This window comes from Phaseolus vulgaris, chromosome 8 (genome assembly GCF_051622355.1).
Source record: "Phaseolus vulgaris cultivar YP4 chromosome 8, ASM5162235v1, whole genome shotgun sequence".
NCBI lineage: Eukaryota > Viridiplantae > Streptophyta > Magnoliopsida > Fabales > Fabaceae > Phaseolus > Phaseolus vulgaris.
This window is the reverse complement of record NC_143505.1, coordinates 9906328-10050506: the sequence shown is the minus strand read 5'-3', so window position 1 is coordinate 10050506 and position 144179 is coordinate 9906328. Positions and strand designations below refer to the sequence as shown.

Sequence of the window (144179 nt, the reverse complement as noted above, 5' to 3'; positions counted from 1 at the left end):
AGAAAAACGTGTTCTGAAAACTGGGATTTCTGTAAAAGATTTAAAATCGGCAATTCTCGGTCTTAGTAAAATACTTGATAATTTTGAAGAATCAAGTAAAAAGCAAGCATCAGGTCAGGCCAAGAAGGCACAAACTGATCCAGACGACGGACGCATACCATTGCTTTCTCAATCAAACTTTGAGGCTCTCTGTGGTGCGAGAGCTCCTGTCTGCATAATTGGTGCCTTCAGATCTTCCAAAGCCAGAGAAAAGCTAGAATCAATCCTCTCTTTGGTAAGAATACATTTTTCATTCACTTACTAGTTTAATGGGGTTATGTAGTTTTTTCCTTTCTGAAAAGAAGCACTGTGCAAATTTTCAGGTCTCCCAAAAATCTTTGTCAAGACGACCAAATGGTGGAAGCAGCAGCTCTAGGGACTCCATTTCTTATGCCCTTTTAGATGCTGCAAAGCAACAGTCATTTCTAAATGCATTTGAGAAAACAGGTTATAAATCATCAAATAAGTTGTTGATTGCTTACAAACCTCGTAGAGGAAAGTTCAGTGTATTTAGGGGTGAAATGACAATGGAGGAAGTAGAAAGTTTCATTGGCTCCGTTCTGAGTGGAGATATATCCTTCACAGAAACGCGTTGGAAACCTGTACTAGAGCATTAGGCCATGAAACTGGGTTTTTCAATGTTTTGGCTGCATGCTCGTGTACATAGTGAAGAGTTTAGTAATAACAGTAAATAGGATATTATTGTTCCATGCTTTGTTCCTGCAATTGGCACCTTTCAAACCATGGAAAGAATTTTCACTCACAATCATTCTTTCCTGGACCCTAATAATTTCTTTTCATACTTTTTCTATTCTCTTTTTACCTTTCGGACACAAAATAAAATAACATCAGTACATTATCTAATATACTTTTAACACATTTTCTTCAAATCAAAATGTACAATTATTTTAATTATCAATAGTAAAAAATATCTTTAAAAGGGCAGTTAACATTGCTAGCATTTTTTTTATTATATTATTAAATATTATTTGAAGCTATTTATTCCTCGATTATTAATAAAAGTATAAATTTAAATTAATTTTGTACTCATTCCAAGTGTACATAAAAGTAATTTTTAATCATTTTCTTTATTATTATTATTATTTTAATAGGCAATTTTATGATTTTTTTTATAACTTTTGGTTATTCGTTACCTATTTCATTGAATTTATTTATTTTATATTTTTCAAAATCGTTTTCCTATTGCTTTTATATCAACGTTTTTTTTGTAAGAAACTTACATAATTTAAATATGCAATTTTTTCTTAATGTGTTTTATCCACATTTTTTTCTATTTTGTTGTAAGCTCCCTACACTTCGTATGATATGATCATAATAAAATTATTAAACACAACAAAATATTAAATAAAGTAACTATTCAATTAAATATATAATAATTAATAACATACATGTATAATTATACATCAAGCATACTATCTAAGAATTGTTTTATATTTTTTATTAATCACAAAAATATATCTTATTATCAGAAATATAATTTATTAATTAAATAAAATAATATTTAAATTGTGAATTGATGACAAAGTCTTTACTTGGAAATAAATGTTATTTTAGCATCATTGAAAAAGTGATAAGAAATAATAAAAATTAAAAAAAATAAAGAGTTTTAGATGATAAAAGTTTAGAGAGGATAACGAATTTTAAAAATGAATAATTAAATAGTGTTTCATTTCTAATTTATATTTCTAGACAGAATTAAAAATGCTATCCTTTATCATTCCTAAACATTTATTTTAAATTGAAAAAAAAATAGTTCTTTCATAAATAAAATCTGTAAATTTGAATATAATTTTGAAAAAATATGATTAATACCTTAAATTTAAGAAAAAATTCATGGAACCTTTTTTTTTTTTTTTCTTTTTTTCATAACAAAATTTGTTTTGTGTGAAAACAACATTAACGTTTTTAACATTTTTTTTACAAAATACATTTACGAAGAAATTTAACAGTTTTTAAAAATATATTAATATTCATAATTATTTATCTATATTTTAAGTCTTTATACTCATATTTACTAACACGTATTTATAAAGAAAATATCAAAGTAATTGATAAATCTATTAAAATACTTATAATCATAAAAAAATAGAAATTGAATATTACGCCAGTTTGCATTTTAAAAAATAAATAAAGGGTGATTTTTTTTCTCACCATAAAAAAAAATATTGTGAGAAAGTAATTATTAAACGATAATAAAAAGGAGGTATTTCACATAATATGAATACACGTAGATAATTAGGTCTGAAATTGCATGATAACTTAAAGAATCATCTAACTTTTAAAAATTTCATTTAACGTTATATTTTAATATTAACAATGCATATATATATATATATAATATATAATATAATATAAATAAATAAATAAAAAAGATGAAGTTTTTAAAAGAATAAATTTAAATTATTTTCATTGAGAAGTATTTTTTAAAGTTATTCTTTGAATAATGGGATCACTTCTCTATATAATTTAATATATAATAACGATTAAGCATTAAGCATAAAACTTATAATATATTCTTTATGTACAAGTATAGAAATAATGAACCTCCATTATTATATTAACATACCAAATCTATTTCAACAATGTTTCAAATTATATTTAAGACAATCTTATATTAACATTCCATATCTTGATTAAATACTCAATCTTGAACACCAATTTTCCCTTGTTAACTACCAGGCAAACCCATTATTTGAGCCTTTAAAAATGTAAAATCTTATAACATTAGTATCTGTATTTTCTTTATAAAAATATCTCCATAATATCACTATAGTTTCAGGTTATACAATATGAAATACATTTTTAAATTTTAGATTTTACAATATATAATATATTTTCAGGTTATATAATTTAAAATGTATTTTTTAATTGTAGCATTCAAATAGTTCCCAACCAAATGGATACTAAAAGAATGAACTTTTCTGAAGAAACAAATAATGACTAATACTTTTGAAGGGCTGCTTCTTCCTGCACCTCCATATCTTCTTGTACCACTTCCATATATTTTTTATATTCAAAAAATATCTTTTATTAATATTCTGGATTACATAATCCGAAAGTCTTTTTCTAGATCCAGAATTAGCTTCTGGATTATGTAATCCAGAAGCCTTTTGTGATTAGCTTCTGGATTACATAATCCGGAAGTCTTTTCTATACATAAAATTAGCTTACAGATTATGTAATCCAGAAGTCTTTTTTTCAGAAGAGTGATTAGCTTCCGGATTACATAATCCGGAAGTCTTTTCTAAATATGAGATTGACTTCTGGATTATGTAATCCATAATATATTCGGATTACATAATCCATAGGCTTATTTCAAATGCAAAAAAGAGTTCCGGATTTTATAAATCTCAAGAACACTTCCGGATTCAAAAACAGCTTCCGGATTATGTATGGAGGTGGCACAAAAAAGGAGAAAACGGTATTTTTACATTTAGTATGGGGGTGGCAGAAGAAGGTATGGAGGTGTAGGAAGAAAGAGTCCTTTTGAAGACCAACTTGACTATTCATCTTGAGTAATAACAAAGGCCCATAATATTCACACATTCTTGTTTGATCTTTGTATAACCGACCTTTTTTTTAAACTAAAAATATCTTTACATTTTGGATGGAATAAAACATAGAAGAATTAAAGAAAATATAAATGATTTTAATTGAAGTGACCATGATTTTGAAATTTTGCATTGTTGGGATGGATAAAATTATAAAGGAAACATTATAAGATGATTTATTTTCATTCCTTTGTTCGGTTGTGCAAGAAAATAGAGGAAAATGAATGAAAAATATTATGAAAATATTTTGTTGTCCACCTGAAATCACTATTAATGTAGAAGGAAATGTTTGTGGGACAGCGGATTTTCATTACAAATCCTTCTTAATTCTCTTCGAAACAATGAAAATAGCCAATATCCTTTTTCAATCTCTCCCTCCCAAATCACCTAAAGCATACACAGACAAAAAGCTTTCATAGCATATCTTAAACTTTTAGTCAAAATATACAGAAACTTCTTTCCATTGAGCATCTTATCAACATACAAAACAAATAAAAGTTTGAGTATCATTTCCCAATATTGAACGAGATACAGGCTTGGAAAGGCCAAATTCACATTTGTATCCGCATATGATAAGTTAAAGAGTAATCTAAAAGGCACCATCAAAAGGAGACAATGTGTTGAAGAGAAAGTAACAAAAGAGAGAAAAGAGAAAATTGTTGAATTAGGAATGAGAATTTGGTAGCAAAAGCAGGAGTCCTCTGCACAAAGAGAAATGATCCAATTCGAATACTCAATTTCGGCGACAAAAAAATCCACTTGAGATCCTATCTCGTCATTCAGCCCAAGGTCTACTGTCATACTAAAGAATGAATCTAATGAGAGTCTGAAAAAGTGCTCACGTCAATGAACAAAGATAAAAGAAAGAAGTAGGGGAAAAGTAAACGTTTTTACATTGTCCAGCAACAAGCGGAAGTAGACTATGGTTCTGAGTAGACCATGACCTGCATTATAATAAAAGAAAAAAACTCAAGAAATTGCAAACAAACTAGATAAGGCAACATTTCTTTCAAAATAAATAAATAAATTATCCCAATAAAACAAAGTATGATATGGCAACACACCTAAAGAGAATGTAGCAAGATATCAAATATAACCCTATTGGATATGGTAACTAACGGTGTCACTACCACTGTCCTCATTTATACTGCCGTGTTGAGGTGATGAAGATAGTGGACCTGTTGCCGAACCATTTCTTTCATAATAAATAAACAAATTATACCAATAAAATAAAGTATGATAAGGCAACACACCTTAAGAGAATGTAGCCAGATATCAAATATAACCTATTGGATATGATCACTAACAGTGTCACTGCCACTGTCCTCATTTACACTGCTGTGTTGAGGTGATGAAGATGGACCTGTTGAAGAACCAACAAATCCTAAGTGCAGCATTAAAGCCAATACTTGTTTTTTGGTCTGAATTAACTCCTGTTTCATTTCTAGTTTCTCTTGTTCTTGTCTACGTAAAGATTCATTTAATGCCTTAATCTGATTTCTTAATTCATCAATCTCCTCTGAATATGCAGAAACCTTCACTGGTTGACTAGGGGATGTTAATAATGTTTTGCTTACGGATCCTTGGTTTTTGGTTTGAGTCAACTCCTGTCTCATATTTAGCTTCTCCTGCTCTCGTCTTTGTAGAGATTCATTTAATTCTTGAATTCGATTTCTTAAAATATCAACCTCCTCTGAATTGGCGGAAAGATTCATTGGTGGACTTGAGGATGTAAATAATGTTTTGCCTATGGATCCAAGCCCAAAGATCCTCCCTTTTTTCTTTCCAACTGAATCGACCCAAACATCGAAGTCAGATGGCATGTGATCTTTAGATGGTTGAGAATCAGCAACATCCTCCCCCGAAATAACTTTTGAAGCCATAGAAGACAACTCAAACTTCTTCTTTACAAATTTATCCTACATCATAAGAAACATATTAGCATGAGTAAAAATACCATCATTTCAGATCAATTAGTAAAATAATAATATAGGTATATTCACAAACAAGATAAATTGATAAAAAGGGCTAACAGTTAACACACCCAGCGGTGCACATTCATATGGAGCCATCTTGGATGGTCCCAATATTAATTTTCCTGGCAAGACGGTTAAACTATGGAAGCACCTTATTTATGTAATAATACTATTTTAATGAATGCTATTTTAATAATATTCAATTTATTATCATTAATATTTTTATTGGTGCACCTTATTCTGACAATTGCTTAATTTCTAAACAACACAGAAGAATTACCAATGTTAGAATAGGTTATATTATTTTCTAACCAAATGTCTATAACCTAGTATCTTAGGGTTTTTCTTTCTCTCTCCTTAATCTTCTATTGTAAGTCATTGATCCTTAATTATACATGAATCTGAATCCTTAGATTTCTATCAAACTCTTATTCTCATACACTATCTTTTAAGTTGCTATCTATCAAAGTGGTCTTTCCTGCTTTGCCTGTCTTGTCTAGGGAGGGAGCGTTTTCTATTGCCACTAAAAGTCTTTGGGCACCGTTTGTCATCGTTTTTTTTCAACAACCACTGGATATGAAGCATCTTTCCAAGCAATGCCCAACCAGATCGATCATGCAAGTTGGTTCTCCCCCATGCGCTGCTTCTCTATGCGGCTTAGTCAGGCGCATGCAGCCCACACACTGCCTTTCTGTCACTAGAACAACATTGTGCCACCTCCATCAGTTTTGTCAGCTTCTTATGTCATGGTTCCACCCTCACCTTACCTTTCTGACACTGTTCACGTATATTTTCTCTTGACCCCCTAGGCAACTTCTCCTTTTTCTAAGTTATTTTTTTTGTTTTTGCTAGATCTATGGAAAGTCTATTTGTTGGACCTACCTACTCATTTTCTGGGTCTCCAACAATTACTTCAAAAAACTTAATGGTAAAACTTTACTTGGAAAATACGACAGTGAAATATAATCAAGCGTTGAACAATGGAAGAAGCTAGACTTCCATGTACTTCATCATGGCAATCTTAAACTGTTGAAGGTAAATAGCTACTAAGGACTAAATTTATTCTTAGAAGCTTACTCATGGAAGACCTCCAACAGAAGTTGGGCAAGTTATATGATCATGGTTTTCGTCCAATGAATCTAGATTTTGTTCATATTTGGGATCAAATCATAACCAGTATGGAGAACTTAACAACTATGTCCCCTCCGTGTTCCAACTTTTAAAAGTAGAATTCCTCACAAGTCCGCTAAAGCTTATGCCATGGTGGTCTACTTGTGGAAGGGGAGGTCGTGGCAATAGAGGACATGATGACGAAGAACATTCTCAATGCTCTTATTGTAAAAGAATAGCTCATACTCAAGACAAGTGTTACTCTATGCATGACTTTCCTAACAAGACAACAAATATTTCCAAATACAAAATAGTTAAACGAAAATCTTAGAAAATGGACTTTGAGTCTAACTCAACCTACAAAATCGGTTTATTAGGAAAAGTTTGCACCCATACATTATAATTTAGCCATATCTCCAATCGATTTTGGACTCTCCAATATACCCTCTCACATTGAAGACTGGACATCTCCAGCATGAAACTAAGTATTTGAGTCAAAATCTATGGAGAATTGATTAAAGTGCTTGTCAAGGTTCTAATCATATGATTAGAAGTAGAGGATTGTACTATTTTGGAACCAAATCATTTGAGTCTTGACTAGCCTCCCTTTCCCCTAAACTTTTGCATGATTGCTTGGGTATTCCACACTTGTCAAAATTAAAAGAAATTGTTCTTGAACTTAGTAAACATTCAAGTCTTGAAGTAAGTCGTGTCAAGTTGGAAAACATATCAAACCCTCTTTTCCTAAGCAAAATGAATCAAGATGTAAATCGGTTTTTTTCTATCATTCACTCTAACATTTAGGGACAAATTCGTGTTACATCTTTTGGGTTTCAATATTTTGTACCTTCATCGATGAATATTTTAGATGTATTTGGCTTTATTTAATGAACGATCATCCTTATTCTAATGTTTCCAAATGAACATCTACTCCTCATGTATTTAGTTGCGTGTATTTTGTACACGACTTGTCTCCAAGTCTAGACAAACTACAAACAAGACAAATCACAAGTGATTGATTCAATATTACATGGTGGGTCTTGTTCATCAAGTCCTTTACCATTATCACTTCTTTTTTATAATGAAAATTCTAGTTGGTACATTGCTCTTGGAGAAAGTACTGACTCTACATGTAATTCTCATCCTATTTACAATTTTCTAAACTATCATTCATATGTTACCCCTTTTCTATTTCTCATTTATTTCCTCCATGTCTTCTATTACCATTACAAAAAAAATGTAATTGAAACACTTGATAATCCTAGATGGAAACAAGCTATGATTAATGAAAGTCAAACTCTTAAATATACGAGACTTAGTTCCTTTACCACCCAAGCAGAAGACTATTGGTTAGATGGGTGTACGTCATTAAAGTTGGGTCAAATGGTAAGGTTGACACCTTAAAGCTTAGTTGGCGGTCAAAGGATATACTTAGATATATGATATGGATTACAATAATACTTTTTCTCCTATAGCCAAAATGACTACTATTTGTCTCTTCTTTGCTATGGCAACTCTTCGCCATTAGCCTTTTCATCAACGGAATATTAAGAATGTTTTCCTTCATGGTGATTTGAAACATGACATCTACATGGAGTAACCTCCTGGTTTTGTTGCTTAGGAAGAGTTTGGGTTAGATTGTAGACTAAAATAGTCTCAAGTAGTCTCCATGTGCTTAGTTTGGAAAGTTTAGCCGTATTGTTTAAATTTTTGGGCTAAAACGCAGTGAGATAGATCATTCAATCTTTTATCGCCATACATCTCATGGAAAATATGTTTATCTAATTGTGTATGCTAATGATATAGTTATTACATGAAATGATGCTACCAAAATTGTTTAGCTAAAGCAACATTTGGGCAAACGCTTTCAAACCAAAGATCTTGGGTATCTCAAATATGTCCTAGGCATTGAAGTAGCTCAATCAAAAGAAGGTATTGTGAATTCTCAAAGAAAATATGTAGTAGATGTCTTCAAAGAAACATGAATGATGGATTGTAGACCGGCAAATAACCCCATGGATCCAAATTAGAAATTAATAGCAAAACAAAGTTAGTCCTTCTAAGATCTAGAGAGATAGAATAGACTTGTAGGAAAACTTATTCATCTTAGGCTTGACCTATCTTTTGCAATTGGTGTGGTTGGTCAGTTTATGTAGGTTCTTCACATTGATCACTGAAATGTTCCCACTACTAGATATTGTGTTTTCATTGGAGGGAATATTATTTCTTGGAAAAACAAGAAACAAAAATGTAGTTGTTCGATTAAGTGTTGAAGGGGAATATAGGGCAATGAAATCACTTACTTGTGAACTTGGATAAAACAATTTCTCCAAGAATTGTGATTTTGTGAAACAAATGAGGATGTATTGTGATATTCTAGCAACTCTTCACATTTCTTCCAACCCTATGTTTCATGAGAGGACAAAATGCTTAAAAATTTACAGTCATTTTGTTAAAAAAAGTTCTTGTCTAAGGGAATTTGCACTAGGTTTGGCGGCTGCAATGATCAACATGCAAGCATTTTTGACAAAATCCTTGACAATTCCATTTATAGTTGTTCAATGTTGTATCTATTTATAACCTAGTATCATAGGGGGCTTTTTTCTTTCTCTTTCCTTAAGCTTTTGTTGTAAGCCACTTATCTATCTATCTATATATATATGAATATTTTTCTCATACATTATCTCTAAAGTATCACATTGATATTAGGCAATTTTTGCATTACATAACTTCATATTACAATCAAATAAACAAAGAAATATATGTCTCAAATCATTCATTAGTATCAAACTTACATAAGCAGATTCAGCATGGGGACCCACCCAACTTTGATCTTTTTTCCTTCGGTGAGTACGAAAATAAAACTCGGACAGTGATGGATCTGTCCCTTTTGCCTCTTTCTGTAATAAATGATAAAACAAAACTAAATATCATTAATTTTGAAACCTACAAAATAAAATATAAGGTCAATTAATAATACCATTCTCTTCCAATGCAAACGATGAGGAATGGATCCTCCAGTGTGAAGAGATGCACCATCCATAGACTCACGATTTCTTTTATTTATTTCAGACTTTTGTTTAAAATTTGAGGACCCCCAATGTGCCTTCAATTGTGCCCAGACACCATTTTCCATCCAAGTTGGCTTTTGATTTAAATTTTTTCGAACATCTTGCATTAATTGAGTCATTTTAGCTGAACCCCTCTTCTCCAAGTTGCGTCGCACCATGTCCTTATATTGAGGTGGCCATGTGAACTTTGACTATATTGGTTTTGACAAAAATGAAAAAATTATAAGATTAGACACATAATTAAAATGATGCAAAAATTGAATACTTTTAATCAAATTTTGAAATTTGATTACTTCAAATATATTAAACCACGAATCCCTTTGACTTGTAGATAATTGTTTCCATGATGGTTTTGCCTCCTCCAAGTTAGTACGAATGATTGAAGCAATTGTCCCTACTACCAGCTTATGTTGATCAAACCTATGTAAAAGAACAAAAATTATGAATGATTAAAAATCAAATAATAAAAAATCACATCATATGCTAGGAAAAAAAGGACTCACCCATCCCCTTCTGGGAGTATCATGATTTTGTTTCCATTTTTGCCTCCACTAACTTCACATGATGAAGAAATTAGGGCTTTCTTGACCTTTGGATATTCTTCCATACGGAGGACTTGAGTAGGGACGTGTTCGTATTGATTTTGAGGTTGAGGTTGTGTAGGTTGAGTGGTATGAGATTGGGATTGGATTGGAGGTTGAGTTTGTTGGGTGGAATAAGATTGAGATTGAGGTGGAGTACGAGATAGAATAGATTGAGGCTGAGATTGAGTTTGCATGAGATGAGGTTGATCATTGAAGCAAGTTCGTGACATGTTTAACATTGTTAAAGCAACAGACAACTCAGGTGTACTTTTACACACAGAATTCACTTCAGCATCATCTTTAATATGAGGAACTTTCTCTCCTTGGAAAGTCCAATACCAATATTTTGGTGCAAACCCTTTCTCAAGAATGTGAACATTTACTTTGTCCGGGACTAAGTCCTTTTCATTTTTACATAACTTACATGGACACCTTATTACACCTTCATTCAAATACTTTGGTTGTCGACAAGCAAAATCAATAAACTTTTTGACGCCTTCTAAAAATTCAGTTGTATAACCCTTTTGTCTAGGAAGAAGCCTAGTATACATCCATGTTCGATGTGTAGGCTCTTCCATTTTCAGCTCAACTCTAAAATTACTGAAAGATAAGTTTTTTTCAAATGTTAGAAATTAAAAAGCAAGATAAGTGATATAAATCAAACAATGAAAAAACTTAACCATCAATTATATATGACATGACCCAATTCCATTCAAGAAGACACTTTTATAAAACTCCATTAATGGTTAGTCAATAAACCTCAAAAATCTTTATTTTGACAAATTTTGGTACTATTTTGCATTGGTCTCCAAATGTGTAGGTTCATTATCAACATATTTCTTAGGCTATGGTTAATATAAAAACTTAAACTGCACTTGTATTATGTACCATCCCCATGTTTAAATTCGCATGGTTGAGGCCACCATGCTCATTGATTGAAGCTTTGGCAGCTTCATGCAATTTCGCAAGGCGAGATGCATGAACAATAGTGTAGTGGTTGAACATCCTGACCGTCATATGGGTTTCATGTTCTAGTCCAGCCAAGAACATGCTCAGAGAGCACTCAGGAAGAAAGGTTACCTAAGTTAAGCCTAGCTCGAAATCATCCACATATTCCAGTATCTTGCTGTGTGTTTCACTTGAATTAGAGCAGTGAGTGGGCCATCATAAACTTCACCAAATCGTTAAGCTACATCAACAATGTATTGAGACCAAGAAGGATAGACATCAAATTTGTAATGCATATAGTTGAGAAGCCACCGTAGGGCAATCCCATTAAGGTAAATAGAGGGCAAAACGAACCTTGGAAGTTTCCGTTGTGTCATATTCATAGAAAAGAACTGGGTGCACTTATACAACCATTCTTTCATATTCTTACCATCAAACCAAGGGAATTCCAACTTAGAGATGCGAGTAGAATAGGCTGTGGGTTGCAGTTTTATTGTCAGGATGGGGACCACCATTATTGGTGGAGGAATCATCGTAGTTATTCTGGTTGGATTGAGCCATTAATAAGCTTTGATTTCTTCTATTCCTGAATATAGATGATCCAAATGGATACTCACAGTAATTTTATCTAACCAAGCACTAAACTAAACTCTTCTTTATTCCTGAGCTCAGCTGTCGTAATCTGACTTTGAGTCACAGCAGCCATTGCTGATGAATCTACCCGTCTCTTCATACCAATGGGGACTGTTTAGATATCCAGGGAGGGAGTAACTGGAGAATGATCCTAGCTCAGAATAGGGATCATCTTGGACATGCCCAATGCATGTGCTCTTAATTCACTAGTCATCATCTATTTCGTGTAAAACTAAGAATAAAATAAAAAGCATAAACAAAGTATTAAGGGCTACAGTTATGCTGTGACATTTACGCTGTCATTAGAGTTATATAATAAAACTGCAATTCCCCACCACCTTGCTTAAAAGTTTATCTGATAAGACATTCGTGCAAACATTTTTTCTCAAATAATAAATATTATATTTTTAACCCATTCCCTCATCTTTATTTGAATAGAAATTTATTGGAAGCTCACAAAGTGGACTGAATTCTTTGGAGACACATGTACATGGCCTAGAGATGGCCCTGGATGAAATATCCTACAATTGGGAAATAGATCATGTCTGTCAACAAGAATAATAAACTGTCAATGATAGTGGAAATCAATTAAAACCACACAATTCTGATTTGTACAACTAGATTTAGGATCTTCTTATATTTTCTTTCCTTTTGTAGCTACAGCAATTTTAGAGAGAATTATTCATCCTGATTCTTGGGTCTAGATTAGTGCACAGAATCAACCTGTACTACTACAATTATTTGTCCTCCTTCTTAGGCCGCCTGTATCTCAATCATCATCTTGAAGGATTGTAACGTCAGTTGACAGTTAATGCCCTTGCAAATGATTTTTAATACTGCCCAAGAATTGAACTCGTCAAGGATCTTTCACACGTCATAAAGCTAGCTAATTGCCACACAGATACAACAACCCAATGAATATAAAATCTCTATCAATACAAAAACTGCACCTCACCCTTTTTTAACCCAATTGTAAATTGCCTATAAGATTATAACTAGCATCGCAAAAAAAATAGTTTATGTTTTTTCACTTCAGCTTATTTTTGTTCCTGTCTTGGTTGAACTTGTACTGCCAGTTGAAAATAACTGAAACTATATTTTGAGTTTTAATTGTTGGATAACCAGCTGCTGCTGCTGGTGTAGAAGCATGAACTTGCACATTACTCTTTAATTTTTGTGCTTCACAAATGGACCTCACACAAAACTATTCAGACAAATGAATACAGTATTACTCTGGCATCAAACAAGGAAACTCAAAAAATATCAAACGCAAATAAGAATCATCGACTGCAAAAATTAAATCAAAGTAATTTGAAAACTATTTTTCTACAGGACACAATCATTCTGCTAAGAGAAAAACACACGAGGTTTTCAAAACACATGAGGATCATTAGAAAGAAAAACAGGAATTTATCAACAAGATACCATATAGAAACCTAAAACAGTCCTAATTAGCACCGAAAGACAGCCATACATTCAAGCCAGGTGGTAATAAACGTTGGTTCTCCTTTCGGTAGTTACTTAAATTAAACTAATTACTAAACGAGAATCTGAGTATTCCAATAGCTTCGCATGTGTAATCTGAAAAATTTAAAAATGCATAGACGAATAGAATGCATAAAACAAAGAAGATTCACGTGGTTCAAGTGAAAAATGCACAAAATGAAGTTTGAATAAAACGCTAAATCACAGTGTTAGGGGTGAGGGCACCATTCGAGGTACCTGAGGCGGCCGGATAACGTTAAAACGGCGGATACAGCGGTGGAGATTATGGTCCAAAGCTCAGAGTCATAGTAGGTAACTGAAATAATGGTGAAATTATGCGATAAACACAAACAGTGGAAAAAAATATATAATACAATACTAAGTGTTTAGCATGATCCAAACCCTAAATCGTGATACAAAGCTCGAGGTCACTCAAACGAGTTTCAAGGAAAATTCGCAGGTAATGCGAGAGTTTTAAAAGAAAATTTGAAAAACCATAAAATTGCTACAGATTATTCTGTAGATCTTTATAGGTAATTAAAACTATAAAATGAACTTGTACGAAATTTTGAAGGAATTATTTACATATTTTTTTGTCAAATCGTTTAAAAAATAGAACGCGATAAATAAATTTGTGAGAAAATGTTCCAGAAATTTTAAGGAAGTTCTTGCAGAATTTCAAAAATATTTATAACAAATAAATCTGAAGGAAAACTAATTACCGAATTTCAATATTGGATTACAAAAAATAAATATCACTTATAATAAAAAAATACTTCTAAATATATAAATTATACTGTAGTTAAAATGTACAATATATAGTAAATTATTGTTGTTACTTAGGTCTCAGTATAGTTGAGATGTCAACTCAACTAACATAGTGATGTCGGTTGACCAAATACGTCTTCTGCGCTTCTGACGTGCTTTATGCCTAAAAACACAAAGACAAGGGACACCCTAGAGACCGTTTGCACTCCGACGCTCAAGTCAATCTTAGGGCTAGGAAACACCAAAACGGTATAACTGTCACTGTGTGTGTTAAGCAGCACAAATGAATAGCGTACCTTGCTAAGTTTGTTGCTTTCCTTTTTATAGACTGAAATCAGGGTTTCCTCTTTACTCAATATGGGACTTTCTAATGGGGTGGGTCCAACACTGTTGTTACCCTACTTTTAAGATAACCTAGCACGTGGGTTCCCTAACTGGAGTGCAACCTCTGACAGGGTGACCACCTGGGTGCCTCCTCGTGCACCTGATCTCTAGGGTCACCCGCCTTTGGGAGTGCCCTAGCTGTTCACGTGTCATGCATGCAACTCATCTTTGGAATGCAACCCTCACAGGTCATATCTTTCCAGTGGCTCTATACTTGTGTTACGCCCTAAACGCGTCATTCACTCTACACACATGGACTCTCGTGACCTAGGCTTCTCCCTTTCTCATAACTGGTGTGTGGTCTGAGATCCACCTCTTGTGGCCCAATTCTATTACTCGGGTCCCGGTGTCCACTTCTCCACATTGTCTAGTGGCACGTCGATACATCTTGGCGACTGACCACTCTTTGGCTCCTTGGCGCACGTGCTTCGTGAGATACTGACCCACGCTGCTCGTGGGACCCTGCTTACGTGGCACCAATATTACCAGTGGTCAACGACGCCCGATAACTGGTCGGTACACCTAACATTAAACTTTTTATAAAAAAAATAAAATTATATATATATATATATAATATATGATTATCCAATTACATCAAATGTTGGTAAATTCCATAATTTTTACAATGGAGAATGGGAATGTAACCTAAATTTATATTTTCATTATATAGCCATTAAAGTTTAAATTTTATTATAGATTTATTGTAAATAACTTGTAGTGATACATTATTATACTTTAATTTTGAAGTGTTTCGAGATAGCATGATGAATAAAAATACAATCTTGAACCATCAAAGCGTAGATCAATCATTGCACTGTGATATTGAGATATTAAAACAAATATGTAAATATTTGAAGAATGAAAATCATTTGTATTTTGTTCAAATCTGAATTAAGGGATGTAATACAGATATTCAGATTTTATAGATAGATAATAATAGAGAAAAATAAGGAACCAAACTCCTAAATCAATACAGAAATGGTGACAAAAGATGAAGTGAAGGAGAAGGAAGTGGAAGTTTTTTTTACAGCAAGAAAAAAATAAATAATGAGTTTTTCATTATGGTTTGGATTTTAACTTTTAACTTTTAAATAATTGTTTATATATTTTTCTTTTAAAAATTCTTATGAAAGAACTCCTCAAAACATATCTTCAAAATATTTGATAGAGAAAAAAGAGAAGATATAGTGAGATAGTGGAATTGAAGAAGAGAATTCCATGGAAGACAAAAAAAAATGCAAGAAGATTATTCTACAAAAGATGGCTTAGATAAAAGTCTTATGTAGATATTTTTTTTCAATAAAACACTTATGTGGAAAATAGTTTAATCATAAATTAATTTTGTAAATAAACATATTATATTTATAGTATATTATGTTGTTAAGTTTTTACTTTCAAAAGTAGAATAAACCTAGTTGACATTTAATTAAAAGAAAATAAGTATTAAAGATGTACAATAATTTATGAAACTTGTGTAATCACCTTTCTTGATTACTTAAGCTACATAAAAAAATAGTAAAATTAAGTGTCATATTATAATTCACGAAAAAATGCATAAATAATTATTAATATATTAAATTTTTAAGATATGCCATTACATATCTGTGTTTCATCTTGTATCAATTGATTTGAGAGTAAAGTTAATTTTATCAACTCAAAGTTAAGAATTAAAAAATAATAATTGATTCAATATAATAAACAGTGATATATTTCGTTATTTTTAGTATAATAAAAAAAATACAGACTTAATATAAGAATTTGAATCTCGTTAGTTTTATTTAAATTTTATTAACAGTGTAATTGAACATATATGTTTAGTTTTTAGTAATTGTTACTTATGTTTATTAAAAGAAAAATTAACCTTAATTTTATTTTTAATAAATTACTGAAAATTATTAAAAATAAAACACAATTAAAATTATTAGAATTCAAATAAAATTAACAAATTTATTTTTTTATATTAAATATGTAATTTTTATTATATTAAAAATAAAATAAGTTAACATTTGTTCTTCTTACTATTTACCAAAAAAAATATGACATATTGGAAATAATACATCACTACCTTTTAAAATTATTCTAATGTGACATTTTATCGAGTTATTAGTATTGTTTCAATTATTAATTATTTTTATAATTATCTGTTGTAAGAAAATTGAAGACTGTTATATTTTATATGAATGAGAAATGAAATAGAGAAAAAATAGAGAGAAATGATATATGAATGATAAGCATAGGAGAAAAATAAAATACAAAAGTATGTTATGGATAGAAAAAAAAAAGAAATTATTTGCGCTTATTTAGATAATCCAAAGAAATATTTGAATTATATAAAAACATTTTTTAATAATTGAATAGATTTTTTAACATAATTTTTTTATTATTTCAAAAAATTAAATATTTTTTATTTTAAATAAAAAAAAGTCAAAAGTGAGAGTTCATTTCCTTTTCGTTCCATTCAACTTTAGGTAAAAACATTTTTTAACGATTTTTTCGTAAAAAACTTCTCTCATTTTTATTTCCTTTTTCAAATAAACAGTAAAAATATATATATTTATATCTTTTTTATCTCTATTTCTTTCCACTATATTTTTTATCAAAACGAAGTAAATAAAATTTTTATCCTAACTATATTTGTTAATAGTTGTTATTTAAAGATTTCAGACATACATCAATATTTACTCTTGTAATAGACCTTCAAGTAATTTTAATCTAGGTAAATTTACTAACACATAAAAGCATATTAAATGTAATAAAGTGGTGTATTTTAATAACTTAATAAATTAAATCACTTTTTCTGCAAATCGACCAATGCCTTTTTATTATTAAAAATCCTTCATGTTTAAATAACTTTTTTGATCCCTTATAATTTATGAATTTAGCCTATATGATTGCTAATATTTCTTTTTCGTTTTTAGTTTTGATAAAAAAAAATTGATTTTTGCCTATACAATTTACTTGTATATGTTAAATGTTAAATGATGAATTATTATTATTATTGAATATGGTTGTCACAATTTTTGGTTGTCTTTAATAAATTGTTATACATATTTTTTTATCTTTAATTTTGTTTCTTATTTAGTCCCTTGTATTTTTTTAATTTGTGTTTTAATCTTTATTATTTATTGAAAATATTTAAATAATGAGTTGTTTGTTAAGTGACTAAGTCAACTATTGAATACACTTAACATATATATATTTATTTAAAAAATACTTTTTAAGAAAAAAAATGACTAATATAATGTAAATAATATTGTTTATCTTCATTTAGAGTTTGCCCTATTTCTTTTAAGTCTTTCATATTAAATTGTAAAGCTTAGAGAAGATGAAATTGACAATATTATATTACAAACAATATTGTTTCCCTTCATTTAGATTATCTTCCTACTACTGTTAGATTTTTCTTAGGATTATTTATCTTCCTACTACTGTTAGATTTTTCTTAGGATTATTTATCTTCATTGAGAACGTTAAAAAAAATTCAAACCTTAATTGAAGGGAAACAAAGTCTCTAGAGAATTAATTTTATTAACATCTTTATTAGTTTCACCACTAAATAAGAAAGATATTTTTTTTTGGAAATGCAAATTAAATGAGGAGAAATAACATTATTTACATTGAATTATTTATTTTTTTCAAACAAAATATTTTTTTTAAATACACGTGCTAACTCAACGATACCATTAACTTCTCACTCATCAGTCCATCACTTAAGTTTTGTCAAATAAAAAATAGTTTAAAAGATTATTATGGAGAAACAAAAGGAGAAAACAATTATTAAAGATTAAAAACAAAATTATTATATTTATGTGTTTCTTAACCATCAACTCATTAGTTAAGATAGACCTAAGAGATCAAAATAGAAATATAAATTTATTAATGTATAACTCAATATTAAGAAGATGTTAGTCACTTAAAGTGACGATATCTTGGATTAGTTATATAAACAAAATTGTGTATATTATCAATAATCAAGTACTAAGTAGGTATTAGGATGATTAGATTAGATTAATCTGAATCATCTAAATCAATTCAAGTAAAACGTTTATTAAAACTCTATAAATAAATTAACATTTTTAAGTATATTATTCATTTATTGCATATTTAGTATATTTATCCACCTTTCACTAACTAGCGCGCTGAAATGTCCTTTTTACATACCTTTTATGAACATTTGAGAAATAACACGTCTTCAAATAATAGTTTTGTGAAGACCTCAATTAATTTGGAAGGGAAGACTTAGTCTTGTGGGACCATCTCAATTTTGGTAAGAACATTTGATATTCACTATGGGATCAAGTTGAACTTTATAAGACTAAATGGTATCGACAAGAAATTAATATGATAAATATACTAAAAACAAAGGTCACTAGAAACCCATGGTAACCATGTGGATTGAATGACATTACTAATCGAGTTACAAAAGGAATTGATTGAATTGAATAGGCTAAATGCTAAAGAAATCAATATTATACATGAAGAGAACACAACAATGTAAATGAAGTTGAAAAATAAAACACTTATGTTCACACAAACCTGAATAACACATTGAGCCCTTGATGACATAGAAAGAAACCTCAAGTCACTCATGTCATTATTACCTTTTCCACCACCTACCAATATCATTAGGGCTATAAAAGTAGAAAGCCATCAAAATGTGGCATCTTTTTAGGTGCTCACTTTCCTCATTGTTGGAGCGCTGCACCAACACCCCATCGTGGACGACATCATTGAGACAACATTGCCTCATACTTAGAAGAGTTTGTCCATAAATTGACATGACAAAACCATTGACCTAAATGAACACAAATATGTATACATTACTTAGGTTAGCCTATATATGGAGAACATTGTCATCTTTTATCACATTTTCCTCATAAATTTGAAAGGAGCAATTATTAGCTAGTTTACATGGTTACCAACTTACTCCATTAATTGCTTCAACATGTCAAATGATTAAGTTCAACACACAGTTTGCAAGAAGTTTACTCCATCAGCTCACATCAATTGCACAAGTGAATATCCGTTAGGAAAATGGGGAATCCCCAAAGTAGCTCTACACCTTATGATCACGATACTCAGGTAGAGATCATTTGCCGAAAATTTGTGTAAGAAGCCCAAATGCAAATGTAAGAATTACAAGATTTTCAAATAAAAGTTCATGTGGAAACAACACTCTGCAACATGAAACATCAACATCAAAGGGAATGCTTTAACCAACATCAACCTGTCATAAAATTTAGGGAGTTGATAACTCACTGATTCATATACTACATTTTTCTTAATGTTTATAGAGCCTGAATCTAGGAGAGGAACTCAATATAGAACTTATCCTTCTTTGCTTCATATACAAGGCCGCATTGTTGATACCTTCAAAACTTTTGGTCATGTCACTAAAGAATGGTGATAACTAAAAGATAAGATTAAAAAATTGATACAAGGGGGTCACTTGCACATATTTGTTCGCAAAGAGCATGACCATATGGGGAGGAATTGTCAACCCAAGTGAAGGTAAGATCAAGACCACCAAGAAGAACCTCCCCCCGGATGATCGTCACAAAAGTCACTGATAAGACCGCCACCTAAAGAAGAACAGAACCGATACGTGCTACTCCAAGAGTGATGAATATAATCACTAGAGGCTTCACAAGAGACTTCTCGTTTACCTTGTCAATAAAGAAATATTTGTGGTTGTCTCGACCTCTAAAAGGAAGATACTCAATGTTACCTTCACCAAATCTGACTTCAAATTAATAAACCCAATGCAAGATGATACTATAACATCATTATTGAAGTTGAAAATTTTGCAGTCATGAAGATATCAGTCAACCAAGGAAGCTCGATTGATATACTCTAGGAAAGAAATTAGACACATGTGGGTACATCTCTTTTGCATGGAATGCATCCTTCACGTTCAAGGCTATCAATATTGAGATGCCTACTTTATATGGTCAACGATCAGAAACAATGTTTACGTAAAGTTGTTCATCAAGAAGAAAAAACATGAGATCACATTGCAAAAACATTGCTCAAATTTTATGTCCCAAAAAATTCACAGAGAACAAATGTTCGTGTTCACTTAGAAAACTAGAAGATAACGCATAAACCTTGTATACGTTGAAAGATGTTATCCCTCTTTGGTGAGCTACCATGTGATATGTTGATCATTACTCAGACAATTTATCTCTCTTAACTAGAAGTGGTTGTTTGGTAAAGAATACTCGATTATTAACCATGAGTGTTTTTTTATTAAAGAATACTCTTAAATGGAAGAGTGACTATAATCCAAAAGAGTACTCAATTTTAGTCATGAGTGAGTAAGTGACAAAGAATACTTGAACAAAGTTTGCCAAGAGTGGCTACGTTCCCAAAGAATGGCATATGTATTTGCTATGAGTGATTATGTTCCTAAAAAAATACTCGTAAGAATTAATCAAGAGTGACTACATTCCCAAAGAATGCTCGTAGGTATTAGCTATGAGTGATTATGTTCCTAAAAAATACTTGTAGGAATTAGCCAAAAGCGACTACGTGCCCAAGGAATACTCAAATGAGTTAACCAGGAATGGTTATGAATCCAAAGAATATTCAACGGGTTAGCCAGGAGTGACTATGATTCGATATAATACTCGCATTGTACTTCACATCAATAGTCTACTTAGTGAAACTCAATTTGTTGATCGAGAGTTGGATATAGTCCGTCGTGGTGTCAGACAAATCAGTATAAAAATATATTATATATTTCTCTTTCTCCTTATGTCATTTATATTGCATATTATTATTATTTGCACTAATATAAGAAGGAGAGTCTATGCATAAATAACTGAAAAACGTATTTTTGTTGAAGAATTCCTTATTATAACATCTTTGATCCATCACCAATATTCTACATACTATGCAATATCATACGATACTTACAATTTTTTTTTAAAATTTTATTAAAACACAATTGAACTCTCACTTCTTATGTTTTTCCTATTCTACAATTTAAACTTCAAATGAACGATGCTATATGAGTAGAACTCGAGGAAGATACAACTTATCTCCAATTGGGAACAACAAAATAATGTCGAGAATAGACAACAATAAAGAAACTATATTTGAGATGCTAAAGAAGAATGAAAACATGTTTGCATAGAAGATCACTAACATGTTAAGGATCGATCCCGAAGTCATTTTTCACAAACACTTTGTCTGCAAAGAAGCGAGACCAATGTCTTAAAAAAATGTAAGTTAAGGAGGAAAGAAGTGTAGCCGCCAAGGAGGAGGTGGATAAACTCCTAAATATTGACTTCATTCGAGATGTACACTATACCACATGGTTGATAATCGCTGTGGTTATAAAAAAACACTATAAGAAATTGTCCATTTACATAGCGATTATTACATACGGATCCAAATTCGTATGTAAAGTGAGCATTACATACGGATCCAAAAGTGATTACGTACGAATTTAATCAACATTTAATTTTGGCGTCATAAAACAAAAATAATTACATATGAATTGTATCCGTATATAAAGCATTACACACATAATATTTTTAATAATTGTAATAATAATAATATTGATATTAATATTTTTATTAATAATAATAATATTAGTAATATTAGTAATATTAGTAATATTTAATAATATTTATAATATTAATAATACTAACAATATTAATAATATTAAAAAAATTAAATAATATTAAGAATATAATAATATTAATAATATGTATAATAAAAAAGATAAAACGAGAAAAAACCTTCTATCTATGATACAGTGATTAAAGCTTATTTAATTTAGGTTTTGAGTTCCACTTATTGTAATTTGTTTCTAACATAAATAATAACTATGATAATATATAATAATTATAATTAATAATAATAAAAATAAATATAAATAATATTGGAAGGATATAATTTTTATCATTGTAATCTTGTAAGGAAATTGGATAAAAGATCACCACCTGGAGTTGAATTAACATAATATTATATTATATGGGACAAAAGAGTTGATGAGAAAATTATATTAATCCTACCCAATAACGATAAAAATACTTGATGTTTGGTTTCTTTTGCGACACTCGTGATTGTGATGGCGACGGTGAAGATTAAAAATACTTGTGAGAGTGAAAGTAACGAGTCATTGTTCACCACTGCTTGGAATCTGACCGCCATCATGTGAGAGAGTCACGACGAAACAACGAACATGATTCACACACTCTGCGTGACCTTTGTTAGATTCAGGTACCTCACTAATCCAATGGATTATCATCACCTTTTTCTATTTTCAAATATTTTTTTTTCTTCATTTTTTAATTGAAACTTACATTGTTCTTTAAATTTAAATTCTAAATAAGGACAAAACTACAGAGCTTTGCCAACTCAACTACTCCCTTTGATGCTTCCCTCCACTCAATTCATGTTTATATATTTTTTCAAAATTAGACAAAATTAAAACATGTAAAATGGTAAAATGAAATTAAAAATGTAATACAGTAATAAAATAAAAGAAGTTATTTAGTCTAGAAGTTTCTTATCATTAATCTAAAATAAAGTTTCAGTAAACATAAAAGAAAATATAAGCCACCAACAAAATTCGCATGACGTACACGTGATACTTTTTTAGTTATTTAAATTTTATAAAATTAAAATATTTAAAAAGTTTATCTTGACTTTAATATTGAAAGTAAAACGGTTTAAATATTATTAATACTTTGTATTAAGTTATATTTAATGTTTATAACTTTAGTATATATCAGTATTATTACACTGTTTTAAGATTTTGTTCCAGGTTAGCAAATCCGCGTTCTCGCCACCGTTGACCCTTACAAGGACCATAATACCGGTTACGGTTTTGCTTTTGGTTTCCTCGTCCAATGTTTTATTTAAATCTTTGCAATCATTTTAACTTTCTTTTCCACTTGCTGTCTCCTACCACACAAAACTTGCCTTCCCTACCAACTTTTTTGTTCTAGAACACTGTTGATGAATCAAAGAAAAACACAAACAGCAGTTACCAATTTCAATTTTTTGTTCTATACAACAAAGTGAAGAAATGCAAAATAAAAGGTTGCTAAGGATATTTTGTTTTTTGTTTTCTTTCCTTGTTTTCCACCTCCATGAATATTCATTTCCTAGTATGCACAAAATTGTATTCGAGTGCAATACTATTTTAAGATAATCATCCAAATAAGTAAGTGCATCAGGATATATTTATATACTATAATTTAATTTAATTTTTAGTTAATAGAGGTTTTTTAGTATACATTCTCATGTTAGCGACTAAATATTTTCAACATGGAACTAAAAAAAATCTAATATTGAAGATTGTGAATTCCAAAGCTTTATATAAACTCTATATAACTATTATATATAATTTAAGTTTAATTTAATTTTTAAAAAATAATTTATAGGATGAGGTTTATGTATTTAATTTGACTTTCAATCTAATGGATGTGATTGTTCAATAATGAACAGTGGATGAGAGCGATTAAGAAAAAAAAAACATGTTTCACAACAAAATTTAGGTTGGATCAAATTTGACCTAATTATAAATAAAATTGACTTAATTGAATTAGATTAACTAGATGAAGTTGAATAATGAAATAAGGAATAAACATTTCAATAAAATATAACCAAACTTTAATTCAAAATCTTATTTATAAAATTTTAATTTTTCTAAATTTGTTTTAATTAATTTACACCAAATACATCTAATTTTGATATTTAATAAAATAATAATAATTTTTGAATTACAGGTTAGAAAAGAAACATTGGTATTGTCAGTATTTATTAGAAAAGTAGAGTTAAGAGAGAGAGGAGCAGAATGATGAACAAGAATGGAAACTGTAGAACGCCCCTGGTATGGTATCTCCCACTGTCTTTCCCTTTGCAATTACCACTTACCACCAACCCACACTCACTAACACTATATAAGCTTCTTCTCATTTCCACACTCTTCTCATTCCAAAAACTACAACACCTTCTCCATTCTCACTCTCTACAAACCTCAACTTCTCACTAAAACCAGTAGTTCAAGTTATGGACACTAAGATAGGTTCATTGGACGTCGCAAAGCCTCCCACCAACGACCTCGTATCCTGCAATCATGCCAACGCCACTGTCATCCATCCCAGCGTTCCTTCCGCCGTCATCAATGGCTGCGGAGACTCTACGCTCGGTGGCCACCTTGCGCGCCGCCTCGTCGAAATCGGTGTCACCGACGTCTTCTCCGTTCCCGGCGACTTCAACCTCACGCTGCTCGATCACCTCATCGCTGAGCCCGCGCTCAACGTCATCGGCTGCTGTAACGAGCTCAACGCCGGCTATGCTGCCGACGGCTACGCACGTGCGCGAGGCGTCGGTGCGTGCGTCGTCACGTTCACCGTCGGCGGGCTCAGCGTGCTCAACGCGATCGCCGGAGCGAACAGCGAGAACTTGCCCCTGATCTGCATCGTTGGTGGGCCTAACTCCAACGACTATGGCACCAATCGCATCCTCCACCACACCATCGGGTTACCCGATTTCAGCCAAGAGTTGAGGTGCTTTCAGACCATTACTTGCTTCCAGGTTCCAACTCTCTTCCTCTCTCTCACTCTCACGCTCACACACTCTGCTTTTTTTTTCTACCATTTTTTGTTAGTGTGGATGTGTCATGAAGTTAGAAAAAAAAATATGAATGATAACTCATGCACTGACCATCAGTGTCATCTACTCACAAACATCCCTGACATGAAACTCTTAATTAGAAAGCAAGAAAGAAGCAATTAATGAAGTACAGCAAATGCATGTTTTTTTTTTATATATATTATTACTTTTAATAATAGAAAATGAGAAAATAAAATGAATTGCCATTTTTCTCAGTTAATTTTAACTTAGAGAAGTTAAAATCAGTTTTTGGAAAAATGAAAGTGGTAAAAGTTGAAATGTAGGTTGATTTTAGCTTAATTTATTTTTCTCCTGAGATGTTTATCCAATTGAGAGGTTTATCCAGAAGTTAGTGTGCTTTTGTTTAGTTTTTACTGTGTTTGAGTTATGTGAAGTTTTTGTTTATTTTATGCTGAAGGCATTAATGTGGCTTTGTTTGATGTTAGGCTGTGGTGACTAACTTGGAAGATGCCCATGAGTTGATTGATACTGCAATCTCAACTGCACTGAAAGAAAGAAAGCCTGTGTATATAAGCATTAGTTGTAACTTGTCTGGGATTCCTCACCCCACCTTCAGCCGTGATCCAGTTCGTTTTTCGTTGTCTCCCAGGTAAGCTTTTTTATTTTATTTGTTGCTTTGTTCTTCATTGGAAACATTGGCGATTAGCTGTTTATGTTTGTGTTGTTTTTTTTGTAGATTGAGTAACAAGATGGGGCTTGAGGCAGCAGTGGAGGCAGCTGCAGAGTTCCTTAACAAGGCAGTGAAACCAGTGCTGGTGGGTGGTCCTAAACTGAGGGTGGCAGCAGCAGGTGAAGCCTTTGTTGAACTGGCTGATGCGTCTGGTTATGCGCTTGCTGTAATGCCATCAGCTAAAGGGCAGGTTCCAGAGCACCATCCTCATTTCATTGGAACTTATTGGGGTGCTGTGAGCACTGCCTTCTGTGCTGAGATTGTGGAATCTGCGGATGCATACTTGTTTGCTGGTCCCATTTTTAATGACTACAGCTCTGTGGGATATTCTCTTCTTCTCAAGAAGGAGAAGGCAATCATTGTACAGCCCGATCGGGTTGTGATTGCAAATGGACCTTCATTTGGGTGTGTGCTGATGAAGGATTTCCTCAAGGGACTCGCTAAGCGCCTCAAGCACAACAATACCTCATATGAAAATTACCACAGGATTTTTGTCCCTGAAGGTGTTCCTTTGCAGGCAGCACCAAAAGAACCTTTGAGGGTTAATGTTCTGTTCCAACATATACAAAAGATGTTGTCTGGTGAAACTGCTGTGATTGCAGAGACAGGGGACTCCTGGTTTAACTGCCAAAAGCTGAAATTGCCAAAGGGATGTGGGTAAGTATCTGATAGAGTGTATTTGTTGTGTTTAATTATCATCTTACTTAGAGTGTTTATAGCGGTAATAAAATTTTGGTTGACAGGTATGAGTTCCAAATGCAATATGGCTCAATTGGATGGTCTGTTGGTGCTACTCTTGGTTATGCTCAGGCTGTTCCTGAGAAGCGAGTGCTTGCCTTCATTGGTGATGGAAGTTTTCAGGTCTGTTTAGCATAACTACTTAAACCATGATGTCCATGAGAATCTGATGTATTTTCCTCAAGCATTTACAACTTTCCATAAATCTTCTCTCAAATTCCATTCTCAAACTGAATTATGATGTTTTAATTTTGTTTTTATTGTTTTGCAGATGACTGCCCAGGACGTGTCAACAATGCTGCGGTGTGGGCAAAAGACCATCATCTTTCTGATAAACAATGGTGGATACACCATTGAAGTTGAAATTCACGATGGACCGTACAATGTGATCAAGAACTGGAACTACACTGGGTTAGTAGATGCAATCCACAACGGTGAAGGAAAATGCTGGACTACCAAGGTGAGTTTCTTGAAATTATCCTCAAACATCATTGATGCAACATGGAGTGTGGAATATCTTGTATTCATTCATTCATGCATGGTTCATCTCAGGTGTTCTGTGAAGAGGAGCTAGTTGAAGCAATTGCCACAGCCACAGGACCCAAGAAAGACTCCTTTTGCTTCATTGAGGTGATTGCTCACAAGGATGACACCAGCAAAGAATTGCTTGAGTGGGGCTCAAGGGTCTGTGCTGCCAATAGCCGTCCTCCAAATCCTCAATAAACTTCCTACTTCATTCAGCCTATGTTTGAATTGCTGCAATTTCTTCTTTCACATGTCATTTCTAGGGAATTTACTTTCTATTAATGGCTTCTAGCTTCTTTGCAATTGAGAGACCTCTTGTTTGTGTAAATTCTTTAATTTGAGATAAAAATATTTATCCATCACCTTTGTTCATTTTTGTTTGTTAAAGCTTCTGTTAGATTTGGATTTTGGATGAAAACAACACTAGAATCTATCAGTGGTGCTGGTTGGTTTAATTTATTCTGATATTATTAAGTTGGAGCCTGTCGCATTCGTTAACAATAGTAAAAAGAAAACTTCCATTATTTTCTCATTGATGATGATGAATGCATGGACATGAATTATTGAGAAGATGGAATTTTTTATATTACAGGGTTGAAAATGGTCCACGCAATTTACAAGTGCATTGTATCACCAATTCATTCACATGATATTCTTTTGGGTTGAAAAGCATAGGTGAGGGAACTCGATGCTGTTTTAGATCCAATGTGTGGGTGATTTCGTAAAACATAAACTAACTTTGGATCGAGTTTGAGGTAATATAAAATCCAAAACCAATTAATTTCAATTTCTTTCTAAACTTTATTATTTTTGAAAAATATTGTTTTACCTTTTTAAAAATGATTTTCATATTACTCTTTCTGAAAATGATCTAAAACATATTTTATAAATTCTAGATTTACAATTTCGAAAGTTAAAAAGATATTCTAAAAATAATATTTCAGAATATTTTTTTTTCAGATTTATTATTCTAGAAACAGATTTTGTTTACTGAAACTCCTATATTCTCTCTTCTCTAATCAACCAAATCTATGAAAAGTAATTTTGAATATTCTGAAGAATGTAGGGTGCAGAAAGAAACACTCTTATATTGGTTTGAATCTCATACCAACCTAATTCATGCCTTCGCTTGATCAATTGGATTTTTTTACTATGCAAAATGTTTGAGAGGAAAGAAAAAGCTATATATATTATTTTGCCAAAAGTTTTATACATAGTTTTGTTATTAAAACTGTGTAAATAAATATTTTGTTATAATTAATTTGTATAAACTAAATAACAGAAAATTTATAAAAGTATAATTTTACCATAAAACTCTATGCACAATAATGTATATTTAAAAATTTGTATGATTGGTTTAGTCAAGTCTATTAGATGTATAATCACAAATTCAACACCCAAACCAATTACATGAAATTTAATTTGGTTAGAACAATTACACTAAAAAATTGAACTAATTTAATTAGTTTAATTTTCATTGCGAAGTTGATTGATTAAACTCAATAAATAAAAAAATATACTTATTTGATAATTTTGAAATAAAATTATACTTTTATGATAAAAATAAAGCAATAATCATGGAGGTTGTCTTTCCCGCCATGTTTATTCGTCGCCGACACGACGGCATGGGAGTGATTGTTGCAGCTTGATTTGACGGTATAGAATTTAAATGGGAGTGATAAGTTGAATTGAAATGATTTTTTTTTAATAAAATTTAAATTTATCTTTATTTAACAGCACTCATGCTATTTTTTTATCTGTTTAAAATATAATAAATTAATAAGTTAAATATGTTTTTTTTATCTATGTATAGTTTGTTCTTAATCCAAACTTTAGACTATATCCAAGTGTTTGTAGTATAAAAATGATTGGAATAGGTCATTATGTATGTAGAATTGATTTAATTTGAAGATTCACTTTATCAACCCATTGAAAATAGTTATAGTAGGCATCAATCTGCAATTAAAACAACAACGAATTTTGAAAAAAAACTAACAATTTTTGAAAAAAACTAATAATAATTTTATATGAAGGACTCATTCCAATCATTTCTATATTATAGGTATCTAGATGATTTAAAGTTTGAATTGGAAAAAAAACTAATTTCGTGTTATAAGAAAACATATTTAACCTTAAATTAATTAAAAAATAGCATAATAGAAAAATAGTTTTTTTTTATCTAATACTAGTTTATTGTATTTTAAATTTTATAAATTAAAAAAAATTTCCTTAACATTTTTTGTTTAAATTTTAAAAAGGTATTTTTTTAATACTTTTTTTATAAATATCAATAAAATATAAAAATCTCTTATTTATCTTAAAGATTATATTTTTATGAAAGTATTTCATACTCTTATTTTATTTTTAGTAACAATTCAAAATTATAAAAATAATAAAATTAATCAATGTACACTATGTATTAACAACTTATTATTTTTATATTTTTTTATAAATCTCATGCTAAGTACGTGCCATCACATAAAAAATAGCATAGAAATCAAAAAAGAAAAAAGAAAACAAACCAAACCCAAGAAAAAAGAAAACAAAACATGGGGGACTTGACCAAACCCATGCAAAAAAAAAAACTTCCATGAGTAGCCTAAATAACTATATTGGGAAAAAATTAAATAAAGAAAAGAAGGCAAACAAAAGAACATTCCATAATGCGTAGCTCTCATAAAGACAACAAAGAGAAATGATTGAATTCCAAAAATCCAATAAGATTAATCCTTGTTAGCATGTAATAAAATTCTATGATATTGATACATGTCATTACCATTACTCTTTTTTTGGTTGACCTATTTGGGAGGTCATCTTATTGACTTTCACTCTAACTTTAGGAGTATGTGCCTGATCTCTTGAAGGTTTGAACTAGTTCATTGTCTTCTCTTAATGATTCCTTATCCATATTTTTAGTCTATAATTTAAAGACTAAATTTGTTTTTTTTAAGAAAATATCAGTCGGGGTAGATTCAACTACATTTGTTGTCAAGATAGCACAACATAACTCTTGAGCCTCTTATTCACTTGAAATAAATTGAAAACAATTTTGTAAGACTAAATCTTGAGAAACAAATTTAGAAGTAACTCACTTGACAACAACTAATTTAGGACTTATTGCATGAGTTGCATATTTGAGATGAAAGAATCATTCTAAAAGACCATAATTTTCAAGAGGCAACGAGTCCTTTTTTTTTTTTGTAACAAATCATCATATTCATGGACATCCTCCAAAGATGGCATATAAAAAAAAACATCATCCTAAGATCTTGAACTAGCCCCTATATCTTCAGTAGATTTCTTAAACTTTTGACTTACAAGAGATCCACCATCCACCTAGCAACAACAACTTCAAAAAGGTTATCAAGATCAATAACAACTTCCTCAACTTCCACCATCCCTACATTATGAACATTACACCATATATTTGTATCTCTACCGCATAATTTTGTTTCTCAATGACACCAACCACTTCCTTGTGAGAGGCATCATTAGTTTCTTTGGTTTGGACAATCATAGGTTTATATTGTACAATAACAACCACAACAACAATAGGTGATTTGAGTGTGTTATTGAGGTTATCAGGATGTCTTATGCATTTAGAAATATCATGCCCTATCATTTTGCATGAAAAGCAAAATGGTGACAACTTCTCAAATTCAATATCTGCAATAAAAACAAAACCATGTCTTTCAACCAAGATTTGATTAGGCAAAACAGATAACATATCAATATCAACGAACACTCTAGCAAAAAAATCTCTAGATTTATTTATGGTGCAATCATCAAGAGAAAGATGAGTACCAATCCCTCTTGCTATAGAGAAAATTGCTTTTGGTTGCCAATATTCCATGGAAAGACCATAGATCCTGATCCAACATTAAGCTTTGGTGAATTTCATGAAAGATGACACAAAGTGTTTAGTTCCAGCAAATACTCTCAAGATACCCAAATTGATCTAAGACCTCATTGCTAGGACTCTTCTCATGTATTTAAGGGAATGATTTTTTTTTTATAAAACCATTTTTCGAAAAGAATAACTTTCTATGATCCGAGAGATTTCCAGACAAGATCCAACTTTTTGCACACATCCATATGACCTTTGGATAATATTATTCTTCCATGAAAGTGATTTTTACACTCTTTAAGACCTACGAGATACATATCTTCATCAATATAAACAAATATCAAATCTCCCTTGATGCAAGGAAAACAGAACTGTAAAAGAAGGATATCACAACTATTATTCAAAGCTTGTGTTGGAGATCCCACATCGACTAGAGATAAGGACATTTCATAATATATAAGTGGGTGCAAACCTCAACCCTATGAGCCGGTTTTATGGGGTTGAGTTAGGCTTAAAGTCCACTTCGTCATAGCTTGTGCAAAAAGTCTTCTTCTGTGCTTGATCCGCATAAGATGATTTGACTTGTGAAAAGCAATATTGGTCCTTGAGACACCCCAATAAATTTGAAAACCGGAAGAATTTGTCCTCATCCCACCAAAGGAAACCAACGCTTTAAACATGCGACAAACCAAGTTGTAAGGAATAAAACACTGGTACCAGTAAGAACGGCGGCAAACGAGACGATGATCATAAAACCAATACTGCAAATCAGACTGTAGCGAGACACCTAACACAAATACAAACATTTACAATATAATGTTAAAAAAAATCCTAAAGCCCTTAAGAACCTCTGACTCTTGTATGATCATCTGTTCGTATACATAATACAATTATTGCAATTCACAACACAACAAGAAAAGCAAGGGTAAGCTAGTGAAAATAAAATTCTACAATATACACAACTAAATCAAAAGAGAAAACCAAATTACATGAATAAATTTCTGAATTATTCAATCTTCTTCAAAACCCAACATAAAACAATCACATAGATCTCACATGGATCTACACATGCAAGATATTCAACAAACAGAATAACAACTGACACACCTTCTGGAAGACCCGTATTAAGTAAGTCCTATCAGAGACTAACACCTGATCCAAAGATTACCAACGAATCCAAGAGAAAGGATCAGGGTAAGTTCAATACAACCTAAGTTGTACATCTCATATGTCACAGTGTGCATGAACTCCCCCATCAGCTTCTCACCACTTGATATCTTAGTCTATATGACTTAGATCATCAGTGAAGCTCGAAGATCTTTGTTACCACATAGGCATCAATACTTAATACACAAACAAACATCAGTTCATACATTATCCCAAATGTATGAATTCAATTTCATACCATTTTCATCATACAATATCATTCAAAATGCAATCCACAACATTCAAAATCCTATTTAACATAAAAAAACAACACTTAAATACCAAACCATCAAAATCTAATATTTTTACAAGTTTAAACAATATATAAACAAACAACATCTCTGCAAGATAAATTGAATATTGGAACCACATCCCTTCCACATTCAGATCTTCTAGCCTAGGATATTATTAAAAATTAAAGTTAGCTTTCCTTACCTTAAATTCCTTATTCTGATAGAAATTCTACCTAAAAAAGGGGAACCACTCCAAAATTTAGGAATCTAGAGCAAGTTATCCAAACATTACTAAATTTTAGTATGAGCTTAATCAAGTTGAGAGAAACACTTTTCTCAACTGACCTTACTAAGATTGATTACTAAATCATAGAGAAAAACAAAGAATAAGAAATCTTTAGAGTAAAAATGAACTTACTTTATTTGAAAATTTGATTAGATAGAAATGTTTCTTAACTCCTTAACTAAAATAGATAAAAATTGGAAAATAAAATAAAATTAAGAGAGAAGAGAGAAAAGAAAAGTTGGAAAAAAGAAGAAATTACTATGAGGGGACAGTTTAGAGGGATTACAATTATGAAATCAATCTTATAGCGACATATTATTTTTATGTTATTATTGTTTTATTTTTAAAAAATTATAAAAGGTTATAGTGCCACTTTTTTCGTTTGTTATTGTAATAAAAATTATTATAATGTCGTTTTAATGGTTTAAAAGAAAGTACAAAAGGAAATGCTTATTCTTTTTGTTTTGGTTGGTATCTGCTACCATAACTTAATGGTAACTTATGGTTAGAGATGACAATGAGCTGCACAATTTTTCCATTACATGTGGATACATGCGAAAACAATATAAATTAATTCTAAAGTATCATTTAAATAAAAGTATATAATAAAATTAGGGTAAATAATTTTTATTTTCTAAAAAATAAACTTAAATAAATTGGACTATAATATTTTCTTTTTGAAAATTTAATTTTTAACAATAAATTCAAATTAAATTTTAAAAGTTTTCCAAAATTTATATTTTTTCACCAATAATTTTATTTTGATCCACTTAATTTTTTGATAATATATAAATAAAATTTCACTTACAATCACTAACAAGTATTGGTGGGTGGATTATGTCTTATTTATCTATAAATAAACCCAATATTGTAAATAGGAAAGTGAAAGGAAGAGTTAGGAGTGGAGCTTAAGCTTTTAGGTAGATTGTTAATTCAATTTAGGACACATATACTCTTCTATACTGCTATATAGGACACTTATACTCTTCTTTAATAGCTTAAGCTTTTAGGTAGATTGTTAATTCAATTTAGTATTGTAATTTACTTGACTAAATTATTCGAAATTCGAACCTCATGGTCATTGATGCATAGTTCTAGGAGAGTTGCATTACGAGGTTTATGGCCTTGAAATTTATCTATGTTTTTAAAGTGATTTTAATGTCTGGGAACAGTATAAAATATACAAAGTTGTTTTTGGGTCCTAGATTTTATTTTTCACATGAAAAAAATATTATTAAAAAAAAGAAAAAAAAAGAAAGAAAATACAAAAATATAAGAGACTAGATCAAAACTCATATGTTAACAAAAACGATATATAGGTAGACTATACCTATTTATAAAGAATTTTAAGAACATACTACATGAAAGTCTATTATATCAATGAAATGATTCTTTATGAATAAATCCTAAATTAGCCAACTAATCAGCACACGCATTCCCTTCACGAAAAATATGAGTAACCCTAAACCTGATTGTCCCACAGAAATTAAGACAAGTATTCCATCGATTACGAAGCATCCACGGAACATTAGTCCTAGCAGTAAACGCAACACAAACCAAGGCATAATCACATTCAAGCCAGACATTAGTAAGTCCCATCTTTTGAGCTTCCTCTATAACATGTATTACTCCATAAAACTCAGCAACCAAAACAGTCCGAACTTCAAGAAACGCTGAAAAAGCGCCAATAAATTCTCTCATACTCCCACGAAAAATACCTCCACAAGTAGAAAGACCAAGATACTCCCTAGCAGTCCTATCAATGTTAATTTTAACCCAGCCTGGTGAAGGAAATTACCATCTAACAGGAAGAGGAAGAAGAACTTTACCACTACGAGTCTTAATACCAAAAAATTTAATCACGTTGAAATCCAACATATCATTCTTCATTGAAGCTTTAGACTAATTTCCCACTAGACAAGTTAAATCTTTAATTACCGAAATAGCCTTAGAAACCTCAATCTTATGCTGAAATCTAGCATAATTCCTCATACGTCATAACATCCATATAGAAAAGGTTATCACAACAAGTTTAATCAATTTAACCAAAGGACTACCACCACTCTTAATAAAATAAAGAAGATCATTCTTATTAGAGAAATGAGAAGTAAGAAAAATCTCTCGAACCCAACTCCAAATATGCAATGCATTAGAACATTAAAAAAAGATGTTGAATAGATTCTTCATGTTTTTCACAAAGCGTACACATAGAACATATATGCAAACCCTTGTTCTGAATATGTTGATATGTAAAAAGTCGCCCATGAAATTTTTTCCAAAGTACTAGAGTTTTGGAAGGCGGAATAAATGAAGACCAAATGAATTTACCCCAACCACATGGAACTCCTGGTTTCAAGAAAAAAATCCTAGCCGATTTAAGAGTGAAACGACCAGACTCATTTAGAATCCAATTAGGAATATCATGTTCCTCTCTAACCATGATATGATTAAAAAAAATGAGGAATCTGCTGTAAAGATAAGGGAATATTTCAATCACAATCTTTCTAAAATTGAGAAACGGTATCCGGAATGCTAGCACCATCAGATAACCCTGCAATATTTGCTAAAGAAGTAGTAGAACACCATTTATCATTCCAAAAATTAATAAAAGAACCTGTACCAATAGTCCAGGAAGTATAATAAAGTATGGTAGAATAAAATTGCTTAATTCCAAGCCAAAGAGAGGAGGATCTATAAACCATTCTAAACTCGTATTTTGATTTAAGAACCCTAGCTTTCAAGAGTAAAAACCAAGGCCGGTTGCTATAAGCAAAGTTCCAAACAAGCTTAAGAAGATATGCATTATTTTCATGATGAAGATTAATAATATTCAAGCCTCCATCCTCAAGAGGTGAACAAATTTTCGTCCAATTAACGATAGCGATACCTTTTTTCAGAATATCACCAGTCCAAATAAAATTTCGACATCACTGCTCAACTTGCTTAATAAGTGAAACATGTCATTTATACATATTAAAACTATAAGCTAAAAATTCAGTAATCACCGTATTGACCAGCTGAATCTGACTCATCATGTTAACAGATTTACCTTTCCAAGATGCTAGCTTCAATTTGACTTTATCAGCCAAAGATTGAAGAAATCGACACTTTGGAGCACCAACAAAGATAGACACTCCTAAATAATTGAAAGGCAAACAACCATGACTACAAGAAAGAATATTTTGAATTTTGGTGACAAATCTTGGAGAATTATCCATGGTGAAGAAACTACTTTTAGAGTTATTAATATATTGACCAAAAAAATCACCATATGTTTTAAGAAAAGTACTCAAATTTCTAAGAGACTTAATATCCCTCCTACAAAAAATAAATATGTCATCATCATACAAAATATGAGAGGGAGTGAGATAACCTTGCGGACTGACCATATTTAAAATCTTTTTATCATTCACAAGCTTAGAGATACCTCTACTAAGAACTTCCTCTGCAAGATAGAAAAGTAAAGGAGACAATGAATCACCTTGTCTTACACCTCGACTGCAGGGAAAAAAATTCACCAAACTACCACTTATTCTGATATAAAGCATAGTTGAACAGAGAATTGTACTAATCCAATCGACAAACGAGGGGTGAAAACCAAAGCGTTTCAAAACTAATAATAAGAACTTCCAACTCAGAGTGTCAAAAGCTTTATGAATATCAACTTTGTAAGCCACATTACATCCTCTAACCTTTTTAGATGTTAATAACTTCAGAAGCAATACTAATGCAATCCTGAATCTGTCTACCCTGCACAAACCCATGTTGATTAGGAGAAATTATTCTAGCAGCCACAAGTGCAAGCCTATCCGCTAGTATCTTGAAAATAATCTTAAATTTGAAATCAACAACAACAATTTAGCCTGTAATATTTCTTTTTATAGTAATCATAGTATTTTTCTTTTATAGACAACTTTTGGCGACATGACATCTACTTTATGTCCACTAAAAAGTTATAAGTTCTATGTTTTCCACAACAAAATGATTTTTTGACACCTATATTTCACTCTACACTCCAATAAATATTAATATTTTAATCATTTATAATTTTTTTAATTTTGAAAATTATTTTAACATTTTGTATTTTGATTATATTTTCATTAAGATTTTTTTTTATTTTTTTAATTATAAATATTAATATTTTGTAGTGAGTGTAAAGTGGAACAATGTGTCAAAATATCACCAACCCTTCCACAATGTCCTCTTTACACAAAGTAACTTCTTGAACAAACATATAATCCCTTCTTTAAATTACATCTTTCTTAACATTTTCAAAATCTGTCAAAAATAAGAGTTTCATTTACTAATTTTTTTTAATACATTTAACTTTTTCTAAATCTCAATATTTTTACTTATATATTTAAAAAAAACCTTAATAATCTCTTTTAAAACAAAACTTTATTTTTTTTATCAATCGAGTAGAACATCTAAACAAGTTTTTACATCAATACCATTCTCAAACAGTTCAATTTTCATCCATATACACTATTCATTTTTTACCCACCACAGGGTAAAAAACTTTAAACTCTTTCACTTGATCCTCTTAGGCAATGGAACTGACGTTGATCTGAGTTATTTGTAGATATACTAAATTCTTGGAACTATGTCTCTTCTCTTTTGTGTAGAGGGATTTTAATAACTTGTTTATTACAATGATACTTAATTATGTCTTTATTATATATTAGGTATTTTCTTTACTTCCTTATAAACTAGACTCGTTTGGATATTGTAGGTACATGAAAATCTATATAGAAAATTATACTTTTCAGAACTTTTCAAAAAGGGTATAATACGATGGAGTTGTGACTAAATTATGGGATGCAACCTTAGAAAAATCAAGAAAATATGAAAGACTATAAACATACCAAGAAAAAAAAATAAAACAATGGAATCCAAAACGTCAATGTGGAAGCAAACTTAAGAAAAATGAAGTTTCTAGAAAAAAGTCATGGCTTAGAAATATTTGAAGAAATCGATAAAGCAGTTATTGATCTTTCTAGGTATTTTTACCTGGTTTTTTCGAGTGTAGATTTGCTTGACTAGTTTGGAATCATTGTTTTGAATGAATTGGAGTGCAGTTCGTGTCTCACAATGTTTATTTGCTGAATTTTTTTCAGTTCAGACCCAAAAATGCTTCAGGCGAAGTATGGGGAGCGGTTTTGGTTGTAGTGGTAAGCGAGTTGTGGAAGCATAAAAATAATGTAATTTTTAATAAGGGTGTGATGTTTTAGAAGTTTTTGCCTTGATTCAATTAAAAGCTTCGTCGTGAGTCACTGCCAAGTCTCATGCTACGTTTTTCTCCTTTTCTAACCGGTGTCTTGACCCTCTGGTCTGTATGATGATGATTTGTTGATGTTTTTTTTTCCATAAGTTTAATCTTTTAGATGGGATCTCAGTGTATAATTAGGTGAGTTGACTTAAGTTTTTTTTTTTTTCTTACGGGTTGAACCACTCTTTTATTGATTTTTTATTACTGATAAAAAAATAAAGAAAAAACATTGGACCTGATCCTAGAACCTTAGGTCATTGGTTTCAAAAGTTTCTTCCTCCTGGAATCTCTTTTGAAAGCATGCATTGCAACCATTCGTTGTAGCAGCGGTGATGCCATGCTATTTATAATCCTTCCCTCTTCAAATTTGTTGCTTAATTGCTGTTTATCTGTTTTCATCACATCAATGACTTAATCCATGAGAAAAATATAATAACTCAATATTTCAAAGAAATAGAATTATTGAATGAGAAAGGAGAGAGAGAACTGCTCACATTCAGTGTAAATGGAAGTTGAAAAGTTTGAATTCTGAACATTAAAACCTGCAAGAGACTCCAGAGTCCTGAATAAACAGAGCCTGAATAAATAAGTACAATAAATATAAATGATTTTGGTTTAAATGATAAATGAGTAAAAAATTAAATATTTTTTGAAAATTAATGTTCTCAAAGACCTTTGGTCTCTACCCGGACCTGATGAAAAAAATGGGATCACATCTTATGGACTCGTTGAGAATAATTCTGATCTAGTTCATGGCCTATTAGAAGTAGAAGGCGCTCTGGTGGGATCCTCACTACTTACCATCATTCCTCATATTATTTGATTTAGATCCTTATCTTAGTGGCAAGATGACTTCTCAACAGGATATGAACGCGCTTTATCCTCTTGCTGGGAGAGGAGTGAAGCTGCTGTACCAATAAGTGAAAGAAAAGAGCGGACCGCACCGCAACTAGACCTGAGAAAAGACTTTACCCTATGAATGTGCTGAGGAAGATGAGAGGGGGTCCCCCATTCTATGACTGGCAAGGAGAGTTCAGGCATCAGAACAGGAGCTAGACCTCTCAATGAATCTAAGCGACTATCACCCGGTTGCAGGGAAGGAAGGACTGGTATTTTATGAGAGTTTTAAAATCCACAGTATTTTACATAAATTATGAAATTCACAGTATTTTATATTTTATGGAGGTTTTTATAAATCATTAAAAAATTATTTTATCAATTTAATCATTCTTAACAAGCTTAGAATTTGCTTTAACTTTTATAATTAAATTAATAAAATATTTGATATTTTATTTAGATAAGTTTTGAATGTTGAAGAAAAAATAAAGTAGTTTTTAAAAAGTATTGTAGTTAAGTAAAATGAAAATAAATAACAATACCAAAGTAAATTAAAAATTAAAAATTAATTAATTATAAATATATTAATTATCACAAAAAAGTTATTCAAAGAAATCTTCTAATTATCTCCTAAATGTAAGAGATAAGAAAGAAAAAATAGAAGAGAAGATAACAACATATAAGAGTAGAAGAGTTTTTGAATTTCGTCACGATTTTGTTTATAAAAAACGTTTTAATGGATTAAGGAAGAAAAGTATTGTATTTAAACTGACATTGATCTCGACTCCTAAGTAATGCAAGATTATATTAGAAAATAATAATTAAAAAATATTTTAAATTAAAGTAATTTTATCAAATAAATGCATCTTGAACTTTAATTTCACTTGGAAAATTAGAAAAAATAAGTTTTATAAAGCTTTAACCTATATCAATTCATTTGCATTCTTAACCGTGAACTACGTCAAGAAGAACGTGGGACTCAATTTGAAATTTAAAGTTTCGATGCTCAATTCTCCAATTAACAAAACTGATGAAATACGTAGCTAACAAAATTTTATCTTTTATTTTTAACATATCACAAAAAATAAAATTCAACAATATACACATGAAAAACAGTGCCAGGTTTATCGTGTATATTTCTTTTCCCTAAAATGTAATATTTACTTTTTGAATAAACTAGAGATTATTATAATTTCATCTAAACCAACTGTGTTCAATAAAATAAACGGAATTTTATTAAGATCAGAAATAATTTTGATAACCATGTAGTGAATTTTAAAATGATTTCTTGCTATCTCTTCATATAACTTTTTTTTTGTTACAGATATTCATATAAATTTGCGTGGGAGGTCACAAAGTGTCAAATAAATTTTATTTTTTTATAAGTTAAATTATTAAAGACTGACATTCTAATGTCTTATTTACATTCATTTAATAATTAAATATATTATTATTTTATTTTATTTTTTTATATTAATTATTAAAAAATATTATATTTTATTATTAAAAAGGTATCAGATATATTATTATTTTATTTAAAAAAATTATATTAATTTTTTAAAGAAAACATAATATTTTGTTATTAAAAGAGATTATAAAGTGAAGTGAGAGAAAAAATGAATGATAAATAATTTTTTTCTTAAAAGAAAAAAGTCTTCAGACAAGAAATGTCTAGGAAAATGAACGCAATAATGGCAACGTTGTTTTTCTTTGTTTTCTAGTTGGATAATTAATAGCAAGAAAATCAGAAACAGAGTGAGAAAAAAAGAAAGAAAGAAAGAAAAGTGGTACCTTAGGAAGACGTGATTTACTTTGAATTTAGCTTCACCCATCTTACACTTTCTCAATCAACTTTTCCTCTCACTCTTCGTTGGAACATGTCAAACACTCTAACATTAGGTTTAATTATACTTATATATATATTCTTTGGCAAATTGCATTGAAAGATAAACACTGGAAAAAGAAGGGTCCATAAGCCATCATTAGCCTGTTTGCTTCTTCGGTCTGTGTTTTTGGGTTCATTGTGTGTCTTTCTCACTGAACTCCAATGAGAATTTTCCATGTTCCTTTCCTTTTCATCATATTATGTTACTGCTTTTGGATACATCACACTGTTTATTTCACCGGTGTTTCTGGTCAAATTGTTGAGGGTCAACAACAATCATTGCTAAAACTGAAGAACAGCCTCAAATTCGAGCAAGAAAAATCTCACAAACTTGTGTTCTGGAATTCAAGCATAGATTGCTGTAAGTGGACAGGTGTAACCTGTGATAAGGAGGGACAGGTTATTGGCCTTGATCTGAATGGAGAATCAATCAATGGTGGATTTGACAACTCAAGTACTCTTTTCAACCTGCAAAGTCTCCGGATATTGAATTTGTCTGTTAATAATTTCAGTTCTGAGATACCATCCGGATTCAGCAAGTTGAAGAACTTAACATATCTGAATTTGTCTCATGCTGGTTTTGTGGGGCAGATTCCAATAGAGATTTCTTCCCTGACAAGGTTGGTAACTCTTGATATCTCTTCTCTTTCCTTTTTATTTGGGAAACCGCTGAAACTTGAAAAAATAGATTTGCAAATGCTTGTCAAAAACCTCACCATGATTAGACAATTGTATATGGATGGTGTGAGTGTATCAGCCAAGGGAAATGAATGGATCAATGCTTTGTTGCAGCTACATAGCCTGCAGGAGCTGAGCATGTCAAACTGCAATCTCTCAGGACCCCTTGATCCTTCCCTAACAAGACTTCAAAACCTATCAATCATTCGTCTTGATCAAAACAATTTTTCATCCTCGGTGCCAAAAAACTTTGCTGATTTTCCAAATTTAGTAATCCTCCACCTTAGTTCTTGTGGATTGACAGGAATATTTCCAGAGAAGATCTTTCAGGTGACAACATTGTCTGACATAGACTTATCATATAACGATTATCTTAATGGATCTTTGCCTGGATTACCTCTGAATGGTTCCCTTCAGAAATTAATTGTGAGTCACACAAGGTTCTCAGGAGCATTACCAACTTCTATTGGTAATCTTAAGCAGTTATCCATCTTAGATCTTTCTAATTGCCATTTTAACGGAACACTACCCAGTTCAATGTCAGGACTCAAGGAACTCACTTCTCTGCTATTGTCGTTTAATAACTTTACTGGTCCAATTCCGTCCTTGAATATGTTCAGGAACCTCACGCATTTAGACTTCTCACACAATAACTTCACAGGTTCCATCACTTATGCTCACTTGGAAGGCCTAAGAAAGCTGGTCCAAATTGATTTACAGGACAATTTACTTGATGGAAACATTCCTTCTTCTCTTTTTGCACTTCCATCGGTGCAAAGGATTTATCTTTCCAACAACCATTTTTGTGGACAGCTTGATAAATTTTCAAATATCTCCTCCTCCATGTTAGAGAGTCTTGATTTAAGAAGTAATAATTTAGAAGGCCCCATTCCTGCATCTATTTTTAATCTCACGTCTCTTATTGTCCTCCAATTGTCATTCAACAAGTTAAAAGGCACAATAAAGCTAGATGTGATTCAGAGACTTCCAAAACTAAGTAAACTAGCTCTTTCACACAACAACTTGTCAGTAGACACAAATCTTACAGATGTAGGCTTTGTATCTTCCTTACACAATATGAGCAGTTTAGAGTTGGCTTCCTGCCACCTGACAGAGTTCCCTAGTTTCTTGAGAAACCATTCCAAAATAACCACTTTAGACCTCTCAAGCAACCATATTCAAGGATCTATACCAACATGGATCTGGCAACTTGACTCTCTTGCTCAATTAAATCTTTCTCACAATTTGCTCACCAGTTTAGAAGGATCTGTGCAGAACACTAGTTCCTATCTGAGCCTCATTGACCTTCATGCTAACAAACTCCAAGGGAAGCTACAAATATTTCCAGTGAATGTCACTTATTTGGACTATTCAAGCAACAATTTCAATTTTATTTCATCAGATGTTGGTACTCGTATGTCTCGCATAATTTTCTTGTCTCTGTCCAAAAATAATTTATCCGGGAGTATTCCTCAATTCCTGTGCAATAGTTCAAGTCTGCTAGTTCTGGATGTTTCTTATAATAACTTCGATCGGAAAATTCCAGAGTGCTTAACACAGAGTGAGACACTTGTGGTATTAAATCTTCAACATAACAAGTTTAAAGGCAGCATTCCAGATAAATTTCCAGTACCTTGTGCTCTAAAAACTCTGGATCTGAATAGCAATCAATTGCAAGGCCCAATTCCCAAATCTATTGCAAATTGCACATCATTAGAGGTGTTGGATCTTGGAAACAATGAGGTAGATGATGTATTTCCATTCTTCTTAAATATAATATCCACACTCCGCGTCCTGGTTTTGAGGAGAAACAAATTTCATGGTCACATTGCATGTCCTCGTACCAGTGATTTTTGGGATATGCTTCAAATTGTTGATGTGGCTTTCAACAATTTCAGTGGCTTACTTCCAGAAAAATGCTTCAAAACCTGGAAAGCAATGATGCTTGATGAAGATCGTGTATCCAAATTCAGTCACATAGAATCTAAGATCCTTACATTTGATGGTATATATTATCATGATTCTGTGACACTTACAGTCAAAGGTTTGCAGTTAGAGTTTGTCAAAGTCCTGAATCTCGTCACATCTGTTGACTTCTCATCCAACAATTTTGATGGAACAATACCTGAAGAGCTTATGGATTTTACTGGACTTTATGCTCTCAACTTGTCTCATAATGGTTTAACAGGCCAAATCCCTTCATCTATAGGGAATTTAAAACAGCTTGAGTCATTGGACCTGTCAAGCAACAATCTTGGTGGTGAAATTCCCACACAATTTGAACGTTTAAATTTCCTCTCATACCTGAACCTTTCCTTTAACCGTCTGGTGGGAAAAATCCCTGTAGGTAGGCAAATTCAAACATTTGACGCATCTTCCTATGTTGGTAATGCAGACTTATGTGGAATTCCTTTGAATATGTGTCCTGATCAGCGCAATTCAAAATCTGAAGTACATACAGATTCTGGTGCTAAATTTGACTGGACTTTTGTATCAATTGGAGTTGGTTTTGGGGTTGGAGCAGGAATGGTCGTGGCTCCATCATTGTTTTTGGAGAGCCTGAAAAAATGGAGCAACCATATAATCGATAAAGCTCTCCTAGTTATTCTTCCAATGCTTGGTTTGACTTGGATACCTATTCATGATGACGATGACGAAGATACAGAGGAAGAGACTAAGAAAAATAACTCAGATATGGAAGAGGATTGTGATTACAATGAGATACAAGATAACTTGGTCCATCAAAGGTTTCGAGGGAGGTACTGTGTCTTGTGTTCCAAGCTTCATATCAGTAACAAGAAGGTAATTCATGATCCAAGGTGTACATGTTTCCCATCACCTCCCATTTCAACATCAACTTATCCAGATTCATATTCTTCTCATTCACACTAATGATGAAAACATGCACATCTGTTCCTTTTGTTTTCCCTTTATTCTTTGTTCAGATTAGATACATGTATGTACCTGCCTACCACTCCGATTGTTCCCTTTATTCTTTGTTCTATTATGTATGCACCTGCACATAGAAATTGAACCCAAGGGTGGCAAAATACAATGAGAGAAAGCATGTCCCTCTCTTTTGAGGTAGTTTTTGTGGGTATTCTATGCCAATGCACAGTGCTCTCGCTCAGGGTTTTCATCAAACACTTGAGACGCAATAAAAGGCTAAAAAATTACAGAGTTCATTAAAATACGCAAATAAAAGTATGGATATAGGAAGAGTGGTGGTTAGATTTCAAGATCAGAGAGTTTAGGTAGTTCAATTTTATGGATGTTTGGTCTCTGTTTACAATAGGAGATCACAAGACTCACACCCAACAATATCATTCATCTCCGTCATTGTTTTAGCCCCTTTTCTTACTATACCACTGAGAATCAAACTATTTCAACAAGTCATTTTTTCTTTAGAATTTTTACTTAAAGTTTTATAAAGATTTATTGATTTTACTAACTCAAAAAAAATATTGAAATTACCAATAAAATTTTAGTAAGTTCTAAACCGAAACCATAAAAAAATTGATTAAAATATTTTTTTTAAGATTTTTATCTATTTTTTTGTTAACTAAACTGTTTGGTCTTGATTCGAATTAAAAGGTAAAAATTGAACAAAAAGGTTTATAATATTTAAGCATAATGTTCTATATTTAAAATTAATTAATTATTAACAAACGAATATGAATATGCATTTTAAATGTTGCTTTAGGATGTACTTATTATTCTTAATATTCTTATCAAAATATTATAGCAAAATTTTAACTATAATTTATTTATGAATATAAAAGAAAGTTAAAATATTATAAGAATAATGATATAAAAAAATTCACAATATCTTTTTGTTTGATAAATTTTCATTAGAAATATTTTACAATTGTTTGTAATATTTAATAATTTAATAATAATAATAAAAAAGTACAAAAGTGAATTCGAATCAAACTACAAAACATTCACTTTATTTGAATTTTATATTAAATTAAAACTAAACAAAATTAAACCACATTTGATTTATGTTTAGTCTGAGTTTCTCTCTCTGCAATGAAGAGTGAAACAGAATTTATTCAGCCTAAAATAATAAAAAGACAAGTAAATAAATTATTTGTATTATTCAATATTAACGAAAACAGATGTGCTTTCTTGCATGTGTATTTAAACTTTTTCTAATTTTATAATTTTTATAAACAATTAACTAAAAAAAATAGAAAATCAATAAAATTTAGTATACATATGTATATATAATTTTGTAAAAATAGTATTAAAAAATTATGTATATGTTATTTTAAAAAGAAAATTTATTTAGTTATTTTGAAATAAAAAAAAAGTTATTCAACTATTTATTTTATTAAATAAATTATTTTTTATTTATTAAAGAACAAAATTATATAATTAAAAGATAATATAAAAAAAGTTAGCAAATTATGCATCCTCTTTGTATAACGATACAAATAACAAAGTAGGCAATATAAACAATGAGTGACAATTTCATTATCAACCTTACTACTAATCTTAATTAGTCTATCTTGAAGAGAGAATTGTAGGTATCAAGGTTTCTATCTCTTTGACACTCCCTTCAAAACATAAGCTAATAACCCTACTTCAATCTACCATTCAATTCAAGCAAAGCACCATTTTATTTGTCATGTCGTTATCAACACACTCAAACTTTCCAATATAACAAACTAAATAATGAAAAAAAACTTTCACCACTTGAACATATCATATCTTTTGCTTTAATATCACCAAAAACAAATTTGATAATGACTTTGGAGGATGGCCTAATCATCACTTGGACCTTTCCTTTTATTAGCATTGTAAATGTTATTGAGAGCATAGTTCAACATACTAATCCTCATCATTATAGTTTTTTTTATCATAATATCATACATCCACATATATATATATATTATTATTATTAGTAATCAATTAAGTAATTGGAATAACTATATGTTTTGAATTTATTATTTATAGAATAACTATATTTGAATATAATATTCCGTTCTTGATTAATTATTGATATTATTGTTTTGCTTCTAATTCTTGATCTAGAATCTTAAATCTAACTGGAAAGTATTTTTTATGGTTATGACCTAAACAATAATACTTAACATATTTGAGTGTTATGAATTGACTTGAAATATTAATTGCTATCAACATCTGGTCTTGATTCTAAGTTGTTTTTATAAATATGCGAGAAATTGATATTTGAGAAACATCTTAATAATTTTATATGCAAGGAATCAGTATAAATGATTTTTATATGGACATTAATATCAATCATAGGACACCATATTATCATGATTAATTAAAATACAAAAGAGTGAGAAAGATGAAACTCAATCCCTATTTTTCCAATTGAAGTAACAACTATTTGCCTTGTTTTCTTGTTAATAATTGCCATCACAACAAATTCCAACAAACTTTTATTATTTAGTTTTATATTTAACGAATCTTTTACTTGAATATTCAACTGTTCCTTGTGGATTCAAAATTCGTCCTTGGAGACTTGACAACGCGGTGCACTTGCCGTAGAAAGTCATTAGAGTGTCAAACACTAAAGGATAAAATTGAAGAGCTCATTCAAGCCAGGCACTTGCGTAAATTTGTACAGCTCAATAACAAAAACTCGAATAGATCTCCTCAGCGGAGAGAAAAATATCCCAAAAGGGATGAACGAAAAGAATATTATCCTCGATGGCATCACGATGATGACCGACGACTAGAGGATCAACCACAAACGAGTGAACCCTCAAGAAGAGATGAACATTCACGTCGTAGTGGCAGAGAAATGATTAACACAATCACTGGTGATTTTTCATGCAAAGGATGTTCAAGCTCCGCCCGAAAGAAGCATCTTCGGGCTATTAAGTTAGTAAACTCAACTTCGGCTATAGCCCGACCAAGGATGCCCCCAATACTCTTTGCAAACGATGATTTTAAAGTGATCGATCCAACATAAGATGATCCTATGGTCATTACAGTGAAAGTAGATAATTTTTCAATTACAAAGATGCTTGTGGATCAAGGATGTTCAATGGATATCCTTTATTGGAAGACTTTTTGATGGAAACCGTCCAGCCACACACAACCCCATAATAAGGTGGATGAAGACTTAGAGGTTGTTTATTGATTTAATTGCAAATACGAGTCTAAGTGGGCTTTTTGTTTATTTTTGTAGGCCCAATTAAGACGACAACTCTAGGGTGAATGAATGTACAAACATATCCAAGAAGCCCTCCAAGTCATCAAAACATAAACTAGAGCTTTGGTCAGAAGAACACAAGAAGACTAAGTTTCTGTTGACTAGTCAACATTATTTTTGGGCCAAGCTTTAGCTTAAATAAATTGTATAAAGTTGTTTAGGATTTCATGGGCTATGTATTGGACCTAGTTGCATAAAATAATTGGAACAAATATTTGGGCCAAGTAGTATAAGATTTTGGGCTTGTATTTGGGCCAATAGTAAAATATGACTAATTAGGATAACAATTGGGCTTCTTTGAGCCCAATGTAACCCTAAAACATCTAGGGTATATTGGAGAACGAAAATACCTTTGCATGGAGCACATAGACGTCCACATGACAACATAGGAGTGGAGAGGATTTAGCATGGAAGGTGTGAGCTAAACATGGAAAGCATGACTCCAAATGACACCTTCTCATTGGAGAGTTTTATTTTGAATTTTCAAATTTTGGCTCCAAAATGTTCAACCCTCTCTTCTATAAATTTAGTTGCTTGGTTCATGTATTTTCAAGATTAATGAATGAGTGAATTGCTGCCAAAATATTCAGCCAATCTCACTCTTGTCTATACCTCTTTAGGATAGACACTTAGTCTTCAAATTTCCACTAGATCAAGAGATTGGGCCTCACCTATCACTCTCCATACTTAGCCTTCACAAGCTCTACGTGAGCTCCTTGTTCATCTTCCTTCATTGATGCTTCCGCCACTCCACCAAAGAAATTGCAAACGGATGAAGGCATAGTCCATCATTTTTAAAAAAATGAGGATCCCAGAGATCGAAATCCAACCATATGATGATTAGATTGTCGGATTTTCTGGAGAACGAGTGGACACTCAGGGGTATATTGATCTATACACCATGTTTGGCAAAGAGAAACATCTAAGCTGAACTATCAAGATAAGGTATTTGAGAGTCAAAGCCAACACTTCCTATAATATCTTGCTTGAAAGGCCTTCTCTCAACGTACTCTGAGCAATAGTGTCAACTCCATATCTCGCTATAGTCACAATCCACGTAGACCAAAAGGTGGCACGAGAATGCTATGTGGCCAGCCTAAGGGTCAAACCTACTAATAAATCACAACCCCGAGAACCATCTAGGGAGCGTTCTTGGTTCAGAGTTTAAGATTTAGGCTTTAGAGTTTAGGGCGAAGATAACACTCCATAGGGTCGTAAGAGGAGAGAATGGTCCTAAGAGCCTAGGGCTCCCAAAAAGGAACACATGGTTGCCCTAGTTGACCTAGACCCCATAATGATGATGTCCATATCGAATCTGGAGAGGACCTACGTCTGATACCTTTATAACACTCAAAAAATATGAGAAAATCATTAACGATCGTCGATGGTGTCATGGTAAGCCAAACACTAATTCAAAATGCTGATTTTTTTACTTGGACTGTGTTTGATATGCCACGGGTAAGCCCTGACATCATTACACACCAGTTATTGGTATATAAAGAAGCTCGACCTATCGCCCAAATTAAAAAAAATGGGTGAAGAAAAGAATAATGCTGCAAAGAACAAAATTGACAAGCTGTTGGAAATAGGGTTCGTCAAAGAAGTGCAGTATACCACTTGGTTAGCCAATGTAGTAATAGTGAAAAAGGTCAATGGGAAATGGAGAATGCACAAAGATTATATAGACTTGAACAAAGCTTGCCCTAAGGATGCCTATCTCGTACCGAACATAGATAGCTTTGTAGATGGTGCAGCCGATCACCGAGTGTTGAGTTTCCTAGATGCGTATTTCGAGTACAATCAAATCCGAATGCGAAGTGAGTTGATTTTAGGATTACACATTTTAAGGTGACACTTTTGTTTATAAATTTTGGATTAGCAGAATATGGTGAGAAACTCAAAGAAGATTCCCACTAGACATAAACTTAACCAAGTGGTTAAGTAAGTGTGAAGGCTCACTTTTAGAGGAAAAAAAGAAAACACAATTATAAGGTGAAGATGATGATGATTGGGAAATTAAAATAACATAAGATGGAAATGACCAAATGAAAAGAAGAGGAATTAAACAAATGGAATGAAAAAAAGCAAAAGGAATAAAAGGGAAAAGATGAAGAGAATGAAAGCTTATGAAGATGGAGATGGTGTCACACCACTTGGAGGGTGGAAAACTCTAAGATGAGTGGTGTCGATCCACCACTTGAAGTATGATTTACTCAAGGTAAGACCCCAAAATACTAGAGTACTCAAACTCACTAAACACTCACCCAAAGTTTTTTTTTTCTATAATCAATTTCAATGTCTAATTTACAAGAGGGGAAGCACCCTATTTATAGAGATGAGTGCTTTGGAGAGGAAGAGAGGAAGGGTAGGGGCGTAAATGATTACAAGCTTCTAGAAACTAGGTCAAATGTGAGCACATGGGGGAGTCTTCTAGAATATAGGTCAAAGGTGAGCACATGGGTGTGTTTCTAGGAGCTAGGTTAAGGTGGGCTTTGGCACAAGCTCAATTTATACTAAGTACACCCTAATCTAGTTTATTCTTCTATTTGAATACCCAAAGTGAGCCAATTTATTTACATAAACTTGTCATTTAAAAAGACCATAAGAAAGAACATAGGATGCTCTGGCCTATGTCTAGTTCTTCTTCTGCTGAGGTCTTTCTGAAGTTTGGTGGGGCCTTATCTTGGATACTAAGATGACTGACTTAATTGTGAAGTGTCTATTGTGTCCTTAGTTATCTATTTGTCAAGATGGTTTGTATCAGAACGTTTCAAAGAGATAAAGATAAAACATCTTTCATGACCGACTGTGCTAACTTCTACTATGAGGTAATGTCGTTCGGTTTGAAAATTTTTGGAGCCACTTACCAAAGGCTAATGGATCAAATCTTTAAAGGAATGCTCGGTCGGAATGTTGAGGTATATGTCAACGACATTGTGGTTAAATCTAATTCATGCATACAACATGTAAAAGATTTATGAGAAGTTTTTAAAGCAGTAAGAAAGCATGAAATGCAGTTAAATCCCGACAAATGTGCATTTGAGTAGAAGGGGGTAAATTATTGGGATTCATGCTAACACACTATGACATTGAGGCAAACTCAGAGAAATGTAGGGCAACCATTGAAATGTGAAGCCCTAAAAACACCAAAGAAATACAGAAGTTGATTGGGCGGTTGAAAACTTTGTCAAGATTTGTTCCAAGACTATAGAGAAAACCAAACCAATCGTCCAACTCTTAAGAAAGGTTGAAAAATTCAATTGGAATCCCGAGTGTGAAGAAATTTTCCTTCAATTGAAAGCTTTGCTAACAACACCACCGCTTTTATAACAACACCACCGATTATACAAAATCAAGACCGTCAACGATCAATCATCGTATACCTATCGGTATTAGATGAAGGCATAAGTGCAGTGTTAGTCTAAAAGGTGAAAAAAGAGGAACGATCGACATACTTTATCATCTGAATACTACATGGTGTTGAGGTTAGATATCAAATGATAGAAAAAGTTGCTTTAGCAATCGAGATCACTTCCCGACGAATGAGAATGTAATTCCAGAATCAAAAGATAATTGTGAAATTCGATTATCCTATATGAAAATCTTGGCTAAGCCAGATTTAGCCGAGCGAATGATAGGATGGGCCAGTTGAATTATCAGAGTTCGAAATCCAGTACCAATCGAATGGGGCAATCAAGTTGCAAAGTTTAGATGATTTCACACCAGAATTAAGTCCTAAACCTACCAAGGGTGAAGACTTATGTTGGACACTACACGTGGATGAATCATCCAATGTAATATCATGTGGAGCAGACTTATGTTGGACACTACACGTGGATGAATCATCCAATGTAATATCATGTGGAGCAGGAGTTGTCCTAAAAAGCCCTGATGGTATACTCTTGGAACAATCTTTGAAGTTTGACTTCAAAGCTTCAAATAACTAGGTCGAATATGAAACCATAATGGCTAGGCTTACACTAGTAAATGACATGGGAGCTCACAAGTACTATGCAAAAGCGATTCTCAATTAGTACCTGACCAAGTTAAAGGAGAATTTGAGGTGAGAGAACCCTTGTTGCGGAAATACTTTCACCTCATGTGAAATTTAATATCCAAGTTTGATTCGGTCAATACCTTGGAGTATTAATTCTATGCGACCGGAATCGAGTGAACCACATCACTCGATATTCGAGGCTGCTCGACCGCATAAAATTAATGCACCAAGGTAAAATAAGGAGATCCATGAAAAATCTGATAATGTCATTTTAGCAAAGATATAACCCATAAACGAGATATCTCATTACAAAAATTATAAATAAACATGATTATACACGAATAAGGTACACTTTTATCAATATATTACTCACTATAATACAAAACACTTACTTGATCGTCGGAAAACCTTTTGTGGTACCACTTTCGACTGAGTACTAAGGAACGAATATGAGAAGAAAAGTAAAGGAAGAGTGATTGAGTGACAAGTAGCAGTTGATCAATTGATAACAGATACTGTCTTATACAAAATACAATTATTTTATCTTTTTTTAAATAATATTAAATTATTTACTTTGTTTTTTTATTGAAATTTTGATTACTAAACCATGACTTTTGAAAAAAAAAATATCAGTGATTTAGTTACTTATATGAATACAATTTTTGAAATTACGTTATTATTTATCATTTTTCTATTAATGATTGGACACACACCCAATCCTATTTATTAGTAAAGAAATAATGTTTAACAATAATGTGAAGCATATCTTAACAAGTAGATGAATGTTTGTAATTTATATTATATCGATATTTTTTAATAGTATAAAAAGGTTATATAACTTAAAAAGGATTCTTCTATACTTACACTTTCAACTCAGCTAATTGTGACCCCAATGTGCCTTTAATAATAGCTTTCTTAAGAGATTTAATGGGCCCTGGATGTAGAGATACTCTTCTTATTTGTATATTCTTGGGAATTCTTAATTGTGAAATCCAATATTTCATTGTCATCGTCAAACTATTTGTCTAGTTAGCAGTAATAGAACACAGTGTGCATGGATTTGTAAGGAGAAAGTTAGGGTACCAGGAGAGAAAGAAGTGACAGAGGCTATAAACTTAGGCTTTGGAGAGAACTTTAATTTGCCCTAAATTATCATTTCACTTTTTTTTGCATTGCTTCTTATTTTTTCCATACCAACTTTGTTATTATATTGATAATCATTAGGATTTTCACTTATAATAAAACAATTTGTCTTTACTTTCATTTCATTTATCATGGTACCTTACCAACTATCATAAATCCATAACAATTTAGATATTCCTTTATTAATCTCTCTCAATTCATACATTATGTTTTTAATTTTTTAAAATATAATTGTGTCATCCTAGACCTTGTCTGAATGTGGGAAAGACCATGACTACCCATACACACAAAAAAAATCTCTGTGAAAAGGAAACTCGGATTTAACCCGCCCTTGTATCGGATAAAGACCCAGACCAAAGGGTGGTAGCACGTGACAAGATAAAGACAACAAAAAAATAAGGCTACAATCTTGGTGATATCTAAAAAATCATTTTATCTCCATTATATTCGCAGAATCATAACACTTTTAAACCTTGATTCTATTAAAAGATCCACAACTAACTTTTTAAAAGATATATTAATTGATAAAATCTTGTTACTCAATTCCGTAATGTTTTTCTTTTTTCTTTACATGATATTATGCTGAAATAACTGATACAGAAAAATAAATGTGATAAGGTCCACCAAAAACTCTATAAATACGCGAAGTTCCCCAAAAAGTATTTCGATTCATATTCTCTCTATATAAACTACACTTATATATTTTTATGCTATTACTAATTTGAGCGTCGGAAAATTTTTTGGAGGTAGAATCCCCTGTCACTTCATGACCTTCAACATCAAGAGTTGCATGATGAGTGAGATGTAACAGCGTGCTTTTTTTAAAAGCAACAGAAACATTCTTCCCACCACCACAGTACCATTTTTCTTCTTTCTCTCTCTCTCCATATTCTCTTCTCTCCCTCTCTCCTAATTTTCTCTCCCAAACTTCATCTATTTTAGAATCTGATCATACCACGCTGTAGCAGAGGAGTTAAGGAACATTTCTACCCGATCAGATTTTTAAACAGAGTAAGTTCATTTTTACTCTAAATATCCTTTGTTCTCTGTTTTTCCTTAGGATTTAATCATCAATCTTGGTGGGGTCAGTTGAGAAGTTTAATCCTCTCAACTTATTCTATTATATACTAAATTTTTGTTCTGTTTGGATAATTTGCATTAGGCCCGTAAATCTTGAAGCTTATCCAAACGGTGGGGAATAAAATTCTAAAAGTTGCTTGAAAAGCAAGCAATTGAGGTAAGGGAAGCTAAATTTAATTTTTAATAGCACCCTAGGATAGAAGATCTGAATGCGGAAGGGACATGGTCCCAATATTCAATTTCTCTTGCAGGGATGTTGTGTGTTTATTTATATTGGGTTGTTTGTTTATATATTATTTAAATTTGTGGAAATATTGGGTTTTGATGATTTAGTATTAAAGTGTATTTTTTTTATGTCAAATAAACTTTTGAATATTGTGGATAACTTTTTGAATGATATTGTATGACGAAATGGTATGAAATTGAATTCATACATTTGGGATAATGTATGGACTGATGTTTGTTGTGTATTAAGTATTGATGTCGGGATAATGTATGGATTGATGTTTGCTGTGTATTAAGTATTGATGTCTATATGGTAACAAAGATCTCCGAGCTTCACTGATGATCTAAGTCACATAGACTAAGATATCAGGTGGTGAGAAGCTGATGGGGGAGTTCATGCACACCATGACATATGAGATGCACGGCTTGGGTTGTATTGAACTTACCCTGATCCTTTCTGTTAGATTCGCTGGTAATCTTTGGATCAGGTGTTAGTCTCTGGTAGGACTTACTTAATATGGGTCTTCCAGAAGACGTTGTTTGTTGAATACCTTGGATGTGTAGATCCATGTGAGATCTATGTGATTGTTTTAATGTTGGGATTTGAAGAAGATTGTATAATTTGAGAAACTGATCATGTAACTTGGTTTTCTCTTTTGATTTAATTGCGTATATTATAAAATTCTATTTTCACTAGCTTACCCTTGCTTTTCTTGCTGTGTTTGAACTGCGATGACTGTACTACGTACACGAGCAGATGATCTTACAGGTGTCTGAGGATCAGAAGAGTTTTAAGGCGTTGATTTTGAAACTTATATTGTAAATATTTGTATTTCCATATGTCCTAATCACATATTAGGAATGTTTTGAAAAACTGTAAGCTTGTACGGAAATATGTAGAACCGGTATTGTAATAGTTAGATGTATTTTCCGGGGTGTTACATGAGAACTTTGCATTCTTGAATACATTTTCTTGGAACTTTTCTACAAGAATCATGCACTCAAGATCATAAATTAACATTGCATTAACCTTTTCACCTCAATGCATTTCTTCCTTCACCCTCATACTTTAAAAAAAAAACTTAAATTATCCTTTAATTTTTTTTAATTGTAGAATGTAAAATCTGAAAACTTCTCTGATTATAGGATCCAAAAATAAAAATTCGTATTTTTTTTTTTAAAATACAAAATTTATATAAGTATAATTGTATACTATATTGTCCAATCAAGAATACAATATTTCATATTGCATTGTATTTTGAATTTCACTTTCACTGTGAAATACAAATTTGTACTCTGATTGTTTATTCAAAATTCAAAAATTTGTATTTTAGATTGTATTCAAAATATAAATTTCTATTCTAAATTAATCCAAAGTGCAAATTTGTATTTAGATTTATAAAATTCAAATTGAATATTTTTAATATTTTTTTAAAGTTTGGTGGGAGTGCATAAAGAAAGGGAAGTCCACTTATTTTTTTGAAGGCTAATTTTATAGGAACATTCTTTAATTGGTATAGTAGTAATTTGTTTCGAGTTAATGGTTTTTTTAATCAATAGCCAACAATTAATTGATCGATAACTATTTGGCAACAGTTTACAGAAAAATAATTATTTTCGTTTCCAATGATTTTTTCCACTAACACATTTTTTAACCTTTTCAAGATAATTAAAAGCAGAAAATTCTTTTTAAGGAGAAGCTCACATTTGAATAGTAAAATATTTCGTCAGCAATACACATGAAAAATATATATAAATCTAGATTATAATTTTGAAAATATTTAATTTGAATTAAGTATGTATTTAGATTTATCATTTTAGTTAATTAATTTATTTATTTTAATTAAAATTAAATAAATTGGATTTCTTAATAATTTTTTTCAAACTATAAAATCCTTAAATTTTCATTTTGTAATAAAAACCTTGATAATCGAATCAAAGTACTTTAAACATTCTTTCAATCTCAAAGTTAATTTACTAACCACACTATCATTTTTTACTAAATTCTCACTTTTTTTTTCTAAAATCTTAGAATTATTGAAATCTTAAATCTAATTATAACATTTAATTCTAAACACAATTCAATCATCACACAAATTCTTGCAAAAGTTTAAAAAGAGGATATCACGTCACTTTTAAATCTAGATTATCCACTTTAAGGTGTTATTGAAAACCAAACTAACTTCTTTTACCTCTTTAGTTGCTCAACACATAACCAATGTCTCTATCTCCACAAGACTCATAGAAAAGATAAACATGTAGATAGAAAGTCTTGATCAATGATGCAAACATATGTCTATAATCCTAGACTAATAGAGACTCACCTAGCTCTAGGAACATCACATGCAAACAATCCCCTCTTCAAACAAGTAGAATTTTCTTAAAACTGACAAAAAACAAGGGTGAAGAGGAACTTACTCAAAAGAATATTATGATCGGATAAACTTGTTTTATTCTCGAACAAGATTCTTATGACAAGCTCCAATCTTCAAAAGGATTAACAAATTTGTCAGATTTTTTAGAAAGAAGGTAGAGAAGGATGATGTTTCTTTTTAAATAAAATTTGAATAATTAACTTTTATTATTTATAAGCTTTACACTTTAATAATAAAATATTTATACTTTATCTTATTTGTATCACTTTTATCCTTACACAATTTTATAGGTTTCACTATACAAATATAAAATCACCACTCATGAACGCTATCAATTTTCTTCACTAAATAAATATAAGATTGTTTGTCCGATCTATTGATGCATTGATGAATGTTATAAATAAATCATAAGATTTTACTAAACAAATATAAGATTGATTTTGTGATTCACTAGTTAACCCTATAAACCATAAAGCTTTACTAAACAAATATAAAATCGTTTTTAATATCCACTAGTTAACAATATCAATGGTAAGACTTCACTAAACAAATATAAAATTAGTTTTACAATTCACTAGTGAATGTTATCAATCATAAAACTTCATTAAAAATTAGATTATATTGATATTCGTTAATTATAACCAATCATGAGTTTTTCAAAAAGATGACTCATTAATTTAGTGTTTATAGAGACTTTATTAAACAGAGATTCTTGATATTTCATCAATAGAAGATATGGTGGATATGAGTTTTTCGAAAAAATAAATGTTTATTATGTTATATGATATGAGCAAGATTAACTGGTAATGATATAAGAAGTTGTTATTAAGATTTAAGTTGTGAGTTTCATGTTCTTTTTCAAGTTAGATAAGTATTTATTATGTTTGTACTTTTAGATATGAGCAAGATGATCAAGTATATGGATATGTTAAGTTATAAGAAGTTAAGATATTATCTTCTTTATCAAAGTTAACCCATTTATAATTATATCAACAATTATAGAATATGACTAATATACAAGTTCTTATGTAAGTCATCTATTAGGAATAAGTAAATAAAGCACTTTATTAAGTGCTAGTTCGACACCTTACTAATAGAGTTTATAATAGATCTATCTAGTTTGTTATATGACCTGACACTACAAGAAAATAATAAAATAGAAGCCAATTTTTAAAGATAAAAAATAATTAATTGTTATAGTGACTAAATTAAAGACTATTTTAGAGACTAAATTTTTTTTGGTTTCCGAATTAGTTTCTATTATGGTTAAATGGTTTCTAAATTGGTATTTAATTAACAACCAATGTTTTTGCTACCAAATTTAGAAACTACATAATTGGTAGTTAAAACCTTGGTAGTTAATTAGATACTATTTTAGAAACCATTTAACAATACTAGAAACAAATTTAGAAATCATTTTTTTTTTAGTTTCTAAAGTGGTGTCTAATTTAGTTACTATAACAACTAATTATTTTTTGTCTCTAAAATTGCTTTTTATTTCATGTTTTTCTTGTAGTGCGACAAAGTATTTAGTAACTACTATTTTAAAAAAAAACGTGGAATAAAAACTTTGAAATACTTGAAATTGATTGAAAAAATTTTAAAAATAAATATCATTTAGTTTTCAAAAATTAATATGAAAAAGAAAAAACCTTACCAAAACTTGTAGGACTTCTTAATCTCATAAAAACCAACCTCAAACAATTCTACTTTCTTTTCTTTATGAGGCTGTTAATCATAGCCTTTATTACAAAATCTAAGCCTAAAAATTATTTTCTTTTTATCTGCAAAAGCTGAAACGAATATAAAAGTAACATAATTTTTTTATAAGATTATATATTTTATATTAAAAATAATCGTTACAAAAATCAATAAAATACGTCATAAATAATTTATTATTAGATTATAAATTTTTTTTGAATAAAATTAATATAAAAGAGATTATTTATATACAGGTTTAATTACAATTTTAATGTTTTTCCTTTGAATAATGTGTAGTTTCGCTCCTTGAAGTCTTTTTTTTAAGCCAGCTATCTATTTCTAATTTTAAGCAAATTTAGTCTTTTATATATCAATTTTTTTCTATAAAAAATTATCAAGTTCTTATTTTATCCTAATATTTAAGGGTGTAAATTGGATTTGAGATTTCAATAATTCCAAGATTTTAAAAATAAAAGAAAAGTGAGAATTTGGTAAAAATTGATATTGTGGTTAGTAAATTAGCCGAGATTAAAAGAATGTTTAAAGTAATTTCATTTTGATTATGAATGTTGAAGGTTTTGATTACAAAAATGAGAATTTGAGAATTTTATAGTCGAAGAACATTATTAAAAATACCAATTTATTTAATTTTAATTAAAAAAGACAACTTAACTAAAAATTACATATCTAAATACACACTTAATTCACATTAATTATATAAAAATTATAATCAAGATTTATATATGTTATTCAACGTACATTGGTGGAGACGAACTATTTTACTATTCAAGTATATGATTTATAACATTCCAATACTGTATACCATGATTCAACAAAAATAAACTAATTTACTAAAAAAAAATCATTAAATAAAACTAATTTTACATATCAAAATAATTAGATAGTGAATTGACTAAATCAGAGACTATTTTATAAACTAAAAAATATCGATATCTAAAGTAATTTCTATTACTAATAAAATTTGTAATTAGTTTCAAAATTGGTATTTAACATTCAGCTACTGAGATTTTAAATACGAACTACTTTATACTCTAAATTATCTCCATTATAATTTTAGAGACTAATTTAGAATCTAAAATCTTAGTAACTAATTTAGATATCAATTTAGAAATTATTTTATAATTTTTTATATTAATAATAGAAACCATTTTAGATACTAATAATTTTTTAGTCACTAAAATAATATATATTATATTTAGTCAATATAGTGTTTAATTATTTTTTGTCTCTAAGTTTAGTTGCTATTTAATTATTTTTTGTAGTGATTGTAAAAAAATATATGTAATATATAATCTTATACATATAATGACATACATCAAATTGTTAACTCTTAAGTGCATATGCATAAGAAACTTTATTCATATTTCTCTTCTCAACTTCATTTTGAATGAATCTTTTTAATACTCAATTTAAGAAGAATTCTAAGAGAAGTGCTTAAGACTTTAACATTTTCCATCCAAAATCTATGCAACACCTTCTTAATGTAGTACTCTTGCGATAACTTAAGTTTTTCTTTTCTTTTCTATCCCACGAGATACTTATACTAAGAATCCACTTAGCAAGATTGACTATTGATGTTCTTTTAACTTTCAGGGTTGGTTAATAGCTACTGCTTTCCAAAATTTACATAGTCATACTCTATTTCATCCAAATTGTGAGATATTAATTCCAAGATAGTTGATAAAAGTATCACTATTAAAATGATAATGGTTAAAACAATTTGATTGTACAAAAATATAAAAAATAACTAAAAATTAGCAGGTAACATTTTTCTCTAAATAGGCTTTGAACGGTAACGTATAAAACATATATTTGAGTGCTTTAAGTTCCAAGATATTTGTATAGAACATAAACTAAAAATGTGGTAAGATAAAAAAAAACGTATTTTAAACTAAAATAGTTTTATCAAATAAATGCATCATAATGGAACTTTAATTTCAGTTTAAAAATAAGAAAATTTAAGTTTTATAAAGCTTTAACCTATATCAATTCATTTGGATTCTTAACCAGGAACTACTGGGAATTCAATTTGAAATTTAAAGTTTCGATGCTCAATTCTCCAATTAAAAAAACTGATGAAATACGTAGCTAACACAATTTTATCTATTATTTTTAACATATCACAAAAAATAAAATTCAACAACCCAATATACACATGAAAAACTAGTGCAATGTAGTGAATTTTAAAATGATTTCATGATATCTCTTTATATAACTTTTTTGCTACAGCTCTACATATAAACTTGCCAATAGTGGGAGGTCCATTTTACAAGCTAAGTGACCAAGAAAAAGTCTTCAGACAAGAAATGTCTAGGAAAGTGAATGCAATAATGGCAACGTTGTTTTTCTTTGTTTTCTGGTTGGATAATTAATTACAAGAAAATTAGAAACAGAGTGAGAAAAAAAGAAAGAAAGAAAGAAAGAAAAGTGGTACCTTAGGAAGACGTGATTTACTTTGAATTTAGCTTCACCCATCTTACACTTTCTCAATCAACTTTTCCTCTCACTCTTCGTTGGAACATGTCAAACACTCTAACATTAGGTTTAATTATACTTATATATATATTCTTTGGCAAATTGCATTGAAAGATAAACACTGGAAAAAGAAGGGTCCATAAGCCATCATTAGCCTGTTTGCTTCTTCGGTCTGTGTTTTTGGGTTCATTGTGTGTCTTTCTCACTGAACTCCAATGAGAATTTCCAATGTTCCTTTCCTTTTCATCATATTATGTTACTGCTTTTGGATGCATCACACTGTTTATTTCACCGGGGTTTCTGGTCAAATTGTTGAGGATCAACAACAATCATTGCTAAAACTGAAGAACAGCCTCAAATTCGAGCAAGAAAAATCTCACAAACTTGTATTCTGGAATTCAAGCATAGATTGCTGTAAGTGGACAGGTGTAACCTGTGATAAGGAGGGACATGTTATTGGCCTTGACCTGAATGGAGAATCAATCAATGGTGGATTTGACAACTCAAGTACTCTTTTCAACCTGCAAAGGCTCCGGATACTGAATTTGTCTGTTAATAATTTCAGTTCTGAGATACCATCCGGATTCAGCAAGTTGAAGAACTTAACATATCTGAATTTGTCTATTGCTGGTTTTGTGGGGCAGATTCCAATAGAGATTTCTTCCCTGACAAGGTTGGTAACTCTTGATATCTCTTCTCTTTCCTTTTTATTAGGGCATCATCCGCTGAAACTTGAAAAAATAGATTTGCAAATGCTTGTCAAAAACCTCACCATGATTAGACAATTGTATATGGATGGTGTGAGTGTATCAGCCAAGGGAAATGAATGGATCAATGCTTTGTTGCAGCTACATAGCCTGCAGGAGCTGAGCATGTCAGACTGCAATCTCTCAGGACCCCTTGATCCTTCCCTAACAAGACTTCAAAACCTATCAATCATTCGTCTTGATCAAAACAATTTTTCATCCTCGGTGCCAAAAAACTTTGCTGATTTTCCAAATTTAGTAACCCTCCACCTTAGTTCTTGTGGATTGACAGGAATATTTCCAGAGAAGATCTTTCAGGTGACAACATTGTCTGACATAGACTTATCATATAACGATTATCTTAATGGATCTTTGCCTGGATTACCTCTGAATGGTTCCCTTCAGAAATTAATTGTGAGTCACACAAGGTTATCAGGAGCATTACCAACTTCTATAGGTAATCTTAAGCAGTTATCCATCCTAGATCTTTCTAATTGTCATTTTAACGGAACACTACCCAGTTCAATGTCAGGACTCAAGGAACTCACTTCTCTGCTTTTGTCGTTTAATAACTTCACTGGTCCAATTCCGTCCTTGAATATGTTCAGGAACCTCACGCATTTAGACTTCTCAAACAATTATTTCACAGGTTCCATTACTTGTGCTCACTTTGAAGGCCTAAGAAAGCTGGTCCAAATTGATTTACAGGACAATTTACTTGATGGAAACATTCCTTCTTCTCTTTTTGCACTTCCATCGGTGCAAAGGATTGATCTTTCCAACAACCATTTTAGTGGACAGCTTGATGAATTTTCAAATATCTCCTCCTCCATGTTAGAGAGTCTTGATTTAAGAAGTAATAATTTAGAAGGCCCCATTCCTGCATCTATTTTTAATCTCACGTCTCTTATTGTCCTCCAATTGTCATTCAACAAGTTAAATGGCACAATAAAGCTAGATGTGATTCAGAGACTTCCAAAACTAAATAAACTGGCTCTTTCACACAACAACTTGTCAGTAGACACAAATCTTACAGATGTAGGCTTTGTATCTTCCTTACACAATATGAGCAGTTTAGAGTTGGCTTCCTGCTACCTGACAGAGTTCCCTAGTTTCTTGAGAAACCATTCCAAAATAACCACTTTAGACCTCTCAAGCAACCATATTCAAGGATCTATACCAACATGGATCTGGCAACTTGACTCTCTTGCTCAATTAAATCTTTCTCACAATTTGCTCACCAGTTTAGAAGGATCTGTGCAGAACACTAGTTCCTATCTGAGCCTCATTGACCTTCATGCTAACAAACTCCAAGGGAAGCTACAAATATTTCCAGTGAAAGTCACTTATTTGGACTATTCAAGCAACAATTTCAATTTTATTTCATCAGATGTTGGTAGTCGTATGTATCGCATAATTTTCTTGTCTCTGTCCAAAAATAACTTATCCGGGAGTATTCCTCAATTCCTGTGCAATAGTTCAAGTCTGCTAGTTCTGGATGTTTCTTATAATAACTTCGATGGGATAATTCCAGGGTGCTTGACTCAGAGTGAGACACTTGTGGTATTAAATCTTAAACATAACAAGTTTAAAGGCAGCATTCCAGATAAATTTCCAGTACCTTGTGCTCTAAAAACTCTGGATCTGAATAGCAATCAATTGCAAGGCCCAATTCCCAAATCTATTGCACATTGCACATCATTAGAGGTGTTGGATCTTGGAAACAATGAGGTAGATGATGGATTTCCATTCTTCTTAAATATAATATCCAGACTCCGCGTCCTTGTTTTGAGGAGAAACAAATTTCATGGTCACATTGCATGTCCTCGTACCAGTGATTTTTGGGATATGCTTCAAATTGTTGATGTGGCTTTCAACAATTTCAGTGGCTTACTTCCAGCAAAATGCTTGAAAACCTGGAAAGCAATGATGCTTGATGAAGATCGTGTATCCAAATTCAGTCCCATAGAATCTAAGATCCTTACATTTGATGGTATATATTATCATGATTCTGTGACACTTACAATCAAAGGTTTGCAGTTAGAGTTTGTCAAAGTCCTGAATCTCGTCACATCTGTTGACTTCTCATCCAACAATTTTGAAGGAACAATACCTGAAGAGCTCATGGATTTTACTAGACTTTATGCTCTCAACTTGTCTCACAATGGTTTAACAGGCCAAATCCCTTCATCTATAGGGAATTTAAAACAGCTTGAGTCATTGGACCTGTCAAGCAACAATCTTGGTGGTGAAATTCCCACACAATTTGAACGTTTAAATTTCCTCTCATACCTGAACCTTTCCTTTAACCGTCTGGTGGGAAAAATCCCTATAGGTACGCAACTTCAAACATTTGACGCATCTTCGTATGTTGGTAATGCATATTTATGTGGAAGTCCTTTGAAATTGTGTCCTGATCGGCGCAATTCAAAATCCGAAGTATATACAGATTCTGGTGTTCAATTGGACTGGACTTTTGTATCAATGGGGGTGGGTTTAGGGATTGGAGTGGGTTTTGGCGTTGGAGCAGGAATGGTCGTGGATCCATCATTGTTTTTGGAGAGACTGAAAAAATGGAGCAACCATATAATCAATAAAGCTCTCCTCGTTGTTCTTCCAGTGCTTGGTTTGACTTGGATACCCAGATGATGATGATGATGATGATACAGAGGAAGAGACTAGGGAAAATAACTCAGACAGACATGGAAGAGGATTGTGATTACTCAGACATGCTATTTTTCTTGCTTAGAACTCTCAAGAGGATTTTCTTCTAATAGAGTTTTACAAGAGGTTGTAAGAGATATTGTTGTCTGTTGTTTACTTGTTTTTCTTAGAGGGACATTAGCTTAATCATGGTGATTAAGCAATTCTTAGTGTTATTCTCTTTGTTTTAACATGATTCATAGCCTCAGCATATAAAACCTCTATTACATCATCATGAAATTAAAATATAGCATATAAACTCTACCATTCTAAATAAAAAACTATTTACACTTAAGCATGTAGTTTTAAAATCAATCCATCAATTTATAGGTAAATCTACTGAACTATCACTTATTCAAATTTCATGTGTTTGAGCAATTTTAAAACATCAAAAGCACAACTAAGGAATATATACATTTGATTAAAGATAAATTATATTAAAAATCACTACTTCAAACCCCTTTTGATTAAAGATAAAATCTACTAAAAGTGACTACTTCAAATCTCCAAATTCCATGTAATTTAATAACATATTAATCCGCCATAACTCCATCCATTTCAACACCGTATATCCTTTTAGTTTATTTAAATAAAATACTTGTGTAAAAAAAAAAATTAAAAAAATAAATATATATATATATATATATATATATAATTAACTACCCTTACTTGAGAGTAGTTTATTCTCCAAGTCAAAGAGATGTCCCAAGATATAGAAGAATCTAAAACTAATCCTAAAAATTCCAATGACCTAGAAAATATCCAAAACATGAAAATAAAAAATTATGTTAATGGAACACCATTTTCTGAACTCAAAAACTTCAGAAAATCCAAAGCATACATAGGATCCTAGAAAATTCTAGATAGAAGGTTCAGAGAAAAAAAAACTTACTATAAAAGAAATTTTGATTAGTCAAAGTTAATTCTCATTCAACCATCAATCCATCATCTTATTAGATGATTTGATTGAAATAAAATAAATATTAACTTTGAAAAATTAGAGAGAAGTGTTCTTACAAGTTCGGGTACCTCTCAGAATGACTCTTGTAGCTTCCGTCTTCTCGTCCTTGTAGCTCCTGTATTTGCCGTCTCCGTCTGGCAAGTCTTCCAAGAACGACGGGGTGGGGTACCTGCGAAGGTACCCCGACACTCAAGTCAGTCTGAGTATAACATGTGGATAAACTAGAGATTAGAAGATTACCTCTGACATAGGTTCCTTCTGATATTTATAACCTTGTGTTGGGTTTCAGCGGTTATGGACCTTGACGAAGGTCCATTTACGTTTTAATCATAATTTATGAGTTTATCATCAACTTTCACATTCGTTTGATTTTATCAACTATTGAACATTTCGGTATCGGGAGTACGGGCTCCCAATAGTACAATAAGTATAAAGAATTTAGATGATTTTATGCCAATGCACAGTGCTCTCTCACTCATTCATCTGCATCATTGTTTTAGCCCCTTTTCTTACTATACCAGTTAGAATCAAATTATTTCAAAAAGTAATTTTTTCTTTCGAATTTTTACTTAAAGTTTTATAAAGATTTATTGATTTTACTAATTCAAAAAAAAAAATGAAATTACCAATAAAATTGTAGTATGTTCAAAACCAAAACCATAAAAAATAAAAAAAATGATTAAAATGATTTTTTTACGATTTTTATCTACTTTTTTTTGTTAACTATACTGTTTGGTCTGGATTCGAATTAAAAGTTAAAAATTGAGCAAAAGGTTTATAATATTTAAGCATAATGTTATATATCTAAAATTAATTAACTATTAACAAACAAAGATGAATATGCATCTTAAATATTGCTTTAGGATTTAGTGGTTATTCTTATCAAAATATTATAACAAAATTTTGACTATAATTTATTTATGATATAAAAGAAAGTTAAAATACTATAAGAATAATGATACAAAAAAATTCACAATCTTTCTATTTGATAATTTTTCATTAGAAAATATGTTACAATTTTTTCTAATATTTAATAATTTAATAATAATAAAAACCACAAAAATGAATTCGAATCAAACTACAAAAACATTCACTTGATTTGAATTTTATATTAAATTAAAACTAAAAAAAATAAAATTAAACCACATCTGATTTTATGATTAGTTTGGATATCTCTGTAATAAAAAATCAAACCAAATTTACGTAGCCTAAAATAATAAAAGACAAGTAAAGAAATCATTTGTATTATTCTATTAGCGAAAAGATATGTGATTTCGCAGTATATTCACATCTTTTTATAATTTTATTATTTTTATGAATAATTAATTAAGAAATATAATATTAAAATTTAATATAAATAGTTTTATAAAAATAGTATTAAAAAGTTATATATCCATTATTTTTTAAAAAAGTTATTTAATTATTTTAAAATAAAAAGAAGTTATTCAACTATTATTTTATTAAATAAATAAATAAATTATTTTTTATTTATTAAATGATAAAATTGTTTACTTAAAAATTAATAAATGATGTATCGTCTTTTTTTATATATAATGATAATGATGTAAATAACAAAGAGGAATGATATATGGACAACCTGTTCCACTATACAACCCTTAATTAATGATATAAAAAAGGGTATTTTTGTCATTTCATATAAAAAATTGAAATTTTAGACAAAGACAAAGGTTGTATCGAAGCAAAGTTGTTCATGTATCATTTTCCGATAACAAAATAGCCAAACCAATGTATAGTTGAATGAGTGACAAAAATCTCAAATAAAGATTTCATTATCAACCTTTTACTACTAAAACCTTAAACTCCAAATCTTAAATAACTTATCTTAAAACTCTTAGCATGATGGGTCGAATTCAGCTGGTCAATATAGTGATGACTGGATCTCTAGCTTATAGTTTTAATATGTATAAGTGGCATGTTTCACTTATTAAGCAAGTTGAGCAGTGGTGTCGAAATTTTATTTGGACTGGTGATATTCTGAAAAAATGTATTGCTACCGTTAATTGGGGGAAAATTTGTTCACCTCTTGAGGATGGAGGCTTGAATATCATTATTCTTCATCATGAAAATAATGCATATCTTCTTAAGCTTGCTTGGAACTTTGCTTATAGCGACAAACCTTGGTCTTTACTCTTGAAAGCCTGGGTTCTTAAATCAAAATATGAATTTCGAACGGTTTATAGATCTTCCTCTCTCTGGCCTGGAATTAAGCAATTTTATTCTACCATACTTGACTATACTTATTGGACTGTTGGTACATGTTCTTTTATTAATTTCTGGAATGATAAATGGTGCTCTACTACTTCTTTAGCAAATATTGCAGGGTTATCTGATGGTGTTAGCATTCCGGATACAGTCTCTCAATTTTGGATAGGTTGTGATTGGAATATTCCCTTCTCTTTACAGCAGATGCCTCTTTTTTTTAATCATATCATGATTAGAGAGGAACAGGATATTCCTAATTGGATTCTAAATGAGTCTGGTCGTTTCACTCTTAAATCGACTAGGACTTTTTTCTTGGAACCAGGAGTTCCAGGTGGTTGGGGTAAATTCATTTGGTCTTCATCTATTCCGCCTTCCAAAACTCTAGTACTCTGGAAAAATTTTCATGGGCGACTTCCTACAGATCAACATATTCAGAATAAGGGTTTGCATATATGTTCTATGTGTTCGCTTTGTGAAAAGCGAGAGGAATCTATTCAACATCTATTTTTTGAATGTTCTAACGCATTGCATATTTGGAGTTCGGTACGACAAATTTTTCTTACTTCTCATTTCTCTAATAAGGATGATCTACTTTCTTTTATTAAGAGTGATGGTAGTCCTTTGGTTAAATTGATTAAGCTTGCGGTGATAACCTTTTCTATATGGATGATATGGCGTATGAGGAATTATGCTAGATTTCAGGATAAGATTGGGGTTTCTAAGGCTATTTCGATAATTAAATATTTAACTTGTCTAGTGGGAAATTCGTCTAAAGCTTCAATGAAGAATGATATGTTGGACTTCAACGTGATTAAGTTTTTCGGTATTAAGACTCGTAGTGGTAAAGTTCTTGGTCCTCTTCCTATTAGATGGGAATTTCCTTCACCAGGCTGGGTCAAAATTAATACTGATGGGGCTGCTAGGGGGTATCCTGGTCTTGCTACTTGTGGAGGTATTTTTCGTGGGAGTATGGGAGAATTTATTGGTGCTTTTTCAGCGTTTCTTGAAGTTCAAACTGCTTTGGTTGCTGAGTTTTATGGAGTTATACATGCTATGGAGGAAGCTCAAAAAATGGGACTTACTAATGTCTGGCTTGAATGTGATTCTGCCTTGGTTTGTGCTGCGTTTACTGCTAGGACTAATGTTCCGTGGATGCTTCAGAATCGATGGAATACTTGTCTTAATTTTTGTGGGACAATCAGGTTTAGGATAACTCATATTTTTCGTGAAGGGAATGCGTGTGCTGATAAGTTGGCTAATTTAGGATTTATTCATAGAGAATCTTTTCATTGGTATAATAGACTCCCAGCTAGTCTGTTCTTAGAATTCTTTATGAATAGGTATAATCTACCTATGTATCGTTTGTGTTAACATATGGGTTTTGGTCTAGTCCCCCCATATTTTTGTATTTTTTTTTTTTTTTAATATTATTTTTTTTCATGTGATGACAGATGATTGTTGTTACTTGAGGTGTCAGCTTAGCTGAGATGTCAAGTTGCATAGTGATGCCTAACACGAAAACTTTATAAAAAAAAAGAAGTTTAACTAACCTAAATCCTAAATTTTAAATAACTTATCTTAAAGGGAGAAGTTTAACATTCAAGGTTTTATCTCTTTTCACACTCTCCAAAATATATGCTAATAACCCTACTTCAATCTACCATTCAACTTAACCATCATTGTAATGGAAACTTTCCTCAATTTATTTATTGAAATGATTACATTGTTCAAATTTAACTTAGTCGTTATTTTATCATTTTTTTAATAATACTAAATGATTTACTTAGTATTTTTTTTATTGAAATTATGATCACTAAATCAATCACGAATTTTAAACAAAAAAATATCACTGAATGAAGTTATTATTTATCATTTTTCTATTAGTGTTTGGATACACATCCAATTAAGTCCTATATAGTAAAGAAATAATGTCTTGTAATAATGTGAAACATATCTTAATAAATAGATAAATGTTAATAATTTATGTTATATCTATACACAAAGAAGAAAATAATTAAATAGAAATTAATTTTAGAGGTAAATATTTATTAGTTATTATATTAACTAAAATAGATATTAATCTAGAGATTAAAAAAATTATTAACATCTAGATTAGTTTCTATTGCCAATAGATCACTAATGCAGAAAAACATAAACACAACGACTATTTTGATTGTAAAACGACGATTTTCTAGCCGCCTTTGATCAATATGTAATCTTATGTCCCACAAAAATGAAGGCGACTATTTAGCCACCTTCTTAAATTCAGACAAAGAGGTGACTATGGTAAAAGTTGCCCTTATAAGATGTACGCATTCAAACAAAGAGGACGACTATGGTAAAAATTATTTTTTTACACCTCCCTTATGCATGAGATGTAAAAGGGCGGCTTTTACCATAACCACCCTTATAAACACTTCTGAAACATATAAGAAGGCGATTATTTATCATAGCTGCCCTTATACAACTATTTACCATAACTGCCCTTATAAACCTTTCACTACAAGAAAAAACATGAAATAGAAATCAATTTTAGATACAAAAAATAATTAGTTGTTATAGTAACTAAATTAGAGACCATTTTTGAAACTAAAAAAAAATGGTTTCTAAATTAGTTTCTATTATTGTTAAATGGTTTCTAAATTGATATCTAATTAGCTACCAAGGTCTTAACTACCAATTATTTAGTTTCTAAATTTGGTAGCAAAAATCTTAGTTGCTAATTAGATATCAATTTAGAAACCATTTAACAATAATAAAAATTAATTTAGAAACCAAAAATTTTTTAGTCTCTAAAATGGTCTCTGATTTAGTCACTTAGCAACTAATTATTTTTTGTATCTAAAAATTGGTTTCTATGTCATGATTTTCTTGTAGTGCTTGCACAACATGTAAGAAGGCGGCTATGGTAAATAGTCGCCCTTGTAAATGGTAATATGTTTTACTACATTCTTTTTAATGCTAATTCTCATCTAAATTGACTTGTTCAATTATAACCCAGCTAGACAAATACATAAATTCAAAGAATCAAATTATATATATTGATAAAAATGTATTACAAACACTAATAACATCCTATCTTTCTATCTAATTCCTACATTATTGATTAGCTATCTTAGAGTTATAAAAATTTAGGAAATATGTGGTCCAAGCATATCTCACATATTCTATAATGACCGAAGACATTGTTTGCTCATCCATAAAGAACATTACAAAAGTAAGGTTCACATAAATTAGTGTTAAGATACATATATGTTAAAGAATTATAAAAATAATTTACCATCATGTTACCTACTCCCAATCACTTTTAAGGCCTACTCTTACAATGGTAACCTCCATTGTATAAGGTAATAGCCACACTCATAGCTTCTTGGTTCTCTATTACACTATAATTCAATAAAAAGTAAAAGTTAATATTGATAAAAAAGTGAAAAGAGAAAGACAAAAATTACAAACTTTTAGTGTGATCCACTTCAGATTTTGATAATTTGAATTGGATCGATCTTTTAGGATGTTATATCCATGCCATGAACTAATTAATACAAAAAACCACGTTAGTAGATACTTAATTAGTAACATACGTAGTTAAGTTTATAGTGTACTTACTTATCAATCGTATTCTTCACATGTGTGAATGACCTCTTGTGTAGGTAACATAACCACATAACAGAACCGTGGATAAGACAAGTATTTGTCACTGACCCCTATATCATTCATGAAAAGAGTTAACAAATATTTAAAACATGAAATAATAATAATTGACGACTTATAATTAAACTTACTCATTAATATAAAGACATAAATAGTTTTGTTTTTCCTCTTTTTCTAGGGTGTTAATGATGTATGTTTGGATATCACATTTCTTTGTTCCGGTGGGATTAGTATATGAGGGATCTAATTTTAAGTTTATAAATTTTGGTTTATAAATTATTTTTTATTATTGATAAATAGTTTTTAAATTGATATTTAATTAACTACCAAGGTTTTTCTACCAAATTTAGAATCTAAATAATTGGTAATTAAAATCTTGGTAACTAATTAAATATCAATTTAAAAACTATTTATTAATAATAGAAACTAATTTAGAAACCAAATGTTTTTTTAGTCTCTAAAATAGTATCTAATTTAGTCAATATAACAATTACTTTTTTTTAAATTGATTTTTATTTAATAATTTCCTTATATATATATATATATATATTAATTTCTTTATCAAATAGTAATCTCATATTCTTATCTACATATTATATACTGATAATATTTATTGTGCTACCGGATGGCCGAAAAGCCGACTAGTCGACAAGGGTTACAGTCAAACATGTAATTAGACGAGAATAAACCAGATTAAGCGCAAAGCATGGTTAAGGTGCAATTGGACCTTCAACTAGACTCAAAAGCAGACCCATAACAGCCAAAGTTCATCCATAACAGTATAAATAGAAGGAGAGACACAACACTCGAGGTAACTGTTCACTCCCTACTCTCCTGATACTTAATTCTTGAACTGACTTGATCGTCGGAGTGTATTCGCAGGCACACCCTCCATCGTGTTCAGATCAGAGGAGATCCTACCGAAAAAAGCCTAACTGAGAGACCGAAAAGACAAGGAGATTGCAACTAGAAAAAATATTCTAGCTTTTTAGGAACATTTATTATTTATAAATAATAATTGTCCCTTATTATTTAAGATGTTAAATATGTCACTTCAAAGCAACTTTTAACTTTAAATTAAACACTCCTGATAGGGGTTAATTTTGTTTTAAAAAAAATTGTTTTATCCTTGTTTTTGACCGTAGCAATGTGCAATGTGAAAAGGGTCGCTATGCTTAAAAGATGTGCAGTGGTAGTTTACTTGAAGACACACATCTTGTCCACTAGGAAGATATGGCTAAGGTTCTAAGGTCCTTTTGGTAACGTTTCTGTTACTCAAAAGACTGTCACATGTCACAACACTTGCTCTATAAATAGTCCAAAACAATTTGTGTCTGTCCCAAACAGGGACTCTTCCCCCCTCCCACAACTAAACAAGATATTGTTAGAGTCATGTTTCACCAACATAATAATAAAGCAAATGTTGCCAACCACACAGATTTATTTACCACCCTTCATCTGTGGGACCCAAATCCAATGCTTCTTCCAAGCCCTAGCTCACCTACTTCATTTCACACCTTTTCTCACTTGGATTTGTTATCAAGTCCAATCACTAGCTAACCCTAGCTCATTTATGCAATCACTATTCCCTAGACATTTGCATTGCCTTTGTGGAAAATGGAAGTAGCAAACATCTATAGAAAATCATAAGATTATGCTTATTTTTCTTAAATAGAGAAGAGAGAAAGGACATAATGGAAAGATTTGTTGAGTATGAAGGATTAAGTAAACTGTGATAAGAAGACATCATGTTTTAAGTGAGTTTAATTATTGTGTCTCATTTATAATTTCTATTTAAAATATTTTGTAATAAAATTGTAACAAACAAAATAAAAACTTAATTAGTTTTCCATGGACGTAGGTTGCAGGTTGCAGATTTAAAATATCTTTGTGTTTTAAATTCTGTGTTATTTATTTTTTACATGCGTAGTTGATTCGTGATTGTGTGTTGTTTTCGCATACGTTTTTACTATCAAAATTATATATCAAATGATAAAATGTACCTCGTTATTCTCATTCAATGTTACAATGTTACCTTAAAAATGTAACACAGAAGTTAATTTAATGATGCTCAATATATTTAGAATAAGATAAAAGAAAAGAACACTGTTACTACTTTTTAAAGATTGCATTCTTTTGAATGTACAATAAGAGGAGTTATTGCTCTAATTAACTAATGTAGAATTAATATCTGTTAATGTATAGTTGTTTTTTTTTGCATATAGGTTAGAGTATTTCATAATTTATAAAAAAAAATCCTGATTAAAAAAAGTAATTTTTAAATTACCCATTTATTATTTTTGGACTATATTTGGAAATTATAAAATTAAGAGAGATTTCTTCAAATTCACAAAATAATATTATTTTTCCAAAAATATTTAATTAATCAGAAATGTGTATTGAGAAAAATGTTTTCACAAATGTGTTACTCGCATTTTTTATATCATGGCAAACACATATTTACATTTCCTTTCATACTAAAATGAGAGAAATTGGATAATAACTTTTTTAAGAAAAAGAGACACTACTATCCATTGATCTAACATAATTTGTGCAAGTATTTTTGTTTTGAATAGCCAACTCACCCAAATCAGTGCATTTCAACAAGAAATGTTAGAGTGATTGATTTTTCACTTTCCTCCTTCATAATAATATTATACATTTTTGGTGCAGAGGTTTGACAAGTTGATCAACAAATGAGTGGACAAGTAAAGCTGGGGATTTTCATATGCACAAGTAAGCATAATTAGAGTTCTACCCACCCCTCTCACATCGTGAAAGCAGGAGCCACATGTGCTTCTGCTCAACCTTTCTCTATCTGTCTCTCACTACAAACACCTTCTCATTTTTCTTCTTGTTTCAATTCACCTTTCAACTTGGTTTATGTAAATCAACTATAACTGAGACAAAACTAATCTTGTTTACATGTTTGATTTTCAGATCTCTGTGCTCAAAAGAAATATTTGTTTATAAAATGTCAACCTTGTAAAGTATTAATATTTCAAAAATATTAGTTGCTGTTTCTTGATCAATATTCTAGATTAAAATAAAATTAAAAAAACTGATTTTTTGTTTGTATTATTTATCTGTCATCAATCACTTTTGCAGCAGAACAACTACTGATTCTGCAGCACTGTAATGTCAACCACAAGGATGGAGCTACTAAACCACTTACAACAACCTACTATACAGATTCTTCAGGTTTGGCCGTGTGATCCAACAGATACAGGGTTTCAATCAATTTGAAATAAAGAGCAATTTTAGATGTTGTCACTTTGTCCAAATCAACCATGCATGGGGTCCCTTTGTGATTGTAAAAGGGTTTCAAGAAAATTTATTTTGTAACATAAAAACATTGCTTTTTGGGTAAGATGCCCCCAACAAAGAACCAGCAAAGAAAATTGTAAAAGGATTGGCTTTGTTTGTATTGTGAATTGTGAAAGCCATTAACTACCAATGACCCCAAACATATAAGAGTAGTTTTTTACATGTAAAGTAAAATTTCTACATATGATCAATATTTAGCATAGCTTTTTTGATAGACAAGGTAACATTTTTTTTATGAAAACAAAACTTGAATACAAGGTATTGTGGTTGAAGTAAAGTTTGGCTTAACATTTTGTTTTCTTGAAAAGAAGAGCTAAGTGCTTTTCTTTTCTTTTCTTTTCTCCTTTGAAAGCAACATGCAAATGAAATGAAGGGAAAGAAAACAAATAACATGCATTGTTATTCTCTTTTAAGAAACAGTGTATAACCTAAGGATGAAAAGCACAAACCGTACATAATAAAGCCAGGCAACTAATGGTCTATTTGGTCCTTGAATTTAGACACCCTGCAACTGTAAAACATTTGCTTCGATTTCAGAGGAAGGACCCCCCCCCCAACAATTCCTTGCTTCTCTCTTTGATCATCAATGGCCATGCTGTAATCAAAGACAAATAGATAGCCTAATCTCTGTCACATGCTAATTGGTTAGTGTTGTTGCCCTCTTTCTGAGGTGGGTCATAATGTCTGCAGATTTACTTTCTCCAACTTTATATATAATACTCCAACAAATTAATTTAGTTTACACCTTTAACCATTAAGTTAAACATTCCCACAAATTAAAGTATAAGACATGACATACAAAATATCAGATAATTTTTTATAAATATTATAGCCACTCACACAAATTCATGTTTGGTTTAGTTAGTATGTATAAACAATATCAAAAGCTCCCTCACACAATTTTAAAGTTATAGCAATGAGTTTGAATCAGAAGCAAGTATTACTTTTGTTTTTTTTATAAAAAATAAGTTCAAAGCATATTTTACTTATTCATTTCAAGCTGATAAAAAAAGTTAGATTTCAGCTTAAAATTAGTTAATATTAAGTGAAGTTGTTTAATTGATATATCAGTAGCACTTTAAGATTTGATGAAGGTGGAGTGACACTTTCCAACAAGTCTAAAAGTTTATTGATAATAATCTTTTGGACAATTATACTTTCACAAATCAACTAATTACTTGATACCTACATTTATTTTTTCTCTTTTTCTCACTATTACAAAAGTTTATTAAATGCATTATCACAGAATTGAATGCTTAGAAATGATAGAAGGCAGAGAGTAAGCATAAGAAGCAGCACAAGCAAAAGAGCACAAAGAGAAAAGAAAAAGAAAATGAGGTGATGATGGTGGCTCTTAACCCGGTCCCTACCTAAACCTGCCGTATCCTGCGCCAAAGATGGCTGATTCACATCACGACATCTCTTCCATCTCCCCATTCAAAATCATTCATCCAATCTCTCTCACTCACTCCCCCACAACTAACATTGCTGTCACTAACATTACTATAATAATATCACTATAACAACATGAAGGGACTTGTTCCTTAATTTTAATATTATTTTAACTGTGAAATGAATCATGTTGGATGAGTATCTCAAATTGTGTGCACTAGTTCCTCTCAGAATAAAACATTCGTGTAAAAAAGAAAACCTCACTCACTCACTCACACCCTCATGCTATATAAACATGTGAAAAGCATCCCTACCAAATTCAAAGCTGCTTGCACCTTTTCTTACCCTCTTTCAGTACTTTCTCAAAGCCATCATCAATATGGAGTGCATCAGCCCTACCTCTTGTGAAGGGTCATCATCCAAGAACAAGATCAGCAAGGAGAAAAAGGGTGTGAAGAAAGGCAACAAGGGAGGGGTGAAGCTTTCCACTGATCCACAAAGCGTGGCAGCCAGAGAAAGAAGGCACAGAATCAGTGACAGGTTTAAGATCCTTCAGAGCATGGTCCCGGGTGGGAGCAAGATGGACACAGTGTCCATGTTGGAGGGAGCCATTCACTACGTCAAGTTCCTCAAATCCCAGATTTGGCTCCACCAAGCATTGATAAACTTTCTAGATATTGATCATCATGAAGCTCCCGTGCACCTCCCTGCAGAGTATAATCTCCCTCATGAACATTCCATTTCTCTTCAGCAAAACCCTTCTTCAGTTTCGGTGCATTCTCAGCTGAGTCTACCACAGCCACCACTAGCACAGTGCTGCTTCCAAGGTGAAGAAGATTGTAACACCTTTGATGCCACTATGAAATATTGGCCAGCTTAGTATCTTGTCTTGTTTACATATATGATATATATTCAGTTTCTTTTATGTAGTAATATATATATTGTAAACTTGTAATGGTTAACCTGCTACATCTTTTGTGAGTAGTTCTTGCATGCTAGTGTCTCCCTCAGTCAACACAAGTACCCATTGTTAGGTTATATTTGGACAAATTTTTATGAAGGAAATATAAAGAAAATAAAAGAACTTTTTGAGAAGTTGAATCAACTTGTGTCGTAAATGAGAAAATCTATATAAATCAGTTTAAATATAAATTGATTTTAAACTCTTTTTTTATCTCTGTAAGTGTATGTGGTAAGCTTTTGAAAAAGAAAACATGAATTAGAGGAACTGTAGAAGGCCAAGAGTTCGAAAACAGCTAGCCAGGGCCACTTTATTTGTCGCCATTGGTCACTAATCTTGGACTATTATTATGGCCATACATGTCACATACATATTTCTTTTAAAAATAACAGATTGTTAAAGTAAAATTAGGACTTCTAAAATACACTTAAAACTCACTCAATTCTAAATCCTCTAATTAAAAGGTTTATGAATGATCATAATAAGATATTTTTCCTGCATATTCCTTTTTATTATTATTGAAAAACCACCTTCATTTGTCATTCAATCATCAGACACCCATGTCATGTCTGGTTCCATCTACCATATTCTTCAACACTATATCAAGCTTCACCTCAACATAGATTTTGAGAGTTCCTCCATCAATATGACATCAACAATATGGAAAACTTCCTGTAAAAAACTGGTAAGTGAAAATCATTTTCTTTTAGTTTAATAAATTTGAAACCAGAATATATTTTTTAAATATTTTTTGTTTGTTTTAAGTAATATATTTAAGTAATGTTTTTTTTTAATTTTTTTTTTACAAATTTTAAATTAGAATATGATATTTTTAAAGGATAGTTTAAAAAATAAATTTTTATAAGCTTATTTTATTTCCAGTACAAGTTTTTATAAAATAATTAATTTTAACCAAAGTGTGTCTCATATTTAAATTATAACTTTTTTTTTATCTCAAATCAATTTTAATCTTTAAAAACATGTAAACATGTGCCTTTTAAATTTCATCTTTACTAATGTTTTTTTAAAATAATTATTAATAAGGAGTGACAATCATTAAAAAAAATAAATTTAATAAAGGTTATTTAGCGGAGGTTAATATAACTCTCGGAATTGATTAAGATTTAATTAATGGAGTTTTTTTTTTTTAAATCTCAACAAAATAACGGAGATTTTTTAACCTTAGTTAAATTTCAACGGTTCTTTCTAAAATTTCAGCAAAATAACAGAGGTTTTTCTAACATTCGTTAATTTCCAAAAGTTTATTCTAAAACCTCAGTAAAATAACAGATGTTTTTCTAACATTCGTTAATTTACAAATGTTTATTTTAAAATCTCAGCAAAATAATAGAGGTTTTTTTAACCTTCGTTAATTTCTAAAGGTTTATTTTAAAACCTCTCCAAAATAGTGGAGGTTTTTTCAACATTCGTTAAGTTCCAAAAATTTATTCTAAAACCTCGTCAAAATAATGAAGATTTTTTTAATTTTCATTAAGTTTGAAAGGTTTATTGTAAAACATCAATAAAATATTTTAAATTTTCTCAAATCTCAATAAATAAATATAATTAAAGTTTTTTATAAACAAATAATTAAAAATATAATTTTAATATATTTGATAACTAAATTCTTTAAATTTTTTGGAAGTGTAAGTTTAAAAATATTTAAATTTTTAAAATATTCTTAATCTTAAATATTTATTGAATTAAAATTAATTAATTTTTTATTTATTTTATAAAAATATTTTCATTATAAATTCATTATAAGAAAAACTATTTTTTTAACTTTTCTAAATATATATTTTGAAACTTCAGGAAAACACTCCACACTTTTTCAAATATAAGTGACTAAAAAACATAATTGTAAGTCTTTTAATGTTCTTTTTTTGTCTTGTTAGTTACTTTTCCGCTTTCTCTTCCACAAAACTTATTTCTGGTTTTCCTCCTCCACCACATAGCTACTTCTCATCCTCCACCACAAAGTTGCTTCTGCTGCTTCGCCACTGAGCTTCTTCTACTGCTCCGCCATGGACCTGCTTTTGCTACTCCACCATGGAATCGCTTTTTTACAAAGGTAATTGGTTTCTTCTTCCTGTTCCTCTTCTCAGGACATATTTTTATTATTCAGTGAGAGAAACACACACGCCGACGTTCTCTCTCACACACTCCAATATACGCTCCACCACCATCGTTCTCTTCGATGAACACAACATCACCATCATCACCATTGATTTTTCTCTTTTTTCATTATCCTTTCTTCGTTTTCATTGTCGATTTCTACTGTGGGCATTGAATTTTCTGAGATGCTCGTGTCGTGTTCGAATTTGAACAATTGCTATTGCTATTGACCATGTACAGGTTTTTGTTTTCTGTACCTATTTTTTTCAAATCCAGATTATTAATAATATATTGTCTTATCTCCTAATTATGAGAGCTCATTTTCTCATATTCCGGAGACATTGATAGAATCTTCTGTTGAAATTGTAGAGATTTTTAGGTATGGAAGGAGGAAAGGAAAACATGCTAGTGAATAATTGGAAATTGATATGTTTTGATGTATCCTAAATATATAACATCCGCCTTCATGTATTAACGAGAAATATTTCATTTTAAAACTGCGAAGAGTTGTTTGGTTCTAGTCACAATTTTAAAATTGCAGTGGTCGTAGTTGGGCTGGCAGCTTACTGCAAGGAAGAACGTGTCTGGTTGAAAGATAAGTTTTGTGAGTGGATACCTTTATGCGAACAATCTTTTCTCAGATTTTTCACTGTGGGGCTAAAAGTATAACAATGATAATATCATGTTGATACATTGCATAGACAACACCTAATTTTTTTATTAACATTTATATAAATTAGAAACTGGTGTGTTTGTTTGATCAACTTATTTAGCCACATGGTTAGATTTAAATTGTTGTTGTTGCTTTCATGTTATGGCTGTTAATTCCGTTGTTTTAGTGTCATATAGTTCCTTGTTGAATAAGTGCTTTAGTGAGGTAGCATCATGTTCATTGTGTTTTTTTTTTCTCATCTATTTGAAATTCATGATTGTCCTATTTAGCTTCTGTTATAGCACAAACTAATTATGATTTTGAATTTACTTTGAATCTTTTTGACAACAAATTTATTAGGAAGAAGTTGTCAAAGAATTTAGTATACCCATCCACTATCAACGTTTTTGGTTGTGGGCAAAGTGCCAAAACAACACATACAGGCCAAATAGAGCACTGGATAACAAAGTGACACATAGTTACTTAAAAAAATAACAAACAATACAAACCTTCAAAACTACGGAATTGAATATAAAAAAGGATAAATGTGAAAACTAAAAAATTTAAAAAAAAGTCAGAAAAAAAGAGCTTTATAATAAATAAATAATGAATCAATTTAAAAAAATATATATAATTTCATTAAAACATTTATTTTTAATCTATTTCACTACTAAAATATTATTATCTAAAAATCAATCTTAGAAACCAAAAAAATAATTAGTTACTATATTGAATAAATTAGATACTAATTTATAGACTAAGAAAAATTATTGGTATTTAAAGTAGTTTCTAAATTGGTATCCAATTAGCTATCAAAGTTTTATTTATCAATTTTAGAACCTAAAGTACTTTGTAGCTAATTAGATACTAATGTATAAATTAATTTATAAATTTTATTAATAATAACTAATTATTTTTTATCTCTTAAAATTAATTTTATTTAATAATTTTTTTTTGTAATGTTTTAAGTCTTCAAATCTAAATTTTTATATAAAAGAAATTGTTGGTCATGAAAACTTATATAAGAATACATTTAAAGTTTAGAAAGATAAAACTAATGAATTTAGTTAAGGACGTATTTAAAATTTTATAGGGAGATGAAATACATTTTAGCATAGTATAAAATATTAATATGATTTATTCAATTTTTAGGTATACACTATTAAAAAAAATTATTAAATAAAAGTTAATTTTGTAGATACAAAATAATTAGTTAGTATTGTCTCAAATAGATACTATTATAAAAATTACATAATTTATTAATATTTAAAGTAATTTCTATTATTAATAAATATTTTTTAAATTAATATTTAATTAATATTTAATTTTTTTATTAATAATTAACTATTAAAAATAATTGATTTGTTAAAGTTTTAGTAATTAATTAGACATTAATTTAAAACTTATATTTAATAATAAAAATTATTTTAAATATCAATAATTTTTATAGTTTTTAAAATAATATCTAATTTAATCAATACAATAATTATTTATTTATTTATTTTAAATTAATTTTTATTTTTTAGTGTACCAACCAATTACTATTCATATTATGATTTATTAAGTTTATATTAAATCTAATTAAATTAAAAGTTATGAGGAAATTAGGTGTGGATTATTGCTTATTGGGTTCAATTCAACTAAAATCGAAGCTTATGAAGTATAGTTTATCAAATTAATTGAATCGATTTGAATGGCACATTAGACATATATTACGTATCAATGCTTTAACATATTCAATTAAACCCAAAAAAATTAAATAGATTAAGTATAAATATTAATTGAGATAAGAGAGTTTTCCCCCTTTCTCTTATTTTATTGTTACTTTCTCTAAATAAAATATATAAAACTAAAAATAATAAATACAACATGGAATATTTTTCTTTAATTAATTGATCACATCATGAAACTTTTACCTTTTCCTTTTGTTTGATTCCTTCAACACACTTTTACGAAAATGACATTCAATTAATAAAAATATAAAACATGTATAATTTTCAAATTCAGATTATAAGATTTGCGTAAGCCCAAAAATTAACTAATAAATGTTTAATCTAAAGTATGATACATCTTCTATTATAAACTAGAAGTCATCACTTTGATTTATTTGTCACATTACTAATTAATTTGAAAGCCAATTGACGGAAAGATAAACAAATTGCATAATTTCAAAATTAGTATAAGAAAAATTATGAAATTTAAAATTAAGTAATAAAATTTGAAAAATATAAAAATTATTAATAAAGTATATTATTAAGTCTAATATATTTATCTTTCATTACAAAAATTGGTGAAGTTTGTATTACTCTAAAAAATAAATAAATTTATGTAAACCTATAAATAGTGTAGTTATTATCTGTAAGAAAGTGGGGTTAGAGATCGGAGAAAGGCAGAGGAAAGTGGTGACAGTAGATGGAGATGGAGTGGGAGATGAGGCCGGGCGGCATGTTCGTGCAGAGACGCGCCGCCACCGAGGATAACGGCGCCAACCACCACAACAACAACGTGATGATGATTACTGTAGCACACGCTTCTTCCCACCACCACCTCTTCTTACCAACCAACTCCACTTTCTGTTAGCATCTTCTCTCTCTCTTTTTATCAAACACTTCTCAGTCATTGGATTTTGAACATTGCACAGTTTCGTGAAGTCTCCTTGGCTTTTGCCACAAGGTCAACACCCGTGGCTTATGTATATATGTTAGGAAGTGATTGATTGGCCGATGAGAGTAGATATTTAATTCATGCAAAACAAAAAAGGGTGACCGAGGCCTTTTCTATGAAATTATCATGTTCTATGTTTTAGAATAGGTAATTTTATGAAATCCAAACCAGATAAACTATGGAAGGAGGCGAATTCGCGAGATGAGGTTATAGAGTTATAGTTTTTTGAGAATATGCATGGGCTGACTGAATTTACCCTTGTTTTTGTTTAATTCTTTTATAGTTTTTAAATTGTGTTTGTTTGCGAGTTAGTAACTGATTATCCTTGCCATTAGATCAGAATGCTGCTCACGTGATTACAATTGCTGTTGCTTTGAATAAAAAAACCTTGATGCTGTTACTGGATTGTGGTTGGTTGGCAACTGTGTTTTAGAAACATGAATTATTTATTTGTTATTCATGTGGGTTCTTATCACTATAGACACAGTTGATATCCAGAGTGACGACTCAGCATATACATACTCACACACACAGTGGCTATATTCTATTTTGTGAGAAAATAAGAGGACTATGTTAATAAACTGGAGAGTTCTGGGATCTGAAGCATATTATATAATTTCTTTTCGTGATATGTTCTTAACATAACTGATTAATGTTTTGCCCTGCATTATGCCATTGATTGTTCCTTCATCTGGAGTATTTTGTCTTAGAATATATGCCCTGGAATATGTGTATGATACACAGTTTAATTAAACACTTATTAATAAGCTTATTGAAATAAGTTAGAGTTTACGGGAAAGGTTATATTCTACATAGTCATTTCTGATATAAGTTTTCAATAGGCCAATATTCTGATATATGCCAATTTGAGATATTGTGCATAGTCATCAAACTGAAACAAGGAAATTTAATAGGCTCAAATAAATCTGCATAAGTTTTCAATAAGCTTATATCCTGCTGTAATTGGTATGTGTTTTTCTCTTAACTAAGTCTTCGATGGCAGGGGATGTTAAGAAACTGCTTGCCAACAAAACTGGTTTACTGCCCGAAGAGCAGCAACTCTTCTTCGGTGGAAAAGAAAAGGACAATGAAGAGAATTTGTACATAGAAGGTGTGATGGACAATTCAAAACTTTTGCTTTTGGAAAATGCTGCTGGTGAAGAGTGGAAACTGGAGGAAATTAGAAAACACAAGGACATGTTAAAGGCTTTTGAAGCTGTTGCTGAAGTCAAAGCGGAGGTGGACGAGCTTGCTGAGAGGGTGAGCTTGTGTTTCCCGTATTATTATTTGTTATCGAGAAATAATAACAGGACCTGAGAATGAGGTATGCATATTTGATTTGCAGGTATTTGTCTTGGAAGTGGCTGCGGATGGAGGGACCAGGGTTTCTGACAAAGAGTTTTTAATGTGCACGGAGTTGCTAATGAGGCAATTGCTGAAACTGGATGGTATTCAGGCTGAAGGTGAAGCAAAGCTGCAGAGAAAAGCCGAGGTAGAGTATCTATGGTCTTGTAGAAAATTTAACTTTGTATTAATTATTGAGTTTATTTCCATATTCACAAATCAAGTATATTGGTAAGTCATTTTCAATATGTTGGTTTGCAGCCTGATATATTTTAACATTTATATTTAAATAAGTTGTTATTGGCGCAATATAGCTCAATATTTTGTGCCAGCATGTAGATCGAAAAGCTTTGTTTTCTTACCCTATCCATGTATGTGAGACTTTTGTTTACTTCCATTTCTAAGATGACTTTTGACACATTTTATCTCGTCTCTGAAATTTCTTAGCAAGCACTTTCTAAAATCAAAAGCCTCACTAAAAACTTGTGCTGGTTTGATATAGTCTTAGTTTCTGTTGTAGTCCGGGAAATATATTATGAAAATTCCGATGGTTGTTGTTGGTCAAGTCACAAGATTTTTCTGGAGAAAAGCATTTGATGTGGATTGGGGGAGGAAAATGACATTTAGTGATGTCAAACGATGGTTTTAGGAATCAGTGTAATTGCATTCCCGCATGCACCATTTTAGTTCAAGTTTTATAGCCAATTTTTGATGTTGGTAAAAATAGTGGTTTATTTTAGTTCAACATTCTCCGCTTTACTCGTCAAGCTTATTATCTGTATAGGGTACTTGCCTAATTACCATGGAAAAAGTTTAGTTCTATGCCAAATCCTTTGTGAATTCTTCCCATATCATAATAATTTATTGATTTGTGTCCATGTTATGTGTGTAGATCACCTAACCATGTCATCTACTCTTACACTTCTCATCGTTGTTTTTGTAAACTAGATCCAATCACATCATCAATGTAACTGAAATAATGAATTATGTATAATTGGCGGTTTGATGCATGTCGTGGAGTTGAAACTTCATTAAATTTTTGTCACTTGAGTATATTTATCAAATACTCTGCAAACTATCCCTCTACCCCCCTTCTTAGCATGGAGTGAAAAAAATGTATTGTTTTGTGCATAATGCATGGTGGTGAGTGATGTATTTCCAATTTTTATAATCATCCATAATTTCATTTTCTTTTGAAGACCTGAAGATCAATTCTTTCACCTGTCAACAGGTGCGTCGTGTGCAGAACTTTGTAGATACTTTAGATGCTCTGAAGGCAAAAAACTCCAACCCTTTACCCACCACTGGTAAAACTGTCTCTGTAGGAACCCAGTGGGACCTTTGACTCTGGAATTGGGAGCTTGAATTATCCAACTTCAATGCCAACATCTACAAATTTAACTCAAGATTGGGAACGGCATGATTAGTTCGGATTTTTCTATGTAACATTAAACTATAAACCATTTACAACAACATATTTTTGGACCTTGACTCTTCAACCAAAGTTGAATTTTTTGTGGTTTGCTGAAGACAAAATATCTATAAACCAATTGACTGCCTTTAGGGGCCATACTTGAAAGCTAGAATTTGGAACAAAAAAAGAAAATCTGGTTACATGAATCTGTTCATGAAATTTTGTTAGTGCGTCTATTGTCTGTTCTGATATGCACTGGGATTGTCGATAGCAAGTACACTGCAGCCATTGTTTGACAAAAAGTTTGAAAGATAATTTACCATAAAAAAAATTGTCAGCATAAAAAAAAAGTTTATATATATATATATATATATATATATATATAAATACATAATTTACAATAACGATCCTAGAAATATTCGTACTTTAAAAAAAATCTAATATTTTAAAACAAATAACAAAAAAACAGTAGGAAACCATCATTCTAACATGTAATAATATCATTTGTTTCCGTATCAAATATAATCATAAAAAAACAAATTACAAAACCATGAGTTTAATATTCTCAAACTAGACATAATGCCAATAAATGTATTAGAATATTGAGTTTGGTGAGTTCAAACTTAAGAGTATTTGAAAAGGAACTAATTTTGTAGTCTCTCATGTAATTATAGGAATAAAACATCCTTCTAGACTAAAGAGAATGATCTAGCACCATAACGTGACCATTGGAGGAGATGATTTACATCTTATTTAAAGTATTGAAGGAGGTTTCACTCTTCGAAATTAAAATTTGGTTTTTTCCACGTGTTATTGTGATCCATGGTTTTGATTGCTTATGGGTCTTAAAATTTGTAAGATAATTCATGCATCTAAAACAATCCAAAACAATAAAGTCAATGACTTTAGGAATTCATACATGAGTAGTTCTTGCTTCTAACTAAGAAATTAAAGAAAACTACATGCAAATTTAAAGTATACAATAAGATTATGAGGTTTAAACTATGTTATAAATAAATAAAAAATGGTACATAACAAATCACCTAAAGGAATATCAAATTTGAAATTTTGAAATTTTCTTTTATGGTTGCATGGTAACTCTATATTTCTTGGTTATATTTCGAGCATAAAGTGATAACATATTTGATTTCGATCATAACAAACTTTTTTCACTAAATTATGCATTTGGTCGTATCTTTAGCACATAAAATGTAATATCCAAATGCAAATCAATGAGACAACTTCTCCTACTCAAATTGAGACCTTTAAATTTAAAAATGATAATTAATCATAAAAAATAATTGTGTATGATGAGCCCTATTTATATGCTGCTTATCTAGGGCAATGGGCCTTAATTCACTTCACCATGTTCAAACACTGCTCCCTAAAAAAAAGGAGGAAAGACTAATTTTCACCTATGAAGGGACAAGAGGAGAAATATAGAGTTTGAAGTTTCTAATAAGGTGAAATTACTCAACATTGCTACAAAAAAAATGAGAAAATCAAATTTCTAGTTACACAACTTACACATTCATCACCAAATTTGCCAACATTATCAAACATAGATTAACTTTATACATGTGTTAGAAAACACAACCAAATAACTACTTTCTTGGCTCATAAGTTTATAGTCACCCCTCTTGCACCATTGACATAAGGTGATACAGCAGAGTTGGAAGGGTGCAAGGAGCCATGCCTAGTTGGGTCATATCTTTCTCCATCACCCCACAGGGCATAGGCTTCCTCGCCGTGGACGGCGTCGTCGCCGATCTCCAGCTGCTCGTCCGGCATCCTCAATGGTATGAACAATCGTATGAAAAGAAGAATGATAGTGGTGGAGACCAAGTTCCATCCAATCACAAACATGGCTGCCACTAGTTGCTTCACGAGTTGCATGCCACCATCTCCACCATAGAATGCACCCCTTGAGTTGGAAACTGGCAATAGTAACCTACACAGAACTGGTTCTGCAAAGAGACCTGTGAGGAGACCACCCAAAAGCCCCGCCACGGCATGAGTGTGAAACACACCAAGGGTGTCATCCACCTGAACATAACACATTTCACAAAATTAGGCTAAGTTAAGTATATACAATGCTTTCATAATAGTATAACTATCCTCAACTAATAAAAAAACCATGGTAGATACATAATAATTACAAAATTCAATAGCACATAACAATTTCAAATCAGAAGGAATCTAAAAACACTCCCTAGTCTCTTATAATTTGGATCTAAGTTTAGCAGATGTGATTTCATGGAATTTAGGTTTAAATTTAATTTCATCCTATAACATCAAATTATAGAAAAATCGGTGTATAATTTAAGTTTTCTTTGTGCATTTCTCATTTGCCTAACCCTATTAGACTATGAATAATAATTATAGTTGATCACTTTAATAGATTTAAAGTAAAATTTGATAACATTTCAAAATTAGAATTAGAATTAGAATTTAATTTAATCTTATAAAATCAATTTACAAAATTAGAGTTGTTTGTTCTTCTTCTTTTTTCGGGTTAATCTCTATTGGATATGAATATCGAATTTTTTATAGTTGGATTTAAGTAAATATACAACTTAAAAAGAAAATAGAATTGATTTGTTGGCATTCTCATTACAAACATTTCGTGTGACTAGTCCATGTACATTCCAATGTGTTTGTTAATATATTTTTATTTTCATATAAATTTCAGGTCGGTTAATGAAATACGATAATACACATGAAGGGTCTTTTGAGAGGGATTTACCGAGAAGATTGAACAATAATGAGACTTGAGTCAAACTCATGTAAGATATTGACATCACCTCCAACCTAGAATTTTAAAGTATGAGTCCATTCACATTAGTACATTCCCCTTGTTCAAAAGCATTTCTAACCACGACTACTTCACTAGCGACCCTTACTAGCACCGTATTTGTTAGGAAGATTTTCAATACAGAGACCATATTGTACTCGTCTGAGTTGGTCATCGAGACAAACTACCAACTCTTATACCAATTTAGGTATTTCAATGGGAGATTTAACAACAATGAGATCTGAGCAAAATCCACACAAGAGATTGACAACACCTCCAACCCAAATCTTTAAGACAACGTGTTTGGAAATATATTGTTCAACTTTCTATTTTTATTTGATATGAAACTTAGACTCACTTGATTTCTAACTTAATAGGAGGTAACCTAAACGACTAAATATGCATGATTCACAAAATGTTTTTTCTAAAAAAAAAATAAGATTCAAATGTTATTATTAATGTGTAGTTGAGGTTTTGTTGATATAATAGTTATCTTTGAGGAGTAACTGACGAGCTTAAACTTTGCTTAGAAGAAAATGTCATCACGCCATTAAGGTAAACATAATGATTTAATCTATTAAAAAAGCAATGAAGAGAAAAATCATTTCACCACCTTTTATCTAGACGAAGAAAAATGTATTTGTAATTTTAATTAACCAAGAAAATTCAAGGTAGATGCGTAATTAAAAATGAGTTTCATCTTTACCTCATCTATATTTTAAAAAATAATAAAAGGCACTTTAGTGGGCAAAAAGAAATGGAAGTGGTTAGAATCAACATTGTTTTTTTTCAATATTAAATGAAACTTCCCAAACACGTGCACATGTGAAATGAAGTTAGACCCAAATTTTATTCTTAAATGATAAACATAAGGTTTGAAGAGAAACATGGAGAGAAGAATAAATATGGTAAATGATGTAACAAGAATAAAAAAAAGGAAAGAAAAAAACAGAGTGAAAGTGAAATAAAAGAAAACAATGAATAAATATTGAAGTATTTTGGTGGAAAAATGTGTGTTACGTGAGAAAATAAAGTCTTACCTTTTGCAACAAGGTTGACTTTTTATGCAAAATCATCATGGTGACCCATGGAATGCTCCCAGATGATATTCCCATCACTATAGCAGCCCACGATTGCACAAGCCCTGCAAGTTGTTGTCACAATAATTGTCAACAAAAACTGCATCTACACCTATGCTCATTATTAAAGAATTAATCATTTTCATTTTTTTAAAATATTTCTTTTAGCTTATATATATACACTACAAGTTTGAAATATTTTATACTAAAGTCAATTTAACATAATTGTTGAATTTGTGTTGAATGTCTATGTAAAGATGATGTACACCAGCAATATCAGTTGAACTCATTTGTGCATATAACCCAATCCTATCTTCCAAAAGCCAATTTAAACATAGTAAGTAGTAAATGTAGAAAATTCCACAATCTTATTTTTTTTTTAATTGTAATCTGGTGCATGATAACAGATAAACCCTTATGACATATAGAACTAATGAAGTGTGTAGGTTTTGTGTTTGCTGTAAGGAATATTGATCATACCTGCTCCTGGTGTGATGCATACAAGTCCAGTCATCATGCCCTGCACAGCTCCAATCACAGAAGGTTTCCCGAAGAAAATGACATCCAAAGTTGTCCATACAAGGAGACTTGTGGCTGCACAAATGTTTGTGTTCAGCACTGCAACTGAAGATGTAAGATTTGCAGCATATGGTGCTCCACCATTGAACCCTGACCACCCCATCCACAACAACCCTGCACCTGCAAGCATGAGCAGCACATTGTTTGGTGGAAACCTCTCCCTATCACTCTTCAACCTTGGTCCAACCTGCACAATTTATCAATTCTGTCACTATCAGAAACCAAGTTGCTAAACAAGATTGAATGAGCTTGGGGTTCCTCTGCTGCCCAAATTCATGGTCAAACATTAATTGGTTGATGAGTATGGTAATATGTTTGGAATTGTTGCTTTAGGAAAATAACATTTGCTTCTCAACAGTCTAACAAAATTGATAAAATACTGTTTCTTTAAAATAGTAATTATGAGAATGGTTATTTCTTCCAAAATGAAAACAAAAATAGAACTTGGGGTAACCCCATGATCACAATTGCAGCCACATGGATGGTAACTTCTTCTTTTTTTCAAGTTCAAAAGATATGAAAGATCATGGTGAAGTTGGGAGTTCATGGACTTTTTTTTCTGCAACTTTTTCACAATATGAAAGATGAGATTTTGTGACAAAAGAGTGATCAAGAATGCAATTTAAAAGATACCCTTCAGACTTTTGAAGCAAATTTTGATAGGGTTATGAAGAAAATGAAAGTAAGGTTTATTACCCAATAAGCAGCAGTTAAACCAGCGATTCCAGAGGAAAGGTGGATGACATAGCCACCAGAGTAATCTATGACACCCCATTGGTAGAGAAAGCCGCCACCCCAGAGACTGAAAGCCCCAACAGTATAAGAAAAGATTAGCCAAAGAGGCACAAAAGCCATCCATGCCTTGATGTTCATTCGACCAAGGACAGAGCCAGCCAACAAGATGAGAGTAATAGCAGCAAAAGTGAATTGGAAATAGACAAGTGAGGCCATGGGGTAAAAGGGTTCTTCAGCAGGGCTCTCAACAGTCCCATTATCAAAGCGATGGATGGTTTCAGGAACTATGGCTCGTTTTGTAAGAAACTTTTGGCCTAGTGCTGGGGCACCCTTACCCCAGAAGGGGAAAAGTTTCTCCCCAAAGGCCATCCGGTAACACACAAGCACCCAACATAGGAGAACTGCTGCAAAGGCATAGAGAGCCATGAAAGCTGAATTAACAGCCCATTTTTTCTTCACTATGCTGGCATAGAGAATCACAAGACCAGGCATGCTCTGTAGACCAACAAGAGTTGCTGCTGTTAACTGCCAAGCGTTGTCCCCTTTGTTCAGCCATTCGGGTGCTGCAGGAAGGTGTTCTTGGTAAGCCAAGGTAGTAGTCATGGTTGAAGATGCTTCAATTCTTGATCAAGTTCTTTCACCCTTCACTATTGCTATCTCTTTATATATATTATGTGTGTGTGAAAGAAGGGCATGGACAAAAATTTAGTCTTTCCAAATCTGACGAAGAAGCCTGAATCTCTGCATAGGTAAGTCTTCAGCTTTAGTATTTACTGTTTCACATGAAAAAGCAGACAAAAATTGAGTGACAACCTAGGAAGTAGTATATAATATGTTTGAAACAAATTAGTTTGTTTTTTTGTGGGATGTTAGTATGCATATATAGGTTGATGAGAGTAATTTGAAAAGTGGGATACTCGGTTTTATTGAATCTTTGAAAGGTTTGTGTAAAATCGTGTTGGCTTTTCATAAGTGGCTGCAGCAACTCACTATCTTTAGAAGGAAAAGTCAAAAGTTTCTTTGGCAAAACTAAGACTTTTAGTTGAAAATGATGGGTAAGGTATAGAATAGAAGAGGAGTGGGGAATGTTACAACCACGTGGTGTGAATGCGAGGAGAACTTTGATTGGTGAGTCAAACACACTAAAAGACAAAAAATGAAAACTGCAAAATTGAAACTTCCAATTTATAACTAATCTGCTTCTTACCTTTTGTATAATAAGACTAATAACTATACTATTATCTAATTACAAAATATGAGCTTTTAAAGATATTAGTTATTTAATATACTATTTTTCTATTTCTCTTTAACTCATCAATCATATTAATTATTTATTTTTAATTATTAGTCCTCGTTTTCTTGTCATTTCATGAGATCAATCATATCAATTCTTTATTCTTTTCTATATTTTTAACACCTCTTTACTGCTCAAATGTTTTTTTTTCCTATAATTATTACCTCGATTAATCATTTGTAATTAATCAATGAAAGAGGAAGAGAACAATTATATACGAAATTACTTACTTCTATTTTCATTTTTTATTTATAATATCATTTATGTTTTTAAAGTTTTAGACAGGAAACAGAAAAGGTAAAAGAAAATTCTGTTATTTTATAATTACTTTTTATTAAAAGTCTCTCTATAAAATATTTAAAATCAATGTAACAATTTTATAAATTAAAAAATAAATCTAAGATTCATTGTCGTCTTGCTGTTTGATAAATAAAGAGTCACCCTACTTCTTCTAGAAAGTTGTTTTATTTTTTTAATTTGAAATTTTTAATGACCTTTTCATGTTAATTATATATTAACTTTATTTTTTTCTTTTAATAGCTAAATTCTATTAGTTGTTTTGAAAAATAATATTAAATGGTTTTATATTTTTATAAATATGTGAATATCATTATGCTTGTTCCGTCTAGCCTTCCTATGTTTTTTTTTAAAAGACGAAAAATAAGAATAAGTAGGTGAAAGAATGTGAATGATTAATAATTAAGCAGAGAAAAAGAAATAAATATTACATTGAAAAATTAAAGTAACATTAAATTTTTAATTTTTTACATGATTTCTCAACATAATTATAAAAACAATCTTGGTGAACTCATATTTTAGTTCGATCGTATTTAATAATATAGGAGATATAATATTTATTGTCATAAAAAATATATAAAATCTTTAGAATAATGTCCTAACATTTATTCCTCAGCAAAATAGAAAACTTGTGATAGCAAATTCATAGTACTACAACTGTACCTCCATCCAAAGTCATTGGAGCAACTTCCAAGTATAAACGGTAACGTCTAATTGTCAATGTTAACGGCGAAAGTAAGCTAAATTGATGTTTTAATATGAAAAAAATATGTAATTTTTCGCATAAAATTTGGTCTTCTTCACAATTTCTACGTACAGTGAGACTTCCATGAAAACTTCTATAAATCTATTTAGAAAAAGTAACATTTGATGATTTAGAAGTGTCATAGGATAGTTTTTTTTAGCTTTTTTAAGTTTATAATTCTTCTCTTTCTTATCCATGATTTCTATTTTATTTTATTTATTACTACGCTAATTTAACAAATATTTTATCTTGATTATTTGTATGAAAATTTATTAAATGATTTTTCAATCTTATTTTGAATTATGTATTTATTTAAACTTAATTATAATAAAATCATACAAGTCAAATATATTTTTAATTTATTTATTTATTTATTAATATTGGTATCTTATTTATCTTATTTGGGTTATGAATCTAGAAATCCTACCTATGAGTATAGGTTAGGTTAGAAAATTGATGACGTTAATGGTTTGGTTTATACGGAAATTGAACGAGAACGCAATTTCTTCTGTAGCTTCCTGTGGAAACACTCATTTAAGTCGGTTACAATTTACAATTTGATATAGTGAAAAGACATATTTTTCCTTTTACTGATTGATAATTGGTACTTTTTTTCTTTTCTGATTTTGAATAGTTATAGTCATGTTAATCTTTCCAATAGTTTTTCATATCAATTATCATGGTAGAAACTATCCTAGGAATTTTTAAGTAAAATCAATGTCTTAATTAGTAAATTAAATAATTTTTTTATAAATTATTAAAAGAAATAAATCGTATTATTTTGATACAAATTTAATTATATATGATATGACTTCAATTCAAATACATTATAATTGTATCACTTTCACACAAATTTTTCATTTATCTATTTTTATAAATTTTATTTATTTTAATAATTAAGAGATAAAAATTAAAAACATTAGTAAAAATCCGACCATTTTATATTCTCATAACTCTACACTATTATTAATCTAAAATAAAATTGCAAATGTCTATTTAGTAGACTTGGAAGAAGTTTATACACTTCCACTATTTTATATTCATATCTCCATTTTTATACAAACTATACTTTTTCTTTATTAATCAAAGTCCTAACATTAAAAAAATGTTAAAAACATTATGATAAATGTTATCTTAAAATTTTAATTTATTATCAAACCTAATAACATCTAACCATTTATGTACTCAATCTTAACAAGATAAAAACTTTTTAATTATTATTCTATTAAGTACTTTACAATTTATTGAAAAAAATGAGTTAAAATACTTTCTTATAGACATTTTAATTAAGATAACTACGTAGACTTTCTTTATAGTTGATTCCTAATATACACTGTTTTACTTATTTATAACACAACCTAAACCTCACAATCTTATTTTATCATATATCTTGAATTTTCATATACTTTTCTTCAATTTTTATGTTAGAAACAGCCATTACTCGCTTATGAATTTATAAAGTCATTAGCATTTAGATGCTTGAATTATCTTAGTGTTTTTTTAGTAACATAAACAAATCAAAACCACCAATCACAATAACACCATGAAAAAGTGAAAGCTTAATTTCAAAGAGGTAAATTTTCTTAAATAAGATTGTAAATCATCCTCATCCAATCAAGTTATGGTGTTCAATCATAAGTATAGAAGAAACTTTTATTTCTCTATAGCATGGGATGTCACAAACAAAGTTTAGTTGATTTTCAAATATTCCCAAAGTTTGAACACACCAAACTCAATACTTTAATACATTTATTGGCTACCTAAATTAAATGGAAAAAGAACATATCATTTGAAAAATACTATAAATAGATTTAAAACATTTTATTCTTCATTCATAATAAAACTTCAACTCTTATTAAACTCTATATTATTTTTATCATTTATAAGTTTGTATAGATTGATTGTTTATCTTTTTCATGACGGCATCCTATCTTTTGGGAAATATTGAAAGATAATTAAGATACATCATCTAAAATCTTAATCAAGGTAAGTTCCACATTCACTACAATATAATTATTAAATAAAAACTAATTTTAGGTACAAAATTAATTAGTTGTTATATTGACTAAATTAGATACCATTTTAAGGACTAAAACAATATTTGTTTCTACATTATTTTTTATTATTGATAAATAGTTTCTAAAGTGGTATCTACCAAGATTTTAACTACCAATTATTTAGATTCTAAATTTGGTAGTGAGAACCTTGATAGCTAATTAGATATTAATTTATAACTATTTATTAATAATAGAAACTAATTTAGAAACCAATAATTTTTTTAGTCTCTAAAATGGTCTCTAATTTAGTCAATATAACAACTAATCATTTTTGTCTCTAAAATTGGTTTCTATTTAATGATTTTCTTGTAGTGATTCTACAACAATTGATTTTACCTCCTCGTCTTCTTTTCTACATATGTGGAAGCTTTATATCGTATTTGTCTGAATTAGTCAATCATTACAATAAAATCATTAGATAGAGACTAACTTTAGAGACAAAAAATAATTAGTCACTATATTAACTAAATTAGATATTATTTTAAAGATTAAAAAATTATTGGTTTCTATTATTAAGAAATAGTTTCTAAATTACCCTAAACCTTAAACCTTAATTAAATACCAATAATGTTTTAGTCTCTAAAATAGTATCTAATTTAGTTAATATAGTGACTAATTATTTTTTGTCTCTAAACTTAGTCTCTATCTAATGATTTTCTTGTAGTGAATGAATAGGTATTTCCTTCTAATATGAATAAATGGAGATGTTGATTTTATAGGTTGATGTTTTAAAGAAGTATAAGAATACTTGGAGATTCCTCTGCTTTAAGTTGAAATCCTTTAGGTGTTGGAGTACTTGTATTTTGTTTCAAAGCAAACTACCTCTAAGTAAGCAAAACTAACATAAATGGTAGAAGTAGGTTGTTCTAGTATTTTGAAAACTTGTTCAACTTGGTGAATTGAAATTGATATTTTTATGTATTAATTTTATATTGAATTGAGTAATTAAGTAAATGGTGAAATTATGGTTATAAATGTGATTTTGGATTATGAGTAGTTAAGTACATGGTTAAAAAATTTCAAAAGCAGTCAAAGATGCTTATGCTAAATTGATTCTTGCATTGATTTTGTATGCATGCAGACTAACACAGTGTATGCATGCAGAGTGACACAGTGTCTCTCGGATGCAACTTTGCAGAGTATGTGAGTAATTTCCTTCAATCCTATGTGGAAATCATCTACAATGTCTTCATAAGAGAGAAGACTAAAAAATGCAGTGCCTCCAAATCACTAGATACAACCAAGGTTATCACTTGCTCGCCAATCCTCTCTCAGAGGTCATCCCTAGAAGCAAACACAACATAAGTTAGCCGTAATAAAATATGGTGAATACTTTTTATGTTAAAATCATAAAAAAAATCTTAATATTAACTTGATTTTTTAGCAAATTCTAAATATTTCAGAAAGAAAATTGACAATTTTTAGAAATTAGGGTATACTTTATCATAAATCTAAATTTTATACAAGAAATTTTGTGCAAAGAAACATACAATTGATGTATAGTAGAGGAACATCAAATCTCAAAACTTGGAAATTTTCTTTTATGCTTATATTGTGATTCTATATTTCTTAGATATGTATCTCAAAACTTGGAAATTTTCTTTTATGCTTATATTGTGATTCTATATTTCTTAGATATGTATCACTAAATTATGTGTTTCGTTGTATGATTATCACACAAAATATAATATTTGAACAATTGTAAATCAGTGAAATAACTAGAACATGATATATGAGGGGTCCTATTTACATGATGCTAACTTGGGAAAAAGATTTAATTCACATCACCTTATTCAAACTCTACTACTTGAAAGAAAAAAGAAAAATATACACTTTTAATGTTAGGGTGAAAGTTCTTAACATTTTTTCCCACGTCAAATTTTTAATTACACGACTTACACATTCATCATTAGATTTGCTAATCTTAGGCCTGTGAAAGAAACTCTTACACATCCATGCAATACTTTGCAAGCTACTAAAGGGATGACCTATTTACCTATATTTGTGTGTTACTGATCAATCAATAAGTTTAGTTTTGGTGTAAGAAGAAAATGGAGAACAAAGATTGATTTATTTTGTAAGCAAGATACTTCACAGGTCTGAGGCAAGGTACCAAAAGATAGAACGGGGAGCCTTAGTTGCAATAACAACTACTCGACGATTAAGGTATTATTTCTAAATTTATAAGATAATAGTGAAAACAGGTTTACCTATCAAACAAGTATTACAAAAGATGAATTTGGTTGGACAAATGATGAAGTAGGCAATCGAGTTGTCAAAATATGAGTTGAGTTATGAAGTTCGAGATCTGATAAAGGCATAAGTCTTGACAGAAGTTATGGCAAAACTAATTCCACATGTGGATGTATTAAAGGAAGAAGCTTCGAGGTGGATATTATGGGTCGATGGCACTTCCAATTTAAAAGGATATGGTGCGAGAATTATTTTGGAAGGACTAGATGGTGTCATGATTGAACAATTGCTACATTTTTCTTTTGAAACAAGCAATAACCAACCTTAGTGCGAGAGACTAATAGTGGGAATGTAATTGGCTTCAGAGATGAGAATGGTTAATATCCTTGTTAAAAGTGACTTAGTTAGTAAAAGAGTAGGTAGCCAAAAATTTCCAAGCAAAAGACTTGCATCTTGTTGAGTATTTGCAAAGGTAAAGAAGATGACAAGTCTTTTTAAACAATTTTTGTTGATATTTGTTCCTAAGGATCAAAACCTAAGAGTTGATCTCTTGTCAAAGTTAGACAACACTAAACAATTGGGTTATCACTGATTGGTGATTCAAGAGAATCTAGAGTACTAAGTGTCATAGTCCATGTGTTCATGCAAATTCAAGTTAAGAATTCTTGGAAGGCCATGCTTGTTCATTGGTTAGAGGAGGGAAAAAAGCCAGATGACCTTAAACAACAAGAAATTTTACGAAAGAATGTGTCAACATATGTGATAACTTAGAGAAAGTTATGTAGAAGGGAGTTCTCAACACCGTTGCTCAGACGTGTTGAAAGGGACAAGATGATCGGATTATGGGCAAGATTCATGAGGGCGTGTACGATAGAAATATTGGGGGATGAGCCTTGGCCATTAAAGTTCTTATGGTTGGATTTTTCAAGCCTAAACTTAAAGAAGATTGTGTTAGCTATGTCAGAAAGTGTAACTAGTGTTACTGACATTCATACATAAGTACAATTCCAGCATAATAGTTGTATTGTGTAATAGCACCATGGTCATTCCATAAGTGGGGAATGGTTATCCTCGACCCATTTCCTCATACTGCTATATAGATGAAATTTATTGTAGTTACCATCGAGTATTTCACAAAATGGGTGGGGAAAGAACCTGTAACAACAATCACCATGGAAAAAATTTAAAAAATTCTTATAAATATTATGTCATGAGATTTTGCATCAATCACAAAGGCTCCATGTTATAGAGAATTTTAGTCTAGCTAAAAGGAGTTAGTACTTGAGTTGTATCGATTAAAGTAGCATTTTTGGTCTCATGCTTCATGTGCTCGTCAAAGATAGAACATTGACTCCCAACATTCTTGTGTGAGGTCACTGGGATGGTTTCCTTAGGAAGGTCACCATATCACCTTTTCTTTATCATTACAAAATCAATTATCTCATATTCATCCATGTAGGAGGAATATGATAAGTTTCTTTAGCTTACATTTCCTTCATACGTTGAACCATCTCTTTACGAGACAAAGTCATAGTGTTATCTAAAAAAATAAAATTGAGTCAATAAAGAAGACAAGAAGCATAATCAAAAAATCCTTAATCAGGTGAAGAGACTAGTAAGGTACCAAAAAATCCTTAATCAGGTGAAGAGCCTGGTAAGGTACCAAAAACTCCTTAATCAGGTGAAGAGCCTGGTAAGGTACCAAAAAATTATATTTTTTGCAGGTGAAGGAAATGGAGATCTATCACATGAAGAAAATGGCAACAACGACCGGTCCAGTTTAGGAAGGAGATGCAGGTTTAAATTATATTTTTTGCAGGTGAAGGAAATGGAGATCTATCAGATGAAGAAAATGCCAACAATGATCGGTCCAATTTAGGAAGGAGATGTCGATTTAAATTATATTTTTTTGCAGGTGAAGGAAATTGACATCTATCAGATGAAAAAAATGCCAACAACAGTCGGTCCATTTTAGGAAGGAGATGTTGATTTAAATTATATTTTTTTCAGGTGAAGGAAATGGAGATCTATCAATACAAAGAAAATGCCGACCCACTCCAGTTTGACAACACGTGGGCCTGGGAAGAAGAAACAGTCAGATGATGGGACGCATAGCATAATGCATTTAATGAGGGGTTGTGGAAAAGGCGCGAGTTAGTGAAAATGGATCTACAATAGCCTTCTTTGCCTGTGCAGAAGGCTGAGGGGCATGTTGGGTTATGGGCTTGAGCTGACCCTTGGCGATTAAGGAAGGACACTGATCTAATTATCGTGGGTGTAGCCCAAACTGGTGATCGAGTACAACTTTAAGGCAGCATGAGCCTTATTTTCCTGTGAGACTCGGTGAAATAGACATGTCTGTGAAGATGCGAACTACCTGCACCTGGACAGAAAGACTCTATGAAGCTTCACGCATAAGGCTGGGGGGCATGTTGGGTTATGTGCCTTGGGCCAACCTTTGGTCATTTAGGTAAGAGGCCGATGTAAATGAATAATGTAAAGGAAATAGCATAGGACAGGGATTTAGATTAATTAACATTAATCAGACAGTAAAGAGAGAATCATAACGGCAGACACATGGTTAAGATTGACTCCATATATACTAGGTAAAACCTCACAAATAGACAGATCTGAATTTAGGTTAAGAGCACACTTGTTCTTGACTACCTTGAATGTTATGGGTTTAGGTCTCCAATTGGCCTGTCTAGGACACTTACCATTCTCAATTAATTATTTTTTATTATTGTTGTCTCTTAGAACCACTATATATAGTGGCTTTCTTCAAGCAATGTAGCAACACACTTGCTTTCTCTCTCATTTCACATACACTCTATTTCTTCTCTTCGGTGTAAGTATTTAACTTATATAGAGGAAATTTGTTTTGAAACTATTTATTTTTTAGCCTAAGAGGAATTCATTGTACTCCCAATATCATTATAATAGAAGTTTTGGCTTTCTCGTCGATGATTTTTTACCTCTATTTAAAAGGATTTTCTACTTAAAAATTCTGGTATCATTATCATTTTCTTGTTACTTTAATGTCTAGTTGAAGTTATCATGCTTCCACAATATATCCTTCAAAAACAAAGATTAAATTGCAGAACAAAGGTGAAATGATGTCAAAAAAGAGTTTTTTTGCAGGTTAACCATGAACACTTTAATGTAATAAAACAAAGACACATGGGGAAGAGGAAACGTTGTAACAAAAAAGGACGTTTAATGATGACCAATACTAGAATTTAAATCACTTTGGCATTTCTCCTTCCAGCCTAAGGGCTATGTGGCAGGAGGCTCATTTTCAATCACTATTTAGCTTTCCAAACGAAGGGATAACACTAGAAAACTGTGTGACTCATTTTCAATTAGTATTTAGCCTTTCAGCCCAAAGAATAAGGCTAGAGGGGTTGTGTGGTTGTAGACCCATTTCCAATTAGTATTCAACTAAGATAGAGATTGAATGTTTTTCGAAATAATTAAAAAAAATTCAAAATCAATTTCATATTTATAAAGTTATTTAAAACACGAATCTTCACAATCACATCAATTAAAAAAACTCATCAGTTTTTAATAATTAAAGTGATACATGAATTTCGAATATGATTGAGACTCAATCAAACTAATATAAATGTAAAATATAAAAAGTTAGGATATCAAGATATTAAAAGAAAAATCAAGACATCAATAAATAAGGACTATAACATTTAAGATGTTCCTATATCTTAACTATAATAAAAATATAACAAAATATATAAAAAAAAAGTGTTATTAATAGGTTATGAGTCCTCTCCCTTTCAAGTGACAAATAAATCACATTTAATTCACTCTGTATTTAAAAAAATTATATTTTTTCTAGTCCAACTCAATCACGAAACGGTTGAAACTGATTTTGTGGGTTGAGAGAAAAAAAAGTTATGAGAAAATAGTCGGAGATTGGGATCAATATTTATTGCGACCGTCCACAGTAGCAAAAGGAAATTAATGTTGTGAAGATGGGTCGGTCAGTGATGTGTACTTGTGGGTAACGCTGGATGCCACGAACACACTACCAAAACTTCCAACCAACAATTTTGGTTAGGGCATGAAAGCACCATCAATATGAAGTTTTCAAAAACATTCATTTTTATTTTTATTTTTCAACTTACAGTACAACCAATACACAATTAACACATGTTCTAAAAAAAAGAATAAAGTATTAATCCGTAAAGTTCGGACACTCCTCTTAAATATCGTGTCGGTGTTCGATACTCGTATCGGACACCGACACTCGTATGACACCTGTAAGACACGTATTCGTGAAGTGTTCAATTCAAAAAATATTTGTTAGATTTCTGACAATTCTAGTATAGTTCTAACACAATTTTAAAAAACAAAATACATTAATTTTCTAATAATTCAAATTTTATTTATAAATTGTTATTATGATTATAAAAATAAGAAACAAATTCTTGTGAACCAGTCGTGAAAAACATCTTTCTGCTCAAAAAATATAATTTGAAACATACTTGTGCACATAAATCTTTATTATCAAATTATATAATTCATATTTATATAATATATAGATCCGTGTTTCCGTGTCCTACATTTTAGAAATTTTACATATTTTCGTATCCGTGTCATATCACTGTTCGTGTCATATCACTGTTCGTGTCAATGTCTATGCTACGTATGTATATGTATTAACACACTGCACAAAGTAAAATTTACATCTTTTGATGTTTTAGTTTTATATTTTATCCATTAATAATTTAAATGAGTAGTTTTCTTTTAGTTTTTTTCTATAAACACTCATATGAAAAAAAAAATCATTAATAATTTAGAATTAGTTTATATAATATTAAAAATAAAAAATTATATAATAGAATTTTATAAATTCGAAACAAATCTTAAATGTTAAATCAAATTGATGTATATTTTTGTGTAACATGTTACATATTTATTAATGGAAGGGAATGATAGTGACCAATAATGATTGTTAGGTATGATAAATGCAGACGAGAGAGAAGGTTACGAACTTACTACACAAACTTGTTTAATTTTCAAATAGATCAAACTACAATCACTTTTTTAATTACAAATTTGTCCGAATAATCAGCAGATTAAAACGGGTACTGAACATGTTTTCAAAATTTATTCTATTTTTAATGGACCAATTAATTAATACCCCTTCTCCTTCTCATAATAATGGAGGACACATAAATAAAAAAGAATGAAATTTAATATATTTTACCTTCCTTTACTTCTTCTTCTTCTTCTCTTATCATAGACCAATTAAATGTTCCAACTACCACTAAATAACTTAAATTATGCTTTGAAATAAGTTAGTTTAGACGTGTAATTAATTATTTTCTTTGAATATCTAACAAAAGTTGGATCTTCTTTTTGGTGAAGGATTACAAATCCAACTTTGCCATTTCATGATTTTGAATTACAATTGGAACATGAATTATTTAAAACAACAAGAAAGTAAAGGATGTATTCAATTAATTAGTACATAATTTAATTATTCTATAATCATGATGAAACTTTGCAACAAAAATATAGTTTACAAAGGAATAAATTAATTGCTTGATACTTATCAGTAAATCAATAACCAAAAATAACGTATCACAATAAACTAGAAAAGATTATAATATAATTTTGTTTTATTTTTTTACTTTTGTATGCATGTTATTTGTTTGCTAGGTTAATCTATAGCGAATGTTTTTACACCCCTTACTTTTTTTTTTCATCCATGTAAATATTAAAGTCTTCACTTTATCCTTTGGTTTAAAGTTTTTTCTGGATGAAATATGAAACTTCTCAGATTGTGTGTAAAATGAAACTTAAAAAATATATTAGATTATATAATTTGGAAGTAAATATTGTATTTTGGATTATATAATATTTTTTATGAGAAAAATAATAATTTCTGAATTATGTCATTTAGAAGTTGTTCTTTTATGAAAAAAATAATTTTTGAATTTGAAAATGTTTATACAATCTGAAAATATTTTTTCATAGAATTTTTTAAATTGTGTAATTTAAAAGACACGCGTAATAGTATTTTTTTGAATAAGAAAACTTATAGATTATGAAAACAAGAATGTTAGAAGCTTTTTTGAAGTAGATTGCAACAACCCGTTTCTTCCATGAATGCACGATACAACACGTGGACAAGAAGGTGGTGGTGACAAGAGATGGCAACAAAGAACAACTTTATCTTTCACACATCCCCATAGAGGTACATGAGGAAACTATGTGGGTGCAAAATGAAATAGCCTAATCCATGTTACTAGGTGGGCTACAATTATAAAAGAAAGGCTCCTTCATTTTGCACCCTGGTGTTTTTAACATGCACTCTTATATATTTTAAAAATCCAAATTTACCCTTGCATATATAAATTAGAAGGTGTGGCGTTGTAAAAGGTGACTCTGTGTGTTATTGGTTGAGTTTAGGGTTTGATTTTAGAATTTTTTTTCCAGACTACGTTTTATAAATTTTGTTTTCTGAAATTTCTTTTATGGAATGTATTTTTTGTATTCTAGAATTGTTTTTCCAGAATCAGATTTTGATTTTCCAATTCTATTCCAGAATTTTATTTCTAGAACACAAAAGTTTATTCCAGATTTACTTTTTTAGAATGTATATTTTTCTATTCTAAATTTTCAATTCCAAAACGAAAACAATTTTAAAATCATGGGGTGCAGAAAGAATTGGCCTCTAGTTTAAGGCCTGCATTGTTGATGTTACAGCCCAAATACTGCAGTGGACCTTGTATGTTGCATGATGTCCGATAGGACCCATATATAACACATATTAGAGACTGTTTCTTCTGCACCTATATATCTTCTTCCTATCTCCATAAATTTTCGTATTTTTAAAAATATTTTTCTGTAATATTTTGGATTCGTAATTTAAAAGTCTTTTTTCAAATTCATAATTAAATTTCAGATTACATAATTTAGAAGTTATTTTTCAAATATATGATTAATTTTCAGATTACATAATCCAAAAATCTTTTTTCAGCTTTCAGAATATAATATATTTTAATTAAATATAATTGAATTAAATATAGTTGGATGGTAAATTAAAGTTATATTTCGTATGTTATTTCAACTAAACTCTATTTTGTTTGCACCGCTTCAGAAACCTGTTTATTTTATTAGTAGTGTTAGGTAAACAAATTTGTTTAGTAGCTTTTAAATTCTTTTGAATCACATTGCATTTTTTTTTAAAATAGCAGTTTCTAATTTGTAGTTGTTTATACTTATTTTTAAATTTTTTTAGAATTTTTAATATAAGGTAAGATTTTATTTTATTTTTTATCTTTTTTTACTCAGTATAATTTTATTACTATTTTATATAAGATGTTTTTTTCCAACTTCTTATTATATAAAATATTGATAATAATAATGATAAATAATTATTTTATAATATTTTTATATTATATATTTTATTTTAATAATTATTTTGTTTACATTATTTAATTTATTGTTTTAGCAACGGTGTAGTAGATATTAACATGATAGATAACAATTTTTTTCTTTTATCACTCAATTATCTTAATCATTAAATTAATTAACGAAAAGAAAGCATGGGCATGTTGGAACAAAATATGCCTATAAAGGAAGTGGGTCATATATAACAATGATTTGGAAAAAAAAATCATAAAAATTGTAATAAAAACTTATCATATGAAAACGTATACCTTTATGTTTAATACTAAAATTTTCTGAAATAATTTACAATAATATCATTGTGATCATTTTTCAGTAAATCTTAGTTTGACCTATTTTTTTTATACTTTTGTTTTCTCTAAAACGAGAAACTACACCACCAAATGGTTTTAATAAGGTCTAAAAGAATGATATTTTGTGGTTTAATTATCTTTTTCGTCCCTATATTTATAGCCAATAGTCAATTTGGTACAGTGGTTTTTAAAAAATTCAATTTGGTCCCTAAGTTTTTTAAAATGTATTCAAAATGGTCCTTTCTGTTAAATATCTCCAAACGGCGTTAAGTAGTGTTTATGTGACAGACACGTGTAAGTTACTTGGATGGTGCTTACATACATTACTTTGGTGAATACTGAATTAGGGTTTAGGTTATTCAAATTGGGGATTTCGAATTTCTGATTTAGAGTTTCTAATAAGAGGATTGCTCCCCTGGTTGGATTTTGTGGTGCGCTTCCCTGCTTCGATTCCATTCGGAGGTGTGCACCACAGAATCGAATGAGGGGAGCACACCTCCGAATGGAATTGAAGCAGGGAAGCGCACCATATAGTCCAACCAGGGGAGCAATCCTCGTATCAGAAACCCTAAATCAGAAATTCGAAATCCCCAATTTGAATAACCTAAACCCTAATTCAGTATTCACCAAAGTAATGTAAGCACAATCCACGTAACTTACACGTGTCTGCCACATAAGCACCACTTAACGTCGTTTGGTGATATTTAATAGAAAGGACCATTTTGAATACATTTTAAAAAACTTAGGGACCAAATTGAATTTTTTAAAAACCACGATACCAAATTGACTATTAATTATAAATATAGGGATGAAAAAGGTAATTAAACCATATTTTGTTTAAGAATGAGAAGGCTTAGTTATTATTTTTTACAAAATCTAGTTTTAGAAATTTCTACTTTTAAAAGAAGGATTAATAAAATTTGTATTAAATATCACGTCATTTATAATTTATGGAATTTCCCTATCTATAATACACGATTTTTTTATTTTACTTTTAATAATATATATTAAATCATAATACAAAATTTACAAGAACACCATGTAATAAAATAAAATATAAAATAAATTATAGTGTAAAAAACAAAACAAAAACGAATTAGTATACTAGTAGTATGTATAAACTAATTAATCATATTTTAAGTATAATTAAATAATAAATATTTTAAAAAATTAATTTTATATAATTAATTTTTTATTACAACCGATTTAAATATAATATATAATAAATAAATAATTTGATTATTTTATTTTTATATAATAAACAAAATCACATAAATTATATAATTAAATTCGCGTATCTTCTTTTTGCTAGTTAAAATAAAAATTTATAAAATACATTCATAAGTTCAAATATGTAACGATTGTAATGGCCACTCAAAATGCTACTGTAATCGATGCAGCTCATACTTTCATTAATTACAATTTGTTATCAGGTTTTTCTTTATGAAAATATAAATATTTTTCTTCATCTAAACTAAAAGTAATTCACTCAACAAAAATAAGAAGTACCTTACACCTTTGAAAATCTTAATTCTGAAGAATTTATCCATCTACATGCTTTAAATTAATTTTATAGAATAAAATTGGAATATAATTAGAATATCGATAATTTATTTTTCTTATAACAAATTATGTATAGTACTGGTAAGAATTAATTATCCGTTTGTTATAATAAATAATAAAAACTCTTAATAAGTGTTCCTCTGGATTTAATAAAAACTCTTTGTACTTTCTAATTATTTATTTTGTCTTAAAAAAAACAGTAAAGTGTACCTACATAATTGATTCGTTAAAATAATGCTTAGACAGAACAGGCTACAATGTTATATTAATTCTTGGTTATCCGTGTTGAGATCAGTAAAAACATTATTAAAGTTTATTAAAATAATTATTGTCCCTCCTTTATATATCCATCAATTTTCAATTATAAACCTTCCTTCTCTTTTTTCTTCACTCCTCTATCACTCAAACAACAACTTATTTTCTTACCAATAATTTATATTATTATATTTGATACAGTCAGAATAAAATAATAAGACTATTAAAAAACAGTAGAAAAACTTGGTTTCTGGATTATCATTATCTTTTTTCTAAATTTGATTACTCAAAAGAGAACCTCATTCATTATCTATATAAATTTTAGAATGAAACATGCAGATACAACAACTTAAATTTAATGTCTGACGGTTCTAATTTCATCTTAATGGACCAATCAATCTTAAAAGTTAAGCTATTAAGTCAACACCAAAGGTTGTTTAATTAATAAACAATCTTCACAGTATGACAGTCACACAGAAAGAGATTGTTTGTCATTTTTTAAGAAAAAAATATACACATCTCCAACCCATTTGATCTATGAGGTGCACAGAAGCAGCTTTGTTTTTCTTTGAATGATTTAGTTGTACTGAACTTTCTCCATCTTTTAGCATTTCTAGGACAAAACAAGTGTAGAACCAACACTGGTGTTGAGATGATGATTCTTAGCACCTTGCTATATAGTACCACTATTTATTAGAGAAACTGTTATTCACTGTTCATATATGGGGAAAGAGACAAGAGGAAAATATATTTTTGTCAGATAAATGTAATAATTGGTTACAATATGCATAATTTCTGACAGGTACCTCAGGATCCCACTTAGAGTTTTTGTCTCATTCATATAGTGAGATCCAATGTTCTGGCTCTTTCCCCTTGCTCCTTAGAATGATCTTGTGATTTTCTCAACCTACTGCTAAGATAAGAGGAGGAGGATTGAGAACACAAAGACAGTGATAGATTGCTATCAATTTCATGGTCCACCATGCTTCCCCGGTCATCACCACTGATCCTTGAACTTAATTTAAGTGACAGATTCAAATCAATGTCAGTATCTGAAGCCTTCCTTTTTAAGCTGTTTAGTTCCATCTGATTTGCAGTCATCTTATTGTTTGGCATGAGCTCTTGTGCACTTGGCTGCATTTGATGTAGATCATCTTGGCTCATTTTGATTTGTGTGCATAAGGATTCATTGCCACCAATCGAGAAGAACTTGTGTTTTGGTTCGTGGACTTTATTTGTTGATGGTTCATTAAAACTGGAACAATCAACTTGGAGCATGTTATGGCTCCAATTGATGTTACTATTGGTCCCATGAGTCCTCTCAGTCAATTTGCTGCCACAAAATTCAGCTCCAGGTTCATCTGCTGAACTCCTATTCGGGCAAGGCCTTTTCACCATGTTTTCATAGATAGCAAGAGAAGCATCCCCATATCCATATCTGTTAAAAGAAGAGAGAATGGTATTCAGTTGTGCAATTCTAAATGCACATTTGAGAGAATTTGAAGTGTAGTGTTGGTGGCAGTATATGTGCCTGAATGTTGAAGTTTGGCTTGGATTGTAGCCTTGAAGCATGGGAATTTGGCTAAGATTGTAAACGTTTCTGTCTCCAGTTTCTACAAGGAGCCTAGGATCACCCAATACTGTCATACATAATCCAAATATTCATTAGGGATTCTAAGCATTACGAACCCTAATCACTTACCGAAGGTTTAGCATTATACCAAAAAAGGAAACCTTATTGTACCTTGATTTGCCTCCACCTTCTTGCTCCTGTACATCTGGCAAAGGAAAAACATGGGCAAAAGAAACCAATTTGGGAAAAGAATTAATAACAAAAAAAAGCTTTTTATAGAAAAACTTAGCTAGCTAGCACATGATTTTACCTGTAAATGACTCTTGACATGAGCAATACTTAAACCTTTGATATTCATCAACTGAAGAACCAACTTTGGGGTTGCTCCTACACCCAAGAAAAAATGATCAAATATAACACAATTCAAATGAATTGTTGAATTAATTAACCTGGCAAGAGAGTTAATGAGAAAGTGAAATCTAGAAGTTAAGTGATAAACAAGGTATGTGTGTGGAACTCACTCTCTTGTCCTCCCAGTCTTTGAACAGCATGAACAAAGCGAAGATGAAGATCAGGTGTCCAACGTAGCCTAGGCAACTTGGATCTAACATAAGGCCTCACTGTTGCCTTCTTCTCGTTCTCTTCCACGGTGCTGTTGCTCGAGCTTCCTCCATTGTTGTTCCGCTTACTCCCATCTTCATTCTCCTCATCACTTTCTTCACAAACTTCTTCGTTAGAAGGGCTTGTCTTGGAACATTCGGACACGTGTCTCTCTTCTTCCATCCTCATTACCATCCGCACACCTCCCTCGGAAACTGGATTCTAAGGTCACAATTTGAAGCAAGAAAGACAGAAGAAACACTTGCGTCTAAATCGCAATATGTTAATTATTGGTTGGAATTCTATACTTTTTTGCAACTCCTCCTATAGTTCAATCTTGATCATAGGAAATTCTTGATCATAGCAACAGCAAATGGGTACATAAATCGATAACAAACCATATCTATGACTACCCAGATACTGAAACAGTCTAGATCGTATATTGGTCTTCACAAAGAATTAGAATAGCCTCTCTCTCTGTCTCTCTCTCTCTATATGTCTCTGAGATGAGAAAACGAATAATTTGGTTCTCATATCGTAAGCATGTTGGAGTATTTAATAAATGCATGGACATCACGGAATGGAAGGAATATACTGGATTATTTCATTTGACGTCAATTTTATGGTTTGAACTTGGATAACAATTTTTCTTTTTCCTTTTACGTGATAATAAAGTAGTTCGTGTGTGAATAAATTATATTCAGTCACAGCAAATGTTGAGTGTTAGCCGTACATAGCATACAATTGGGAAAAGTAAAATATGTTTTCGGAGAAATTTGAAACACGAGTCTGAGTCTTCTCATCATAAATAAAGAACAAATTATTATCTGAAGTAGGTCTCAGGGTTCCACTCCCAAAATTCCGAGGCCACGTATGATCTTCATCCCTTTTTAGTCCAACTATGGATTCCAAGTTCTTAAACTACCTAATTCGTAATATATGAAGAATTCAATCTTAATTATATATAAGTACATTTTTAAATCTTAATCAGTGTTGTGTCATGCTTGTCTGTGTTGAGCCAAGGTACCTAAAGTTGACTCTGAAGACAATTTGATTGAAGTGTGGCTCTCAATAACCAAGATCTAAAGTTGTATGAATGGTTCTTTCTCTCGGTAATAGTGGAGATAGGTGAAGTATTTGCAAAGGTTATATTCAATACTTAAATCAGTAGTTATTTATGACTTTTTCTTACCAGCAGTTATTTCTGACATAATCTGACACTGTATACTACGACATTTACCTGATATTGTTCACGATAATTAAGTATCTATATTTATAGGTCTCTGAAGGATTATTTTGAAGTAGAACATTGTAAATTTATCTTGGATCGATGTAATTGTTCTCACTACCTAAATGCATTATAGAAGTCTTGCTTTTAGGTTTGTACGAATGTTTTGGATTGGACCTCAAGCCTAATTTTTATAATAATATTATTACTTATTATTAGTATTCATGACACTTCATTTGTTTGGATCCGATGAATTTGAGTAACCGGTAAATGAATTTAAGGAAAAGAGAATAGAGGAGAAGAAAAGGTTGATTTTGTTTTTAATTAAAGATTTCATATGCAACTTGACATTGATACATAGGTAGACGAGAAAAGGTTGAATTTAAAGAGAAAGAGAATTCAGGGAGAAGAAAAAGTTTAAGAAAGTTTAGAAGTGGTGTAATGGTAATTAATAAAAAAAAATTAACTCATGAAATTATAATACTACAATTTTATTGATTAAAATTAATTTAAAATAAGATATATGATTACTTGTACATGAAATTTAACATCAAATATTATTTTCATTATAATATTTCATGACCGCAATGAAAAAAAATACGGATTATTTGATATCGCATATACATGTAAAATTGTAAAAAATAAATATTAAACATGAAATGAATGCATTACAATATTTTTTTTAGTGATGAAAAGTTATTTTTACTCACTTTAAAGCAATAAAATTATTCGTGAATTAGACTAAAAAAAATTATGAACTATCTAACAATTTTTTATAAAAAAAATATTGTGGAATACTTTAGATGTCTCAACTTAATTCTATGAATAAGTATAGTTATACGAATTATATAACATTTTGAATATATTTAATGTATAAAAATTCATAAAATTAAATTAAAATTAAATTATTATTGTGAATATTATTATTATTTCATAAATCTATTTGATCATTATTATTATTTGTAATTTTATTATTATAACTATTTTTTATTTTATAAATTTATTTTGATTACTATTACTTTTTAAATTTTATTAATATTTTTTTAAAATATATATTATTATTTTTTTATAAATTTTTATTATTATTTGTATAATTTTATTATTAATATTAATAATAGTATAATTATTTTAATTATAATAATTATTTAACACTTTCCTTGTATTTAACTTTTATAATATTGATTTTTTTATTTCATTATTATTATTTTTAATTTTATTTTATTGATATTTTATCATATTATATATATAACGTATATAAAATCGATTACTTTGTATATATATACAACGTATTCTTCTTTTTTTTCGTTGTCAAAATCTTCTGTAGCTAGCTACACTAAAAAGATGAGGTTAATTTCGTTTTTTTTTCTTCATTAGCTAGCAGTTTTTTTTAGCATTTTTTCCATTCTTATTTCCTCACAAATAGATAGATCTAAACGTGTCTTATCTTCGTTTTTTTATCCAATAATGATTCAGATACAAACACCGTAACGAGAATTTGGAAAAACAACTTCTATATATATTCGTCAAAATAAACAATGATTCGGATCTTTTTAAGTAATATCATAATATAGTAGGATGATATAAAGTGCTTAAAAAATGTGTACCATAATTAGGTGAGTTAGATTAGACTGAAGAAACGGGCAACGAACTAATTGTGCGAATATAACAATAATAAAATATACGTATACATATATATACATATATATATATATAACATAATTAAAAAATTCACTTTATTAAACTAGAACATGCTATCTAGAACTGGATAATGCCTTCATTTTTTATGTACACCAAACACATTGTAACACCCAATATTACTAAACCTTTCTCAAGCAAATAAATCATTAAATATAACCTCATTAAATATAACCTCAAACACATATGAAGTTATTCTAGTTTTATGATGTGAAATTTATTAAAATATTAAAATTAATTACAAATAATAACTAAATTAGAGATATTTTAGAAACTAAAAAAAATGATTTCTAAATTAGTTTGTATTATTGTTAAATAGTTTTTAAATTGGTATCAAATTAGCAATCAAAGTTTTTGCTATCAAATTTAAAAACTAAATAACTGGTAGTTAAAACTTTGGTGCTTAATTAGATATCAATTTAGAAACTATTTAACAATAATAAAAACTATTTTAGAAACCAATATTTTTTTTTTAATTTTTAAAATGATCTCTAATTTAGTTATTATTGTAACTAATTATTTTGGTCTCTAAAAATTGATTTTATTTCATGATTTTTTTTAGTATATAATACAGAACTATAATGTTAAAGTCATTTGTTAAACTAAAAACCTTGCATGCATTTATTCATATAGAATGTGATGATGGAATTACAATACAATAATTTGTACATAAATGATTTGAGTATAGTTTAACACATCTGAACAACACAATGAGTGATTATTGATGAGAATTTGGGATGAAAGCAAAAACATATTGAAGTGGGAACCAGCAGAGATAGAATAGTAATATTGTGAATAAGAGTAATTAAGAAGTGTATGAAGAGACAGCAGTGAGTAACAGAAGGAGGGTTTACAATATTTGATTGATTGTGGTGTGAGAGAGTGTGAAATGTAATGTGATGCTGTGCTGTCTCTGATGCAGACCCAAACCTCACAAAAAGATTGTTTATATATCAGATATATGCCCTTTCCTCGGGAATCACGGGGCTTGCTCCTCCCTACAACATTATTTCCTTCTCTTCCATTTTTTTAATTTCCTTTCTCCTTTCTTTTCTTTTCATTTTTCAACCAAAAGGGATATCATTCATCAAAGTATGAAATAAATAAAAAAGTTAAATATATTTATTTTACATATTATAAAGTGAATTGATTTTTTATACTTTTAATAAAAACATATTGAAATGGATTCTGTTGGAGATCTCACATCGACTAGAGATTATGACATTTCATTGTATATAAGTGGATGCAAACTTCATCCCATGAGCCGGTTTTATGGGGGTTAAGTTAGGCTTAAAGTTCATTTATAATATGATATCAAAGTTATTTTCAAGTCTAGTATTTTGTTGACCTTATCAGGTTACCCGTGACCATCTATAATATGTTATTGGAGATCCCACATCGACTAGAGATGTTGTTGAATTTGAAACCTTACATATTTATGTGGGTGTTCTTTAGTTTGGTTATTTTTTCGAGTGTGTGGACTGAATATTTTGAAAAGTTGAAGTGTTGGGTGTGATGTTAGGATTCTCTCATAATTCTCTTTGGTGGGAAAAGAGAATGCGTTTTGGTTGGTAATTAAAGGAAGCTTTTTGATTCCTCACTCGTGCGTAACCGTGTGGACATCTCTGCATGCATGGATCGTGCATGACTGAGATGAACAAAGGCATGGAAAAGGAAATCTTTTCTCATTTTCTATCACTCACGAGGTTCTTGATAATGGTAGGTTCTGCAACTCCAACATATGTCAACTTTATTGTCCTCCATTGCACCCTCTCCCAGTCCACCTATTAATTCTCATTCCCAACTACTCACAAATTATCTACAAAATCATCTCTATTTCATAAATAATTCAATGGATCAACTTTGAAAGAGTCACTGTTTTTTTTTTCATTTTTGTCCCTTACATTATTAGTTTAATATATAATTTTAAAATAGTTTGCTTTTAGTTATTAGACTAAAAAAATAAATGTTAGAGATGGATTTTAAATTTAAAGTTATTTTGAATAAATTATATATATAGAGAGAGAGAAGAAAAAATGTGAATGAGTATTTTAAAATAACTTAAATTCTTTGTGTTTGTGTTTTATATATTTTATGAACTTGTTTTTTAGGTCTTAGGTTTAAAGGTAGACCGAAGAATAATAGTCATGTGTAAATTTATTTTTAGAGACATAAATAGAAAAATGAACTGTTTTATTTTTTATTTTTCTTAATTTACTATCTCTTGAAAAAAAAAAGTATTCTTTCTTTTTCTGTAAGTTTTGGAAGTTTCTATTTTTTTTTTCCTTTTGCTTCCAAGATAATTAAGAGAAAGTTTAGGTTATCTATTCAGAACTTTGTTTTTGAATTTTTTTCTTTTTCTCATCTTTTTAGGTCTTGCGTACGAATGGAAAAAGTTCTCTCTGAAATTTTGTGAGTTGCAGTGATTTGTTTGTTTGTTAAATTTGAATTTATGAAAGCAATATAGAGGATCCTTAAGTATTTTTATCATTTTTCCCATACCTCATTTATCCTTGAAGAGGTAAAGAGAATCGAAACATTAATTTAGGGTAAGAATTTGTTTCTTCATATCTTTTTGAATTTTTGAATAACGAATACGAAATTCAAAGAGTTCATCACTAGATACGAATTTAATTCATATCATTATATAAATGTCTGTCAAAAATTTCATGAGGAACAATATAATAAGAAGAATACGAAAAAAATAGAACAAAAACTTTTACAAACTTGTCATTAAACATGATAATTCATATGATTATTCAAGTGTTAAAGTTTCAAAGAAGAGAATACACATAAAACAAAGATGTGAAGAGATTATGAAGAAAAAAAATATATCAATTTGACAACTTAGAAGATAGAAAGTAAAAAAAAAAAAAAGTAGAAGAGAAGAAGTTATAATAAAAATAAAGGTTGTCACGAGTTATTTAGAAAAATTTCTATAAGATAAATATAGTTAGAGTTGTCACTTGATCCAATATAAGACTTAGCTAACAAAATAACTTTTTTTCACTATAAAAATTCTCTATAAATATTTCATTTAATTATATCAAATGATATTTACAAAGAGTGAAAATGAGTTATAGTCTAAAACCATTCAAAATTCCTCCTAATTCTAAAAACATAAGGTGTTTTATTCACGTATATATCATTTGATTTATTTACCGAGTATAAATAGATAAAAGGAGAAAAAAGTTTAGGAATTATCTAGCGCATACATGATATTCACTAATTTAAATCCGTGATCACAGGAATTTGATATTTACAATTAATGCTCCTATTTTCTTGTGATTCTAATAACTCACGCCAACATTCCCCCTCAAGTTGGTGCATAAATATCTTTAATGCCCAACTTGTCAAGGGAGTCATGGAAGTTCTTACCGGACATTGCCTTTGTAAGAATATTTGCCAACTGGTCTTCCGACTTGACAAAAAGAAATCGAATAATTTTTTCCTCAATGTTTTGCTTGATGAAATGTTTATCTACTTCCACATGCTTTGTTCGATCATGTTGGACAAGGTTTTGTGAGATATCAGTTGCAGCTTTGTTGTCACAGAATAGGTTCATTTCCATGCTAGGACCAAAGCCAATCTCCATCAGCAACCTTCTAAGCCATAATAGTTCACAAAGTCCTTTTGCCATGCCCCTAAACTCAGCTTCAGCACTAGACAAAGCCACTACCTTTTGCTTTTTACTCTTCCATGTAATTAAATTCTGTCCCCCAAATGTGAAGTATCCTGATGTAGATTTTCTACTTGAAACATTCCCTTCCCAATCTGCATCAGTGTACCCTTCAACATTCAAGTGATTATTCTTAGAGAACATCAACCCCTTTCCCGGTGAGGTTTTTAAATAGCAAAGTATTTGGTTTACTGCATCCATATGTTCTTCACTTGGATTATGCATAAATTGACTCAGCACACTTACGACATAGGCAATATCAGGGCGAGTATGCAACAAATAGATAAGTTTTCTCACCAACTTTTGGTATCTTCCTTTATCTGTAGGCACTCGGTTGTGTGTTGTGAGAGTTTGTGATTATGGACTATTGGAGTATCTGTTAGTTTGCAATTCAGCAGCCCCACTTCAGCCAATAGGTCCAACACATACTTTCGTTGAGACAAGAAAATTCCTCTATTTGACCTCGCCACCTCTATTCCCAAGAAAAACCTGATTCCACCCAAATTCTTTATCTCAAACTTAGCTGCCTATTGCTCTTGTAGTCTTGAAATTTCTTCAGTATCATCTCCAGTAATAATCATGCCATCTACGTAAACAATTGGAGTTGTCACCTTTCCTTATCGATGCTTTAAGAATAGGGTGTGATCTGCATTACTTTGGTTAAAACCATATCTTCTCATAGCTGAGCTAAACCTTCCAAACCATGCTCGAGGTGATTGTTTTAATCCATATAATGCCCACTCTAACTTACATACCACCTTGGTTCTGGAAGAGGGCATATAGCCCGGTGGGATATCCATATAAACCTCTTCTTCAAGATCTCCATGGAGAAAAGTGTTCTTCACGTCGAGCTGGAGTAGTGGCCAATCCAAATTTACTGCAACAGATAATAGGAATCTAATAGTATTTAGTTTGGCCATCGGTGAAAAAGTTTTTGTAAACCCTTTAGCCATTAGCCTTGCCTTGTGTTGATCAATTGATCCATTGACTTTGTATTTGACTGAGAACACCCACTTGGAGCCCACTATCATTTTCCCTTTAGGAAGTGGTATCAACCTCCATGTATTATTCTTTTGTAAAGCTTCCATTTCCACTTGTATGGCTTGTGTCCACTTAGGATCAGCTAAGGCTTCTTCCACATTATTTGGAACATGACAAGAGATTAATGTCTTTGTGAAGACTTGAGTAAACTTTGATAAATGTTGTGTACTCACATAATTTGCAAGTATTTGGATCGCCTTTCTTCTATATCAGGAGAGTATCTAATGGGTGACTTTCTTTGGTTATTCCTGACAGGTAATACACATCTTATAGGAGCATTAGTAGGTGAGGAGATAATAGGAGAGCTTACCTCAGTATTGTTCTCAGTGAAAGATTCGGGTACTGTGTAGAGAGGGGGCTCTTCACTTTTTAACATAATTGTAGAACAAAAATTTATTTTATTCTTTGTCGATAAAAAAAAACTTATATCAATCCAATTTGATTATGTTTACATTCGAACTTAGACAAGTTTAACAATAACATTTCAAATGTTTATCCATAAATATCATTGTTGCTTTGTAAAATGGTCATTGTGCAAACTCTCTAGATAAATCTCAGTCACACATAGTTAGCCAAATATATTGAGATTAAGCGAGGAATTTCAGATTGAGCAAAATTTGGGATTGAAGTGGGATTAGGAATTAGGAATTCAACTATGAATAAGAAATGGACACTACAACATTTTTTTACTTTAGGCAACGCTAAAATAGACCATGTGTATAAAAGTGTTGCCTAAACATATTAGAGGCCACGATTTTAGAAATGTGGCTTAAAAGCTATAAGAAGCCACGATTTTTATGACGTTGATATTATAAGCCACTAGTATAAAAACGTTGATACTTTAAGCCACAGGTATAAAATCGTTGATACTTTAAGCAACGATTTTCTGTGTGTACCTTTATGATGGGTTAAAAAAAACTTGAAATAAAATATATCCAATTTTGTGGGACACATTTTCTTCCCTCTCTTGTGAAAAATGCATAATACCTCTCACACCCTGTACAAGAATCACTCTCCCTCTCCCTCGTGTTTTTCCTCGTTTATTCCTCATTGTGCATTCTTCCTCTCGTGTTAGTCCTCATTGTCTTCGTCTCACATTTTTCCTCTAGCGTTCTTCCTCTCATCGTCTTTGTCTCACATTCTTCCTCTGGAGTTGTTAGGTTTGTTTGAATGCTTTTTTTTTATTGTTTTTTGGTTTGAGTACTTTGATTTCAGTATTTTGAATAAATTTTTTCTTTGTGCAAGAACATGTCAAGAGCCAAATTGATTTGAAGTGGTTAGGGTTTTGAAGGTTTTTAGAGTTTTGCATTAAGACTAGGATTGAACCTAGAGAATGAGATAGCATTTGGAATTCCAAGTTTCAGGTATGTGTTTTGACTTGTTCCGAGAGACCAATTAATTTGTACGTCCTTATGTGCTTTTTTTTCTTCACTCTGTAATGAAACAAATCCCCCAAACCTATGATCAAACTCGCTCACTTTAATTTTCAAGAAATATGATTGACATTGGATTAATTGGGTGAAATGACTTATGCACTCACATAGTCACAAATAAATATGCAAAAACTATTTGACGACTAAATGTTTCCTAAAAAATTTATTCAAGTCTTAACACAAAAGAAATAAACATTAATTTAGAGAAATTTATTATTATTTTATCATGAATAAATTCATTATTTATTTTCTCATTATTATCCTTTGAAGTGATTCAAATCTTGCTTTCAGCTTCAAGTATTCACGGTAGTTGCTTTGCTACAAGTGAAATAAAATAACATTAAAAGATTTCAAAATAACAAAAAACTATATAAGGTCATACATAACTTAGATAATTATAGATTCCTAAAATTATCTAAGTTATATGCCAATAATTATCCACAACAGTTCCTGTACCTCGACCTCTTTAGTAGGTTTGCTAACTTTCAAAAACTTTCTGGTACCTTTCAAGTGGTTTTAGCATGTTGAATTGAAGGTGGACAAGAAAAGAAATATCATTTAAATTTATGATGATGGCATGGATAACCATACATAAACCACAATTCCTCAAAGGATGTCAATTAATCCACCTTAGGTAATGTTTTAAAATGAATTTCATTAAGTTAAATAAGAAAAATATATGCCACTATGATAAGAATGTGTTTATGTAAATTAGTGTTTGCCTAACTTTCTTTCTGTTTCTTGTTGCCTATTTCTTCTTGATGCATGTTTATGTAAATCGAGGAATTGTGTGTCAATTTAAAACTACTGCTCATTATGTGATCCAAATGCACAGAAAGAAATTCTCAAATTACTGATCACAATTCCCAAATTAGCATTATGGTGTGTGTGTGTGTATTTTCAAGTTACACGGTTGGAGGAGTACATCTAAAAGTTATTGTTTTATCTTTAAGTTTTTGTTTTTTTTTTTTTTGCTTGGATCATGAAGATATAAACACATACATAATCACATTGGAATTTCAATCATGTTAATAAGTTTAGTGATATGGATTGGAATACGTGGTACTCTTGATGTTGCGTTGTAAACACATACATGCAATTGTCTAGTGTTACATCAAAGTTTAATGGATTTGATTAAGACATGATCGTTATCATTATACTTTAAGATAAATTTTTTGATTATGTAGTTTGAACACATCTATTGAAATATGTGAGATTCTTTCTATTTTGAACTTTTGTATGAGTGATTCCTCTAAAATTAAAAAATATGTATTGTTGTTTTTGTCAATATTTTAAACAACACTTTTAAAATTGTGGTGTTACAAAAATTTTAGGCAATAATTTTAAAATTGTTGTCTTATAAAAGTCGTGGTCTATTACAAATGGTCACGGTCACTTTAACCACGATTAAAAACCGTTACCTAAACTTTTAGCTACGATTTTTATGTTTTAGACCACGATTTTACATTATTGTCTAAAGTAATAATTATTTAGTGAGATTAAGATTTTCTACTCAACTAATATATATATATTTCCTTATCTGACACCTCTACAGATAATATAGGTATACTTCTTATTCAAATTATTATCAGAATCTTAATATCGGTTAGAGTAACATAAAGTTTTTATATAATAAAAAATAAAATTTATAAATAGATATTATAAACTTAACCAATGCAAATACTTTTATTTGTTTAAAAAATTATTTAAAATCTTATATATCACTTTATAGTGAAATTAGTCGACACTAACACCATCTCATTTTTTAACGACACAAGTTAATTATATTATATTATATATAAATAAAGTATGTATAAAATAAAAGCTTGCTTAAAAAAGTTATATACTTATAAAAAATTAAAATAATGTTACATATTTTTTACTAACTAAAATATTGTATATTTAAAATGATTACTAATCATTTTACTTTTTTATTGATTATCAATTAGTTTCACTAGGTTTAAAAAACATTTTATTGGGGACATTTGAGAATTTTTAAATCACTAATTTTGTAAACCAAAATTAAGTTTGTAGAATTAGTTTATAGCAACTAAACTATAAATCACAATGGCTTTGCTACTTCCAAGACCCAATTGACAAAAATTGTAGAAGATTAAGGACGCAATTTTATAAATTATTTAGTTCTCAAAAGGTTAAGAAATCTATTAATGTATTAAACCAAATTTAAAAAATAAAAAATATATAATTTTAGAATTTATGTTATAATTATAATTTTCTTAATTTGTATGTAATAATATTCACAATAGCTAAAGAATGTACATGATGATAATTTATAGTAAAACTTATTGTTTGGAGAAATTGTATAGTTGTCAAATATATTTAGTGGTAAAGAATAGGTCAAAACTATACTCACAGATGAAGTGTGTTTTTTTTCTTTTCTAAAGCTCCTTTGACCTTTATTTTTAATAAGCAAAAATGAGAAAAAGAAATAGATAAAAAAAAAGTAGTTAACAGTTCAATCAAAAGAAAAAGAAATCCTCGGACTTTTAAAAACATTAACACAAGAGAGAAATAATCATTTATTACTGTAAAAATTATTGTTATTTGACTATTATTGTATCAAACATTTAAAAAGCATTTTAACTAATATTTATTTAGTATAATATTGTTCTCTTACTTTTTTATAATAGTAAATAAATTATTTTGTGTCCCTCGTCTTCATTTTTTCCTTTTATTTTTTTCTCTCGTTTTACTTTTCCCTCCACAATCGCATCTAATTGATCAACTTCTAACAAAAAATATTAGAGTTATCATTTTACATCCTCTTTTTTTAATTTCTTTCAAAAAATCTAATAAAAAATCATATTTACAAGGACAAAAAACTTAATTAGTCATATAGAAGTTGTTAGGTTATAACAATAAAAAAATACACAACGGAAAGAGAAAAAAAAACTTAGTAATAAAATATTTTATACATAAAGAAAAATCCTCTAACGTATTTCAAAAAAAATAATATTACTCTATATATAGAAATTGATCAACGAAAAATTGTTAAAAACATATTTAAGTAGTATGACATCACATTTAAAATTAACACAGGGAGAATATTATATTCCCAGTTTATTTTGTATATCTGGAATTTAACATATATTTTTAGTTAGGGAATATTAATGTCTACATAAATTCTTTCCAGAATTAATATATATATATATATATATATATAATTTTATTTGTTTATGTATATTAAAAAATCACCCACCAAAGTTAGGAACTAAATATATGTCAACTTCAATGCACACTTTTCATTCTAAATCATAAATTAAATAGCATTATATGCAACTTTACCTTGCCTGTCTTATGAATATGATAGGACCACACTCAAATAATGCCTTTGCTGTGTAAAAAAAAAAATTGTTGACAATTGATTCAAACTTGTAATAGAGCTAAAGTAATTAATGCCAGAATGCAGATGGTTTAATAATTATAAAGAAGTAATAGTAGCAATAATTTATAGTAAATAATTCTTAGGGACTTTTTTCATTTAGCAGGTGCAACTTCCAGCAACTCATAATGGCTAATTTATTTTTGTTTCTTTCTTCTTTTAATTTTCACTAAAATTAATAAATTTCATTGGAAAAAAATCAATAAAATACAAATTTTAAATAAAGGTAAACGTACAGAAAAAACAATAATAATAATAAAGCACATGACGACGAACCTGTCCAACAAAATTATAAATAGCACATCTTATATAGATCACCAAAACCATATTTATAATAGAATTAAAATTGATTAATTTAGTAGAAAAAAAAATAGAGATTAATGATATTTAACAAAAAAAAATATTGTTAGTTAGGGTTGAAGAAGAAAATAATAATATATGCAAGTGGGTTTGCTTAAAAACAACTCCCTCCATCGTCAATGTGAATAGTAGGACTGAGAAACCTGATGTATAGTTACTGTGATTAGAAGTAAAAAAAAAAAGAGAAATATAGATAGATAAATTGAGATGTTTCAATTATTTGAGTAAAAACAATTGATGAAAAAGCTTATTAGTTCATAAATCAATTTATTGAAATAGAAATCGGAGTTATCAACTAAAATGAAAAGTTAAGCTAAAAAATATTATAATGTAATAAAGGACGGTAATACTTTGAGCTTGATGAAATCGAAAGAGTTATTGTTTAAATTATATAGTAAAAAAAATATTATTGAAAATATTGAAAAGGAAATTGCATTTATCAGTTAGAGAGAATATAAGTTAGAGAAAATATAAGGAGTTACAAACGAGGAAATTGTAACTTTTTCATGGACACATTTACATGTTTCCTCATAAACAAACAACAACTTGTAAACTGTTGCGTATAAAAAAATAAACATATAACACACATAATTTAACACCGCATAATTTACATAACTATTACAATAAAAGTTCTACCCGTTTTTATATAAATTTAGAGTTTTTCAAAACATTCCTAATACATGATTAGGATTTATAGAAATACAAATATTTACATATCCATAACTCAAAATAAAACTCTGAAACCTCTAAGACTCTCCTGCACCTGTATGGTCATCTGCTGTTGTACATAGTACAGTCATTGCAGTTCAAACACAGCAAGAAAAGCAAGGGTAAGCTAGTGCAAAGAAAATCCATAACATAATTCATAGAAATAAAACTAATTTAGACTAATAATTTATAAACATTTCTTTAAATGATTTCATGTAAAATTTCAATACCAATTTCATCATTCATATATACCACACATGGATCTATTTTCAATCATAATCATTGGATTTCATTTCAATCCCACTTCGTCTTCCGGAAGACTCATTAAGTATGTCCCTACCAAAGACTAACACTTGATCCAAAGATTATCAGCGAATCCAATAGAAACGATCAAGGTAAGTTCAAACATCCAATACCGAGTGTCTCATCTTCTCATCTTCTCACCACCTGATATCTTAGTCTACATGACTTAGATTATCAGTGAAACCAGAGAATCTCCGTTAAACATAGGCTTTTCATACTTAATGTACCATCAAATAACAACTCATACATTATCCCAAATGTATGACATCAATTTCATACAATTTTCATCATTCATATATAATACATATCATTCAATCAGAACATTTTAAAAATTTATACCATTCAAGGACTTTTCCAACATCAAAACAATATTTAACTTTCAAACTATCAAAATATAACATTTATAAAGTTTAAATAATATATAAACAAACACAAAATATATAAACAAATAACATTCCTGCAAGAGAAATTGAATATTGGGACCACGTCCCTTCTGCATTCAGAGCTTCTATCCTAGGGTGCTATTAAAAATTAAATTTAGCTTCTCTTACCTTAATTGTTTGTTTTCCAAGCAACTTCTAGAATTTTATTCCCCACCGTCTGGATAAGCTTCAAGATTTACGGGCCTAATGCAAGTTATTCAAACAGAACAGAAATTCAGTATATAATAGAATAAGTTGAAAGGGTTAAACTTCTCAACTGACTCCACCAAGATTGATGACTAAATCTCAATGAAAAACATATAACAAAGGATATTTAGAGTAAAAATGAACTTACTCGGTTTGAAAATCTGATCGGGTAGAAATGTTCCTTAACTCCTAAGTTACAATATGGTATGATCAGATTCTAAAATAGATGAGGTATGGAGTGGGAAATTAAGAGAAAAGATAGAAGAGAGAGATGGAGGGAGAAAGAAGAAAGAAAAAGAATGGTGCGTGACTGTGGGGGCAAGGGTTCTGCTTCTTTATCCTTTTTTTTTACGCTGTTACACATAATGCTAAAAAATCAATGAAAAAGTTATGTTAATATTCTTATTTACTAAATTGTATAAGTATTTGAGTTCCTCAAATTTATTATATTTTTCTTTTAAAGATATCAAGATCTTTAATATAGTGGTAGTTGTCAAGTGAAAGTAAAAACTTAATGTGTAAGAAGAAAGACTTTAAAATGACGTCTTGAAGTCAAAATATGAATTTCAGAAAACACCATATACTAGTGTTTATATAAAATAAGAATATTGATGGTGGAAGGATTTGCATGACCCGTGTGGTGGTGGACAAAGAATGAAATTGGTTTGATACAAATGTGCAATCACAAGTAGGTTCAAAGAATAAGATACTATTTTGGAAAAATAAATGGATAGGAGAGACATTGCTCGTAGAAAAGTTCATACATGAACTTGGACAACAAGAAATGAACAATAGGAAAGTTTGGGAGGTGGAAATGAAGTTTAAGTTGTAGGAGTGACTCATTTCAGTGGAAAAAGTCGTACAAATATTCATACAAGACATAACATAGAATAACCCTACATTGATACATGAAAATGTGTTATGTTAATACATTATTATTATTATTATTATTATTATTATTATTATTATTATTATTATTATTATTATTATTTTAAAAAGCTTTCATGTTTATGCTACTTGACATCTCAGCTAGACTGACACATCAAGTAACAAGAATCATTTGTCATGATATGAAAAAAATATTATTAAAAAAAAAAGAAAAAAAATACAAAAATATGGGGGACTAGACCAAAACTCATATGTTAACAAAAACGATACATAGGTAGACTATACCTATTAATAAAGAATTCTAATAACAAACTAGATGGAAGCCTATTATACCAATGAAAGGATTCTCTATGAATAAATCCTAAATTAGCCAACTTATCAGCACACGCAATCGCTTCACGAAAAATATGAGTAACCCTAAACCTGATTTTTTCACAATAATTAAGACAAGTATTTCATCGATTACGAAGTACTAAAGGAACATTTTTCCTAGCAGTAAATGCAGCACAAACCAAGGCAGAGTCACATTCCAGTCAAACATTAGTAAGACCCAACTTTTGAGCTTCCTCCAAAGCATATATAACTCCATAAAATTCAACAACCAAAGCTGTCTAAACGTATTATTATTATTATTAAAATAATAATAATATTGTTGTTTAGACTCTCCTTTTGTTGTTATTAAAATAACATATTTATCACTATTTTCCCTCTGTTCTATCATATATGTACTCGTACTATACATGCTCATTTTAGGTTTTGAGTCTCACACTCAGGAACAATTCAAAATGTTTTTCCATAGCACATTTTATTTTTGTTAATACTTTAGAAAATATTTTCTAAGACATTATTTTCGTTTTTACATTCAATTGAGTGTTCGAAGATAAACTTTCCAAAATAATACATTAGGTTTATCAAATGTAGTTATAAAGTTAAAAAGCAAAGAAATAACCAAATGTTAGCGGAAAGGGGACTACATATAGCAGGAGCCCAATATCTATAATTTTAACTCTTCTTGAAGTCTAATAGTTTTCCTTAAAGCTTAACCTTACCCCAAATCCAATATGGCAGTTTCTTCCTGCACCCCCTACAAGATTGTGCAAAGACAAAACTGTCCCTATATAAAATTGTATATTTATTTTTTGCATTCCAGATTATAAAATCCGATAAATTTTTGGTTTGACGCTTCCGAAATTTTTTTGGATTGGCACGTCCTGTAATCTTCTAGATTGGTGCTTCCGGTAGTACATACAGTGTTAATCTAAAATAAAAAAAAATGCAAAACATCCATAATTGAAAAAACCATTCCAGATCTGTCATTCTGTAATTCAAAATATGTATTTCTGATTCAGTCCATAATTGAAAAAAATCATTCCGAATCCACCAATCCGTAATAAAAATTAGACTTCCAGATTCAACAATCCAGAAATCAATAATTTATGCAAACTTTGCTTCTGGAACACCCCCTCATCCAGAAAGAAACATGATTCACTTCCAGATTGATGAACCCGTAACACTCCCAGATCCTGAATTCAAATAACAGGTGGAGGTCATTTTTTAGATTTACAAAATTGTGGGTGCAGGAAGAAAAATGTAGGGTGCAGGAAGAAACTGCCATCCAATATAAGCTGAAGCCCAATATTTCTTCTTCAATAGAAGACCAATTTGTATACTTTATTATGGTTATATCTTTTCTTAATAAATATTATAGATGATATATTAATTTTGCGAAGTTCTTCACTCACCATGTCACTTTTAACTTGCATCCAATCATCTTTCAAATTTTCCAAAATTAATCTCTATTTTGGATTTGAAAATCCAGAATTCAAATAATACATTCTAGGAAAGAAAATCCAAAACACAAAATTTGAAAATGCATTCTGGAAAAGAATTTTCAGAAATCCAAATCCAGAACACAAAATCTGAAAATGCATTCCAAAAAAAAAAATCTGGAATTCAAAAATGTGTTCTAAAAATCCAAATCTAAAACATCTGACAATACATTTCAGGAAAGAATTTCCATAATTAAAAAATGTGCTCCAGAAATCCAAATCTGAAACACAAAAAATCTGAAAATGCATTTCAGAAAAGAATTTTTAAAATTCAAAAAATATGTTTTAGAAATTCGAATCTGGAAATGTATTTTAATGTTAGATTGGATGTAGTTAAAATTGACATTGAAATTTATATGATTTAGGTAGAATTTGCTATTAATTTTTTACTTGGAACCGAGTGCAAATTCAAGTATCCACTCATCTTCTTGAGATAAGATAAATATGACTGTTTGGAAAACATCTTTTATCAATAAACTTTTTCATTTTTCTAATTTTCCTTTAAAAGAACTTTATAAACATCCTTATTTCCTATATTTATGATCTTCTCATTTTATAGGAATCAAATATAAACTTATATATATATATATAAGATTATCTGTTTGCATTGTTTTTTTTAAAATTTTAATTGAAAAAAATATAGTTTAGACTTAAAGGAAAAATTTTAACTTAAAAGAAATTGAGTGTACATGCTATGACGTGAATTAAAAAACAAAATTGAATATGAAAATATTAACATTAATTAAAAGTAATGTTTAAGACTTTGAAGTGTTAACATAAAAAGATTATATAATTTTTTTTAACATCGGAATTTAATTCCTTTCAAAATAGGATCCGAATTTGAATTAGTAAAAAAAAAATTGAAGTATTTAACCCCCTTTAAATATAAACAAAACTATTTGGATTGTATGATCTTCATCATCATTTTCTTCCTTTTCAAAAGTAATTTCCCATAACAATATGGTCTTTGCAATATGGAGCTTAGATTTAAAATCATTTTTCAAATATTTTTCATTAAATATTCAAGACATTTTTTTATCTATAATTAGTATATGCTGAATTATGTAGTGATATATATATATATATATGTGTAAATTTTATTTTATTTTAGCTTTTTTTTATGTTTATTAGAGTTTGAAGTGTATTTTCACTTCGACCTCTGTCAAAATTGAACTTCATATTTTTACGGACATAACAAATTGCATTTAGAGTTTGGAATAGGTGTGAGACTCTACTCTCTCTTTTTTTCTGTATAAAAACTATGTTATCTCTTAAATGATCTATATTTGTTTATTAGTTTTTGTGATAAAAAAAAATTATGAAATATAGATAGAAGTTTCTGGTATTGTTGGGTGAAATTTCCTTGCAGTTTCAGACCGACCAGTGCACACATGGTATGAACTTGGAACCCCAAATGATTGTGTCTTTTGTAGTATTAATGAGAGAAGCAAGAAATGTTTTTTATCCATAAGATGAGTTCCCTAAAATAGATTATTTGATCATAGAGAGATGTGAAAGAAATAGTAAAATATAATTTATGATGATAAAAATGGTAAGTATATAAAGAAGCCACGTAATTGGTCCTCCACCCCAAAGTTGTAGGAGACAACAAGGTCCACGCCATTAACTCATGCATTCTCTTTCCTACATCCTTGCGTCACCAACTCATGGCCAACACGAGCACAGGCACAGAACTCCCATGTGTAAACCAATCTTGTTGGAGCCTCCATGGATAACAACATCATCTAAACAATCAAACATATATAAACATTTTTACAAACTTCAAAAATACTTTTACGAAATTTCTCATCCAGATATCTTAGTTTTCAGAAATTCAAATGTTTTATAAATATATAAATGGAGGTAATTCTTAATTTATAAACTAATTTTATAAAATTGAGTTATACTTAAAAGTAATTATGGTATTATGGTATTATACCGGTAAGAACTGAACGGTTAAGACTATGTCTCGATTTCCATGACTAGGTCGATGGAAAGGATCCATGCCCGTGTGGGCCGACTGACATCTTCGGTCTAATTACGCTCAATCAAGGTCAGTGAAGTTAATTTGTCATTAAGAACTAGGTAATACACCTCTAAGCACGATCCACCTCACTAATCCGACCCAACAAGGTAGACTCATTAAAATAATATAAATAACACGCATTCCAAAAATTAGGTACCCCCATTCAGAATTCACTAGAAGACCGAGTGATTGAGCTGATACGGGAAGGAGTAGCGAAAAGTTTGGAGAAAGAAGCTGAAGCACAAACCGATCGTCCGACAAGAAGAAAAACGACGAGTCTCTCAACAATTCTTTAGGTCTCATCTCCCTAACGAGAACAAGTATTATAATCATTTAAAATTTATAATAACAATAATTCATTGAAGTTATAAAGTCACTCATTATAATACTATCTATAAATATATAGTCTTAGTGTTAAAGAATCTCAAAATAAAAAATAAAAAAGTGTATTAAAAATCCTATCTCTCCTATAAATAATAAAAGATTCTATTTATATTGAGGGTTAGTAATAACTTAGAGTTTGTGTGAACCAGAGCATGAATGGTGGCTTGTTATGTTTAGTTTTTGTCAAAACATTAATGTTAGTTTTATGAACAATTATTGGGGAGCTCAAAGTTAGCCAGCCAACCGGTTTACATGGGTGGATTTATTATGAATGCAACTAAGAACGAATCAACTTAATTTCACTTAATTCGTTATAAGTCAAATCATTACACTTAAGTATGTACTATTCTCTTGTTTTATATATTAATGTACTACCTCTCATTCACTCAATCTATTTGTTTTAACCGTATAATTAAGATTTTCACATATTTTACCAAACAATTCAATATAAGTAAAAAGTGTTGATCTATTAAACAAATAAATTAAATATCTAAATCACTTAAAAATATTAAAAAACATTCTAGTTTTAAAAAATACTAAAGTTTCAACGAAATTTATAAAAATAATAATAAAATATTGTTTTTGGTGAGTTACAAGTTAATCCACCTTCAATCTTACTCAAATTTATTTAATCTAACTCACATTTTAAAAAATTATATGTTTGTTAATACCAACTCCATTTAAACCCGTGCCAAACCAAGTTATTGACTCATAAATTTAAATCTATTTTTGCACTACTTTGAGTTTGATTGATTGGTATGTTCAACATAATTTTTGTTATTATTATTGTTAATAATAATAATAATAATATTATTATTATTATTATAGTAATATTTAAAAATTTAATATATATATATAGTTTCGACTTCAAATCTAAAGATCGTATTGTTAAGGTTAATCACTGTATTTAAAGTATTGTTTATTTTAAAAATCGGTGTTATTTTGTTTTTAAAAAACATTTTAATAAATTTAAGAATAGTAAAATATATAAATTATTATTGATGTCCACACTCGAAGATAAACACTATTAGGTGTAATTAATTAGGTGTAATTTATTGAAGAGAGAATGAAAAAAAGGGTTTTGTGAGAAAGAACAAAAGAACAGGATTATTATTATTGAACATTTGAACTGAAACTCTAGGTATATAATTATTTTGATTAGGTACAAAGGCTGCACCAATTCTTTCATAACCATAAAGTTTAGTATATACCCACTGGTGTAAATTTGTTCAATAAGCTCACTTTTTAATGTCACAATACTATAAATATGAAAATAAATGTACAGTTATATTTTTAAAAATATTTCAAATTTTGTACGTTGAACAGCCCAAATAAATGTACATTTATGTCAAATGACATAAGCGTATAACGTAAATATGAATATTTGCATCGAACTCCAAAGTATTTAATGTACAATTGTTTAAAATATGGTATGATTTTTTTTTCTTGTATTTTTGGCACATGTTTATAGTTGTTTTCTCCTCTCTTTTTTTTATAGCGGTTTTCGATCATTGTGGTGTCTTCATGACTATCTTGGTCTTCTGATTCTGTTCGTATGTTTCCTTTGTGATGATAGATGTTTCTCTTCAATTACATTAGAGTGTCAAAATACATTATTGAGATACGTGTTTTATATTTTTGTTTTATTATTTAAAATAAAATATTGTTTGTTTTTGAGATAATCTCAATCATAACAATACATCAATATTTTCATTGAATTTTTTTATATTGTCATTTTTGTTTAATTTCAAATGTATTATTTAGTTGCTTAAATGTGAAATTAAAATTAAATTTTTGTGTAGTGGCAAATATTATACAATGTTTAAAATTGTAATTTAGAATTTAAGAATACTAAAAATTATAGATACTAATTAATTAATTTAGTTCTTAGGAGTGACTTAGTTATTTATTCATTATGTTGTTTAATTTTGGGGATTAAATTGTAGAAAATTTATAAAATGTATTGTAGAAGAATTAGAGGGAAAAATAGTGTAGATTGACAGTAGAAGTAAGATGTATTGTAGTACATTTTTTAATATATTTTATTTTTGTTGTAGTAATTTTGTATAACTTAATTATTGTATGTACACATCAAACAAATCTGAATTCTTGTTTGAAATTTAGTACAAATGATTAAATATTAATTATTTGTATTAAATTTTAAATTATCTGATTGGAAAAATTGGTAAAACTATTTTTTTAAAGTTAATACATATACATTATAAGTCTAACATTAAATAATAATAAATAAATATCTTATTAAATAAGAGTTAGACTGTTAATGAAGTGAAAAGTCTTAAAAAAAATTGTGCTTAATATCAAGGTCATGATATTATCTCAAAGATCTCATAATATACAATAATATGTATATAATCTCATAATCATCACACATATCCATTTTATATAATTCATACATTTATGATAATCAAATACATATATACAACATATCTATCATCAACATATTATGTTATTATAATTAATTATATGTCAATGGAATTATCTAACTTAAACAACTTTAAAGCATTTATCTTCACTGGATAAAGAAAATTTCATCACTCAAATTGTCAAACTTACCACTCTAATCATTTAAAAGAACTTGTAAGAACCAAGAAAAATAGTCTTAGAGTAAATGTTGTACAATTAAAATGACACATGAATATTTTATTATTAAAGTTAAAAGAGTATATAAATAGAAATTTAGTCATTCAGGTCTCATTTTAAAAGAATCATCATCTCTCTAAAAACTTTTTTTTTTCTTTTCTCTGTCTTCTCTCTAAGATTCTAATCTCCTTGCTCATTACTTTGACGATCGGAGTTCGCCATCAGACTCCTGACAATGAATACTACAAGATTGTCCGATCAGAATCTTTAATAGAGCAAGTTCATTTTTGCTCTTCTCTTTGAGTCAAATTTTGAACTTCTTAGGCTTGTCTCTGCACAGGCTTTGCAGGTGACCCTTTAACCTTTAGGGTTAATCTCTGTTAGCTCAGGGTCCTAGTGATATAGTTAGATTTTTTATTAGGACTCTATGGTGCACGTTAAGCTACCCTTGAGCTTTTGGTAGGTTTGAAGCTCTTAGTGAGCATCTTCTCAAGTTCAGGTAAGGGAAGCTAGTTCAATTTTTCAATAGAACCCTAAGCTAAAAGATCTAAATGTGGGGTGATGTGGTCATCAGTTCCAAATTTTGTTTGTAGGATTGATTGTTTATGAGTAATGCATAATATTGTTTGAAATAAAATGTGAATTGTTGATTTTGATATGAATGATATATGGTAGATGCTTTTGTTTGAATCTGAAAAATTGGTTGATTTTATATAGTTTATGTAGTGTAAGTTGCTTTTGAAGTGAAATGAGTTATTGAAATTGTTTTTGTTTGATTATGAATGATGAAATTAGGCATAATTATGCATATTTCTTTGCATATCTTGCTTAGGCGAGCTAATTCTCGCTCAAACGAGAATAGAATAGAAAGATGGGTTGCTTTCGGGTTTACTCTCGCTCAAGCGATAAGATTTTCGCTTGGACAAGACCCATTCTTGCTCAAGCAAGCAAATTCTCACTCAAGCTATATTCTCTGTAAAAATAAATACTTCAAATTTTATTTGTGCTTTTGAAAGCCTAGTTTATTATTGCATATTTTTTTAAGTGAAAATTCTAAATTTTATTTAAAAATATGATTAAAGGAACTTAGTTATGTGTTTCACTGAACTTTGAGATATATTTAGATTGTTTAAAAAAGTTTAAAATATTATGTGATTGAATGGTGCATTGTGTTACATGAGATATGGAATGGTGTGAAAGTATGATCAAGACATAGTATTTTCAAGAAAGGAAATACGGTGTTGAGATTGTTGTTAGGGTGTATTGATTTGTCAGGCCCGTAATGAGACATACTGATTCTACTGATATAATGGAATCACATAGATGAAGTTATTCAGTTGGTGAAAGTTGATGGAGGTTCATATGACTTTGTCTGCGGTTTGAAATATAATATGATCTTTCAAATCATATGAATTTACCCTGTCATATAAGATGATGAGATATTGAGATGTTTATGTGCATGACTGTGTGGATTCACAATTAGTAGTAGTATGACAGGTGCAGGTATCAGGATTCTAATTTCAATACACGAGTCTTCCGGAAGTAGAATCAAGTGTCTATGTGTTGTGAGTCAGTAGAAGTCTGACATGAGAAAGATGAATTGTGAAATTTTAATAAACACTTGATGGTTATATGGAAATGCATGAGAATTTATGGCTTTATGTGAATATTTAAAATTATATTTATATTAGAAGTTTTTAAAAATAACTAGATTACCTTTTTTTTTGGTTGTTTTTTTTTAATATGTGATGATCGTGTATTTACACGAAAGCAGATTATGTTATAGGTGATAAAACTTCTCAGTGAAAAATTGAAGGATATAAATATTTATTTTAATTTAAATATTTTGTTTTAATCTTATGTAAATATTCAAAATATCTATAAAAAATATATATAATTTGAAACATTGTATAATTATGAGAAAATATAAGATGTGACCTAACTACATATAACTAAATATTGGTTAAATAATTAAGAGACTTAATATTGCTTAAACAATACTAAATTCAATAGAAAAAAAAATTGCAATCAATATTATATAATGACATTCCTTTTCTAGATTGTCACCATCATTCTTTATTGGTTTCTGTATTAGTTGTTAAAAAAACTATTAAAAAACAACTTTCCACATAAATTTCTTATTCAATAAATATAGAAAATATTATAAAATAAAAGTTTTGTCTCTAGAAATCCTTTCATTGTGGTGTATATAACTCTTACATTTGTGCTTTTCCATTGTTTGGTGCTTTCATCCTTCATTGTCATTCTTATGTCAAATGCAGGAGTTTCTTTATACTGAACTCAAAGTTATAAACACATACACTCACACCATACCCAACTTCTTTTAAAATATTAAATTTACTAACCCCTCCCTTCTCTAGTTTAGTTGGCAACATGTAAAAAATTACCTTAATTCAATACTTGCGTTACACTTCCTTAAAAGTGACTATATCTTAGACTAATAATTAGTTGCACAATCAATCCAAAATCTTTGCAAAAATAACCAAGATATTTTATTATTTTTTTTCATATTTGTTAATAAGAGTAGAATTTTAGATATCAGTGTTCTGTTATGATTTTATTCTTAAAAAGTATCTCAATAAATTAGAAATTAAAGAAATCTATAAATTGTCATTAATCTCAATTCTTGAATGATGTGGAACTACATTGACGATATGGAATAATTATTATAATAATAAAAATAATGGGATGATAAAAAGATAGGCAAGGTTAGAGTAATTTTGGAAAGTTCAAATATTTTTGTTGATAACTTTAAAGATTAGTAAATGATTAGTTTTTACAAATGAATTAAAGCTAAAATAAATAACCAGACTACTGTTTTAAAGTGTACCACTACTGCATTTAACTTTTTTATTAATTTGAAATTTTATTTTGGGTTAGAAAAACCATTCTATCCATTGCTGTATATTTTCACCTAACTTTGAGACTCTTTTGAATGCATTTTATAATTCCATGACAACATAATAAAAGCCATAATTCCACATTGTCAAATGCTGCAATTTGTCATCATCAACGCTTTCAATTCTTTACATTACTTTTAAGTTTGTTTGCGTGTGTGTGAATATTTGGTTTAAACTTTTTCACTTTTTCTTTTATATTTTTCACTCTTCACGGATCAAAAGAACAATCTCGGAATTCGATAAAAACAAGTGTTCTCTTATTGATCATAAGTAATTCCAAACTCCAAAAGTAGATTCCTAAGTAGAATATAAAAGATTAACATATTTCATATTGATTTTAAGAATACTAATTTAAGCTTTTTTTCAAAAAAAATAATAACCTGGAATTAAGAATTAAACCAGAAATTTGCAAATTACGTGTTTGGATTAAACCTGCAAATTTCAGAATTGATGTTTGGAAATTTCTAAATTTTGACACTATGATTGAATTTAAATTGTATTAATTAGTGTTCAAACACATGTTTAATCTTGTCGGCACCACAGTGCAATGAATAAATCACGAGAAGTAATGATAACATATTTAACATGTTTTCAACTCATTATTGACAAATAATCATCATATATGTCATATTTTCTAATTACATGTTACAAAATCATAAGTGAGGGAATGATAAGTGAGACTTATATTTTTAAACTGTAATTTTCTTTTTAATTTTTTATTCACAATTTTGCTCTTCCTATTTTTTATCCAATATTTTAGTTTCTACATATTACAAAATTTATAACTTATTTTAATTCTTAATTTTGCATTTTTTATGCATTTTATTTAACAAAAATATTTTTATTGTCTTTTTTGGTACTTTTTTATGGTACTTTTGTAACAGTCTTTAATACCATTCTTTTTCTTTCTTCTTTCTCCCTCCATCTCTCCCTTCTATCTTCTTTATTATTTTTTCACTCCATACCTCATCTATTTTAGAATCTTATCATACTACGTTGTAGTTGAGGAGTTAAAGAACATTTTTATCCGATCAAAATTTCAAACAGAGTAAGTTCATTTTTGCTCTAAAAATCCGTGTTCTCTGTTTTTCCTTAGTATTTAGTCATCAATCTTGGTAGGGTTAGTTGAGAAGATTAATCCTCTCAACTTATTCTACTATATGCTGAATTTATGTTCTGTTTGGATAACTTCCATTAGGCCCTTAAATTTGAAGCTTATCCAGACTGGGAGGATAAAATTATAGAGATTGCTTGGAAAGCAAGCAATTAAGGTAAGGGAAGCTAACTTAAACTTTTTTTAGTACCCTAGGCTAGATGATTTGGATGTGGAGGGGACGTGGTCCTAATATTCAATTTCTCTTGCACGGATGTTGTGTGTTTTTATATTGGGTTGTTTGTTTATATATAATTTAAATTTGTGAAAATATTAGGTTTTAATGATTTAGTATTAAAGTGTTATTTTTTTTTATGTCAAATAGACTTTTGAATGTTGTGGATCACTTTTTGAATGATATTGTATGATGAAATGGTATGGAATTGCATTCATACATTTGAGATAATGTATGGACTGATGTTTGTTGTGTATTAAGTATTGATGTCTATGTGGTAACAGAGATCTCCGAGCTTCACTGATGATCTAAGTCACATAGACTAAGATATCAAGTGGTGAGAAGCTGATGGGGGAGTTCATGCACACCGTGAAATATGAGATGCATGACTTGGGTTGTATTGAACTTACCATGATCCTTTCTATTGGATTCGCTGGTAAACTTTGGATTAGGTGTTAGTATCTGGTAGGACTTACTTAATACGGGTCTTCTGGAAGACGTTGTTTGTTGAATATTTTAGATGTGTAGATCCATGTGATTGTTTTATGTTGGAATTTGAAGAAGATTGAATAATTGAAAAATTGATCATGTAATTTGTTTTTCTCTTTTAATTTAATTGCGTATATTATAAAATTTTATTTTCACTAGCTTACCCTACCTTTTTTTATTGTGTTGTGAATTGCGATGACTGTACTATGTACATGAGCAGATGACCATACAGGTGCAGGAGAGCCTTAAAGGTTTCAGAGTTTTATTTTGAGTTATGGATATGTAAATATTTGTATTTTTATAAGTCATAATCTTATAATAGAAATATTTTGAAAAACTTTAAGTTTGTATAGAAATATGTGGAACGTGTATTTAAATAGTTAGATGTATTTTCGGGGTGTTACATTTAATGGTATCAGAGCGGTTCATCTTTAGGATAACCTAAGGGTAGTGAGTTTATTGTGTTTCTCCTGCGTGTAAATTTTTGTTTAAGTCTAGCTTTAAGGCTTAGCTAAAAGTGCCTAATAGGATGTTTAACAATGTTGTTTTCTTGAAATCTTGTTTGTGCTTGAGTCAAAGTAGTTGTTATGAATAAAAATGAAAGTATTAAGAATGAAAAGAATCTTGATAAAGTGGTGATGGGGCACACTCATGACGGGATCAAGATTATTTTCTATCTTAATTATAAACCGTTAGAGTACATTTTAGAGATAAGTCTTGATTGGTTTTGTATCTATTTTGTGTGATTATTTCTTTTAAGTTAATTTGTCTTAAAGAAGTAGTTTGAAATTTTTAGTAATTTATAACCTAATTCTTTATGTGCTTAGAAGATGGCACGTAGACCACATACTCCTCCACCAGTAGATATGCCCAACTTAGCTCGGGCAATAGAGATGATGGCAATAGCCTTGCAACAACAGGGTGCTACTATGGCACAACAACATCAGGCCGCCCTTCATCAATTAGAAACAAGTAGATTAGCAGCAGAAGCGTCTCAGCTTCATCAACAACCCCATACCTTTAGTCTGGAGGATTTTCTGAGACACAATCCACCCAAGTTTAATGGGAAGGTAAATCCAGATGAAGCAGACCAGTGGGTGAGAGACATAGAAAGAATCTTTGAAGTTACTCAATGCCTTGAAGAGAGAAAGTTATCCTATGCCATTTATGTACTAACGAAATAAGTTAAGTTCTGGTGGATAGGCATGAAGCAAATGATGGAAGACAGAGGAGAAAATGCCACTTGGGAGAACTTCAAAGTAAGATTCCTGGATGAGTATTTTCCTGATAGTGTCAAATATGCAAAAGAAATTGAATTCATACAGTTGGAACAAGGAAATCTTTCAGTCACTGAATATGCTACTAGGTTCAAACACCTAGCTAGATTCTACACCCAGACCATGACTGAGGCTTGGAGATGTAGAAAATTTGAGTTTGGGTTGAAGCAAGAGCTTAAAGAGGTGGTGATTCCTATGTCTATTAGAGATTTTCCTGCTCTAATGGAGAAAGCAAACGTAATGGAGAGTTTGAAAAGTAGTACGTAGTAGACTTGCTAACCCTCAAGTGGGAGGACCTTGAAAAAGCATACCTAAAAAGATGAAGATAGAAAGAAACCTTATTTCAAACCTCAATATTATAGCAGTGGAAGACCCAATTCTCTATCACCACCTAATTTTAGATGTTTTAGATGCGGTGGGCCACATGTTGTTAGATTTTTCCCTCATCCAATGTCAAATGGGACATGTGATAGATGTACAGGTATGGTCATGCAACAAAAGACTGTCATGTCCATTTGGGAGCTCCAAATTCTAGCGGAATGCAGCAAGTACAACAAAATAATATTCAAAACCCCAGAGCAGCTAGCAGAGTTTTTGCCATTAATGGAGCTGAAGCTTCGTAGTCTGATAGCCTTGTTAGAGGTATTTGTTCTATCCTTGGAACACAGTTATTTGTATTGTTTAATTCTGGGGCAACCCATTCTTTTATATCTTTTGATTGTGCTAAGAAACTTAAGTTTCAATTAGAAATTGAGTTGGTGGTATCTACACCAACAGAAGGTATTATAGTAACTTCTTCCATGTGTGCTGAGTGTCTAATAATTATAGATGGATAGAGATTCAAGATCAACATGATTTGTATACCTCTAAAGGATTTGGAGGTTATTTTGGGAATGGATTGGTTGTCTGCTAATCATATCCATATAGATTGTGGTCAGAAGAAGTTAATTTTTCCTAAATTAGGAGAAATGCAAGTTATCTCAGCTCAGCAGTTTGAGAGAGAGATACAAGAATGTGTAGAATGTTTTATGCTCTTGGCTTATTCTATAGTTACTGATAAAGTACAAAAAGATATGTTTGTAGTTCAGGAGTTTATGGATGTATTTCCTGATGAGATTCCTGGACTTCCACCTAAAAGAGAGATAGAGTTTGCAATAGACTTGATTCTCGGAGCAGGCCCTGTGTCAATTTCTCCATACCGAATGGCACCAACGGAGTTAGCGGAATTGAAGAAACAACTAGAAGACTTATTGGAGAAACAATTCATTAGACCTAGTGTTTCTCCATGGGGAGCTCCAGTGCTAGTAGTGAAAAAGAAGGATGGTTCATCACGTCTATGCATAGATTATAGACGATTAAACAAGTTAACAATCAAGATTAAATATCCTCTTCCTAGAATTGATGATCTGATGGACCAGTTGCATGGGGCAGTTGTCTTTTCTAAGATAGATCTACGCTCAGGTTATTACCAAATTTTAGTGAAAGCGGAAGATGTTCAGAAGACTGCTTTTAGATCAAGGTATGGTCACTATGAATTTCTGGTTATGCCATTTGGTGTGACCAATGCTCCAGCTATCTTCATGGATTATATGAATCGAATCTTCAGACCTTTTCTTGATAAGTTTGTGGTAGTGTTCATAGATAATATCTTGATCTATTCTCGTACAAGGGAAGAACATGCAGAACATCTTAGAACTGTCCTGAACATTTTGAGAGAAAAACAGTTATATGCTAAACTTTCAAAATGTGAGTTATGGATGTCAGAAATACAATTTTTAGGACATGTTATCTCTGCCCAGGGAATAACAGTAGATCCTTCTAAAGTGGAGGTTGTACTTCAGTGTGAACGTCCTAAAACTGTTACAGAAATTAGAAGAAGCTTTGTGCGGTTAACATGATATTACAGGAGATTTATAGAAGGTTTTCTAAAATAGTGGCTCCTTTGACCCAATTGACTAGAAATGATCATCCTTTTACATGTACTGAACAATGTGAAAGAAGCTTTGAAGAGTTGAAAAGAAGGTTGACTAACGCTCCGATATTGACAATACCTAATACCAATCAGCCTTTTGAAGTTTTCTGTCATGTTTCCTATCGGGGATTGAGTTGTGTTCTGATGCATAATAAGAAAGTTGTTGCCTACGCTTCTTGTCAGTTAAAGGTGCACGAAAGAAACTATCCAACTCATGATCTAGATTTGACAGCAGTTGTCTTTGCTTTAAAAATATGAAGACATTTTCTTTATGGAGTTAGTTTTAATGCGTTCAATGATCATAAAAGCTTGAAGTATTTGTTTCATCAAAAGGAGCTTAATATGAGGCAGAGGAGGTGGATTGAATTTTTGAAAGATTATGATTTTTATTTGATATACCATCCTGGGAAGACAAATGTTGTTGCAGATGCGTTGAGTCGTAAAAAGATAGAGATGTCATCGCTTATGATTAGAGAGCTAACATTGATTGAAGATTTCAGGAGTATTAATTTAGAGGTTTCCATGTCTTCAAATTGCATTAGTTGTAATACACTTGTTATAACTAATGAATTTCTGGAGAAGGTGAAGGAGAAGCAGTTGGAAGATTCAAAATTGAAGAACATCGTAGACTTATTAAATACTAACAAAGCTAAAGACTTCTCTTTAGGAGTGGATGATATTTTGAGATTCAAAAACAGGATATGCATATAAGAGGATAATGAACTAAAACAAACAGTTTTAACTGAAGGTCATAAAAGCAAACTCAGTTACATCCAGGGATAACCAAGATGTATCAAGATCTGAAGAAGTCTTATTGGTGGCAAGCCATGAAGAACGATGTAGTCAAGTTTGTAGTTCCTTGCTTGACTTGTTAGAAATCAAAGATTGAACATCAACGACCTGGAGACATGTTAACTCAGTTAGACATTCAAATGTGGAAGTGAGACAATATCTCAATGGATTTTGTTACCCATTTAGCGCGTATTTTGTTACCCACTTAACTCTAATATAAACAATTTAACTTAGACATTTTAAACTCCAATGTCATTCATTTAGCTTAGCAAAATATTATACACTAACGTCATCTCAATATCATAATAGATTCACTATTTCAACCAATAATTTAAAACAATTCTTTTTTTTAGAATTTACTTAGAATTCAAAATTAAATGAAAACTCTAAAATTTTAATCACTCACATCTCTATCACTCTAGACAATCAAAATATCAATTGAAAAAAAAAATAAACTAAAAGGACCTAAAAAAAGTGAATATAGTTGAATTATAATGTTAGAGAAATTATAAAATAAAAGTGAATTTACTTTATATCAAAATTCAGTCAAATAAAAACGTTTTGAAGTCTATTAATGTCTAAATCATATGATCTAATCATAGAATAGTTGAGAACTAAAAACAAAGAAAACAGAAAAAGATAAAAACATGCAACTGAAAATTAAAGGAGGAAGAAAAAAAGGAGAAAAAGGAATTAAAAGTAGGAAAAAACAGTTAGAATTAAAAATATAAAAATTTAGAATTACTATTCCTGAATATAAAATAAAATTACAGTTGGCATGTAAGAAGATAAGAGAAAGAATAAAATAAAGTAAGAAACACATTTATTGGAGGCCAAACATAATAGATGATATCACTTATTAAAAAATTAAAGACTTTTGGTTATTGCAGAGGCGTGATACGTGCACGGATGTTCAACACCATGTTTTTACTCACTATCAATTCCCTTTCACGCGCTTCATCCCACGCGTCCCTTTCAACTTTCAATGCAAATTAATTAACTTTATTTTTAGATGAATTTATGAGAAAAATATATATAAAAACAAAATAATAGTTACACAAAGTCACAAACAAATTTTTGAAACATGTTGTAGTGTAGATAATGAATACTGTTTCCCTGTTAATAATTTCTCAACATATTATGTTTTTCTTTAATACTTAGGTCTCATTCAAATATAATTAGATATTTGTTATATATATATATATATATATTAAAGAAAAGTATAATTACTTAACTCCTAATAATATCAAAATAATTAATCAAAACAGCTTAAGTCATGGATATTTTGAGTCATTTTCTTTTTTATGTTTGAATTAGTTTATATATATAAATAATTATAAGAATAAAATAAAAGAATTTTAATATATATTATGAATAAAAATTAGTTTAATAGGAGGTCAACACGAGGTTGTAGTAACTTAAAAGTTATTTTGTGATAAAAAATATTACTTTAATATTTTTTTTATAGTTGTTTATCAGTTTTTCTCAACAGGCGAGTTAAATTATTTGTTTTATTAGTATAAAAAATTAACGATTAATGAAATATAACTTATTTTAAGTATTATTTTTAAAATAATTGTTTAAAATTATAAACCTTATCATACATTATTATAAGTTATTTATATTATTAGAGCGTTTTGATTAGATTTAATTATTTTAAAGGGATGTTTTATATGGAATTAATTTTTTTAATTAAGATAGATGTTTTTTTAATTTTCTATTATACGTGATTAATCTAGATTTCTTTTCATGTAAATAACATGACATATTAGTGTTAAGAGAGAGAAAACAAAACAGATATAATAGCAATAGCAATTATTTATATAAAAAGACTCATTTTAATTTAATACTTCAAAAGTTTTAGTTAGCAAATTAGTTCTAAGAAAATATTATTTATGATTTTTTTATTAATGTCTGAGACTTTTCATGTTTGAATAATCAATTAGGTGGTTTGAAAACCAGATGTACTTTATTATAAGATGAATGTTATTCTCAAATATATCTAAACTTAAAATATTTTTTCAAATTGTCTAATATTAAGTAGTTAATTGATATTTTTGATAGCCAATATTTGATTATAATTGTAAAATAATTTATATAAATTTTATTATCATTATTATAATTTTACCTTATTTTTTTTATGTTTGTGACTATAATTAATAATTGTGGTTTATTTGTTAATAGATTACATTACAAAACCAAAAAAATATATATAAAAATAATAGTAATAACCATTTCGTTATTTTGTGTTTTGAAATATTTAAATTTCATATTTTCAAAATATATATAAGTTTATTTTTAAAAAAATCATATTAAATATTATTATGAAACATAACATTTTAATTAAGCAAACACGTCATGATTCAAAATTCATATTTCATCGCATAAAGGATAACATAAAGCAAAGAAAAAATAATCAAACATATGACTAGATCAAAACTCATGCAAGAAACAAAGACTTCCCAAAAACTATACAAAACAAAAACATAATGAGTTTAAACATCTTATGAAAAAAAATCTAAAAAAAATACTAAATCGTAAACTAGTATATCATATATACATTAACATATCCAACTGTATAATGATTGTCTTTTCTATAAATATGAAAAACTTTAAAATCAATTTCTTTAAAAAAACCCAAACATTTATTCTACCCATTCCTAATAGTCTTTCCAAGGAACAAGAGATCTAGAAAGTAGAATAATATAACATGTTAATGTTTATTTTTGTTTCTTTACTTATAGAGAAATGATAATGTGATTGTTACATATTTTACTCTAAATCCAAATATAATTTAAGTAATTAATTTTAATTAAGAAACTCAATTACATGATTTAATTTTAACCAAAAATCTTAAAATAGTTTTCATTAAAATTTAATATCATAAAAAAATAACTTAGAATTGACATTAATCAAATGAAAAGTGTTGGAAAGAATGATTAAATGTGACAGTATAATCTATAATAATAGAAAATATTTGATTTTGATTAGTGGATAATGAAGAAGATGAATGTGTATGTGTGTTCTGTGTCCTTTTCCCGTACTATATCGAAACTAAAGAAATAAAAGTTTGGTATCTCGTCATCTTCTTGCTGTCTGTTGTTTGTGTAGACAAATAATTCTTAGGAGGGACCAATTAAAATGGACCTTCAATAAATTGTTTGCCATGCCATCTCCTCCACGTGTTACACTAATTGTAATAATTATATATTGTTGAAGATTTAAATAAAAGTATATAAACAAAAAGTAATCTTTTTTTATTTATGTTTTTTTGATGAATAAGTTAGTTTTAAACCTATTTTTAAATAATGTAATAATTTGCAAGATGTGAATTTTTAGAGATACAAGTTTTAATGAATAAGAAATAAAACATCTTATAAATAAATTATGTTAATTTTATTTTTTATTTTATTTGAATTTCATCTCTTAAATAAATTATTTTTCTATATTATCTTTTTTATGACAATTAGTATTTTAGGATAAATTTTCAGTTTTTTATAATTATTTTTTTATGGGATTGAGAATCTAAAATTAATATTGTTTTTATTAAAGGGAATGTTGATGGTCTATATGATAGTTGAATTTGTATTTATACATTTAAAGAAATTATTAGATTTTAGAGTTGTTTTATTAGTAAAGATGTTATCTTTTATCTAATGAAAACTAATTGTTTAAGCAACATGACATATTACTAAAGTTATAGTTTAAAGTTTCAACATAAAGGGATAAAATCAAATCTCTCTTATAGGACACTCAATGTTCAAGCGACAAGTGATTACTTAGTGTTAAGGAATAACGATGGGGTTTGATGTTTGTGAAACTTATTAAATCAAGCAAAGAAGTATCATCACTCAAGTGATAATGTGGTTGATCAAGAATTGAGGAGACAATGTGTTCAATATTTGTAAAACTTGTTGGTTTATATGACAAGTCTTTTAACTTAAACGATGATGTGGTGCTTAAGTGGTAATATAGAATGATGATCGCTTAATTAATGAGTGAATACTCGAGCAAGAGAGAGGTCAAATTAGTTCTCTCTTTTATATTAAGTCATCAAGTAGTAAGAAACAAAATAAAATTTACTCTTATAAAGTAGGTGTAGTGATACACCCTAAAATAGAATTTTGATACATTAGATTGTTAATCTTTAGTGAGAGTTAATTTTGTTAAAAATGTAATATGATTTATATAATCTTGAATAGAAGTGATTCAAGTATAATTTATTATAGTGTTATCTAAAGTGTATATATATATATATATATATATATATATATAAATGTATTAGTTATATAAGATTTTTTTTATTAAATACTTGTAAGGAATAAAAGAAAAGCAGTTTTCATACATTTACAAATAAATTAAAAAATTAGATAGAGATATCTATTTTACTTTTTTTTCTTTGAGAAGTTCTTATATAACATTTGTTCAAACATATTTCTAAATTTTATAAAATTAAATTAAATTAAATTCAAATTATAAAATAATAATAACCGTTTCTAACTTATCAAATCATCAATTATTTAGTCAAATTTTGGCTGCTTGTATGAATTTAATCGTATAAACTTTATATTCAACATAAGTTTTTCTCTTAATGAAACATATGAAACATATGTTAAGATCTTAACATATGTTAATTTCTATAAACTTTATATTTGAAATGTGTGTGTTTTTTTTTCTGAATATGAAAGATACATGTTAAACATTTCACACATATAATGATATAATTAAATGATAACTCTTATCTTACAATTTTTTTGAATTTCGTAAACTAAACTCAAACATCAAATTCAAACTTACCAAATAAAACAAAACTTTCACATGCAACACAAATTCTCAAACTCAACATCTAATAGCAACCAAAAACATATTTACCTTAAAATTTATACCTATAAAATAATCTAATTAAAATTAAATGATATCCAAGGATCTTATGAAT

General features: G+C 29.9%; 10 protein-coding genes and 1 long non-coding RNA gene across 31 annotated transcripts in view; 7 read left to right on the top strand and 4 right to left on the bottom strand.

The window, feature by feature from the left end:
* ATERDJ3A (DNAJ heat shock N-terminal domain-containing protein) overlaps positions 1–747 on the top strand; it is a 3305-nt gene extending 2558 nt beyond the window's left edge. For both annotated transcript variants that reach the window (XR_016515086.1, XM_068631495.1), the window contains exons 6-7: positions 1–274; positions 363–747. The exon at positions 1–274 is cut by the window's left edge. Coding sequence is in view for 1 of the 2 variants with exons in the window: in XM_068631495.1 (XP_068487596.1) it covers positions 1–274; positions 363–656 (568 nt within the window). In the remaining variant the exon portion in view is untranslated. The remainder of the gene's footprint in view (positions 275–362) is intronic.
* Positions 748–4092: 3345 nt separating this feature from the next.
* On the bottom strand, positions 4093–13975 carry LOC137823943 (uncharacterized). 20 transcript variants are annotated; one of them, XR_016515015.1, is made up of 10 exons: positions 13821–13966; positions 13656–13734; positions 10272–10952; positions 10062–10188; positions 9678–9959; positions 9493–9597; positions 9001–9101; positions 4865–5530; positions 4676–4789; positions 4093–4555 (listed from the first exon to the last, which is right to left on the bottom strand). XR_016515015.1 is itself a non-coding variant. In XM_090294284.1 (6 exons), exons 1-5 carry the CDS (start codon positions 10928–10930, stop codon positions 4898–4900), a joined length of 1806 nt encoding a protein of 601 aa, XP_090150410.1. In that variant the 5' UTR covers positions 10931–13975; the 3' UTR covers positions 4093–4555; positions 4865–4897. The 20 variants fall into 20 exon arrangements, 1 of the variants encoding a protein (XP_090150410.1); XR_016515005.1 differs by lacking the exons at positions 4676–4789; positions 9001–9101 and having other exon boundaries at positions 4093–4413; positions 4506–4555; positions 10272–12819; positions 13821–13964; XR_016515006.1 differs by lacking the exons at positions 4676–4789; positions 9001–9101 and having other exon boundaries at positions 4093–4413; positions 4506–4555; positions 10272–12769; positions 13821–13964.
* Positions 13976–24349: 10374 nt separating this feature from the next.
* Positions 24350–27531, top strand: LOC137823912 (pyruvate decarboxylase 2). Its single transcript, XM_068629249.1, has 6 exons — positions 24350–25127; positions 25652–25815; positions 25903–26553; positions 26640–26757; positions 26906–27094; positions 27187–27531. Exons 1-6 carry the CDS (start codon positions 24600–24602, stop codon positions 27355–27357), a joined length of 1821 nt encoding a protein of 606 aa, XP_068485350.1. The 5' UTR covers positions 24350–24599; the 3' UTR covers positions 27358–27531.
* Positions 27532–30420: 2889 nt separating this feature from the next.
* LOC150025400 (uncharacterized) lies at positions 30421–31012 on the bottom strand. Its single transcript, XM_090294014.1, has 2 exons — positions 30599–31012; positions 30421–30495 (listed from the first exon to the last, which is right to left on the bottom strand). Exons 1-2 carry the CDS (start codon positions 31010–31012, stop codon positions 30421–30423), a joined length of 489 nt encoding a protein of 162 aa, XP_090150140.1.
* A 9746-nt stretch (positions 31013–40758) lies between these two features.
* LOC137826055 (receptor-like protein 49) lies at positions 40759–44487 on the top strand. The gene is given in 3 exon segments (XM_068631897.2): positions 40759–41325; positions 41328–41342; positions 41515–44487. Coding segments are annotated over 3 exon segments (3234 nt in total). The 5' UTR covers positions 40759–40884; the 3' UTR covers positions 44293–44487.
* Positions 44488–53580: 9093 nt separating this feature from the next.
* Positions 53581–54966, top strand: LOC150025399 (uncharacterized). Its single transcript, XR_016515210.1, has 3 exons — positions 53581–53744; positions 53896–53970; positions 54796–54966. It is a non-coding gene; the product is annotated as an uncharacterized LOC150025399 (long non-coding RNA).
* A 5859-nt stretch (positions 54967–60825) lies between these two features.
* On the top strand, positions 60826–64250 carry LOC137826304 (receptor-like protein 49). The gene has a single exon (XM_090294582.1). The coding sequence runs from the start codon at positions 60826–60828 to the stop codon at positions 64003–64005; it is 3180 nt and encodes a 1059-aa protein (XP_090150708.1). The 3' UTR covers positions 64006–64250.
* Positions 64251–75546: 11296 nt separating this feature from the next.
* Positions 75547–76594, top strand: LOC137825973 (transcription factor bHLH87). Its single transcript, XM_068631793.2, has one exon. The coding sequence runs from the start codon at positions 75993–75995 to the stop codon at positions 76491–76493; it is 501 nt and encodes a 166-aa protein (XP_068487894.1). The 5' UTR covers positions 75547–75992; the 3' UTR covers positions 76494–76594.
* Positions 76595–81692: 5098 nt separating this feature from the next.
* Positions 81693–84982, top strand: LOC137824362 (BAG family molecular chaperone regulator 4). The gene is given in 5 exon segments (XM_068629991.2): positions 81693–81916; positions 83009–83265; positions 83351–83497; positions 84581–84687; positions 84689–84982. Coding segments are annotated over 5 exon segments (762 nt in total). The 5' UTR covers positions 81693–81753; the 3' UTR covers positions 84777–84982.
* A 1221-nt stretch (positions 84983–86203) lies between these two features.
* Positions 86204–90918, bottom strand: LOC137824316 (ammonium transporter 2). The gene is made up of 4 exons (XM_068629897.2): positions 89912–90918; positions 89117–89402; positions 88598–88701; positions 86204–86809 (listed from the first exon to the last, which is right to left on the bottom strand). Exons 1-4 carry the CDS (start codon positions 90551–90553, stop codon positions 86381–86383), a joined length of 1461 nt encoding a protein of 486 aa, XP_068485998.1. The 5' UTR covers positions 90554–90918; the 3' UTR covers positions 86204–86380.
* Positions 90919–106758: 15840 nt separating this feature from the next.
* On the bottom strand, positions 106759–108918 carry LOC137826536 (uncharacterized). The gene is made up of 5 exons (XM_068632534.2): positions 108179–108918; positions 107968–108044; positions 107829–107862; positions 107616–107724; positions 106759–107522 (listed from the first exon to the last, which is right to left on the bottom strand). Exons 1-5 carry the CDS (start codon positions 108450–108452, stop codon positions 106922–106924), a joined length of 1095 nt encoding a protein of 364 aa, XP_068488635.1. The 5' UTR covers positions 108453–108918; the 3' UTR covers positions 106759–106921.
* Positions 108919–144179: the final 35261 nt, after the last annotated feature.

Bases quoted from the DNA above. Each gene is read 5' to 3' on its own strand.
- LOC137823943 (XM_090294284.1), bottom strand. From the start codon at position 10,930: ATGGAAGAGCCTACACATCGAACATGGATGTATACTAGGCTTCTTCCT. The intron at 9,598-9,677 runs GTATTATTAATT...CATTTATTACAG, and splicing joins GTTTGCATTGGAAGAGAATG to AAAGAGGCAAAAGGGACAGA. The intron at 5,531-9,492 runs GTAAGTTTGATA...CTTATGATGTAG, and splicing joins CCCATGCTGAATCTGCTTAT to GATAAATTTGTAAAGAAGAA.
- LOC137823912 (XM_068629249.1), top strand. From the start codon at position 24,600: ATGGACACTAAGATAGGTTCATTGGACGTCGCAAAGCCTCCCACCAAC. The intron at 26,554-26,639 runs GTAAGTATCTGA...TTTGGTTGACAG, and splicing joins AAATTGCCAAAGGGATGTGG to GTATGAGTTCCAAATGCAAT. The intron at 27,095-27,186 runs GTGAGTTTCTTG...GGTTCATCTCAG, and splicing joins GAAAATGCTGGACTACCAAG to GTGTTCTGTGAAGAGGAGCT.
- LOC150025400 (XM_090294014.1), bottom strand. From the start codon at position 31,012: ATGGAATATTGGCAACCAAAAGCAATTTTCTCTATAGCAAGAGGGATT. The intron at 30,496-30,598 runs GTAGAGATACAA...TGTTGTTGCTAG, and splicing joins TTGAGAAACAAAATTATGCG to GTGGATGGTGGATCTCTTGT.
- LOC137826304 (XM_090294582.1), top strand. From the start codon at position 60,826: ATGAGAATTTCCAATGTTCCTTTCCTTTTCATCATATTATGTTACTGC.
- LOC137825973 (XM_068631793.2), top strand. From the start codon at position 75,993: ATGGAGTGCATCAGCCCTACCTCTTGTGAAGGGTCATCATCCAAGAAC.
- LOC137824316 (XM_068629897.2), bottom strand. From the start codon at position 90,553: ATGACTACTACCTTGGCTTACCAAGAACACCTTCCTGCAGCACCCGAA. The intron at 89,403-89,911 runs GTAATAAACCTT...TAAATTGTGCAG, and splicing joins GTTTAACTGCTGCTTATTGG to GTTGGACCAAGGTTGAAGAG. The intron at 86,810-88,597 runs GTAAGACTTTAT...TGTTATGTTCAG, and splicing joins AGTCAACCTTGTTGCAAAAG to GTGGATGACACCCTTGGTGT.
- LOC137826536 (XM_068632534.2), bottom strand. From the start codon at position 108,452: ATGGTAATGAGGATGGAAGAAGAGAGACACGTGTCCGAATGTTCCAAG. The intron at 108,045-108,178 runs GTGAGTTCCACA...TCTTGGGTGTAG, and splicing joins AAGACTGGGAGGACAAGAGA to GAGCAACCCCAAAGTTGGTT. The intron at 107,725-107,828 runs GTACAATAAGGT...TATGTATGACAG, and splicing joins GAAGGTGGAGGCAAATCAAG to TATTGGGTGATCCTAGGCTC.